General features: G+C 32.9%; 11 protein-coding genes, 1 long non-coding RNA gene and 1 other non-coding gene across 17 annotated transcripts; 4 read left to right on the top strand and 9 right to left on the bottom strand.

The window, feature by feature from the left end:
* Window positions 1-6,342: 6,342 nt before the first annotated feature.
* On the top strand, window positions 6,343-8,892 carry LOC112013846 (G-type lectin S-receptor-like serine/threonine-protein kinase At5g35370). Its single transcript, XM_024046225.2, has one exon. The coding sequence runs from the start codon at window positions 6,343-6,345 to the stop codon at window positions 8,890-8,892; it is 2,550 nt and encodes an 849-aa protein (XP_023901993.2).
* A 548-nt stretch (window positions 8,893-9,440) lies between these two features.
* On the bottom strand, window positions 9,441-12,096 carry LOC136068612 (uncharacterized). The gene is made up of 3 exons (XR_010629970.1): window positions 12,018-12,096; window positions 11,862-11,925; window positions 9,441-9,679 (listed from the first exon to the last, which is right to left on the bottom strand). It is a non-coding gene; the product is annotated as an uncharacterized LOC136068612 (long non-coding RNA).
* Window positions 12,097-23,386: 11,290 nt separating this feature from the next.
* On the bottom strand, window positions 23,387-23,905 carry LOC112018712 (auxin-responsive protein SAUR71). The gene has a single exon (XM_024051239.2). It carries the CDS (start codon window positions 23,903-23,905, stop codon window positions 23,387-23,389), a length of 519 nt encoding a protein of 172 aa, XP_023907007.2.
* An 18,450-nt stretch (window positions 23,906-42,355) lies between these two features.
* On the top strand, window positions 42,356-53,331 carry LOC112018803 (protein MICRORCHIDIA 7). The gene is given in 22 exon segments (XM_065776000.1): window positions 42,356-42,702; window positions 43,668-43,742; window positions 43,873-43,907; window positions 43,999-44,077; window positions 46,293-46,385; window positions 46,474-46,558; window positions 46,806-46,881; window positions 47,178-47,306; window positions 48,240-48,338; window positions 48,459-48,560; window positions 49,078-49,161; window positions 49,388-49,459; window positions 49,904-49,990; window positions 50,073-50,124; window positions 50,199-50,310; window positions 50,403-50,473; window positions 50,613-51,073; window positions 51,695-51,789; window positions 51,941-52,028; window positions 52,622-52,706; window positions 52,709-52,743; window positions 52,860-53,331. Coding segments are annotated over 22 exon segments (2,322 nt in total). The 5' UTR covers window positions 42,356-42,476; the 3' UTR covers window positions 52,941-53,331.
* A 7,486-nt stretch (window positions 53,332-60,817) lies between these two features.
* Window positions 60,818-63,904, top strand: LOC112018898 (TPD1 protein homolog 1). Of its 2 annotated transcripts, none has more exons than XM_024051429.2 (4): window positions 60,818-60,869; window positions 61,542-61,698; window positions 62,006-62,074; window positions 63,133-63,904. In XM_024051429.2, the coding sequence occupies exons 2-4, from the start codon at window positions 61,620-61,622 to the stop codon at window positions 63,468-63,470; spliced, it is 486 nt and encodes a 161-aa protein (XP_023907197.1). In that variant the 5' UTR covers window positions 60,818-60,869; window positions 61,542-61,619; the 3' UTR covers window positions 63,471-63,904. The 2 variants fall into 2 exon arrangements, with proteins under 2 accessions (XP_023907197.1, XP_023907204.1); XM_024051436.2 differs by lacking the exon at window positions 60,818-60,869 and adding an exon at window positions 60,895-61,359.
* A 10,530-nt stretch (window positions 63,905-74,434) lies between these two features.
* On the bottom strand, window positions 74,435-76,990 carry LOC112018701 (large ribosomal subunit protein eL27). 4 transcript variants are annotated; one of them, XM_065776020.1, is made up of 3 exons: window positions 75,572-76,990; window positions 75,346-75,448; window positions 74,435-74,624 (listed from the first exon to the last, which is right to left on the bottom strand). In XM_065776020.1, exon 1 carries the CDS (start codon window positions 76,901-76,903, stop codon window positions 76,502-76,504), a length of 402 nt encoding a protein of 133 aa, XP_065632092.1. In that variant the 5' UTR covers window positions 76,904-76,990; the 3' UTR covers window positions 74,435-74,624; window positions 75,346-75,448; window positions 75,572-76,501. The 4 variants fall into 4 exon arrangements, with proteins under 4 accessions (XP_065632092.1, XP_065632091.1, XP_065632090.1 ...); XM_065776019.1 differs by lacking the exon at window positions 75,346-75,448 and having other exon boundaries at window positions 75,572-75,747; window positions 76,047-76,990; XM_065776018.1 differs by having other exon boundaries at window positions 75,346-76,990.
* On the bottom strand, window positions 76,990-77,510 carry LOC112018876 (large ribosomal subunit protein eL27). Its single transcript, XM_065775999.1, has one exon. It carries the CDS (start codon window positions 77,383-77,385, stop codon window positions 76,990-76,992), a length of 396 nt encoding a protein of 131 aa, XP_065632071.1. The 5' UTR covers window positions 77,386-77,510.
* Window positions 77,511-79,580: 2,070 nt separating this feature from the next.
* Window positions 79,581-80,335, bottom strand: LOC112015796 (dehydrin Xero 2). The gene has a single exon (XM_024048230.2). It carries the CDS (start codon window positions 80,178-80,180, stop codon window positions 79,875-79,877), a length of 306 nt encoding a protein of 101 aa, XP_023903998.1. The 5' UTR covers window positions 80,181-80,335; the 3' UTR covers window positions 79,581-79,874.
* A 10,793-nt stretch (window positions 80,336-91,128) lies between these two features.
* On the bottom strand, window positions 91,129-94,166 carry LOC112018836 (membrane-anchored ubiquitin-fold protein 3). Its single transcript, XM_065775998.1, has 3 exons — window positions 93,973-94,166; window positions 91,863-92,033; window positions 91,129-91,310 (listed from the first exon to the last, which is right to left on the bottom strand). Exons 1-3 carry the CDS (start codon window positions 94,100-94,102, stop codon window positions 91,129-91,131), a joined length of 483 nt encoding a protein of 160 aa, XP_065632070.1. The 5' UTR covers window positions 94,103-94,166.
* A 7,542-nt stretch (window positions 94,167-101,708) lies between these two features.
* On the top strand, window positions 101,709-112,914 carry LOC112018785 (RNA pseudouridine synthase 7). The gene is given in 12 exon segments (XM_065776016.1): window positions 101,709-101,895; window positions 102,040-102,083; window positions 102,178-102,255; window positions 102,484-102,584; window positions 102,668-102,755; window positions 103,032-103,110; window positions 103,291-103,373; window positions 105,020-105,085; window positions 110,123-110,179; window positions 110,400-110,537; window positions 110,904-111,136; window positions 112,285-112,914. Coding segments are annotated over 12 exon segments (1,182 nt in total). The 5' UTR covers window positions 101,709-101,786; the 3' UTR covers window positions 112,391-112,914.
* On the bottom strand, window positions 111,495-111,566 carry TRNAN-GUU (transfer RNA asparagine (anticodon GUU)). Its single transcript has one exon. It is a non-coding gene; the product is annotated as a tRNA-Asn (tRNA).
* A 6,207-nt stretch (window positions 112,915-119,121) lies between the features above and the next one.
* On the bottom strand, window positions 119,122-121,535 carry LOC112018814 (bidirectional sugar transporter SWEET12). Its single transcript, XM_065775990.1, has 6 exons — window positions 121,320-121,535; window positions 120,984-121,020; window positions 120,567-120,777; window positions 120,297-120,458; window positions 120,062-120,181; window positions 119,122-119,856 (listed from the first exon to the last, which is right to left on the bottom strand). Exons 1-6 carry the CDS (start codon window positions 121,360-121,362, stop codon window positions 119,578-119,580), a joined length of 852 nt encoding a protein of 283 aa, XP_065632062.1. The 5' UTR covers window positions 121,363-121,535; the 3' UTR covers window positions 119,122-119,577.
* Window positions 121,536-128,371: 6,836 nt separating this feature from the next.
* LOC112018865 (bidirectional sugar transporter SWEET12) lies at window positions 128,372-131,158 on the bottom strand. The gene is made up of 6 exons (XM_024051398.2): window positions 131,113-131,158; window positions 130,793-130,829; window positions 130,489-130,699; window positions 129,853-130,014; window positions 129,490-129,609; window positions 128,372-128,693 (listed from the first exon to the last, which is right to left on the bottom strand). Exons 1-6 carry the CDS (start codon window positions 131,156-131,158, stop codon window positions 128,418-128,420), a joined length of 852 nt encoding a protein of 283 aa, XP_023907166.1. The 3' UTR covers window positions 128,372-128,417.
* Between the last annotated feature and the right edge of the window lie 9,086 nt (window positions 131,159-140,244).

Genomic DNA, 140,244 nt, shown 5'->3' with positions numbered 1-140,244 from the left:
ACATTTACTACAACAAACAACCAAAATCACACCAATGTACTTATTCAACCAAAAAAATACAATTTCTTCTAACCAACATTTACTACAACAAACAACCAAAATCATACCAATGTACTTATTTAACCAAAAAAATATCATTGCCATAAAATTAAAAATTTAACCAAAAAAATAAAAATTCATTACAATATCAAATAAAAATACCATTGCGATAAAATTATGATGTGAGTTTTTTACCTGAAGTGATACAAATTTTACTTGAGTCCGGACGCAACTGTGGAGCAGAGCTGTAGAGTGCAACCAGTTCAGCCGAAATGCAAGACGCTTTCAATGGGGAGGGATGGGCAGATAATATATGAGAATAACTCGACTCTAAGGCTTTCGAGTATAATTTATAACTCGATTAATACAATATCGAGTTATGTTCAAGACTTGTACCGTACACCTGACACCGAGACAGGATAGACAGATGTTGAACAAGCGCATAACTCGATAGCTGCATAGTCGGTTATATAACTCGGTTTTCGAATTATCGAGTTTTTCAGAAACAAATTGCCGCCACGGAAGTTCAAGTTCACACATAACTCGCTTATTTAATAATCGAGTTTTTCAATATAACTCGATTTCCGGTTTGTCGAGTTACAAAACAGGGGCATTTCCCTATATAGTTTGGGAAAAAGGGCAGAAAGCTGCTATTTTTGCCCAAACAGGGCATATCCCAATTTTGTCCTATAATTCTTATTCAAAAAATAGGAACATCACGGTCCAAGAACAAAAATGTATCCAAGACACTTCTAAGTATAACCCAATGTATCCTAAAACAAAGAAAACACCAGAGACCATAGATTTTGTGCATAGTGGCAATGAAGGAGCAGATGGACAATATCTATCTCACCACCATCACAGCCCTCCATTGGTTCCTATATGCCCCTGCCGCTATTTCCTCCACTGCCACCACAACAATAATCCATCATCTCTCTGTTACCAAGTATCTCTTCATCTCATCTCTCTATTTTAACTAAAGTAAATGCATTACTATTCCAATTCCAATTCTACTACCAGTGGTATACTAAACAATTACAACAACAAAAAACCACTGCAAAGTATCAAAGTTTGAAACTTTCAAGTAAGCCAGCATATAATACAAACTTAGATACATCTAAAAGAAACAATCTTTAAAATGAATAGCTAAAAAAGCAATCTTACCCTAACAATTTAATGACTGAAACTCAATCTAAACCCGACTCTCTAATCTCTGGGTTTTTCTAGTTTTCCGTGGGGTGGTCGGTAATGGAGGTGGAGATCGGTGGTCGGGGTGGAGATCGGTAATCCATGGGTCTTGGATTATGGGTTTGGTTGGAGATGGAGATGGCTGGGTTTGGTTGGAGAGGCTGGGTTTTTCTGGGTCTCAGTGGGGGTGGGTTGTGGTCGTGGAGATCGGTGTGACCGTGGAGAAGGAAATGGTGACGATAGCTAATCACGCTGTTGGTTGTGGGTCTTAAGTGGCTCTTCTGAAGAGATGAAAGCCATGAAATGGGTGAGCCCAGATTGAGCTCGTTGAAATTGAGTCACGAAAGCCATCATTGTTGGCCTTGCAATTCAGTGACTCAGTGTGACATTTCAAATCTGGCCATTAACGAAGTGGATGACCGAAGCAGAGATTTTGAGGTCTGGGTTTGTTGATGACTGAAATAAGGAGTTGCTTATGGTTTCTGGGTTATTCATCTCAGTGGGTTTGTTGCTTTGTTGCTTGATCTCTCTATATGTTTATTTCTGGGTTGTAAATTTGTGGGTTTGATGTAATTTTTTAGGGTTTGTTGTTTGATAATGATTTATGGGTTCGATATTCACTTCATTTTTTGGATTTCATGTAAATTTCTGAGTTTGATGTTCATCTCAATTTATGGGTTTAAGCTGATGAGCTTAACCAAAAACAAAAGCAAAAAGAATTAAAACGATTATGATTTTTTTTTTTTTTTTAAGAAATGATTTTAGTTTAAATTAGATTTTAGGTTTTTTTTTTAAAATTTATTTTACTTTTTTTTAATTAAGAAATGATTTTAGTTTAAATTAGATTTTAGGTTTTTTTTTTAAAATTTATTTTACTTTTTTTTAAAAAAAAAAAAATTTTCTTAGCTGGCTTTTTTTTTATTAATTTAAATGCTAACATGACATTTAAAAAATGTTAAATATATATTTTTACTATTATTTTATGAGGGATACTACGTCTACAACAATTTTATAACAAATCACTGGTGGTTAGTTATTATTGGTTCAAATTTGAAACTAACACTAAGATTACTTTTTTGCCTCAACAATAACAACCAATAACAACCTGCCACTTATGATTTGTTGTAAAAATGTTGTAGACATATCATTTCTCTTATTTTATTAACGACAGCAGCAAATGAGGAATTTCGTTTGCCAATTTAGCATTTTCCGTAATTGGGTTGACAGCAGGAATTATTTTAAAAACGATTTAAAAAAATCAAGGGCTAACCTAGGAGCAAAATCAATTTAAAGACCAAATTGAGAAATTACCCAAAATATAGAGAGCAAAAGTGCATTTACGCTCAAAAAATTTCAATGTTTGATTTTGGGAATAAATTTGAAAGAGGAAGAAGGAATGTAGGAGCTGAAAAGGGTAATAAGTGGCGGGATTTGAAAACATTTTAGGGGCAAGACTGTCTTTTCCTTTTTTGTTGATGGAGTAAAGTGAGTTGGATTTGTTGGACAAGTGTCAATCATTTATTGGTGAAGAAACACCAAACCAAATTCTAACTTAGTATTATTGAAACAGGGTATACTTTCTCCCCAATTGGATGGGATCTTAACAATTTTCTCTCCAAAACATTTATTGTAAAAACACAAAAGTTTTCCATTATAGACTTTTCCTGATTAAAGAACATGACTTGCTAACTAATCAAACTAGAGTTTTTAGTACCTATTGCAATTTCACAACATCAAGATTAAAGCCCAGTGTATACAATGTCAAATTCCATAGTCTCTTGTTACATCAAACGAGTGTTTAATTTTTCTTGCAAAGTATTGAATAGTAAAGCTTCTGGGCCATAGTCTCAATTATAACTCTCAATCATGTTGGACTTGGATGACACCCATCAATAACGTATTATTATGAGATGCAGAAAAAATTTGAAGTGTACACAATGTTTAGTGTGGATGAGAAGAAATTTCATCCTATTCCAATTGGTTAGGTTAGTAAGGAACCTATTCCAATTTAATGATCCATAAATTTTGTATACAAGTAATAATCAAGGAAACTTTCACCTAAAATAAGTCGGACTTTTGGCAAAAGAGAAAATTGATGTCTAGACAAATCAAGCTAAGGCCAACAAAAATGGACCATATTCTTAATTTCTTATCTCTATTTGTTCCATGTACAAGACTTATATTCAATGCTTGGCGTATAAAAGTTGAATATTTTATCTTAAGTCTATCATCAGAAAGCTTGAGAAAAAATTCATTTAAACCAACACAATATATAAATTATAAAGGAATCAAAGAAAAAATGTCAAAAATAATGAAAATTTAATCTATGCTTAAATTCTTATAAGGATGGACACAATAACAATATCTTTAAACAAAAAATAAAGACAAAAAAAAAAAAAAAAACTTATTTGTACGTATGATAAAGTTCTATTATAAAATTTTTAGAGACTCATATTGATTAGTGATTAGAAGTTATAAAGGAATAATCATCAATACATATAAGCAGAGATTTCATGCAGAAGTGCATAAAGTTTTGTCAAATGACATTTTAATTTTGCATATAGCATTTTTTTTAAAATATTTTTCATTAAATTTTTTTTACTATTACTCAAAAGTTTTTTTTATATCATAATCATCAAATTTTCACTATTCATGACCATTGCGGCTACTGTTCATTGAACAGTAGCCGCAACATGTGACTTTTCAACCCAAATTTCACTGTTCACGGACCCACAATTTTCACTTTTTAGCAACTTTTTCATTAAAAATGGGTCCCACGATACTATTCATACATTTAAAAATTATTTTGTTACAGTGTATTCAGTTTTCAGTTTTCAGCTATATCCAAACGAACCCAAAATGTAAAAGGGACGGGGAAACCCCTCAGTTGATCTTGCTGCCCCTATAAGTACTAACGGTAAAAGTAAAGCTTTAGGCTAAGTAAATTAAAGTTGTAGCTGTCATTGGTTCTCAAAAAAAAAAAAAAAAAAAATAAATGTGTGGCTCTCATTGTGTTATTGGCTATTGTGTGCAGTGTGCACACTGAACAAGTAGCAGCGGCAGAACGCGGCACAACACAGTTTTACAAACTGTGCAAACCAATCTCTCTCTTACAAACTAAGAAGAAGCTCTCATAAGAAAAATGGATCAATTTTATTTCATGTGTATTGTGGTTCTCCTCTATCACATCCAAACAAAGATTTTCAACCATCTCTTTTCTCTATTTGTGAAGATGTGTGTGTATCTGTGAAGATTTTCAACCGTCTCTTCTTTGCCTCTCTTTGTGAAGATGTGTGTTTTCAGGCAAGGTTAGGAATTTTGACTGCTTAAGAGGCTAGCTTTGATGCCATGTTCACCAAAGCCTTCAGTCATCACAGGTAGACGCGGATCTAAGGAAAAAAAGAAATAGATCTTTGCTGCAAAATGTTTGGTTTCAGATTTGTTTCACATTTTCACCCATTTTGCAGAACCATTGCAAAACCGTTTCAACCTTTTCGGTTTTCGGTTTTTCCGGTTGAACCTACGGTTACCGGTTATTTCCGACTTTTCCTTCATTTCCGATTTTTATGAATAACCGGATCGAATTAGTGTCCAATTTCCGGTTGAACCGGCCGGTTTGATCCGGTTTTTAAAACCACCTTTGAGAACTGATTTTGTTTTCCATCCATTTTAAAGTTTTTAAACAAATTTTTTTAGTTTCAAAAATAGAAAGTTGCTTTCGAAAGTAAAAAAATAAGGAAAAAAATAAAATACCAAACATACCCAAGCTTCTCACTGTGTTTCCTACACCTTGCCCACTTCTGCCTCTCTTGCTCACCCTCTATTTATAGCAAAAGAATTCAGCTGAAGTTGTAATTTCAGCGCATGAAACTTGTTTAGTCATTTGAATTCGGCTTGCATTTGAGGACACAAGTCTTGCGCGTGCAACTTAGCAAATCAAGCCAGACAACTTGGACGTAGTTGAAAGGAAATTCATAACAGAAACTAATGGTCCAAGACTTTCATTCAGTCAATGCATTTATCACACAAAAAAGTAAGTCTGTGCGTGATAATATGACATAACTATCCAATGGAGGAGCCGAAGACCAAAAACACCCACCTCTTCTAGCTCCACCACAATCATCATCATCATTCTGCTTGAAACCAACCCCAATTTTTTTTTTTCCTACCCTTTTTGCTCTGCATGCATGGGTTGCTTCTTATTCTCACTCTCCTTCTTTGCAGGGGCGGCTTGATGTATTTGGGGGCCTAAGGCGAAAATTGATTATCTTGGTTTAGATGCAAAATTACTACTAATTAACATAAACAATGTAGAATTTTTTCTTTTTTTAGAAATTTTATAAACAGAAAAAATTTGACAAAATTTTTCATACTTGTTGATATGGTAGATTGATAATAGTAAGTAAAAGAGTGGTATTAGTAGTGGACTTAGACGAGAACTAATAAAAGTTTGCTAACTAAACTCTTATTATTATTGTTCTTATTTTTTTTAGAAGTATAACATTCACAATATTTTTTTACAATAAATCCTATGTTTTAAGTTGTTTTTTTTTTTTTTTTTCCTCTTTGAAAATATCACTATTATTATTTTTTTGCCATCAATAACAGGTTGTAACAACCTGCTACTTAACATAATTGTAAAAGTGTTGTAAAAAATATTGTGGACATTGCATTTCTCTCTATTTTTTATTTGTTTTTCATCTAGTAAAAAAAATATTATTTTATTTATTGATTATAAATAACCTTATTGGTTAAAATTTGGGGGCCTTTTTTTTTTACTTGGGGCCTTAGGCGACGGCCTCTCTTGCTCCACTGTTCAGCCGGCACTGCTTCTTTGGCAGGGTTTGGATTCGGCGTCCACGTTTTGGATTTCAGCGTTTTCTCTCTTTTTTTTTTTTTTCCCTGCGCGTGGACAGTAAAATTACTGTGCAGGAGAAAAAATTACTGTTTATATACTGTTTATTACTGTTCACGTACTGTTTACATAATAAAAATATTAAAAATAAGTCTCACGGTACTATTTACACATTTAAAAATTATTTTGTTACAGTGTTTTCAGTTTTCAGTTTTCAGTTTTCAGTTTCAGCAACAATAAATTCAATCCAAATAGACTATATGCTGCGTTTCCTTCCAAGTTTTACTTTCTCAGCCTCCTTTTCCACCCACTCAATCAGCCCTAATTTCACAGCCTCACACTTCCAATTCAACGATACCAGAGGCGCTTTCTTACGCTCTCAAAATGGTACTTTCAAAGCCACAATTGATGCCAGTCCACCCTCCTCAAAATATTACTTCTCAATCGTCCACAGTGCCACCAAAACCATAATCTGGTCAGCCAACCGCGACAGACCCATGTCAAGCTTTGACAAGTTGTCACTAACTGTTAATGGTCTCACGGTCACAAACCAAACTGGTCAAACACTCTGGTCAACCCCGCAATTCAATTCTGATATTTCTGCTATGCAGCTTTCGGAGACAGGAAATCTCGTTTTAGTTGATGCAGGAAACAATACGTTGTGGGAGAGTTTTGATCATCCGACGGACACTATTGTCATGGGACAGAGAATTCCTATTGGAAAATCATTGCAAAGCGCTGTGACAGACGAGGACATGTCGGTGGGCGATTATCAACTTGAAGTTACTGACAGGGATGTGGTGCTGCAGTGGAATAAGATGAATTATTGGGAATCGTCCATGGATCCAGAGGCTGTCAGGAACTCTAACAAGGCTGTATCGTTGATGGTGATGAATGGTACAGGTTTGTATTTGCTAGCAAGTGATAATTCCACGGTTGTTGAAGTAGCTTTGAATGGTTTATCAAGTTTTAGGAGTGGTAAGTTGGGTCCCAATGGCAGATTTAGCATCGTCAGACCTCCGACTCAGAGCGATAACAAATGGGAGGTAGAATTTGCAAGACCATTTGAGGATTGTGATCTTCCTCTCAATTGTAAAGAAATTGGATTGTGCACAAGAAAGCCTCTGGGTGGAATTTGTTCTTGTTTACCAGAATTCAGTTATCAAACCTATGGTGATACTGATTGCATGCCAGCGAATAGTTCGCTTTCTCTGCCTTCAGCTTGTACTGCGGCTAGAAATGGCAGTCAATTGAATTCCTCTATTTCCTATATAAAATTCGGCCCTGGTATGGACTATTTTGCTAATAATTTCAGGGAACCAGTGAAAAATAATATAACGTTGTCGGTTTGCAAAGATTTATGCTCTCAAAGTTGTTCTTGTTTGGGCTTTTTCCATGAAATTTCTTCTGGTTCTTGTTATCTTCTCGAAAACCATTTAGGTTCTTTCATGTTGGCAGACAACAGTCTAGTCCGTTTGGGTTATATTAAAGTTTTGGTTCGTTCTTCTCATTCAATTGGGTCTAACATAAATAAGAAACAAAAATTTTCAGTCGCTGGTTTGGTACTATTAAATTTAACAGTGTTCTTAATACCAATAGTGTTCGTAATCATTGCAATCCTTTGGTTAAGGAAAAAGCGGCTTTCTAGAACCAAAACTGTAAAACTAGGCCAGAGTAACTCGTTATTAACTGCAGAGCTAGAGATGATCTCCATCCCAGGCTTACCAAGAAGGTTTGATTATGAAGAGTTAGCAGCTGCTACTGAGAACTTCAAGAACAAGATTGGTCATGGTGGCTTCGGTACTGTATACAGAGGAACTCTGACAGACCAAACTATTGTGGCAGTGAAGAAGATTACAAGTTCGGGAGTCCAAGGGAAGAAGGAGTTTTATTCTGAGATTTCAATAATTGGGAACATCCGCCATGTCAATTTGGTTAGATTGATAGGTTTTTGTGCACAAGGGAAGCAGCGCTTTCTTGTTCTTGAGTATATGAACAGAGGCTTATTGGACAGTACACTCTTTGGTGATGGTCCTGTTTTACAATGGGGAGAGAGAGTGGAAATAGCACTTGGAACAGCTAGGGGACTTGCTTACTTGCATAGCGAATGTGAGCAAAGGATCATCCACTGTGATGTGAAGCCGGAGAACATTCTCTTGCACGACAATTTACAAGTGAAAATCTCCGATTTTGGGATTTCGAAGCTCATAAGTCGTGAACAATCCACTTTTTTTACTACAATGAGAGGAACTCGAGGTTATCTTGCACCGGAGTGGATGACAAGTTCAGCTATTTCTAACAAGGTTGATGTATATAGTTATGGGATGGTTTTACTGGAGATTGTAAGGGGCAGAAGGAATTGCACATTACAAAGATATAGCCACATTACCGAAAATGATATCGAAGGAAATGGCGTATCCTCATACTCTTCTGGCTCGGAACAAAGACTAATATATTTCCCTCGAATTGCATTAGATATGCATGTGCGAAGAAGATATTTGGAGCTTGCAGATCCAAGGTTAGAGGGAGGAGTGTCAAGTGAAGAGATTGAGAAGCTAGTGCGGATTGCCTTGTGTTGTTTGCACCAAGATCCAGCACTGCGGCCGACTATGGCTAACGTTGTTGGCATGTTGGAAGGTGGATTGGCTTTGAGCGAGCCGAGGGTCAAGTCACTACATTTCTTGCGAGCCTACGGCCAGAGATTCACCGAAACAACAACAATGCAAGGGCCTACTTCTAATGGTGCTGCAATTGCTACATGTAACTCATTGTCTTACACCTCTTCACAACAGCTCTCAGGTCCCAGGTAATGCTCCAAAGATTGTCTATATTACTTGCCAGATAAAATTGGCTTAAGGGTGCTTAAGGGTATCTATGTATTTAGGTTTTTGGCTAGTTTTATTAGACTCTCTGTATTTTCATTTTATCTGCTAATGCTGCTTGCAATTTTCCTCTGTCAATTGTAAGTACGCCAGTTTTGGTTCTCCTTTGCTTTGATATTGGGAGCCCATGTGTCTGACTCAGACTTTTCATGGTCAGTTTTATCCAATTTTGATATGAAATTTTGGTATTATGCTCTGGTTGAAAGTTGTGATTTTAGAACCGAAACTTTGGCTGATATCAATGTGCTTGAGAACATGGATCATTATCTGCTTATTTGAAGTAATTAAAATAATATTTCCAGAATATCAATTGTAATTTTATCAAAAAGAATATCAATTGCTACTTGTAAAGTTGTAAGGCAACTTATTTATTTTAGGACTTTTATATGTTTATATTGTACTTGCAATGTAAACCAAAAAATTTCCTTTATTTTAAAATAAACTAGTCGCTAATCCGTGCGATGCATGGGAAAATCTTATGAAAGTATAGTTTATACATTAAAACTTTTTAATTTTACATGAGCTATAATAGTTTTAATAATATTTGAAAAATAAAATAAAAAGTGAAAACTCAAGCCAATTCAAGATGAACCACTGCAATAACAAAGGTAGTCCTCCCATTCATTCTTGCAAGCTAATAGCAACTGCAAGAGCTATCATAAGGGCATTCCATTGGATAGTCTTGACCCAAGTATGCTCCTCCTTTATTTTAATCCTATACATCAGCAATTTGAAGTGAGTTTTCAGCAAGTGGTATCAAGTAAAAATCATGTTTGCACAAAACTTAAATAGATATCAACAATTTTATCAAGTTTTTTGCTAACTTCATAATAATTATGGATCACCTTTCATCACTGTTGGCACATCATTGATGTTGAAGTTTATACATGTTCTGCACGTGGTATTCAGTTTTAGGGTTTTATAGATGTGGCAGCCAAATGATACATGGAAAGACTTTTATCACATAATAATGATGCAGCAATCAATATATAAATATATTGTGTGTAACAACATTTAAAAGGAACAAACTAAATTTGATAAAATGGTTTTCATATGAATAAAGCTTTATAAAGCTTGAGTATAGTTTCCTCTTATTTCCAAAAGTTTTCACATAATTCATCCAATAAAGTCCACAACTCTTCCCAGACCTTTTTTGGAAAAGTGAACTACTCTTCCCAGACCTTACCAAACCTAGAAGAAAAGAATGAAAGAAAACTTTAAATCAAATAATCATTCAGAGGAACAATTGCAAACACCATGAAAAATTTATGACTTGAGTTTTAATTCATTGAAATTGAACATTTACATGTTTCCTACCATAAGGTTTTGGATTCTGACTCCAATTCCAAATGCCATGTCGCTTAATGTAAAGTTGTAAACTGTCAGCTTCTCATCTTTTTTAGGAATCCATCACCTCTTCTCAAAGGTATTATCCTAGCACACTAAGCCTTCACCATCCCTATTAAACTCTATCTCAAACAACTATATAAAGATGCATGAATCCCAAACATACTAAATAAAAACCCAAAACTTATCCCTGCACTTTCTTAATAACCAAACCAAAATTATTATTAAAACAAAAAATATAAACATGCACATAATGATACAAAAAGAAAGAGAGTGCTTATAAGAAAACTCGATAATACCCAATTGTGATAATCAGAGTCCACTGGTAGCCCATGTAAAAAATACTTGTAGTTAATAACAATGCAATGTAATCTGCTACATAGATTAGGATCATTCACCCAAAAAAAAGAAAAATAAAAAAAATGCGAAATGGGAAGGGACATAGATAATAAATTTGAACATCTTGATAAATCCTATGAAAATTTCAAAGTAATTTGACTTTCAAATGAAAATTTTATATAGCACACATCAAGGAATTTAGGATTTTGAACAATATTGAGTCAAGATCTGTAACAATGCATAGAATAGTCCATCAGATTTGTGTAGATCCAAATCATCAAATTTAAATGGAATTAATTCTAAAACTATTAACATCAAATGGAGGAGAAAAGAGAACTTCATGAGAATGAAGATAAACTCACTCCTCTATGCATTGCAAGTAATTCTGAAAACGATGCACACATCTTTAATTCTCATTGCACCTTTGTTGTTAGACATAGAAAAATAGAAGGAAAATGTTTAAATTAAACACTTCAACAAATTAAAATAAATATAATAGATTAAAACCCATCTTTTCTATGGGAGGTAAGGTTAATTTAAAAACACAAACTGGTTAAGTTTCAGATTCTTCCTAAAAACATATTACCAATATTGATGTAGCAAGAATTAGTAGAGATTGTCACTGATATCAACGGCAACAATAGTTCCTTAAATCTTAACCATTTCAAATATAAAATTTTCTCACTTTGTGTAAACATGAAAAATTCGTACCAAAGTCAACAAAATGTTTAATTGGACATGTGAGAACTCTAAAAGAAAACTGAAAGAAGCACACTTAGCACAATTTTTTTTTTCAATTTCTCCTCCTGAATGAAATCTCAGGGTAGCTTTGATATGGTAAAATCTGACCACCCAATTACTATAAGACAAATCTATGTCCAACACCTCAAGTAGCCTATCACCACATATTGACTTCAATACATAAAGGCAAAGGCAAACAGTATGTAGAGGCTATAGGAAAGCATGGCTTAGGTCATGTAATCAAAAAATTTTATTATAAGAGGGATTTGACTCTAAGTTAAGTACTTGTTCTCTCATCCATACAAAAAAATATATATAATTTAGGTATCCCCAAATTCATCAAAAACACGAAGTTTAAACCACTATTTGCCTATTAGACTCAATAATCAATATATTAGCTTGGATCACAGTGAAGTCTCTCAAAATATGCTTCAAAAATAGATATGGAAGAAAAAATAACACAACTCTACCTTTTCAATTTGCTCTTGCTGGAATTTCTAGACAACTTCTGAACTTTATAGGTTCAGTCCTTCGCTGTGCATGGCAAAAAGTAGAAAATAAAAGTTAGTAGTAGGAATGAATCTTAGCTTTCATGGTTATACCAAAATTTAAAATACAAACCTTACCATAACTAACAAATAAAATATGTAGATAAACAGTGAAGCCAAGGTTGCAGAAGGAGGACACTGGAAAAGAAGCTGGGTTTTGCAACCAAACAAAGAATCAAACAAAACCCCTCAAAAATCTAGATGCTGCTCTTAAAAAAGATTCTTATCAAATTTATTAAAAAAAAATAGCATGATTCTTTGATAAAGTACAAATTCTACATACCCATAAAAATTAGTTAAGAAGTAATAAAAACAATGGTAAACTTGAGATGAAATAATAATTAAACTAAACATAAAACATGCACGAGGTAAACATTTAACTTATTTATTTATTTATCTCTCTCTCTCTCTCTCTCTCTGTCTGTCTCTGTCTGTCTGTCTGTCTGTCTCTCTCTCTCTCTCTCTCTCTCTCTCTATATATATATATATATATAACTGAAACTTTTAAAACTCCCACAATTTTCCACATCAGCATTTAAATTTTTTTTTTTAATTTGATTTATATGTTTTGATTTTTTTTCCAACCCATTTACTCATGACAGCATTATTAATTTAAAAATAAATATTAAATCTCATTATTTCCCCCACCAAATACGCATTACAAAATCGGTACTTCTTCAAAACCTAAACCCAAAACCGATACTTCTTCAAAATCTCTCTTCTCTTCTCACATGCTAACATCACCTTCCCCTAAACCTAAAACTCACCCTTTCCTTCCCCCAAAATCAAAAGCCAAAACTCAGATTCTCCCATTGCCGCCACAGCCACCACAGATTGCCGCCCCTGCATCTTTTGGTTTTGCTGTATTATGCAACTCATTGTCTACCTATTATTATTTTCAATTGAAAATCAAACTCCATACCCAATGGCCAGGTATGCTTGCTTTCCTCTTTCTCTTTTCTTTGAATTTAAGTTTTTCAATTGAAACCAAACAGAGGAAAGGCAGCCTACTTAATGATGAAAACAGAGGAAATATTTCTCTCTTTTTTATTTTATTTTAAATTTGGAAATATGATTTAGGTTTTGGTATTGTGGTCTAATTGGTTTTGATTTAGGAAGAACAGATGCTTGACATTGATTTGTAAAGCCTTTACTTTTTTTAGTTATGGTTATTTTAGGTAGGGTACTGATAGTTGTTTTTTATTTATTTTTTAAATCCTCATTTAAATTATCTAACAAATTTACCATCTTTGGCTCATATATTTGTTTCACGTTGACCCATAAAGTTTATTTTGATGTTGAGATTGGTGAAAAGCCCGCCGGTAATGCTCTATTCCATTACATTTCTTTTTCATAAAAGAAAGAGACCTACTTTGTCGGAAAAAAAAAAGGGTATTTTACTTTGATATTGTAGAAGTATTTTGCCAATTCCATGTTGGAATTGGCTGTGAGTAATGGGTATCAAAAATTGTGAAATTTAAGGATATAGTGTTGTTAGAGGAACTGTGATCATGGTTAATATGATACTCTTTAAATCTTTATGATCTATCATCTTTCAGGTCAAATTTTGATGGGTCTTTTTGGGAAGGTAGTTCCAAAAACCGTAGGTATGATTGTGTATTATCTGTTTTGAAAACACTGGATTAGATGATAGATACAATACATCATCCTTTCCAACTTAATACATTATATGATTATTGACTTTTGCACCCTTCATTTTGGATAACAACAACTAGAAATTGGTGGATTTTTAGAAAAATATCATTAGGATAGAGCATTATCTGATGATGACATGTGGTCAATGGTAACAAGAAGTTGGACTTGATAATCATAAACCACCTCCATATTAACCACCAAAGACAATTAATCATGATAATTCTCCATGTGGAAAAGTTGCTCACATCTAGATGGCACTAAAGAATTCACAGCAGTAGAGCTAAAAATTTAACTTTATTTATTTTACCTACATACATGCTGCAGCAGTAGATCTATTTTAGCTTTTAATACAATAAAATAATATAAATATCACAATAAAATAATATAACTACTACAATAAAATAATATATCCCACAACCCAAAAAACAACCACAGCACCAACCATAACCACCTCTACTATCAGCCNAACAAAAAAAAAAAAAAAAAAAAAAAAAAAAAAAAAAAAAAAAAAAAAAAAAAAAAAAAAAAAAAAAAAAAAAAAACCCAGAAATCTCACCCTCAAGATTCCCAAGCCAAGAGCACACAATACACACAATTAGAAATCTTAAAACCCAGATCGGCGGTGTGGGTTTGAGGCGATCAACGGCGTGGGTCTGAGGTGGATGGTGGCTGGTGGGTCGGTGAGAGACCGGAGTGATGAGCTTTGAGAGATCGGATGAGCTTTGAAAGACCGAAGTGATGAGCTTCAGAGTTGAGATGAGAGTGAATGAGAGAGAGAGAGAGGCATGGTTTGAGGGAGAGAGGCACGATATGAGGGAAAGAGAGCAAGTGATAATATTTTAATTGAATAAAATAATATATTTTTTTTAGCTCTCATGAATAGTGCACATTTATCTATAGATGTGTACTGTAGCAATGGAGCTAAAATTTTTAGATTTAACTCTGCTGCTGTAGCAAGATTTTTGTGTTTGTGGAGCTAAATTTTAGTAATATAGCAATATGCCTCCACTATTGTGAGTGCTCAAGAGTATCACCATCCACCCTTGCAACCACTAGATTAACTACGATTCCTTCATAATCATTGTAAGAAACAAATCAAACCTCTACCGCCGTTGGATTGGAACACATAGAGAAACCCTTAGCGGTAGTCAAGTACCAAGATGCATTTAGCATAACTCATTCCTCAAACTGGGAGCCTAAACGCTGCAACAACAAGGAAGTGGATAATAGGGAATGACAATTGCTTATCAAGATTGGCAACCACAAGAACAGAAAGTCTAAAAGAATTGGGTATGTCTTTGAGGCCATAAATAAAGAGGGCATCAAGATTTTTCATGGGATGCAATAGTAATGGAATTGGTTCTCCAGTCATAGCAATTTAGGAAGCACTGGTGGTGGCACTTATGGGTACTAAAGAGTTGAGTTTCCTACACATCATTGTGCTCACAAGAAGCATAAATGTGAAATAAGTCTGCAATAATGGGAGAAGACCACACTAGCAAAAACAAGCTATGCTTATTAACCTGCAATACGTAAGACAACAAGGGGTGAAGTTCAGCATGAAGGTTGTTCCTAGAGTGGTCTTGTCTAATGTAGTTGTTGTGGTCTCTTTAGCCACAAAAAATGTATATTCATCACAACTGGCACACCTAGAATTTTGTAATGCTTAACCTGATGTACTATGCTCTAGTTATGTTAATGACATTATCGAGAAAAAAAAAATGGAGAACATTTTGATGTAGAGGGAGAATATGCGCGCGCGCGTGCGTGTATTATAGTTGTAGATGGAGAATAATAATGATATATAGAGAGTGAGCGAATGATGATAATGACTGGCAAAGTTAGAGAAACTCAGAGAAATCAACTAAGAACATATCTCATAAACAATCATGTAAAAGCACCAAAAACAAAATAATGCTTAATTAACAATCAAAAGGAAAAAAGTAAAAAAGACAAACTGGCAAGATAGTATGTTTGGTAAATGTTTTTTTAGTTTTGTTTTCAAAAATTTGTTTTTAAGAATAAAAAAAAAAAAAACAATTTTCTTGTGTTTTCAAAATAAAAAACACATTTGGTTACTTGAAAAAAATAAAATAGTCTCCTTGTCTCTCCAATGTTTACAAGTTCGAAGTCCAAGTCTCCCCATGACCTATTATCATCTTCCATGAGAAATTGATCCATGTCAATTCCTCCCACAGGCTCTTTAAGATCTTCATAATCGTTTTAAAAGACTTCCCAATTATTCATTGCCGTCGTGGGAGTCCAAATCAGTTGTACTTCACCATCCCCATTTCCTTCTCCCATGTTGAAAATAATGTCACCCAGTAAAGTTGCCATAGCCTTGGGATCTAGATGTGAGGCCCAATCTTCTATCTTCTTCTCTTTGGCTTTAGGTGCCTCAATTTTACAATCTACAAAAATTTCCATCCCATGAAACTTTGTTGCAGTCCTTTGATCATACCAAGGTTTTGGAAACATGGAGTAAAGTTGGACCTCCCCTTCCTTGACAAACTTTCCATTAAGAGTAGGAGTGTAAGGCTTCAAAGTAGGAGGCTCATATGATAACCCTTTCATCTTTGCTTTAGAATGGGCTATTTTCTTCAATCCTTCTTCTAATAAGTCTTCATCAGTGGGTTTGTATCCTAACCTAAATGGTGGTATAGTAGTAGCATAGCTAGCAAAATTTGGTTGGCCCTGATTATTCCTTCCTAGGCCCAAGCCTGGGAAATAATCCATCTTCCTCATCATGGATACCACTTTGTCATTGCTATATGGATCAAAATCCATAGGAAAGTGTTCTTCTATAGCTTCTTCTGACCATGATATGGCTTGAACTTCTTCAATGTCAAATCTAGACAAAGCTAGGTCTTCTTCTACTTGGATTCCATGCACCAGACTCTGAGTATTAGACTTATCCCTATGTATGGTAATGATTGACTCTTTGTATGGGAATCTAATTTTCTGATATAATGAGGAAGGAACAGCTTTTGCAGTGTGGATCCATGGCTGGCCCAACAATAAGTTGAAATAAGCTGAGATATCCAAAACTTGAAAATGTACTTTTTGAATTATAGGGCCAATCGTTATCTCAAGTGTAACATTCCCCAGTACTTCACTTCAGGTATTGTCGTAGGCCCTTACATATTGATTGGATGGCCTAAAATCCTCCTTATTTAGGCCCAAGCAACTTGTGGTCCTTAGGAGGCAAACATTTAATGCACTACCATCATCCACCAATACCATTGGCACCTTTTTCCCATGGGTGTCAATTGTAATGTGAAGGGGGTCTTGTGTGAATACCCCTTATCTGAAATATCCTTATCAGAAAAAGAAATAGTGGGCTCAGTCCTTATTACTCCAATCATGGCATTAAGGGCTTCAAGAGTTATGGTAGTTGGAACTTGGATCTTGTTTAGGAGGTTCAGCAAAGCTTGACGATGATGATAAGAGGTAGTGAGCAAACCCTATAGAGAAATATTAGCTTGAGTCTTCTATAGCTACTTGAGAACAAGATCATCTTCTGGCTGTAACTGGGTGGGCCTAGATGGCCTGTTCAATGCTTCCATCGAATCATCTGCTTCCAAGTAAGATGGCTTAAAGTGTTTGCCACCTCGAGTAAGGTGAGCTATTTTAGTGGCTTTGTAAAGGTTGGGCTTTTTGTGGGGAGTATGTGTTTGTCTTTCTGGGAATGTGGGCTTTTGTGAAGTGAGTCCAAAGAATGAGGTGGGCTCTTTTTTGTGGGGATGTGGCCTTTTTAGGGAAAGAGATTGATTCTTTTGGTGAGGATTTTGGTGAGGCTTGATTTGATGATGTGGGCTTTTCTTGTTCATTCCAAATATCAATTCTAGGTTTAGGAAACGATAGTTCCTTGATCATAAGTTCTTCCCATATCCAGGTGTTGCAACTTGGGATGTCTTGGATCATGGCTGATAGCTCCTCTTGTGTCTTGCTTTCTTCTTCAAGTAAGCAATTAACCTTTGGGCCTTGCCCAACAGCATGATTAGGGAGTGGGTTTGTGGTGATATTGGGTCGAGCTGGTGGAGATATAATCTCTTGATCAATCAAATCTTGGATAGAGTTCTTGAGTGCATAGCATTGATCAGTAGCATGCCTTGGTGTTTGATGAAATGCACACCTCTTGCTATTATCGAACCACTTTGGCAAGGGATTTGGTATCGGCTTGGGATCAAGAGGTCTGAGGAGATCCTTCTCTCTAAGTTTCTCAAAAACTTCATTGAACGGCATATGTAATTCATGGTATTGCCTTCTAGGCCTTCCTTGTGGAGCTTGGGCCAATGGGGGTGAAGCTACTAACTGAAAAGGGGACTGTTTGCTTATGGCAGATATCTCTGGCACTTTTGAGCTTGATGGACCAAAAGACTTCTTGGGCCTTGTTACTTCTTCTCCTTTAAGGGTGCCAGTGTTGATAGCATCTTCAATCTGAGTCCTAGCAATAATCAAGGCCTTGAAACTAGGGAAATACTAGGCAAAAAGATACTTGTTGTAGGCTGGGAGAAGATTCTTCACAACCTTGTACAACTGCTCCTCCTCGTTGGGCCTAACAGTCATTTGGGTTGCCTTAGCCCTCCACCTTGTGATGAATGCAGAAAAAGACTCCTTAGAGTCTTGCTTGGTTGTCTCAAGGTCTCTTCAAGTAACATCCACTTAGAGTCTTGCTTGGTTGTCTCAAGGTCTCTTCGAGTAACATCCACTTCAGTATTGTACTTGTACTGTTTATAAAACTCACGACCAATATCTTCCCAATTACGAGTTTGAGAATCATCCAAATTTAGGAACCAACGCAAAGTAGCCCCCGTGAGTGTATTTTGAAACATCTGGGCCATTAGCTCTTCATTGGCCCCTATGGGTTGCAGTGCCTTCATATACATTTTCAGATGGGCTTTTGGGCAGCCTGTGCCATCAAACTTGTCCAATGTTGGCATCTTAAACTTTGGCGGGGCCCTTGCTTGAGGAAAGAGTGAAAGTGAATGTAGATCCATAGCTTCTTCAACCCTTCTAGATCTCAGGAGGAGTTTTTCCATTTGGTCCATTCGTTCAATCATCTTCTTCTCATTTTCAGTCAACCCCAAGCGATGACTTTCTTCAAAATTCAGCGATTCATTTAGGGCACTAGAAGGTTCATGAGAATTCTTGTTCCCTATCTGTTGGATCAATGTTTGGATGTCTTTTTGGAGTTGGGCTTGTCCAGCTACCACGATGTTGAATAAATCTTGAGTGGTGAGAGGTGGTTGTTCATGATCATTCATGTTTCGATCCTTATGGTTGTTGTTCTCATGGGCCATTTCTGAAGTGAATAAATTTGGTGAAGAAATGAGTATGTCCTCTTGAGTTAAGCTGGTAAGGGAACTTTGGAATGGACTTGTAGGAGGATTAAGCTTTGAGAAAGGCTTGGAGGAGTATATAGGGAATTATAATGGAAATGTGGATTTGAGAATTGTAGGGGCGGGCTTGTGTTTAGGCTTGTGGGTTCAAGAATTACTATAGGACTGGGACCTTGGTTTGAATTTGCTGAATCCAAACTTCTCTGTATTGAACTTCCTTGTGCTGAGATTTCTTGAGCTGGGCTTTCAACTGTTCTCTTGGACCATGATAATCTTTCAATCAACCTTCACCATCTTTAGACCAAGTCCTTCCCTATACCCAAAAGTTGGACAATTTTTTAGTTTCTTATTAAGTTTGGGCCTTATTGAGAATAAACAAACAATGGCCAAACACATGCATATGATGTTACGCATTTTATGGGATTGACCTAAAGATTAGTTCTATGGCTTCTTACACGAAGGTAAAAGGTAGGCTAATAGGTTCCCCAAAAGCTAGGATGTTGTACCTCCCAACTTGTGACGTATGAACGCCACGTTGGTCCAAACGGTAGAGTTTGTCCTTTATGAAACGCAAGAAATATCAAGCGAGTCTTAGGCGATGGGGTGGTAGGTTCACCACTGGGTACACGAATCCAAGAGGACCGCGATCCATGGCTACAATTACCGTGGTTTCCGGGCAATAAACACAATTCATATCCAATTCCAATTATGCAAGTGATGTTATGGCAAACAAATATGACATATTATTAAAAGCAATAAACAAACAAATGACATGGTTGGCCAGCATAACCTAAACTAAAGTCTAGCCTTCAACGTCCCCAGCGGAGTCACCACTGTAAAATGTACTCCCCCCTAGATTGAGGGTTTTACATGGAGTTGCCACTTATTTAATTTAAAAGGGAAAATAAGAAAACCTTCAATAAAAAAAAAAAAAATACTTTTGTTGTATTAATGTATATGACAAGTTACATCAATTTTATAACAAAAATTTACAATGCTTTTTTGTCCTAGATACAATTTAAGAAAAGTAAATTACATTGCTTTATTTCCTAGTTACATTCTAAAAAAATGTAAAATTACATGTGCAAAAGCATAGTCTAGAACCTTTGATCTTGGTTCGGAGGCTAATTTACGAGATGGGAAGGGATTAAGCACCCATCTCACCTTGTAAAACCGGTCTCCTAGGTTAAGGTGGCCAACATCATGTCATGTCAAACAAATACAAACAATATGTCATATAATCATGTTAACTTGTCAGAATTATAAACAAATATGTGTTAGGGGAATTAGACATAAAAAGAAACAAAAAGTGAAACTTGTTAGATAAAAATTTCAATGTAAAGAAAGCATTAAGGTCATGGCATGTTCATCCAAGAAATCAATGTAAACAAAGAACTCCTAGTCTAGACATGTTCATCTAAGCATGTGAAGAGAGAAAAACAAAGTTGTCATGTTATTTCTCATCAACATAATTGCAAAGATAAACAAATAAAAATAAAACATTTGAGCATATTTGATCATCCAAGAAATTATGAAAAGAAGTAAAGGAAAATCCCTAGACATGTTTACCTAGAGAAAATCAAAATACTTAGACATGTTCGTTCAAGCATTTTTAGAAAAGTAAAACAATTACCTAGACATGTTCATCTAAGTATTGAAGAGAAAGTTGTGTTTTAGCCTAGAATTGCTCGTCTAAGCATTCAAGAGAAAAAATTGTGTATTAGCCTAGAAGTGTTCATCTAAGCATGTAAAAGGAATAACAATGAGACATATAGGCATGTTCATCCAAGCATATCATAAAAGAAACAAATAATGACTTGTTAAACATTTATTCAAGCATGGTTAGAAAGTTAAGAACTTAATTAACTACTTATCAGCATAGAACATAAATTAAAAAAATGGGAAGTGATCACTTAAAGGACTAGGGAGAAAGCAAGGAAGTACTAAACTACAACCAAAGTAGGAACAATGGTTGCATAACAGATTTTTTTTTTCCTGCTTTCTCACTAGCTCTCTAGAGGGAATTCGGGGTCCAGAAAATAGAAGAGGTCTTCTCTATTTATAGGGGAAGGGATGGCTTAGCTTTATAGCTAAGTTATTAGCTTTCTTCTGAAGCTAAGAGCATCCGCAATGGGACATGGATATGCCAAATGTCCACAAAATTTAAGCATTGAGCAACAATTGGACCCAGCAGCCGAAATGCCAAAAGTGGGAAAGTGTAAATTTTTTTGGCATAGTGCTACAGTGCCATCTTACATGTAAGATGGCACTGTAGCACTATGCCAAAAATAATATTAATATTTTATTCCACTTTTTTCTCTCTCATCTCTCATCTCTCTCTCTCTGTCTTTCTATCTCTCACACTTTCCTCTCATTCTCCCGCTTCTCTCTGTCACACCTTCAGTCCGTCTCCGATGCAAGGTCCAAAAACCAAACGTCGTCAATTTCGGTCCATCGCCACTGTTGAGTTCGTGCAGATCGCTGGTGCTCTGAGCGACATAGCCGATCTTTCCGTGACACGATGAATGCAAGTTTGTAGGCGCTGGGAATGACCTGAAACGTAAGAGCTCCTCTTGCTCTCCCCGAAATTCAAAATCTCACCCGATTCAGGCTTCATCGTCGAAATTGAATTGTTCCCATTCTTCACAACAAGCTAAGCGGTCGGCTCTGGTGACCCAAATCAGGCTGGTATTGAAAAAAGCCTGACCGAGGAGACCACGGCCATTAATGAAACTCTGAGTCATGGACACCAAAAAGAACCATTCGATGTCAGTGACCTCCTCGTCAATAGCATCATCAGTAGCCGGGGTTGCCAACCCAGAAATCAAAGAATTGAGATCTCTGTGGTTTTATTGATCGGTGATAATGGGTTTGTTGGGTTGATGGGTTTGATCGGTGCTGTGGTTGCTGATGGGTTGATGGGTTGATGGTTGTTCGTGGTGGTGCTGTGGTGGTGGAAGCATTTGGTGATTTGGGATTTTGTTTTTATTTGGGTTTTGGATATATTATTTTATTATGTAAATATATTATTTTAATGAATAGAATAGGAATATAAAAGTTTGAAATGCTGAAGGTATTGTAAAATGATATGATATAATGATAAAGTGACTTTTTAGAATGGTAAAATAGAATAGAATTGAGATTTTGGGATGCTGCTGCTCTAAGCCATAATATAATTATGCCCCTCACTTCCTCTTTTATTTTAATTTTATCACCAAGACAATAATTCAAAACACAAAGCAAGATAAACAGATAAAGGAAGAAGTTGCGAACACTTGACACTAGCAAGAAGCTACAAGCACTTGATCACATTTAACTATATTGCTTTAAGAACAGATTAAGGAATTCTAAAAAGAACTACAAAAACACCCAATTGAGGATCGAGTGTTCTTCACATTATGAAATAAGCTACTGGAAATGGTTGGGCCTATAGCGAGGCTAGAATAGGACTCTAGACCATCCATAGAGCCTTTGGGCAAATTGGCCAGGCACATCTTATGGGATTTGCCCTGGCAAATCCGATAAGGTACACTAATTTGAAGCAAGTTTTAGCTCGATCTCTGTAAAAGACCCTAATCTCCTCAATGGGTGTTTGACTACTAGACATCTAGGTCTTCCTTGGTAATCGATACAAGGGATCTTGCTAGTTAACTTGTCTCGGGATAACATAATTACCTTTTTGAAGGTATCTTTTCTTTTCTTTAACTAACTAGTAAATCCCTTGCTTGCAATTCTTGAAGGCATTTTGGCATCCATCCCTTCAACCAAACAAAGGTAACATTTACTTGATAGGACAAACGCCTAGTTTTAGGGAGTAGTTCCCGCCAAATCCATGTCTTACTTGTCCTATACTACTCCAACACTCTACTAAGATAACTGGTTTTAGGCGTCTAGGTTAATTTGCAATCTTTTAGCTACTATTACATTACCATGTTACACACTCAAATCCATTGTGTACACAATGGATTTGACCTCCGCGGATTAACCCTTGTAATGCTAAAAGTTTTCTTTCTTAGCACATAACTGGGGCACGACATCCTTACTACATGATTCTCTCTTTCTTGAATCAACCACCTACAACTATAACATGATTTGTTACCGAAACAGCACACAATTTTCACTCCACCAAAAAAAAAAATAAAAAAAAAAAAAAAAAAAAAGTTTCTGGTTTAATCAAAATCCATTTTAAGGCAAATTGGATAGCTAGGCGGCTCGGCCAAGTGAGGTTGAGAACATGGGAGAATCAATTGGACACAGCAAAATGAGTACTGGAGAAAAGAAAGCATATTTAATAAATAAATATATATATATATATAACTAGTACTTGTACAAATTTCTTGATATGTATTCTTTTTGTTCGTTTCGTATAGAATTCCCTCTACCCGCACAGATAAGTTGGATAATATATATGATACAAATGCTAAAAAAGAAAGCTAAATCAACATGATCTTATAATAAATGGTCATAGTTGATTATCTTAATCATCGAATTTGATGGACTAAGAAGACTATAGGCATCATGACCCTTGTTAATGCTAACAATGTTGGATCGACGAGCTGGACTAGGCAGAATTAAGGAATAACCTTTAGCAAAGCCGCAACTAGGACTAAAATCCTCGCTGCTGTCCATCTCTGCCAATACTTTGTAGAACAAATCAACATCGCAAGGGAGCACAAGGGGGCCTTCACTATTGTACCCATACTCCAATTCAGCATCCTCTAGCAGCATCGCGAACAAAGGATGGTTAACAAGCTTGGTCTTGATCACAAATCGTTGTTTTTGAGGTCCAACATAGACTGTGAAACAACCTTCCGGAGCTACTTGTCGATTCTTTTTGCGCTTTGTCAATGAACTGAAAGTGGTAGATGAAGATGAACAACATTTTTTGTTGCCAGCTACTAGTGATAGACATCGTTTCCATGCCTTGAAAATCAAGGTGTTCCTGCACTTAACTTTTACAATTTCCATTTCTAGTTCTACAATTGAAGAATGACAAGAAAATATGGAATATGGAAGGAAAAGAGATTAATCTAGCTTGCTATATATGTGCCAAATGGCAAGCTAAACTTAATTCTTCATCTATATGTATAGCTCGAAATCCATATTGAATACTTACACGTATTTGATAATCTAAGTAAGAGAGATATATAGAGAGGTTTTGTAATGGAAACAGACTTTCAATTGAAGATGTGAATCCAAAACAAGAAGAAAAATAAAGATGGAACTATATGGGGATGCGTATAGAAGAGTAAAAGGTTTTAAAATGAGAGGCTGCATTAGTACATGTTATATATATAGAGAGGCCCATACTCCATTTGCAGACTAATAATTTGGTATTTTGTCAACGCAATTGAACGCAGCAAGATTTTGAAAGGCCACTAGCAATCTTCAACGCCCATATATGGTGGAAAAGAATATTATAATCTCAATACATGCATATGCTCCACAAAGAAATTGTAGGAATAAAAGACAACTTAGAGAAACCTACTTGCAGATAATTAATGGTTAAAGCAAGTAGAAGACTAGGAGGTTATAAAGTAAGCCTTTATTGGTAATGGCATGGATGCCACATTATAAGTGGGAGTAGGTTTAATGACTTCCTGGAATTTTAGTATTTCTGATATTTTAACTAAAACAGGTTTATCTTCTCAAAAAAAAAAACATTAAAACAGGTTTAAAGAAAGTGATTATTAAACCATAATAAAACTTGTCATGTGCAAAAATTTTAACAAAATATGGTTTTTTTAATGTCTCTAATGTTTTTTGTCTAATTAAGTATGTAGTTTAATGATTATGGTAGTTACTAATAGTCTTATTTTTATCTAAATATGAATTTTAACAATTATGGTAGTTATTAATAGGTAATTATGGTATTTATTAGTAATGTTTTGTTTTAATTGTAACAAGATTCTAATGGACATTTAAATATAGAATAAATTAAAATAAACTAATAATATTTGTGTGAGTAGAATAATAATATATGAAATTATGAGGCTTCAACAATTTATATGATAAAATATTATGAAGTTAACTATAAATGTCAAATGGGAAAGTTTAATAAAAAATATGCTTTTATTTTATTTTTGACTGAATATAAAATTTGATCATTATTGATAAGCATGTATTATATGATTGTATCTTGTGAGATATCCAATACCTTTTTTTAGATAAAAGATCTCCAAATATTACTAAATACATTATATTTTTTTTTAATATATAAAAATACTGCAATGGTTTTATTGAGTATAAACTATTGTAATAGTTTATTTATGGTGGATTTTTCAAAGTCATCACCAAACTGCAAAGAATAATTCCAATATCTAGTGAAGATAATTTCTTAAGAAATTGTATTTTTTTTTTTAATTATAATTAACACCCTTAATTTATAGGCAAGGAAGAGTTATGACTTTTTATTTGAATTGACATATTCTTCGAGTATCATGACCCTTTAGAATAATTCTTAACATTTTAGAAAATAAAAAGTAGCTTTTATGAGCTACAAGTTTTGTTCTAGTGCATTTCATCCTATTTTAATAAATAAAAAAATTATCATCTAATCTACACACGTCATATGCAACATATCTAGCTATGTGCCAAGTGTGCCACTCACCACATGCGTGTTGTGTGTTCTAAAACCACATATCCATAGATCTTTCAATTACTTTGTTGTTAGTATTTATGTTACTTTATATACACAAAAAAATTAAAAATAAATTTTTATCATCCAACAAAAGCCTTAAAATACCCACTCCTTTCTTCCATATCGCAATCTATATTATACTGTTTTTTTTTAACAAACAATGCTTACAGTATGTTAATTCTTTATTGAGAAAAAGTTTACACCAAAAGGATTTATTTATATATTTTTTTTTAAATATACTTTAAAATTATATATGAACAAATTGAATATCCCAAAAACTTAAAAATAAATTTTTATCATCCAACACAAGCTAGCCTTAAAATACCCACTCCTTTCTTCCATATCGCAATCTATGTTACACTGTTTTTTTTTAACAAACAATGCTTCCAGTATGTTAATTCTTTATTGAGAAAAAGTTTATACTAAAAGGATTTATTTATATATATTACTTTAAAATTATATATGAAAAAATTGAATATCCCTAGCTCTCCTGCTTTATGTTTTTTTTTTTATATAGATATAATTGTACTTCTATTTAATTTGGTATTATTATTATTATTATTGTAGGGTCAGTTTTTGCGGCCCAAGCCCAAGGAGGTATGGATTTGGAACCCTCTGAGCCCAAAACAATAAATTTTGTAGAGAGTGGGCGAAAGGGCTAGGCAAATAATGAAAATGACAGTATTAAACAGCAACACCAATGAGAGAAGTTGAATTAATGTGCTCTCGGACTAATATGAGTACTCTGTCCGAAGAGAAGTTGTTCATTGATAATCAAGGGTTACAATTGCTGGAGCTACAACCATCTAAGGTACCCTTTCTCTCTCCTGTTTTTCGATCCCCTTCCATCAGAGGTACCCTTCCCTTATATAGCATTACCTTCTTACATCTCCTCCGTCCACTTGTTCATCATCCAGGCATCCACTCGAGTACATGTCCCATCATCCCACCTTTAGCCTTATGTGAGTGGCGGTAGCTGAGAAAGCACCGTTCAGGTGTCCTGTCCACATAAATGCGGCCAGAAAGGTAGGTACAGGGCATTAAATGTGGTGGTTGAAGTACGCCTCCTTGATATTCCCCTGTTGCTGTTATCTTCATGTGTGTTCGAGGTTCCTCTCCCTCCTTACACTTGTCAAATAGATCACTTGAACCTCCCATACTCGCGTTTGATCAAACCTCTTCGGATCCGAGAACTCATGTCTGCTCGGACGTATGAGCATCTCCTCGGATGGTATACGTGTTCGTCTCCAGGCATCCCCCATTGGCGTGGGCTTCCGACTGAAGGCTTCATCTCCTCGGATGAAGAATGTTCCTCTTTTAGGGCCTTGGGCCGAATAAGCTGGGCTGGGTTTTTCTCCCCCACAATTATTATTATTATTATTATTATTATTATTTACTTCTACTTAGTTTGTCTAAAAAAAAAATTTGCTTCTCAAAAAAAAAAAAAATTGTCTAAAAAAACCGAACATTTTTTNTTTTTAGATAAAAGATCTCCAAATATTTAAAGCCATTCATCATCACGATACTATTTGTGCACCTATATAAATCATAGTTCTCAGAACTGGACCGGACCGGGAGGTCGGACCGTGAAAACCGTGAACCGTGATGAAAACCGGTTTTTTAAGCATAAAGAACCGGGCATATGTGGCAATTCCGTGAACCCCTAAAACCGGGGTTGGACCGTACGAACCGGTCAAGAACCGTGCGGTCCAACCCTTTAACAATTTTTTTTTTTTTAAAATAAAAACAACTTAACACAATTTTATTCTACTTAATTAAATTATCCATCTCTTACAAGGAATAAAAAAAATTATAATTAAAATCCTTCAAAGATATTCAACTTTACTTCAAAAATTAATCATAAATTTTAATGTTTTCATGGTTATTATTTTATTTTATTAACTTTCTTATTTAATTATTAAATATATGCTTGAAAATCATTAAATTTCCCTCACATATATAGATATATTAGTCAATTTTGCTAGTTTTATAAATTTAATACCTATATTTAGGCTTTAATTAATTATTAAATTAATTATGACGTCATCACGGTTCGACCCAGGTTCGACCTCGGTTCAACCTCAAAAACCTTGAACCTCTCCCTTTTACGGTTCAATGAACGGTCTGGGTTTAAAAACCTTGATATAAATCACATTTTGCATGACTTTTATAAGAATGGAAGGTTATTATAACAGAGCTATAAAACCTTCAAATCGTAAAGCCTTCTTCTTGAGCTTAAATAGAGAAAACCATCCATATGCCTAAAACAAAAACTAGAAATACCATCACATGTTCCTAGACATCTTGATTTTGAGTATTAAACTGTAAACGATAGAGTTTGAGTCTTGTGAGTGACGTTCTGATTCACATGGGTGAGGTGCATTCTTGGGAAAATCACTGTAAAAGGATTTTAGTGGTTTTGGGGACTACTACAATAGGAAAGCAATTAAGTAGGACATTTGCAATGGATACATAGAGATCGAATACTAATACATATATATTTTTTTTTAATATATAAAAATACTGCAATGGTTTTATTGAGTATAAACTATTGTAATAGTTTATTTATGGTGGATTTTTCAAAGTCATCACCAAACTGCAAAGAATAATTCCAATATCTAGTGAAGATAATTTCTTAAGAAATTGTATTTTTTTTTTTAATTATAATTAACACCCTTAATTTATAGGCAAGGAAGAGTTATGACTTTTTATTTGAATTGACATATTCTTCGAGTATCATGACCCTTTAGAATAATTCTTAACATTTTAGAAAATAAAAAGTAGCTTTTATGAGCTACAAGTTTTGTTCTAGTGCATTTCATCCTATTTTAATAAATAAAAAAATTATCATCTAATCTACACACGTCATATGCAACATATCTAGCTATGTGCCAAGTGTGCCACTCACCACATGCGTGTTGTGTGTTCTAAAACCACATATCCATAGATTCTTTCAATTACTTTGTTGTTAGTATTTATGTTACTTTATATACACAAAAAAATTAAAAATAAATTTTTATCATCCAACAAAAGCCTTAAAATACCCACTCCTTTCTTCCATATCGCAATCTATATTATACTGTTTTTTTTTAACAAACAATGCTTACAGTATGTTAATTCTTTATTGAGAAAAAGTTTACACCAAAAGGATTTATTTATATATTTTTTTTTAAATATACTTTAAAATTATATATGAACAAATTGAATATCCCAAAAACTTAAAAATAAATTTTTATTTTTTTGAGAATCAATTATTGGTAAACTTGAGTAAAAGTAAAGGATACATAATAAGTTATGCCTTTATCCAAAAAAAAGTTATACCATCCAGCCCCTGGCTATAACTGAAAGAACGTCTCTTCACAGCCTTCATCACTCAGAAGGGTACTGAATAACTGAAAGTCTAAAACTATATATAAGTGGTTTTAAGTTTTGGAAATTTTATATGATGGCTTAAATTCGATGTACTTGAACATTGAAGTCTTTCGCTCTGCTGTATCCGCGTGGGTTTAATTTAAGGATAAAATTTAGTTATAAAATTAGTTGTAGTATAAGACTATAAATTTAATTAATATTTTTTTATTAGAGATGAATTTTTACAAATTTGTCATTTGATTACATCTTCTTCTTATATTTTTCATGTATGCAAAATTTCTAGAAAATTAAAGATTAATAATTATGTCATCAATAAATCGTTTAAATTGCAAGTTTTTATAATTTAAAATTATGCATAAAATATAAACTTATAGATAATATAATAAATAATATATTATTGACACAAAATTTGACATGTATATTGAAAGTGTAAAGAACGTATAATTCAACGGTTAAATTTTCAAAATATGTAGTAATATTTATTTTATTGAGTAAAATTAGGCTACAACCAATTTTGTTGGCTTAAGTTACAACCAATTTTGTAGTTAAACTTTGTCCTTAATTAAGGCTACAATCAATTTTATAGCTAAACTTTGTCCTTAATTTAATTACCAACAAATGTCATGCTGTTATTTTTAATAGTCCTGCAAGTTTTGGCTGCAACAAGCTTTCAATTCTGATTTCACTTTGCAATAGATATGGTCTCAGACTTGGTTATCATATAGTTGACCAAAACCTGGATATAGAGCACCTTGTTATTTAAGTTCTCTGACCAAGTCCTAGATCAGAATTCTCAGCTACGTACACATATATGAACAAGTATACAAAGTAAAATAAATCACGGTCTTCAGCTGAAAAAAGGGTCCTGTAAATTAGTTGTGATCTATGTGAGGCCTGATACATATAACATACGATTAAAAAATAAAACCATGTTAACCACAACACCACACGCCAAGTGTTGGTGCGATTGATTAAACTTTTTTACTGTTAGTAACATAAGATAAAAACTATGTTAACCACAACATGTACCACACACCAAGTGTTGGTGTGTTTTGTTAAATAGACAATATTATTAGCAACGTGATATGATATACTATGTTGTGGATGCGGAAGAGGAAGTATAAAATAGGAACATCAAGAACACGAGGGTTACATGGTTCAACATTGTCGGCCTACATCCACGGAGGAATCCCTTAAGGGCTACATCTTTATTATATAAGAGTGTAGCACAAAACATGTGTTACAATGAATCCTAACATGAGTATATATAGACGACTAAACCCTAGACCAGTAGTATAAACAGGAATGAGCTTGGACCTATTATATTAGGTTAATATGACTAATATACATCTCTAACACCCTCCCTCAAACTCAAGGTGAAAGCTCGATGAAGGCTAAAGGTTGGATAAGTATGAGAAGATCACTTGAAGAATGTTTTGAAGAATGCCTTTGAAGAAACCACAATGAAGAATGTGCCAATTGGCCAATTTCGGAGTTTCAAATGAAGAAACGGAGTTAAAAATTGGAAACTACGCGAAAAATTGAGCAAGATAGGCCCTCTCGGAAAATTTTGACTTTGGTCAAAAGTCAACGCAAAAGTCAAAGTTAACTGTCCAAGGTCAAAGTCAACGGTCAGTGCTTCACGGGTCAGATCCGGGTGGTCCAGGTCGGGCCGGTCCTGTCAATGATCAGCTAAGTGACGTGGTGCTGACGAGACGACATTGCTAACATGGCTAGCGACGTGGCTGATGACGTGGTGATGACCTGGATTAGGGCTGACGTGGCAATGGCTTGCGTGGTGCTGACGTGGCAAGATGACGTCAGGATGACATCAGTAGCAGTTTTCAGCAAGTGTGGCGTGTGCAATAGTCTGCCAGCGTGTGCAGGAGATGTCAGAAACGCTGGCAGCGCGTGTGGGCACGTGTCTTTGTTTCGGCTGCCGGGCTTTTCGGGTTTTGTAGATCGGAGGGTTACGAGGCCGACAGAGCGACGTGTGTACCATAATCCAGTCTGAATCTGAGAACTTCGGCGGCACATGGGAGGAGCAACCGGACGCTTTGTCAGCGCGTGGAGGTGCGTGCAGTAGCCGTTAGATTCCAGGTTCCTGGGTTTTGGTCGCGATATGTCGTGGAGCGTTTCTGTCTTGTTGGTTTCATCAGGCGAAGGATTGATTTGCACAAATCTGAGATTGATGTCACGGGTTTGCTTGAGTTTGTGGATCTTGGACACAGCATTGAGCCACGGTGGCTGCGAGATGCCATGGAGTCTAAATCTAGCAGACAAACATGTGTGACTTCTAATGGTGATGTGCACATGAGAATCTTCTTAGCTTGCTAGAGATGTTTGCTTGATGCCAAGAACGAAGTTTGGCTCTGATACCATGTTAAATATAACATTATTATTAGCAACGTGATGTGATATACTATGTTGTATATACTAGAATGGATGCGAAAGAGGAAGCATAGAATAGGAACATCAAGAACACGAGGATTACGTGGTTCAGCCTTGTCGGCTTACATCCACAGAGGAATCCCTTAAGGGCTACATCTTTATTATATAAGAGTGTAGTACAAAACATGTGTTACAATGAATCCTAACATGAGTATATATAGGCGACTAAACCCTAGACCAGTAGTACAAGCAGGAATAGGCTTGGGCCTATTATATTAGGCTAATATGACTAATATACATCTCTAACACATTTGATTAAACTTCTTTATTGTTTTTTATTTTTTTGAGGAAGAACTTCTTTATTGTTAGTTTATTCGTTTAAATCGTGACATAAAAAGTGGCTTTAAATTTATTTTTTTTTTAAGTAAACAACTTACTTATTTAAAATAATCAAGGTAGTCCCTTCGGGGACATCCGATAAAAATGGAAAAATAATCAAGGTAAACCAATTGGTTTTTTTTAACTTATATACTATACAATACAATAATTAAATTCAGTTATTGTATTGGTTAATGTAGTACAAATAATATTTTTTTTTCTAATAATAATTAAATTTAATTTAGTGGTTAATTTATCGGTCAATGTAGTCGCATTATCAAATTTTTAATAGAGGAATTTAAAATAAAGCTAAGGAACCATATAAGTTTTTCCATTTTTTTCTTCCTCAAATTTATAAATGTATAGCTACCTATGTCTGAACACAGAGTTAACCTAACAAAAGCAAAACTAAAGACTCACGAAAACATAAACACAAATAAGTGTACATGCACATGAAGAAGTTATCAACCTCAATCTGGATCATTTCTAAAAACATTTTTATTTTATTTTATTATAGAGTTTTAATATACAACACATTCTTTATCACTAGACAATATATTAATCGGTTTTTTTTATGTAGGCGGGGTTTGAGAATTGAATAAAAAATCTCTTATGTAATTATCAGAGACTTTACCAATTAAATAATTGAACCCTATCAAAAACATTAATACTAACAGAAACAAACATGTCAAATACTTAAATTAATGTGGTGGCATTACCATATACGCAGGAGGATATGTAGGGTTATTTCTATTAAGAGGTTATCAAAATATATATATATATATATATTCTTCCAATATTCGTTCAGTCATATATTTATATTACTTCTTCTTGACCATAAAGGAGGAGGCTGGATATCACTAAACTAAACAATAATAAGTTTGAAGGGACAGGTTATTTAATTAAATCAATAAAGTTTCAAACTGCAACGTTGGAAATTGGATCATTTATCGCACATGTGAACAACTCTGGAGGCTAATTTTGTACCAAATACTCCAGATTGTACCAACTCTGAAGTATTTGGTATAATCTGGATTAGCTAGCAAATAAATAAATAAAATACGTACAACTATCATTTTCTTACTTAAACAATTGGCATTAATTGGAAGAATTCAACTGGTAGCTAGCCGTAGTTCAACTAATTTAAAACAGGAAATTCACTGTTCCTAGACAGAGGCTGAAGCAACTGATTGTGAAATTAAAAAAAAAAATGAAAATTTGAAGATTATGACCATTTGATTCTAGGTTAAGTGGTATATTTAGTCGCCTCATCCATCTTTGAACATATGTTTCAAAATTGTCTTTATATTTTATATGGCTTTAATTTAATCTCAATATAAAAATTCTAACGTGACAATTGGATTTCACGTCACGTCATATATCATGCGTTATTAAAATAATCTCAATTTGATGGAATTTTATTTGTCTTACAACTGTGGGTAAGACTTAACTTCAGTGCATTATAGCCGATACAATATGGCTCATGTGCAATGGAGCATTGAAACCGGTGTCTTACAACAATAATTAGGTGATTTGATGCCACCAAACTAAAATTTGAAACCACGACTATTTGATTCCATATTAAATTGTATATTTAGTCATGCCTCCAATCTTTTAACTTATGTTTTAAAATCATCTTCATATCTTAAATGGTTTTAATTTAATATTAGTATTAAAACTTCTAACGTGACAATTGAAGTTTGTGTCACATCATATATATACTATATATCATTAAAATAATATCAATTTTATGAAATTTTATTTATCTTACAACAATTGGCCGGTAAGACTTAGTTTCAGTGCTTGGAGCCGACACAATATGGCTCCTATGCCAGACTGTGTCTTACAACAATAATCAGGTGATTTGATGCCACCAGACTATCTCATAATGGAAACATAATCATTTCATTACTGTATTAGCTTTTGCTCTAGTTTAGTCTGCAAATTTAAATGGATTCGTTTCTTCAACTTAAGGCCAAGAGACTAATTATTGTGAATTAACGTAAGGTGTTTAATTTGTTATGGGTCTTTTGGCCGTAGGGGGACAACTCTATGATTATGTGGAAATGGAATGATTGTCAATGGACCTTTGTGATGCCCTCTGTCTAAGCAATATATATATCTCACTAATAATATGATTTAATTTCATTACAAGTGATAGGGTATAATCTATTTTATATATTAATTTATTAGTATGATCATTTATTTATCAAATCCATTCAAATTCATTCATAAATTATAGAAGTGAGAATCCTTTGCGTTTTGCATGAAATAACAAAACCAAAATGACTAGGTATTAATGTCGGCTATATTTTGATGGGGGAGAAGATCCTCTCTAACCAATTCAGGTCAGAGATGATCACTCTGGACAACCTTGAAGGATTATGACCCAACGACTTGAGGTTCATTGAACAAAGTGACAAGTCCGCACATGGAGCTCAAGCAGAATACACAATACACATAGTTCCCGGGGAGAGACCAACCAAGGACAAGGAGCTTCCACCTAATAATGAAAGCATCCAGGAACGAAATCAAAATTTTGTATTTGGAAGGGGAGAGGCAGATTATGGTATTGATATAATAATCGTGATTGATAAATATATTGAATACAAAATTATTAATTTTGATATATCATCATATTTTTAAACTTTAATGAACGTATAATTATTGTCTTATTAATTATAAACAATTACAAAAATATATAAAAAGGGAGATTTCACATCAAGATTATGCTCGATGACTTCGTAGAATAAAATTTGTCTATTGTTACCTTGCTAGTGAAATTCTTTGTTGTTTTCTCACACTTTTTTAGAGCGTATTCAGTGTGAACATATTTTTTTATTAATGAGACTAAGTTGTGAGCCGTTTATTTACATATGTCCAATTGGCATGTTAGACCGTATGATCACCCGTTTATCATCATATTTGAATGTGATCTAATGCATAATAATAACAATAACAACAACAAAAAGATAAGTTTCACTTTAAATTTTTACCCTCTTTATTTGTTGCTAGAGATAGAATTTCTAATATTTTCTATTCCTCCTACTTATATAGAATTTCTTTTAAATTTGAAAAATGCTATTTTGTTTGCCGACAACAAGCTAACATTTGTCCCCTTCTATTACTACTATTTAGTGAATGGACTCATACTTTTATCCAAAAAAAAAAAAAAAAAGTTTTTATTGGGTATTGGTTGCTAAAAACATTTATTGGCTTTGATTTACTTGGAGTAATTACTTGGGCAATGGCAAATATATTCATTTAATGTCAAAAACATATTTTTGGACTTCCTAATAACAATAGCCTATTGTATTTCTTCACCTCAATTTATATTCTTTTAATAAATTAATTACTTTCATCTAGGTATATATATATATATATATAGGGCTAGACTTAAGTATAGTACATAGGTATTGTTTTTTATGTTTCCTCTTTAAGATTCTGTCATGTGGATTTTTGCTCATGGGATGAAAGTGTATTTTTTAGTTAAGTAGCAACATGACTGAATCTTAAAATAAGAACCTAATAAACAACACTTAAGTACTGTACCTAAGTTTTGTCTATATATATATATATAACACCATTATTTTTCCACCTCCTTTAATCATTATGTTCTCTTAAAAAATAAAAATAAAAACCAATCTTAACATCTTGGTGCTTAAATTGCTCCATGTTTTTCTCAAAAAAAAAAAAAAAAAAAAAAATCTCTATGCAGTTCCTGGAACCAGACCAATCTTAACACATCTTGCTCGTTTGCTTGTTCACTATTCTAAAGAAGGCTAGCTTTTGACATGTGATTAATCAGTTGACTAAATCAAGCATTTTGTCCCCTCCATGGCTTTCACAAATAATTGAAATAAAGTCTACTACCAACAGTAATAACACAGTTTATGGGCTCCAGACTCTACAGTCAAAGAAGTATATCTTTCTAAAAATTGCAAAAAACTTGACCTTTGGGTATATATGTGACATATGGTCAGGAATAAATTCCATTTTATTAAGCTCGTAAACACCATCAAATAATTATGTTCAAAATTTTGACTTTATCTATAAGAAAGCAACAATGTCACGACTCACGAGTGGCTGTCATGTATTACATCAATCATAGTGATATATTAATTTAGAATCTAAACATGGGAGTCAAATTGATTTGAAATATACCATTCAATATAATTTTCAATTACAGTGTAATATGATTGCTCAAATGGGCTACTAGATCCACGGATTCATGGCAATCATAGTTTGAGACCATTAGCACCAATGGTGTCTCGTCAAATTGCGCCATTTATACGAGGCCTAAAGATTTGGGTATAAGATGAAACCTACCTCAAGTTGTTTTTGACCTGCTTGTATTAATTAATCGCTTTTAATTTAGTGGATAGGGTGAATCCAAGAAGGTAATTATACCCTAAAAATTAATAATTTTCCCATTATCCAATATGTGCATTATTTTTCTCATTATATATTAGTGTTCTTGTAAGGTCTATGTGTTGTAAGAGAGATGGTGTTTGTGTAGATGCACGAGATATATATTTATACAAAACAAACATTTATGTTTATGGTTACCCAAAAAAAAAACATTTATGTTTATTTTGTTTGACTTAGAACATTTGCATCAAATAATGCAAAATAGAAAAATATATCAATTTTATATATTTAAATTCCAAGATCACTTACATTAGTCAAGCTAAAAATGTGTAAATTTGTAAAGTTGTTACCGTAACTGTATAAATTTACATTACCACTATTCATTTTATATTTAATTCTTAATTTTTTTTTCTTTACTTATTCAAAGAATGAAAGAAAAAAGTAGATGATGGTTATTACATGTAAACAAAGAAAATTAATATTTTAATGAAATATTCTCACGTGCTTTCGAAGTACAGAAGAATGATGCATCATTCTCTCACATATTTTATTAACTTCACTATTAACTTAATAAGTGAATTCTATCATGAATATGAAAAGAAGAAACATTATTCTCTATACTCCGAGAATATTTAAAACTTATCCTGTGATGTAGGACATTTTGAAAAATAAATAGTAAAATATAAAGAGTAAAATTTTATACTAACACTTACTTTTAATATTTTATATAATTATTTTTCAAAGTAACCGATCGTCACAGGATACCCAGGCTCATAGTATTTTATTCTGATGGTGAAACTTATAATATGTTATGTGGTCTTAGATGTAATGTTTTTAAAATTAAAATACTGATGATTGATCCATCAGTTTCTTACTATAGCTTTCAAGATGGGGCCCCATCAAAAAAAAAAAAGAATTTCGAGATGGGGCATGACTTTATGACCATTTGTGACATTAACTTGCGCTGTCATGGTGTCAAATCATAGGATTTGATGTTGCATATTGCATATCCCCCACAATCGTACTCCATTGGGAGCACATTTTTCGTTGTGCTGTAGCAGGACATCTTCAGATGGAACAAAATATGAAAATACCAATAGCCCTTCCTTTTACTATTTGTGAGGTATTTGGTCTGTTTAAATAACACTTATTATTATTGAAAATTGATAAAAATTAATTGTTGTTAAAAATACTGTAACAAAATAATTTTTAAATGTGTGAATAGTATTGTGAGACCCGCTTTTAATATTAAATATTGCATGAATTGTATGTAAACAGTGCACGCACTGTTCATGCACAGTAAATTTTGTCCTTCCAAAGTCAACAAAGTGCAGCAAAAAAAAAAAAAAAAAAAAAAAAGGTAAAACACAGCTTTACTTTGAGTAGCAAAACTTGTTATCCAAACGCAGACATTATTAAATTTTATTGCTTTGGATGTATTCAATTAAATCTTAGTTGCTTTGTGAGGTATTATTAAATCTTATTTGTGAGGTATTATAAAATTATTCATATTTATTAAATCACATAACTCAATAAATTATTTTAAACTGTCACTTAAATTTAAATATATCATATGACTAAAAGTAGGCGTTGATAGTTTTTTAATTTTTAATCACCATGTAATAGGTTATAGGAATTTTTCTCCAAATCAGTTTTGAGATAACTCTATTCGTGTGATTTAATGCAAATGAAAAGTGAAATTTGTAAAAATTAAAGCTAGGGAAGAGGAACGCAATATTTTTCATAATTGTTAACATTTATTAATTATGATTTGAATAATATCTAGTGATCTCCCATCATATGAAAGATATATTGAAAATGAAGGCAAACTAAATAATAAGAAAGCAATGATCAACAAAATGAATATTATAGAAGAACCCAACATTGTTTTTTTTTGAGGGACAACCCAACATTGTTAAATGATTCACATTAAAAAAAAAAAAAAAAAAAAAAAAAAAAAAAAAAAAGGGCGTCACATAAACCAAACTATAAATTCATTTATTTATAAAAGCGTTAAATTGAATTGGATAAGAGTGGGAGAATTATACAAATAATTTATAAGTGGTTGTTATTTATTATAATTTAAGTTCGGCAATGAGTTATTATAAACTTGTCTATTTCATATTAGATTAAACATAATCCCAAAATATATCTAATAAGTATTAATTAGGGATATGTTAGAACCATGTTTAGTCTACTTGCATTTTCTTTTTCTTTTTCTTTTTTTAAATCATGACAGTAGATAATTGCATGGTATAAACATAAGGCTTTACAAGAAGTTTTATAGACTTTAAATCCTAATCTTTAAAATGATAATTGTATTATATATAAAATCGTATGACAATGTTGAGAATTTTTTTTTTTATTTTAAGCGTTATGAATAAAAAATAATAAATAAAACTCATTGTATTAATTTATTTTTAAATTATGATAACTATATATTTGGTAGTGCAATATTGCTTAGTGTAACTTTAAGTAATATTACACCCAATAATTTTTAATTAGATGTAATTAAATATTGACAAATCTATTATTAGATTATACTATCTTCGTATATTATTTATACTTGCAAAATTTCAAGAGGATAAAAAATCAATATTCATATCATCAATTAATTGTTTAAGTTCAAGTTTTTGTAACTTAAAATAATGCACAAAAGATGAGTTCATCGATCGAATGAAAATAACATCCAATATATGCTTTAAAAAAAATCCAATATATATATATATATATTAAAGCAGCGTTTGGATTCAGATGAAAGCAACGCGTTTTACGTTTGCGTTTGCGTTTCTTTTTTTTTTTACCAGAAGCACGTGAACACAGACCTACCAGTAGGTCCTGTGCTCTATGCAAAGGACCTACTACCACTTTCAACGTTCACACATTTCACTGAAATGGCCCTATTAGTGGGTCCTGTACACTGTTCATGGGACCCATAAACATCTTTTTTTACCAAAACTTTAATTAAAAATGGGTCCCACGATATTATTAACTCATTTAAAAATTATTTTACTACAATGTTTTTAGTTTTCAGTTTTCAGCAAAATAAGTTGTATCCAAACGAACCCTAAAAGCCAATGCTTAGAGAAAATCAAATTATAATATAAATTGAATTTCAATTGGAGTCTAATTTGTGCACCCTGTGTCTTATCTAATTTTTAATTTTTGTACTTAATGAATTATTGAGGGTAAAAATTGAAAAGTCTAAATCCTATTAGATTTTAATTACATTTCAGTTGGAGTCCAATTTTGCGCCGTGTGTTTATCTAATTTTTAAATTTTTGTGTTGAGTAAATTATTAGGTGCAAAAATCGAAAAGTCTAAGTCCAATAAAATTCATATATGTATATATAATGAAAAATTATTACATATTTTTAAAATCTATGGTTTAAAAAATGTATAAACTGCTATTATGTATAATTTCAACCTCCTTAAAAAAAATGTATAATTTGAACCGTAAAATTATGATTGTTTTTAATTGTACCCATGCATATGTATGGGCTTACACACTAGTTGACATGAAAATTAGCATACATGTTAAGAACATATAGAACATGTAATCCAATGGTGAAGTTTTCAAAATATGAATTCAACAACAAGTGGTTGATGGTGTAATATTGTTTAGAATTAAACCAAGTGTAACTTAAACCAATCTCATATTAATAACTATAAAAATGAGATAAAGTGATAAATACAAATCATTATCCCTTGGTTTAACAATACTCTGTCTGGCTTCTATAAAATTTACCACTGTTAATAAAAATTTAGTAGTAAAATGAAACTATCATTAAAAGCAGCACACATGACAGTTAGGTAGGATATTCTCTCATCATAACCACGACTTTTAGGACTAAACTTTTATTATATAATATATAATTTTTATCATGCGCAATTTATAACAAGTCAAGTTAGCAATTGTGAAAATACTTGTGAATAATATTATGTACATAAACTTATTTGAGTAGCATTATTATTGATGTAATATAACTTCCACATGTGTCTAATACCCATACTAATATAATTTTATACCAGGCACAACATACCAACACTTATGAAATTTGTGTGATAGAAAATTAAGAGTTTGTTAAAATGGCATAAATTAAGTACAGTTAAGTAGATGCAATATACTAGATTCTTCAAATAAATTGAAACACATGGTTGTTTGGATCAATAAAACATATTCAGTAATGTATTTTACAAAGACAATTAAATGTAATACAACTACATAAATTTAATTTAATTGAGGAACCTAATGTATTGTACCTACAAAATTATAAATAAAGTTTATCTCGATTGAAAAAAATAAAACTAAGGTACACTATTGGCTGTTAAAGTTTGAGGTTATTTTCATTTTACCCATTTGTTTTCGATTATGTTTTATGTTACTAATTTGATGACACCTAACATTATATAAATGTCATGTTTTCATAAATGACACTTACCCGATCAAATTACTAATAAAAATTGACTTATATTGATGAAGCATGATGGACGACACATAATAGGCTAGATTACTAACATAAACGAAGGACATGATATCATAGATCAATCAAAATGTTAATGATGAAATTGAAAACAACCCAAACTTTTATATATAAAAAAGGGGTAAACTGTAAATTATACCCCTAAATTTTGGGGGTAGTTGGATTTTACACCCTAAAGTTTCAAAATTTAGATTTTACCTTATAACTTTTGGAGATGTTTGGATTTTACACCATGATATTTCAGAATTTGGATTTTACATGATGTTTGGATTTTACATCCCGATGTTTTAGAATTTGAATTTTATCCACTATATTTTAGGGATGTTTAGATTTCACATCCTAGAATTTTATAATTTAAGATTGTAAAATTCAAACACTTCAAAATTTTAAAGAATAAAATTTAAATTTTAAAATATTTAGGTGTAAAATCTAAATACCTTCAAACTTTAAAGGTGCAATTTACAATTAAAAAAAAAAAATTATAAGACAATAAACTTTGGCAAAAATAGAAGAAGAAGAAGTTGTGATCCTGTAACCGCCATTGAAAATAAAAATGGAGAGAGAATGAGAACGTGAAACGGTAAAAGTAGCATGTGCGTGGGAAGGGAATTGAAGAAACTCATCGTCAACAGTCCCATCTGAGCACGCAACAACACAGCTCTCAGATAAGAACTACTTCACTGGGACCCACTGACACATTCCCCCACAAATACCATCGCACATTCCTACGCGCGCTTAACCGCGCGTTGTAACTTCCACATCAACCCACCCGATCTGATCCAACTCGATCCGACGGTCAAAAAATAAAAAAAACAAAAGGTCGGTTTGGTAAAGTACATAAAAAATACGTAAAATGTTGTTTAAAAACTAAAAATATAAATTTAAACTCGGGTAAATCTCAAATTGCAATCTAAAGTTTGTGAGTTTTTAGATCTTATACCAAAAATTATAAAACTTTAAGGCATAAAATCTAAACACTTTAAAACTTTAGAGAAAAAAATTCAAATAACCCTAAAATATAAGAGTTAAAATCTAAATTGGCTTAAAATCTAAACACTTGCAAACGTTAGGAAATAAAATATAAATTCTGAAACTTCAGACGTAAAATTCAGGAGGCATTTAATAGTATTATTTTAATAACATTATTTGTATCTTTTAAAAATATATATGATGAAAAAATTGTGTGAAAATACATTTAATATTATTTAAATACAAAAAGTAGTTGCGTAAAGTATCTTCCAAACACACCCTCCGTCACTGTCATTTGCAATATACCATTTATTTTATTCAAAATACAAGAACAATTTTTTTTTTTTTTTTTGGTCGTGAAACTATATTTGAATCTCGCATCAAATAGCAAAGTCTGTTTTGATTTATTTTTCTTCATTTTTTGATTTTGTGAATCTCTCTCTAAATTCTCTCTCTCTCTCTCTCTCTCTCTCTCTCAATGGATGGGATTGTGAAGAAAGAGAATATAGAAACAGCGACGAGGGCGTTACAGAGTAGTGGAGGAATTGGAAGCGCACCGTTTTTGGGAGGAGCGTTTGACTCGGTGATCGAACTCAGTAGTAGTAGTAGCAGCAGCAGTAGCAGCAGTAGTGAGTCGTCTGACTCGGACGACGGCGATGATAACGGTGGTAATGGTAGGAATGGGAGTGGCAACGGTGTCGTCTTGGGGAGGAGAGTGAGGGTTTCGAATGGAGGAGGAGGGGTGGCGATGACGACGAAGAAGAAGAAAAGGAGAGTTGATGAGTTAAGAGTTAGCAGCAGCAGTAGCAGCAGTAGTGAGTCGTCTGACTCGGACGACGGCGATGATAACGGTGGTAATGGTAGGAATGGGAGTGGCAACGGTGTCGTCTTGGGGAGGAGAGTGAGGGTTTCGAATGGAGGAGGAGGGGTGGCGATGACGACGAAGAAGAAGAAAAGGAGAGTTGATGAGTTAAGAGGCGTGATCGTACCTGCCGGTTTTCTCCAACAGCTTCCTCCTCCGGTGATGACGGCGGCGGTGACGACGACGGCGGCGGCGGAGGTTCCGGTTGCGCAGTCGATTGTGAAATGCTCGTCTAAGCAGTTTTGGAAAGCTGGTGACTATGAGGGAGCTCCGTGTTCCGAATGGGAATCTTCTACTCGTAATCTCTCTCTCTCTGGTCTTTTGTTTGGTTGACGAGAAAATTTGAAGGAAAAGAGAGGAAAGATATGATTTTTTATTTTGAATTGGATGTGAAATTGTGAATGTTGTTGTTTTTATAGTGATGAAGTAGGCTTAGTTTGGTAATTATTGTTGGCTTATTTGGCTGCATTGATTTCTTTTGTTTTTATTGGACTAATGCATGCAAAATGTTGAACTCTAAATGTTTTGTTATGGTAGGTTACAGCAAATTTGTAGTGTTTTCGAGCTATTTTCTCCAATTGGGAGTGAACATTAGTGGAATTCAAATAATGTGGGATTTTAAGATACGTTGAACTTGGATTCAAAAATAAAAAAGATTTTTTTTTTTTTTATAGGGGGTGTGAAGTTGTTTGTGGGTAGTCTTCTAAATCGGAAGACGGGGATTGTGGATTGGTGTTGCATGTGCATTAATAAATGTGTGTGCAATAGCTATGGAGTTGGGGAGTTTTGTTGTTGTGGTGTTTGGAGTGCTGTGAGTGATGCCGAGAATGGTGTATGATACGGTGAAGTGTTGGAGGAGGAGAAAACCGTTTTCTTTCTGAAATATGGTGTGGAATATAGTTCTTTCAGAAACAGACGAACTTTGGAGGGGCAATAACTCTCTGTAGAGATAATTTAAGTTTGGTTTTGTCTGCATTTTACTTTCTTACGTGTCACTAGATGATTGTAGAGCCCGTAATATTTATGACCTTATAGGTTTTTTGGTACTATAGTGTTTGATTTGTAGGGGCAGTTGAGTATAATTGTTTTACATTTTCTTTCTATGAATACATTTACTGGTTACCGATAAAAAAATGGTAGTTTTGAGTAAGTTCATTGTTTTTCATTACCATGATATGTAAAAGCAGAGCAAAGTTAGTGAAAGCAGTAGGTGTTATACTTGGCAAAGCAACGACAATATGATATTTCTTTTGAAATCTTCAGTTGGCATGGATCACGTCAGGGTTCATCCTAAATTTCTACATTCCAATGCAACCAGTCATAAGTGGGCTCTCGGAGGTAAAGCCTTCGAACCAGTTTTGCAAATGTGATTATGTTCCTCCTTAAAATGTGGGACATTGTGAGCTTTTTTTTTTTAGTTCACTAAGAGTTACTAGTTCTTTATTGCTCATTGAAATTCTATCTGCAGCTTTTGCAGAGCTTCTGGACAATTCTTTGGATGAGGTATTCTACACATTATATATATTTTTAATCATGCAATGGCAACACATGCATACATTTCGCACTTGTGGTAACTTCTTCATTTTGATGTCAGGTCTGCAATGGTGCTACATATGTTAACATAGATATGCTTGTAAGTAAGAAAGATGGGAGCAGAATGTTGCTAATCGAAGGTATTATTTTTTCTTTCTTTTCTTTGTGTTATTTTTTTCCCTTGCAGGACTTAGGACTCTCTCTCTCTCTCTCTCTCTCCCTCTCTCTCTTGTATGCATATGGGGAGATCTGCATCAGATTTTGTGTGCAATCAGTTTTCTTTGTTGGATTTTGACTGAGAGGTTCACCGTTTAATTGATAATCATAATTGGTGACAATTGGAGGTGAAATTGAGGAAGAAAAAGTACGATAGCTGGTATAATTAGGTTTTAGAGTGTGCCTTAATCTTGTGTGTTCTGTACCCAAAAGAGTAAAGAAGAAGACTTGTTTGTGTTTTGAATTAAGCATGGATGTTTGGTTTTTATGGAATACTGAGGGCATGGCTCTATAGAAAACTATTACACGAGAAAAACAATGAGCTGCAAATGGAAAGAAGTAGTCTGTTTATTAAGTGGTTAGACTTTTGTATCATGAGCACCACAATCTGTATTTTACAATTTCATTCTCCCCTTTCCCTCCTTCCATTGGGTCAAAACTCACTCATAAAAAAACTTCATGTTTGACATGACCGATTTGAGATTATGATTCTGATATGCCTTTGAATAGGTAATTCTTATTCTAGCTTACTTTCTGTGACCGCACTTGTCAATGCTGAAATCATTAGAAGTAGTCCCCCAGTCTACCATTTTTTTTTGGCTGAATAACCCCAGTCTAGCATTTGATGATGCTTTTTTACATGGTACTTTGCTTTTACTTGTAACAGTGTTGCTGCTTTGAATTCTTATTCAATATGTGTGTTACAAGTAAGGGTGTGCACAGTTCAGTCTGCTTTTAGGAGAGGTTTTTGGGCCACACCGTGAGGAATGGTATTCTTAAAATTCAAACTGTTGCCACACCACTGGGTCAAAATTTCAACTACATTAGTGGCCTTTTCTGTTGATGTGGTAGTCGGCTTCTGATGACTGGTAAGAAAAAGAGGGGAAAACACAAACCGTGAGAGTGAGAGTTCAAATGTTTCAAATCCCACAAAAATCTGTGAGTAAATCTGGAGCCAATCTAAAACTAAAGGTTCCATAACCCACAAGTCACAACACAGTTTCAAAACCCACAAATAAAAAATCCACAGCATTTAGAATCTCAGAAATCAGATTCAAGAAATGAAAAACTTTACCCTTTAGAGCAGATCTGGAACCCTTTTTCTTTTTCTCTGTTCTTGATAGGTCAAAGCCAATCTCTTTGATTTGAAGTTTGGAAGCTTTGCTTTCTTTGAGTTTAAATGCTGGATGGCGAACAGAGTTTGAGGAAGGCGGAGGTGGTGAGTGGCGGCTGGAGTAGAGGAAGAAGGTGAGGGAGGCGAGAAGGGCAAGTAGGTGAGAAGAAAAATTTGGGGGCTGAGTGTGAGAGTGAGAGTAAGACTGAAGATTTTTTTTTATATTTTATTTTAAGTATATATATACACATACACGCGCGACCATTGCGGTGTGGTATTTGTCAGAATTTTTGAGAGGGTACCGACAACCACACTGGCCGATCATTGATACCCCTAAAAAATTCCAGCCACCAGACTGTGCCGTCAGCAGAAGCCTCCAGCCTCCAGCGGTGTGGCCAGGTCAGCACCAGTTCGGTTTTTTATTTCGGTCGGTGGCTGTAAGTTACAAGGAATGTTTAGTTGTACCCTTCAAGTTGTTGTGATTTTCAATTGTTGAACGTACTGATTAATTACGTTCAGCCTTTATTATGCTCAGGGATACTGCTGCTTTTTCCCCCAAGTTAATGAGTAGGTCTATGTGGGATGATTCAGATATTTAGTTTAGGTTTGCTTTGTTATTTTCATAAATGTTAGATGATGTTTTAGTACATTAATTTTCCCTGCAATGCTATAATGACATCATTGAGATGTTTATTTTAGAGTCTCACTTTATTTCAATTCTTCGGTCGGTGGCTGTAAGTTACAAGGAATGTTTAGTTGTACCCTTCAAGTTGTTGTGATTTTCAATTGTTGAACGTACTGATTAATTACGTTCAGCCTTTATTATGCTCAGGGATACTGCTGCTTTTTCCCCCAAGTTAATGAGTAGGTCTATGTGGGATGATTCAGATATTTAGTTTAGGTTTGCTTTGTTATTTTCATAAATGTTAGATGATGTTTTAGTACATTAATTTTCCCTGCAATGCTATAATGACATCATTGAGATGTTTATTTTAGAGTCTCACTTTATTTCAATTCTTTTGCAGATAATGGTGGTGGGATGGATCCGGATAAAATGCGACAGTGCATGTCATTGGGGTATTCTGCAAAAAGCAAATTGGCAAATACTATTGGACAATGTAAATCACTAGTTCTGGAAGTGGAGACAAATTTGTGTATTTCTACTGTAAAGAAAGCATAGTAATTTCCTTTGTGTTTGTTTATCAGATGGAAATGGTTTTAAGACGAGTACCATGAGACTTGGAGCAGATGTAATTGTGTTCTCGCGATGTTGTGGAAAAGATGGAAAAAGGTTTGTGTTTTATTGCGTCTTATTGTTCTTTTTTTTTTTGCTTTTCCTGTTGTGGATAGAAAGTTATGCTTCTTTTACCTATTTAGAAAACAAAGCCAAATTAGTTTATTGGTAGATGACACAATTATGGTTGCCTTTGTCATTTTATTCTTCTCATGTATCCAATTCATTATCTTTTGTTTTTATTTTTGCTTTATTTGTTATCCTTTCTTTAACTTTGTTACTAATTGAGTCATTTATTTTTCAGCCCTACACAGAGCATTGGATTACTGTCCTATACATTTTTGAGGAGCACCAAGAAGGAAGATATTGTAGTTCCCATGGTAATTAATTCCCCCCCCCCCCTCCCCCTTCCTTCCGGTGGCCCTTGGCCACACTAACACAGATGTCCAGAGCTCTTTGAGCATCTGATGGCCCCAGGATGCTGGCTAGGATCTCATGAGTACTTGGGAACCACTAGCCAATCTCTTGGGGTATATACAAATCTAGTCATATAACTGTGGTTCGCATTATATCTACAAAATGTATATATCATTATGTAATATGTTAGTATGGTCACTGTAGCAATTATGATACCTTTGCACTTTGATCTTAATTGTTTTGCGGGTGAAATTTCAAGCTCGACTATGAAGGCAAGGAACAAGAATGGAACAAGATTATAAGGTCTTCTCCTGGTGATTGGAGTAAAAATTTAGAAACAATAGTTCAATGGTCCCCATTCTCCAGTGAAGTAGATCTTCTTCGTCAGGTGACTCTTTATACCTATGTAGGAGTGGAAATGCTTTGCATTATTATTGGTATTTTCTTCTCCCTATATCATTTTCCCTTGTTATATATAGAATCTCTTTTTAGACAAAAGCTAGGGAATTCAATGTAATGTTTGTAGGAAGCATAGAAACGTGAGTGACCATTGAAAGCTGATTCTTGGTCCCCAATTAAAAAATAGGTTGCAGATCATTGTTGATCCTGAAGCAATTTCCAGAGTTTCTAGTCATCTAAGAAGCCTCCATGAGCAAGGCAAAACATGTGTCACTGCTGACAATTCCTCAACCACTTGTTGGGACATGAAACATGCCTTTTAACTTATTTATCTTAATAAAGCAGATTAGTACATGCATCAACTTGGTTAACTTATGTTGCCAATGATCTGTAGGTCAAATGGCATTCCCTAGTGTTTATAATGGAGACATTTAGGGTTTGAATCCCTGATCCCCTCTTAAAATGTATATAAGAAGGGGGTGGGGGGGTGAAGCTTGGTTACCTAATGTTATTTTAAGTTTTAGTTGTGGGCCAGCATCAACTTGGTAATTTTCTTGTACTAAGAGTGGGTAATTCCGTATTTATTTTCATCACATGGTTTCGATTCTTTTGAAAAAAAAAAGAAAAGAAAAAGAGGGGGGGGGGTGGGGGGTTGGTAGGTTCTGGTATTTTATTGTTTTTGATAGAATGCTAGTTTGCTATCATCAAAGTTATCATGGTTTAGGCCATGAGCAGCAGTTATGTGTTTCTATTGTCATAACATGATTTAGATTCAGTCAATGCAGAATGTCATTTTGTGTTTCTGTTTTATTTTAATATGCTCTGCCAAGTTTCTTTTATTGAAATTTTAAATTACAATTACTCTGCAAGCTATTATTTATTCATTTATTGATCTGTGATTGATTGTAATATTTCTTAATAGTTTAACCTGATGAGAGCTCATGGCACGCGGATAATTATCTACAATCTTTGGGAGGACGACCAAGGACAGTTGGAACTTGATTTTGATGCCGATCCTCATGTATGTGTCCGATGTCCTTCATCTATTCATGGATTTTTCCCCTTTATTTGTTGATTGCGTTGTTTGAGCATAATTCTCATTCTAAGATTCTTATTATTTTTGTGTTATGTGATTTGGCAGGACATTCAAATCAGAGGTGTTAACCGAGATGAGAAAAATATACAAATGGCAAAAGAGTATCCCAATTCTAAGCATTTCCTAACTTACCGACATTCATTAAGAGTAATGTTTGACTTTCTAATGAAATCATCATTTTTTTTTTCTAATTGATGTTTGAATTTTATGATTTTTTAGCCTCTAGGAAGATATAATGTAGCTATTCACTTTTGTTTTACTGTTCTCTTATTGCATTTGTAAGATATCTGGTCTACTTTCCTCTTAGGCCTGTGTCATTTTTATCTTTACAAAATTGTCACATGCGGTGCTGTACGAATCAAAAGAAAGATGATATTGTTTAAAGAGATTGGAAGATGCTGAGGGAATGGAGAGGTGAAAGGGAATATTATGGATAAGTCCTATTTCTCACGGAAAAGGGAATTCTTTGTTTATGTATTTTCCCCCCATTTTGCTGTAATTATCAGAATGCCTTATTAATGGATCATTCATGGGGGAAAGGGAAAAAGATTTTTTTGATAATTATTGGAGTTTGTCTCCCCGAGTACACAGCACCCTGAAAAGTTATTCAACGGAATTGTTAAAAAACGCAATACCTCCTAATCAGATACATGCTGACATGCAGGAGAAAGCAATAAAAAAGCAGATCAATAGAGGAAGTTTACAGAAATTTGAACATCTCGAAATTAAGATAAGGTCAATTGGTGCATGAATGTCATACTTATCCTTAGATTACAATTTGAAACAAAATGGAAGAATGAAAAATGCAAAAAAAAAAAAAAAAAAGTGGAAGATATCATGTAGCTTGATTGAGTTTTTCCTTTCCTCAATCATTTATTTTCTTGTTGAATTTCTGTTTTTAATTATAATACCTTTTTCACTTTCCGAGTTAGTTCACAGATTACAGCATCGATTCCTATCTAAGGTTCTCCTAGCTTCGAATAATTCTCCGTGGGAAAGATGTGGAGCACCACAATATAGTGAATGACATGATGATGTCTCAGGAGGTTACATTACGCAAGTACCAATTACTTCAATCAGATATNTGGAATTTTTTTTTTTTTTTACAATCCCCCCCCCCCCCCCCCCCCTTTTTTTTCCTTCTCTTTCTTTAAGTTCTTTAAGATTTGACATCCTCACACAAACTGGATCCTTGCATTTGGTATAATGTCTTCCAAACCAAGTCTATTTTAACAAACAGAACCTTGTTGCTGTTCTTAAGTTGTTGTTTTTTTTAATTTTATATTTTTAAAAATATGTACTATTGGTTCTTTTATGTATGAGAAAACCAGTTGAGATGTGTTAACGACTGAAATATTAGAAAATTGAGGAAGGGGTGTGGAACACAAATAGGAACTTTTTGAAATGATTGATATATTAGCCTTGTGGCAATTTCTTGAAACAGTATTGTTGACCTTCTCCTTGCATTACTGCTGATTTGATAATTTCAGGTTTCATCAAGTTTTCTACTTCTTTTTGGTTTTTCTTTTGGCTTCTGTATTCTTGGAGTTTCTGCATCTTACATGAGTCTGTTTGAGGCATGATAGTTGTTTCATTGTCTGAAATTCAAAATGAGGTTCTTCTTGAAATCGTTGTTAAATAAGGTTTGTTTTTTGCCAGCCATTCTGGAGGCTTTGGAATGCTGCAGGAAGTGATGGTCGCGGAGTTATAGGTATTGTTTTTGCTTTGAAGTTTTAGATTGTTGACTCAAGCTCACTTCAAATGCACTTCATTTGTGCTTTGCAGGTGTATTGGAAGCTAATTTTGTTGAACCGGCTCATGATAAGCAGGGATTTGAGCGTACAACTGTTCTTGCAAGACTTGAGTCCCGGTTAATTCAAATGCAAAAGAATTACTGGTTTGTTTTTCTTGCCTCTCACTTGACCATTACTAGTTTTACTTGCAAAGCTGATATCTTCTTGTCATTACTAATGGCTATATTTCTTTTAGGGGCACTAACTGTCATAGAATTGGTTATGCTGCACGGCGTAATAAAAAATTTCTAGCTTCGGCAGACAGTGGTAATTTTATGAATTTCCAGCTTATTAGTTTTTTTTCATTAATTTAAGAACCAAATATGGTGCTTACTTTACTTATCTGGTGGTGAAATATTTCTAGAATGACACCTTTTCCATTTCTTACAACTGTCTGGCTTTGCAGAAACTTCTCTTGATTCCCTTCCCCCCCCATCTCAGTCAAAAAAGAAGAATACTGCCTCAAGCAGCAAGACCCCGTTTTCAAATTTAGAGAAATACTCATCACGGTTAAATCAGAGGTACGGACGAAAAGAATCAGAGAATTTCCAGGAATATGGGGATGGTCATTTGTCAAGTAAAGGGAAAAATAGAGTGAACACTCCTACAAAATCTGGAAAAAGACACAATTTTTCTGAACCATCATCACCTTCTGCAGAAATTGAAAGTGACAATGATGTGCATATAGATCTACCTGAGAAACAATCAAATGGTAGTGGTCATAAGGCATTCCCTGGTATAAAATCTTTTGGGAAAAGTGCCTTGCATACTAATAGAGCATCTTCAATCATGGATGATGCTGAATCTCAGCAAGATTGTGCATCAGGTGGAATAACTGTTCGTCCCTCCATGCAATCCCATTCAAAGGTAATTTTCCAGTCATTCTTTTTGAACTTATTTTGTGTTGAATTAGATGATAATAGAAAGTATGCTAATGCAGAACATTGCTTAATTGTTGCATATCTGGAGATTCTTCCAATGCAGAAGATACCTTTGTTTATCATTGCTAACTTCCATTATGTTCATATTTTTTATAAGATTTTATTAATATTTGATATCCAAGTGAAGTGAGGTGTCCTTGAAGAGATGTTTAATGCACCAACCACTTTAAAGGGAGGGTAGGGAGTTGTTACCCTTGCTTCATGTTGAAAAACGTTTTCCCCTGCACTTATAATATAAAATCTATTGAAGCTTTGTTGCATCTTAATATAATTTGTGGGCCATTATTGTTCTATTTGATGGATCTTTGGGTTTGAGTCATCCAATTGGTCGTCTTCTATATAGGTCAGTTAATAGAATCTGCAACTCTCAAAGATATGTCTTACTGTATTAGGTAAACCAATTTTACAGACAGTCTCTTTATGGTTAAAGTTCAGCATTGGTCTTATAGTTGATTAAGTCTGATGTGCTCAATTGCTCATTGTTATGAATCAATGATTCTAAGGTTTGTCCAGATGAGCATTACTAATGCCTGTGTTGAACTGGCAGGTAGGTGATGTTAATTGTAGTGCACCTTCACTTTCAGAACCTGATTTACGCACTGTGGAACAATTGAAAGAAGAGAATCAAGAGTTGAGGAAAAGGTACTCATTCTGTCACTTATCAAACATGAGTTATTAATGTTCAATGCAGTAACTACGGCATCATTATGCTCAAACTTAGCTTCCCCACCCCCCACCCCCCTCTCTTCTTCTTCTTCTTCTTCTTCTTTTTTTTTTTTTTCATGTGGTGTAGATTTGAGAAAAGGGAGGGAGAAGTTTTAGGTGAATTGCTGCACGATTTGCTGTCTGAAAGAGACAAGTGTAAATCTCTTGAAGCTCAGGTATGCGCCTTCTATCTTCGTAACTATGCTGGAAGACAGAATAATTTTCAAGTAGAAATGGCTCTGTTTTTTTCGGATGATGATTGAATGTCCTTGTACAAAATTTTTCAACTTGGATCAGTGCCTACCATTTATGCATCCAAAGGGAATTTTATTTGTTTTAAAATTTAGTTGGGGCAATTCCTGTAGGAGGTTTTTTTTTTTTTGAATCCTGTAGCAGGTATCATTTGACCTGGCATTCTCTTGTTTGGGGCTTGATCAAGTTTAGTAGCCTTCTGAATGACCATTTAATTGCACTTCATAATTACACTTGGGTTGGACTTCATTATGACAAATTTGGCAAGTGCCTTATAGTTCAACTGGTTGGCACCTCATGGTGTTTCTAGGGTTTCAATCCCCCCCTCCCCTAATTATTGAATTATCAAAAAGAAATGAACCCCACCCCCCCCAAAAAAAAAAAAGGAAGACTAAAAGGGACTGTGTACCAGAGTACCACTGTGGGATCTTTAGTATACAGCATCAGTTAATTTCTCAAAGCTTGCAATGTAATCATTTTCTTTTAATTAAAAAAAGTCCTTATGCTCTTTGATCAGCTCCTAGCGTCACAGCAAAAGATTGATGACTTGACCAAGGAACAAGAAAGTTTGATTGACATATTTGCAGAGGAGAGGGATCGAAGGAGAATGAGGAGCTAAAATTGAAGAAGAGGCTACAGGTTCAATTCCCAACCAAAAACAAAAAGTTTGGAATTGCATATTTGATTTTTGTTTGCGATAGTCCTTTTATTGCTTGTGAGGATTTCTCATGTGTAGAGCAACGTTGTTTGTGTAGGATGCAAATTCTACCATCGAAATGTTGCGTGACAAGATAAGGCAGCTAGAAAAAATGCATTCTTCTGTCAGCAAACATTGAAGAAGTCGCGTATAATGTATGAATAGATACTATGCCCCCTCTGCATCTTTGGCTTGGCAGGCACAAGGGTTTTATGATGACTCGGCTAAACATAACTTAAGCTTCCTAACTTAGATATAGTCATTCATTTTGTAAAGTTTGTTGACACTAGCCTTTGGTAGCTTGATCACCCCAATTGTTTTCTCGTAGGCTAATTGGTTAGTGTACAAAGGCAAAGAAAACAGAGACATGAGCCCTTGGGTTGTTATTTTGAGTTGCAAGTGCTGAAGTTGGTGCCAAATTTTGAATCCAAAACGCATGATAGTGCACTGATGTATTTAATATGTGAATGTAATTATTGGTAGTTCCACACAAAGAAAATGAAATGAGTAGTTTATGAAAGTTTCCATTACTGTATCAAGTATCTAACCAAAGTTTCCATTACTGTATCAAGTATCTAACCATCGCCATCATTTTCTTTTGAGTATAAATACTGATGAATGGTATTCCAATTTATAAATTGGCAAGGAAAGGTAAATTTTTATTTTTATTTTTATTTTTATTTTGGAGAGAGGTAAATTGATTGTGTGAGAGTGAGAGTGTGAGATTACTCAACAAGTTTACATTGAATCATCAAAGGCTCAGAGTAGGGAAATTAACTATTATAAAAGAGTTTTTGCAAGTCAAAGAAATCTGTTCTTGTAGTGCTCGACTGTGCGCCCATTTCCATCACGTAATAAAAGCTTTTGCTTTCAGTCAAACTGTGCAATCCAGGTCTAGTTGCTAGCAAGTGTTTGAACTTTGAGCTAGTGAAATATGAACGGAACATTTTATTTTTATTTTTTCATGACTTTTAAAAATGGATTTTACTAACGTGGCCCTAAGAGCACAAAATAGTATACCATTTTAAAAAAAAGTTTTATCGGGAATTAAAAAATTTATCATACCTTTTAAAAATATGGTTTGGTGTGATTAGGGTATGATAAAAGTGGTGTCGATAATGAAACAAAATATGCTGGTTGTGAATAATATTATATTTTCAATAGTACTCATTAATGCCAACATTTTGTCTATTGGAACAAGAATGTAGGAATAAGATTGTTTGAGTATATTTGAGGGTGGAGGGGGGAAGTTTCGGTGGGACCAAGGGCAATCACCCTAGACTTCTCCTTTTACACCTAAGTCCAAATAGAGTTGTAAATTAGTAGAGTTGAGTCAAGTATTTGTCATTTAATTATATTTTCAAACGAGAGTTGAGCTCAAACCTATCATCAAGCTCAAATTAAGATGACATGTTTAAAGTTGATTTATTATTTGTTGAATAAGTTCGAGCTTTATTCATGATTTTTTTTGTTTAGTATTTTTATTTTACCTATCAAAAGAAATTAATTTATTTTTACCCTATATAAATAGTAAAATGCCATAAGTAAAATTTGTTATTGCTTCTAAAACTGAGCACAGACCCGGCCAACCCGACCTGACCCGACCTGAAGGGTCTTGTGCGGGTTGAATGGATGCTTGGGTCAGGTTCGGGTCGGTTTCGGGTTCAACCTGACCCGACCAATCTAAAAAAAAAAAAAAAAAACCTAACTAATGTATCAGACAAGCACGAAACTATGGTTCAAAATCTTGTACTATTTTTAGTAAAAATATGATACAGACCCAAGAGAGAAAATCGCCTCAAGAGAGAGAGAGAGACATGTGTGTTTTTTTTTTTTTTTTTTGGGGTTATGCTAGAGAAAATAGGACTGTATTTATGATGATAGAAACAAATAAGAAAATGATAAAGAAAATAATACAGATTCCACTATTCCATACTCGTTAGTTAGACTTAACACCTAATTGGATAATGGAATTTAATATTCTTAATTTATTGTTTAAAGGGCGTTTTCAATAGTCTTTAATGAGTTTCCATTTATTAACTCTAATATTTAATATTTTTAATAGATCTTTCCGTAATTTTCAATGTCAAGTATTGATTTTATATATTGTTTTTATTTAAATAGTAATGCTCTTTTCTTGCAATATTTCCAAATATAATTTTTAACATAATTACAAAGCTCTTAACGACTTTCAATATATATTAGTATATGCGTGAGATAAAAATAAATTGAATTTGACTAAGCTTATGTTTTAGATTAACTAAATTTGTAAAGCTAGAGAAAATAAGACATTAATTTGTAAAGCAAGTCGTTACAACTTATTAATATTTCGTGTTTGCCACACGATGACCACATTTTAATTAACTGCAGAGGGAATGTACTAATGTTGCATCAAACTAACCTATTTGCTTCTATTCTTAGATAAGACTAGAATACATACAAAGTTAGTCAGTTCCCTTCATTTCACCAAATGACATTTTTTTTGCCTAATCAAGAAATTGTAAAAGTTATATTTAAATACAAACTAACCTATTTGACATTTTCCCGAAACTTTCAAATGTTGTTTTTATATATTGCTTTTATTTAAATAGTAATGGTCTTTTTTTGCAATACTTCCAAATATAATTTTTAGCATAATTTAGTTTATTGTAGCATAATATTCTAATGACAATACTTTCCGTCCAAATGAAGGTTAAAATGATAATAAAATAATTGGAATTAGCAAAAAAGGAATAACTCTAACAATAATATTTTCCATAGTGAAAGTCAAATAGTTGTTTAAAAAATATTTTATTTCAGTCCTAATTATATCAAGGATCTTGTTTCTTATTGGAAAGTATATTTCCAAACTAAGCCTAGTGCTGATGTAAATAAAAATGGTAAATTTTATTTTCTCATTCAATGAGGAGAGGGTCAAGATATACACAAGGAAAAAAATTGTAAAAGTTTGTTGCCTAATCAAGAAATCACGACAATTAGGCCTATACGAAAATAAATAAATTATTGAATTTAATTTTTCACATTAATGTAAATCACTAAATTAGTAAAATAATTTCAATAAAATATTGCCTAAACAACTACTAAATTTGCAAGTTGAATTTCTCTCTGTTAAAAAGGAATGTGTTTTGAATTGATTTTGAGAGTCCTATCAATGTAACGAAAGAAAAATAAGAGTCAGAAACACATGACAGATTTGGGATTTTGATTTCCATGGCACTGTTGATATTTTCATGTTGAAAATGCTTCTTGATAACTAAATAAGTAAAATAGTTTCAATAAAATATTGCCTAAACAGACATGCATTAACTTGATAAAAAAAAAAAAAAATTAACATTTATTATCATAAAAAGTGGACATCCTTCAAACATGGAAGTTTAAAAATAAAAATAAAACTATGACAACTTTTAAATGGCAAGTTTGAGTAATAGGATAAGTAATTTTTTTCCCATTAATAACTCATTAAAGTGGTGGCTATTTCAATGTTTCTTTAGGTCTTTCACAATTTCACCTTCACGCAATTTGGAAGGAAAAAAAAAAAAAACCCGACAATACCCGACAACACCCGACCCAACCTGAGACCCGTAATTTTTGGGTTGGGTTAGGTTTTTCCTTGATAAACTCGATTGTTATCAGGTCGGATTTTGGGTGGCAGTAAAACCAACCCGACCTGATACCAGTCCTAATTACTTCACAATTAGTAATTAAATTATAGTTTAACTACGGTAATAGTTATTTCTCAAACAAAAAAAAAAAAAACTATGGTAATAGTTATGCTTTGTATATAAATTATTTTGTTAACTAATCCATGCATAGAAAAAATGTTGTTAAATCTACAATAACTTCATATTCCCACACAAGTTGAAAACAAATGTATTGTAAAATGGTACAATCAAGCACAATAGAATTTTTATCGGCTAAAAATATAAAACAAAAGGATTTATTAATTCAAATATTCAATAGAAAACATTGGGTTATATTTTTGAGATTTTAATCTATTACAATTTTATGTTATTGTTAAATATATTTTAATATATTCTTCTTTTTTTCTATCACTTATTCTTTATAAAAAAAACAGCCATTTTTTTCTATCTTAATAAATGTTTTAAATCAATCCCGAAAAGTTGTTACAACTTACAAGTCAACCGCAACACTCTATTACAGGGTACGATTATTATTTTTTTTCTAAAAAAGGTAAATAATAATCTTATCAATGAGTAAAATTAAATTGAAATACACCATCTAAATCTGGTGTTAGTTTATGATTATCTAACCAGATATCAATATTTTACAATATTGATATCAATATTTGCTAGTTAAAATTGCTTTTCGAGTGAGGTTTGTCTTGTTACCCTTCCTCTTATTTAACCAAGCTGGTTGCCTTTCCCCTTGTATAGATTTATTTGTTTTAGTAATAGTGTTTTTATTTTTCATATTTATCCATTGAAGATTTAGTTGGTTGCTAAGAAATCAAAATATAAAGCATTATCCAGTGGCAAGTTTGAAAAAGACTAATTTTCTCCACTTTCTAATCAAAATCTTGGTTCCTCGTCGTGCTTTTCGAAAGTGACATGATGTCTTGTACCACTTTAAAACCCAATGTCGGTTGGGGCAATTGAGAGATGCAGGTTTGGGGGTTATCCAATTGTGTTTAATTTTGGAGTTTATGCCCTTAGAGGTGGTCGTCGTCGTTCATGGAAGAGGGGACAAGTAAAGATGGGAAGGGAAAAAAATTATAAAAAAGAGAGATTCTTTTTTAATTATTTTTTATGAGAGAAACTATAGAAAAAATAATAATAATTGCATTGAATAAAGAGAATAAAAAAAAAAGGAAAAAAAAAAAGAGCCTATCGTAACATTAAAGTTGTGAATCATGCTATGGTCGTAATTTTTTTACCACCTAATTCGCAAGTTTTTTAACACCACCGCACGCCTTTGGTGCAATGATCATTTCACAAGTATAAGTGTTTATAGGGTATTGGGGGGTAAAGAGCAGAGTTTAAGTCTCCAGAAGGAATCTTTATACACATAGATACTTAGATTAGGTTAGAGTATAATTTCTATCTTGTATGACAAAATTTGTAAAAAAATGAGTATTCTTTTTTTGAGATAAAATAAAAGAGTTTCAAGTTAGGTTAGAATAGAATTTCTATTTTGTGGCTGTTTGGATTCAACTAAAAGTGTCGTTTGCGTTTTTGTTTTGCATTTTTCCCTTTTTTTTTTTTTTTTTTTGGTTCAGCCCGCATTTATTGACTTTTTCATTGTGAACAGCGCATCCGTACACTGTTCACGGACCCACATATTTTATTTTTCAATAATTTTTTCATTAAAAATAGGTCTCACAGTACTATTCACACATTTAAAAATTATTTTGCTACAGTGTTTTCAATTTTCAGTTTTCACCTGTATCCAAACGGACACTTTATATAAAAAAATTTGTAAAAAAAGACTAAATATTCTTTTCTTTTCTTTTTTTCTTTTTTTGAGATAAAAAAAAAAAGAGTTTCAAGCTCAAATCTTTTACTTGACCATAAATAAATTTATTAATTGAACCAACTAACTAACAACTAACAATAATAATAATTACAGTTGAATCAAGCGTTGAAAAACTCCTCACCTCTGAACTTGCCCCATTAAACCGACATATTCATATTTGGTTCCTTGATATTGACCACCAATGCCAAACAATTTCAAGTTGACCCATCTTTGAGAGCCATAATTTTTTTCCCTTGGGACCACATTTTGTTGCGTGGGTAATCGTATCGATGTTACATTCATTCAATACCCTGAAAGGGAATGAATCCCATCTGTACACAAATACTTCGAAAGAGAAAAGGTTGTGGGCCTGTATTATAAAAATCATTCTCTAGTGACATTCAACGAATATCAACTATAATGCACTCAAACAAAAAATTCTTGATTCTCCAATCACTACCCATGTATCAAAAATGTGTTTATTATATGTATTAGGCCAGAAAATAGTATCTCCTGTATTAAATATATAAATCGTTACCCTATTTATAAAAACTCACACATTATAAGAGAGAATATGTATATAATAATTTATCTTCTTTTGCAGCCAAGTGCAAAATAAAAAAATAAAAATGGCTCAATTTGACTAATATTACTTTTTATTTTTATTTTTATGTATGTTCTAATAAGTATTATTGTTTATTTTTTTAAAAAAAGATGTTTATCCTATATTAGTTGTGTGTCTCTAGTATCCGCCGTTTATAACCTCAATTTACAACTACAAATGTTAAACCATTTTATAGTTGTACTTTAGTTATGTAAATATATATAACCCAGTTTAAAACACAAGTGTTACTATTTTTGTTTGTATTCTAATAAGTATTCAATCAAGTATTCAAGTTACACATGTAAATTTGCAAAATTTCTACCATAATCATGTAAAAATTTATATTGACATTATTTATTTTGCATTTAAATTTTAAAAATTATTTTACACATCCTAATGATGAATGAAGAGAGTAGATGGTAGTTGTTAAGTTGTTGTGTGTGAAGAAAGAGAAACAAGTAATATTTTAATGAAATATGGTTTAGAATCAATAATATAATGTGAGTATTTTTTAAAAAAGTAGTTATGTAAAATTAAAAATAAATAAAAGTTGTTTTTTATGTTAATATAAATAGGATTTTTTGAACCAAACTTATGAGTTATTGACTTATTGGGTATATTTCCAATTCTGTTATTTCTATGTACCTTGTGGGCCTACAGATTACAATGACGATCAAATCCGTACACGTACTATTTTGCTTTCTCGTTACATCATAGTGTAGACGTGTACTCTTATGTCACATGCCAATTAAAACAAAGAAATGAATTGCATTATTCTTTTTTTATTACTTTCAGTTTAACACACAAGTAGTAAAGAAAACTTAAAGTTACTGTTTATGCACCTTGTCCTAGACGTGGGATATATCAAATTTTGAGTTTATACGCAAATATCTATTCTGACCCAGAAAAGAATTTTGTGGTCAATGCAAGGATTTAGCATAGAAGAAGGCAATAGATATTGGAAATAAGTGTAAAATTGAAAAGAGTGTAAAATTGAAAAGACCTATGTGTGAGGAGAAGAAATTAATGAAACATTAAACAACATGTTGTAATTTAACAGTGAATGTGCCATTTAAGAAGGAAAAATGGCAAGTTGTTATTGACCGATATTGATTGATAAAAATTGGGGCATTTTTTTGTAGACAGGTATAATGGCCAAAATTGTGGTATATCTTCATTTTGGCCATTATACTTGTCTACAAAACATGCTTAAATCTATCTTATTTTTATATATTCAGTAGCAACCCTAAAATAAGTTAGAAAACTATCTTTTAATTTCCGATTTGAAATAGAGCTATTTTTTTTTTACTTAACTTTACATGAGATATGATTCTCAAAAAAAAAAAAAAAAAACTTTACATGAGATATAGTTATTCTTCAAAAATATTTAGTATAAAACAACTTTAACCTCTCATGCCAAGTTATATAAAAGAAGTTAGGAGATAATTTTCCTTTAACCTATTTTTTTATATTACCAAACACAGAAAAATACCAAAAAAAAAAAAAACTATCTTCACATCAGATTTTTCGTTGAAACAAATTAAACCATGTCAAATCCACTATAAAATATCAAAATCCCTAAAATCACGATCAAACACTACTTAAGAATAATAAGAAATCAGTTTTAGTTTCTAACATGTATGTCTTAACCCATATCTATTTACGTTCAATTTAAACTCACTATCCTTAAAATCATTTTTAAAAGGATTATTAAGAACAGTGATTCATTTTAGTATAATTTGTTTACATTTGGTATCCATTACTAGTTAACACCTCCTAGAATTTTCAATGCATTCAAGGTTCAAANTATCATTCCACTTTAAACCCTAAACCCACGTGCAACCTTAACCCTAGTTAACCCTTAACCTTATCGTTAACCCAACCTGTTAAACACGCCCTAATCCTCCTCACTATATATACCCCACAAACCACAAAATCACAAACTCACTTTTTCATTGCTTCTCCTGACTCCAAATTCTCAAACCTAAAAAGGTTCTCTCTCTCTCGCTCTCTCTCTCTCTCTCTCTCTCACTCACACACATAATAATATGGATTTTCAGGCTGCTTTAGCACTGTGTACTGTATGTTTTGTCATATGTGGCTTAAGCACCACTACCATATCCCACTCTGCCATGTTTGTCTCTCTCTCTCTCTCTCTTTTTCTGCTTTTGCATGCACACACACAAAGAAACCGCCTCGCTCTCTGCGCTCTCTCTAGCTGTTCGCTTTGTCTACTCTCTCTCTCTCTCAGTACTGTCAATTTATAGGGTTTCACTCTTAGTTTCTCTCTTTAAATTTGTTTTTTCAAAACACTTTCTAGAGTGCTCTGCTTTATAAAGCTCTTTTTTGTTGATGGAGATTTCGCTACGTGGTGGGTTTCAATTTCAAATCGCCGTCGTTTTGAGCTACTTCTAGTGTAAAAAAGTCTCTGTCTGCGTACTCTAGACCTTTAAAAGCCTAGTCTCCTAGTCGTCTACCACCCGTGAGTTTTGGCCATTTGTTTTTTCACTTTTCTTGACTCTTTTAAGTTGTCAAATCTGAACCCTTCTTTTGCTCAGATCGACGGCTCTGCTCTTCTTCTTTGTACCTAATTTCATTGATGTGATACATAAGCATATTTCATCATAGCTTTGTTGACCATTCACTCGTTGATGTTGTTTTCAGGTTTTAGTATCTCTGTGAGAGAGAGAGAGAGAGAGAGCAATTTGGCCGACTGAGTTTTTGTCCGAGTCATAAGGAAGGATGAGGAGAGAGATGAAACTCGCTGTGGCTCTAGCTTCGTTGTTGTTGTTGTTCTTAGCTGCTTTTGTTGTTGTTTCTGGTTTGCTTCTATATTCCTCTTTCTCACTATTATTCTATTTAATTGAAAATAATAATCATAATAATAATGTTTGTTACATTCTTTGTTTTTGTATTTATGTTATTTTTTTAATGTTTCAATAATTTTCTATGGCGTCTCAAAAATAGTAATAATTGCTGTGGGTTTGGTTTATGGTTCCTCTTTCACAAACACAAGGGACCTCTGTGTTCTCTTCTTATATATAATTCAATTTCCTTCTTATTTTGGCAAGCAAAAAAAAAAAAAAAAAACCAAATAGAATTTAATCTCTAAATTTTTTTTTATTAAGGTGTGGAGAGCTCAATAATCTTCCAAGGAAAAACCAATATCATCAAGCTTCCACATCGAAAGCTTCTCGGTGAGATTCGAATTCCTTAATTCCTTAATTATTTAGTTTTTTTTTTTTTTTTTTTTTTTTGTTAATGTAGTGGGGTCTAAGGATTTTTTATTTTTGATTTTTTTTTAAATATAATTGTTGGGATATTTGTTTTGTTTGTTTTGGTGTCAGATGTGCACGACTGAATTATTTTATGGTTATGGCCTTATGGGTTAGGCTATAAACGTGTGCACGAATTGTTAAATTAGAATTGGACTGGACCCCTTATGCCTAGGAATATTATTACGACTATTTAGCACACTGTTTAGAATATCTTCTTGACAAGATCCCAAATATCCTTGACCTTTTTATATACCCCTTTGTTCTTATTCTTTTGGGTCTCTGTGTGTGTGTGCGTGTCACTTTTTTTAATTTTTTAGTAATTTTCTGATTGGGATTGGTTTGATTGATAGTTTATACTCATAATAGCCCTTCTAGAATCTAGGTGCTGTGCGCATTGTGCCTAGAGGACTTGGCGCAAATTAGCAAATAGCAACCCATCTCTCCTTTGTGTGTGCTAGCTGTAAACTTGACATGTTTCTTTGAATTGTATAATGGAATTTGAGTTCATTAATTTTAGTACAAATACTGCTATCATTATCATGTTATAAAATTTTCATAATTTTTTTTTGGGTACAATTATTGAGTTGAAAAAGTGTAATTATATCAATCAATATTTGTTAACAATTTTTTCAATGACTTGGTTGAAAAGTTGGGATATGTGGATAAGCAAAGTGGCAAAGGTGGCCCCACCACATTGGCCTTTTAGGGTTCCTTTGTCTGTTTCTCATTTAATTTACACACTATAATTCCCGTGAATTCACCTCCAAAAAAGTGTATTTTGTCTGTAGATGATGTAACCCAATTGAAAAAAAAGTGGGTGGGTGTGTAAGTGTGTTCACATTTTTAATGCTTTATAGTTTATACTTTTGTTGTGTGTTATTAATAGTGTGTCTGTCATTAATATTATAAGCTGTGTCCTTTCATTATCTAGAATTTATTGCAAAGATCCCTTTTTTGTTTGTTTTTGCTTTACCCAGCAATGGTGGAACCAAACCGAATATTTGGCGAAAAGTGTACCAAAACGGACATTGTGGTGAACCAAGGCCCCACAGCTCCACTGCCTAGCGGTATTCCCACCTACACGGTTGAGATATTGAATGTCTGCGCTACCAGTTGCAAGATTGCTGCCATTCACTTGAAGTGTGGATGGTTCAGCTCAGCCAAGCTCATCAACCCCAAAGTTTTTAGGAGGCTTGGATTTGATGATTGCCTTGTCAATGATGGCAAGTCTTTGGGTGTTGGTGAATCTCTCTCTTTTCAGTATGCCAATACTTTTTCTTACCCAATGTCTGTCTCTTCAGTAGCATGTGTTTAGTATAAAACTAAAACACATTATAGTTTTTGCTAGCCCAACCCAAACTATACTAGTTTTCATTCATATAAAAGCATACAAAGCAAGACCAGGTATAGTTTTTTTAAAAAAAAAAAAAAAAACTCAATACCCTTGTCTTGTTTTGTTTTGGCTTTATATGTTTGTTGGGGTTTATTTCCATTTCTGGGGCTTTTGTATACTGTAAAGGGGTCTGATTTGGATTGAGGGATAGGAATTTGATGGATAATGACTGATGTTTTTGTTTTGGAGTGGATACACATTGTGATATAGACCACATGGTAGTAGTATTACACATATATGGAATTTTACAATGCGAGATTTGAAACTGTGATTAGAGGGAATATTTTGTTTGTCTTGTTTCATGATGAGGATGTGGTAAACAGCATATTACATATATATAGTCGAATTATGCTTGATTCTGACAGTTTCTTTTTTGCTGTCCATTGATTTTGGACGTGTAATCACTCTACGTGCCTGATGACAATTTGCTTGTGGTGGTTGCCTTATGTATGTACTGTCTGTCTCTCTATTGTCCCCACTGTTTTTGTTTATTTGTTTTGGTAATCCCTACAACAATGATATAAATTCAACGCCTGGCCCGTCAGATAAAGCTATGTCCATAATTTGCTATTAATTAATCTTATTAAAAAGTGAGGCTAAAAAAAAATATATATATACATATATTCGCAATTGGATTAGGTAAGACAAGATTGGAGGACCAATAATAGACTTTAAAATAGATATTGAGGACAATCAATGGGTAGTTTGGCAAGTTTCTACTTGTCATGTATAGAAAGTTCAAACTGTATGGTGTGTATCCACTATCCAATCATACATCCATCCTAATTGTACTTTTGGGCGTACAAAACTGTAAAAAGAAAGGAAATTTGGCTCACACACTAAATCACAAATAGACCTGGTACAATCTCAGGGATATTCAACAGCTCAAACTTAGCCATCCTTTTCTAACTCTAACTTTTGCATTTATTTTCATCTCCAAAAAAAAAAAAAAAAACTTTTGGATGTTTCTTTTTGGAAAAATATGTTTAGTTAAAGTTGGGGTTGCAATGAAGTGCGGCATGGTTAGATCATGGGTGTGAGAATGTTAAAATTTTAAATGATAAATTATAGGTGAGATGTGGATGAAAAAATATTAAATTATATATATATATATATAAATACTTTAAATAATAAAATATATAAACCTTTGGGGTGGAGTGGGTCAAGAAGGATGGGACTAGACTAGCAAAACCTATTCTTGCCTAAAATGGAGTCGGACAACGTGAATCATGAAGAATGTGGAATTTTTTACATCCCTGAAATAAAGCTCTTCGTGACAACTTTTAGAAGTTTGTCTTCGAACCCATATGTTTAGCTAGCTTTCTTCCATCTATAAAAAATGGACTGTAGCCAGTTCGATGCAGCCCAATCCAAACCTGTACTGGTCCTTTCCAATTTCTAACTGTGAAATCCATCATCCGGCCCAACCAAAATCACATGCTTTTTAAAAAAAGAAAAAGAAAAAAGAAAAATGCCAATGCTTTTGTTTTGACTAAAGAGTAATGACTAATGACACTGTTGTCAAATTCAAAGTAGTACAAACATTATGCTTATATTTAATAAAATAAAATTAAAAAAAATAGCCGAAATTTTTTACTTCCACAAGTTTGTGGCTCCAGTACTGTGTTTGAGTGAAGAAATTGGTAATTTTACATAAGTTCTTAAGTTAGCCATTCCTTAGTTTAGATATGAACTAAGAAATCGACAAATTAGACACTAAAGCTCTAAAACGTAACAAATTAAACAGAAGGTTTAAACCTCATTACCTTCTATAACTTCAGGGTTTAATTTGTGACCTTTTTGAAATATTAAGGTATAATTTGCTACTTTTCAAAACTTCAACTATGTCGGTGTCACAACATATTTCTACCTACAAACTTAACACGTTGTTGTTAAAACTATATGCATATGTCTAAAACAACTCGTTTGATTATGTTGTAAGGGTTGTATTATGCACATCAACACATATACATTCCAAACCTAGGCTTCTTAAATCATCTAATTAATACAGGACAGTTACTTAATGTGGGGAAGCATTGGATGTCCATAAAGATCAGATAGCTAGCTTCATTGGTGTTTTATATAACCCAATCAAGATTTTTTGGGGGCAAAATGTCATTGTCAATGAGATGCAGGCTGAGATCTATTAGGTTGGCTAAATCAAAGATTCAATCAAATGATAAGATGAATAGTTTTGGGATGCCACTCAACACTTCTAATCGTGGATGTCACTCAACGGTACTAAGTCACAGACTTGATTGTTGGGAGGAATTGCTCAACTTCAAAGCAATGACACTTGCAAATACTTCCTCCGTCCTACTTTTTTTGTCATGTTTGAAAAGTCAAACTTTTTAAAGGAACATTATTTATTGTCTTGTTTATTTTTTAAAAATGTATAAGTTTCCAAAATTACCCTTAAAAAAATTTATCAAAAAATTGAATTAATAAATTAATATGGGTATAATAGGAATATTAGTAAATTAATTACTTTTATTTTTAGAAACAAGACAATATTTTGGAACATCCCAAAATATAATAGAGGACAAAAAAAAGTGGAATGGAAGGAGTAATTTTTTTGAATAAAAACCCTCTGTCTTCTTCTAATTTCTCATTAATATTTATAGGTGAATATATTGCATGTGAAATAAATGCTTACAATTAAATGCTTGACAACTTCCAACACAAATGACAATTCCTTAAATTGACTTCACATCATCCTATGATCAAATTTATTACACTGGAAGTCTGGAACAACTACTAGCAAGGCTCATAATTAACTTTGACTGAATAATAAAGCTAAATAAAAGACAACTAGATTTATAAATAAATGACACATGTCACCTATGTGGTTGCCACATAAGTTGTCACTATGCTCTGATAATAGCAAAATTAAAGATTTGAAGAGAAAAATCATATCATAAAATCCTAAAATGAAACTTCTTGTGGGAAAGCATTCAAAAAGAGGCTTAAGTAGGCTTTAGTTGACTAGGAGAATCTCAATATCACTGATCTAAACACAAACCTACTTGGTATGCCATCTATTGAAAGTAAAAACAAATTTATGATTTGTTCATCCATAACATTGTCAGCACACTAAATTCAAGGATTAGCAAACTAAATTTAAGGCTTATTTTTATTATTTACAATTTTTTATTTCTGTTAATGGGTTCTCAAGGATTAGCAAACTAAATTCAAGGCTTCAATTGTAACAATTATTACAAATATTATTATTTAATAAGCATTCCATTGACACCATGAAAAGCAATACCTCATACCTACAATCTTAGCCTTCGACCAATCCCAATTGAAGGCATTAACAAGACTAGTGGCATTTTTTGGGTTTCTTGCTTATAATTATGGTGTTAGAAGCATTTGCAAGTGATCTCAACCCAACATCTTTTCTAGCTCACTCAAGAAGAATATAATCAGGATTCAATTACAAATTATCTTCTATATTTTAGGGCTTCCATGGGGCCCATGGCCCTTAAATAATATCCTTGACCTTGAGTCTTGACATTGACAGACCACAGTTTGCAAGTTGCAAGTCCCATAAAAGATATAGTTCAAAAATATATACTTGATCTCCTTAATATCATGCTACATTTCTCAAAAATTTTGCATTAATGAGTCACATACTCCAATAAACAATCTGCCATTCGGTGTGATTGAATCTTGTGATACAGTTTCTTCCTGGATTCAAAAAATGTTCATGAAGGAAAATACCAAAGACACATAAATTCACATTTTGTGCGTTCGTACAATGACTAAGATTCTTACTCTATGATTATTAAATGCATAGTATTTTGTTTTAATAAATTCAAGCAGCATTGCTATTCTGATCTCTTCTCAAATGGCTCAGAAATTGTTGTACGAAGGGCGGTATCAAAGGATGCTCGATCTATGATCAGTCCAAAAAGATAGAGAGGGAGAGGAGTCCGTACTTCATTTCAAAGAAACTCCATTAAAAATAAATCGCTTTTTTTTTTTTTTGGAGTAATGTTATAATGTGGATCTACTGTTGATATCATTTTTTTATTAAAAAAAAATTAATAACTATTCACCACATCAATTGTTTGTAAAAAAAATAATAAAATAGTTTGTGATTTTAGCATTTTTCATTTTTGTTGGAAATAGCCAAATTAGCCACGGCCACCTCAACTATATTTAGTGAGAACTCGATTTTACAAACATTGAGTTCTATTCCAAAATAGGGCTTTTCAAAAATAAAAATACTATGTCAACAATATTTTTATAACAAATTCTAAGTAGCAAGCTATTACTAGTTGTAATTGATTAGTAAAAAAATAATTTTAATAGTGAGACCATATTAGAACAGAATAGATATTTGGAAAAAGAGTTGGTTTTCGATTATTTTATTCTATCACGATCAAACCAATGATCAAATCAGTGATGTAGTAAATAATTTTATTATTGTCTTCCTTCAATTCCACTGTAGAATATCAAATTCCCTAAAATCATGGTCAAAGAGTTACCCAATGAACCATCATTCATTCTCACTTAAAACTTAAAACTTAAAACAAAGAAAACCCTAACCCAACGTGCGCACCTCTTTAACCCTAGTTACCCTTAGCCTTAACCCAACCCCAAACTTTGTCCTTAATGCCCTTGCTATAAATACTTCTATATATATATATTGAAAAAAGAAGAAGAAGAAGAAGAAGAAGAATTTAGGTATTAGTATTTTTTTTTTTTTGAGAGAGTTTCAAACTATAGCACCCGCTCCTGATTATAGTTCTTTTGTCATCAAACCAAAATACCAATTGATTTTTGACATAGTATCTTAGATCTCTTATTCAACTATTAGAGACTTTACTAGTTAAACTAACTGAAACCGAAAGGGAGAGGGAGAGGAATCGCTTGTCACCCACTATTAGTGTCCTTAATGCCCAAACTTTGTACTTTCTTTCTTCTCAATGCAGATGGCATCATAGACTTAGTGTCTATTTAACATGATTAATTTTGCCAACTTATTTTACTATTCAGCTTATTTTTGCTACTATTCATTAGTCTCATTGTATTTTTTGATACTATTACTATTTCAGCTAACTTTTACCTTTATCTACGGTACTTTCAGCAAAAAGTTTTCAGTTTCAACAAAATAAGCAAATCTCAAATAGACCCTTAATTTTTTTTACAACCCAGCTACAGTGCCATCTTACATTTGAGATGGCACTGTAGCAAAATCCCAAATTTTTTTTAGCATTTGAGATATGGCCTCTCCATTGCTGATGAATTTTGGGGCTTAAATGCCAAATGTTCTTAACATTTGGCATTTAGAAACCCAAATGGGGATGCTCTAATTGGAATATTTCTATAAGGACCATCTAAAGCCTCTTCCATCCTTAATTCTATGAGAGGAGGGTGAATGGCCTTTTCTTGATTTTGAGTGCTTGAGATCAATGGTTAGACTGTTCGATACTGAATGTGGATCGTTAAAAGCACTTAACATGGTACGAATTAAGAAACACTCGAAATCCTTGGTCAACATTTGCATGATTGGCGTTTCAAAGGTCTTAGTAGAGGAAGCTTTTGTGGCCACTTGTAGTGGCCATGACCCATGACCCTGGCCTATTGCATCATTCCATTCAAGTTTATAGTCTTTAAGAGTATCTTCTTGACAAGATACGAAAATATTGGTATATGTTTAGTAACAATAGTTTTTGCTAGCCCATTTGAATTATTTTATTTTATTTATTTGTGGTTATGATATGCTTGTAGGGTTTATTATATTTTCCTTTTTTTTTTCCTTTTTTTTTCTTTTTTTGGGTATAGCGTAAAGGGTCTGTTTTGGATTGAGAGTAGAGAGAGAATTTGGAGGATAATGAATGATTTTGTTTTGGGGTGTGGTGTGGTGATATAAGAAGACCATATGGTGGTATTAATAAATCTAACTTTGCATATTTATTAATAATTATTTTTGTTAATAATCTTTATAATAACCCAAAATTTCATCAGATTGACACCCGAATGCCTAGCTTTTAAATATCATTAAAAATCTCATTTGTTGACTACTGGCATTTCTTTCTTTTTCTTTTTCTTTTTTCATATCTTGAAAAATATGTTAACTTCTATCTTTTTTTTTAATGATTATTGCATTAACTTGATTTTAACCAAATCAAGTTGGGAATATAGATATTCCTGTTCCTTCCTCTTGTTGGAGTGAAAGTTGATGGAGTGAGAATGTGACAAGTTAAGAGTGAGCTGGAATTGAAATATTTTGTCATTTCTAATTAGGTAATTTCGAAGTTGACAAGATAAAGATAAAAGATAAGAAAATATCATCATGAGAATGTGAATCACGAAGGTATTTTTTGCCATTCCCATCAATCAAGTTCCTTGTGACAACTTTATAAAAAAAAAAAAAAAAAGTTCGTTGTGACAAGTGTTAGAAGTTTGTTTCCGAGCCCATCATGTTTAATTGGAAAAGGGCTGAATTGGGTTTTCCTTCTTCCATCTACCACAAATGGATTGTTACCCATTCAACGCAGCGCAATCCAAACCTGTAATGGTCCTTCCCCAAGTCCAACTGTCAACTCCAACATCTAGACCTTACAAATCTATTCAGGCCCAAAAAAAATCTCTTGCTTTAGACTAATGAGTAATGACACTACTACCAAATCCCAAGTAGGAGATAGTAGAGACATTGTGATTTCAAAAAATAATCATTTCAAGGATACTTGGGTGGTGGACTCAGTAGACTTAAAAGACATGTCGCATATTAAAAGCTCTCAAATTTTATTTATTATACTATCAGTTCATGAGATTTTCGAAGTATCTTATGGGCAAAGAGTATAATAAACAAATTTATGGCCTGTTTGGATAAAGGAGGGAGAGTGGAAGGGAATAGAGTAAAGTTGGCTAAAAATAAGCTAATTTTGTGTTAAATCTACTTTACTCTTCCTCCCTCTCCCTCAATTCAAACAAACCATTAAGGTTAGAATCTCATTTCTTTGAAATCAGTTCATGTTTGTAACTGATTAAAGTAAAACACATTGACTCCTGTTATTGTGAACCCCATAAGAAATATTTTGTTAAATAAAACATTTAATGTATCATTATTAGATTTATAATTCATTCAAGGAGCAAAACAATCATAAAAGAATCTATCATTAACAGACAAGCATTTCTTATTGAAATTCCATTGCAGATTTTGTCTTCCCATAGAGAGATATATACAATTTTGCAGTACTGTGAGTATGACAAATCATTTAGGCTAACTTAGAAAATTCAAGAAAGAAAAAGAAAGCACTTAATCCATAGTCGTAAAAATCAATAGGGTACTTGATGTTGTCAATCCTCCAACCTTTCTGGAGGCTTTGGAATGGAGTTATACGTATTGGTTTTTTATTCAAGCTCACTTCAAATGCAGTTCATTTGTGAAGCTAATTTTGTTGAATTGTCTCATCATAAGCAAGAATTTGAGCGTATGACTGCTTTTGCGAGAAAAACATTACTAGTTTGTTTTCCTTGCCTCTCAATTGAATATTACTAGTTTTACTTGAAAGCTGATATCCTCTAGTCATTACTGATGCTTATTTTTCTTTTAGGGCCATTAACTGTCTTATAATTGGTAATGCATAATAAGAAATATCTAACTTCCGCAGACAGTGGTAATTTTCCGAATTTCTAGTATATTAGTTTTATTTTTCATTAATCTAAGAACCAAATATCATGAGAACGCATGTGCAAAAAGGTATGCCTCATAACTAAGTATCAAAATAAAATATCTACATTAGCACAACTCTATATATTTTAGGAGTATTAGCATTGATTTATTGATCAGTACAATATATATACCCCAATCACCCCACTCGTATATGAAGAAGGTATTGACTACCTTAGTCCTAATGAAATAATAATTAATCAAAATATAAATAATATATTATAGGCTTAAAAAAATTAGTAAAATTGGCAAAAAAATTTTTTTTTTTTTTTTTTTTTTTTTTTTTTTTTTTTAATTGGGTAATTAAATATGGAGGAAGGGGGGAGATAATGGAAATGGTGGCACCAGCAGGACCAATGTTCCAAGTTGCGACCTTGAGTGGAAACGCATTGACAATGACCTGCCAAGTTGAGTGGAAACACATTGACAATGACCTCAGGCACACACTCTTTAAAGGATTGGAGGAGCCAAGAAGTTAACAAAGATTTAGATAAGATCACAGGTACTCTTGTTCAAGTTATATTTGATGTTGGGAAAAAGGCAATGCATGCGATTTGTGGCGGGTATATATATATATATATATTTTTTTTTTTTTGATAAGTAAGAATGTTATATATACGAATGGCTACTCTATGCATAAATAACATAGAGCAAACCCAAAAATACAAGAATGAGAAAACAGCGAAAAAACGAAAAAAGAAAAAGAAAACCAATCAACAGATTCATTACAAAGAGAAAGAGAGCTAAGAAAAGAAGGGAGAGAAACACTAGTCGTGAGTCCCCATGCCTGAGACTAATCAAAAAGAGTTCCACTAAAAGAAGCAAGCATTTGATCATCAAAACTATCCAAATCTTCAAAAGTCCGCCAATTCCGTTCGTTTCTAATACACCAAAAGATGCACAATAGAACTAAATTCCTAATCTGAGACGAGTACTTCCCCAACCAATTTCATCAACCAAAAAGCAAATCTAGGATCGATCTAGGTACTACCCAAGAGGGATGCTGGAGCAAGGAATATATTTTGCTCCTTCAAATTTTGAGGCTGCATTTGCAAGCTTGGCACATAGCACATACTCCTGTAGAGTGAAGATATCCAAAAAAACAATAGCAGCGGCTGAGCATGTTTTAGTGCAGATTTAGGGTAGCAATTCCTGCGTCCATAGCCTTTGATTTTCCGTTGCCCCTCAAGCATAATTGTTGTTTTGTAGGTGAATTGAGAGTGTATCACTATTAAGTTTATAATTAATTTAAGGAGCAAAACAATCATAAAAGAATCCCTCATTAACAGACGGGCGTTTCTCATTGAAATTTCATTGTAGATTGTCTTTACATAGAGAGAGATGTATACATCAATATTGTTAGTCTGAAGCTAAACTTAAAAATAGGCAAGAAAGGAAAAGGAAGTACTTAATCCATAGTTGTATAAATCAATAAGGCATTTGATGTTGTCAATCTTCCTACCTTCTGATAGAACTCTGACAGTCATCAAAACCACAGATTTTTTTATAAACACATCATCACCAATATGCACTTGTACAGAAAAATGCTGGAACAGACACAGTATGCTTTTGTAGCTAAAGCTTGGAAACTGGGGCAAGCTATTCCCCAACTCTACACAATTGCTTTTACATTATAGAACACGAGCAGACAATTTTCCTAGGTGAATCATCAATCTTCTTTTCTGTTCAGACAAAGCACCACGCAATATCAAACTAAGCAGCTTTCATCAATCATAAGCTTAAAAGAAATTGTTAGGGCTGGTGAATCATGGATGCCATAAAAATTGACTCAATCAATATCCACATGTAAGCAAACACACTTGTCAACACTAACAAAAATCAGCATAAGATACCAATTACCAACAACTTTCAATATTCAATTAGATTAATAATAAAAAATTATGAGGCTAAAATCCAACAATCTTCTTTTCTGTTCAGACAAAGCACCACGCAATATCAACCTAAGCAGCTTTCAGCAATCACAAACTTAAAATAAATTGTTAGGGATGATGAATCATGGATGCCATAAAAATTGATTCGGTCAATATACCCTTGTAAGCAAACACACTTGTCAATACTAACAAAAATCAACAAAAGATACCAATTACCAACAACTTTCAATATTCAATTAGATTAATAATAAAAAATTATGAAGCTTAAAAATAGGAAAGGCATCCAATTAGTTTTTTTTTTTGGATAGGTAAATATCCAATTAGATTAATAATGCATATTTAACACCAGGGGGAAAAATGCATATGTAGTCACAACTCTCCTATTACATGTCCCAAGCACATAAATGAAACTTGCATGCTGCACCCCTCAACAAACCTTATAAAGTTATAGATTGGCAGCGTGGAATGTTTAATGTGGGAAATCTAATTCAATTTGTAAGGGATTGGACCATAATTTCTTAGGTAAAAGAAAACCCTCAAACAACATAAATAAAAAACTTATTTTGGGAAGAGAAAAATCTCCGGGGAAGAATGAGAAGAAAGAAGGAATATCGTCCAAGGAAATCAAAGCTTGACCTTGAGAAGTACATTGTAAAAAAGATTTCATATGCCCCATTTCAGTTATCCAATCAAGTTCCACACAGAACTGGGTGACTCCTAAACTTGACATAATTGCTGCAATAAAAGACAGCAACATGCTAAGAATGACAATAATTAATATAACCTCCATTCTTGGAACATTACTACAACATTTGCCATGAAGGACTTTGTGAGGCATTAAGCTTGGAGGTCCTATTGTTTGCATTTGGGTCCTTATCTTTTTCACATAAAATACCTCTCTCAGTGAGTCTTGTGGTTGATAGTCTGACCATGATTAAGGTTATAGCTCTATCTTAAATATCTTCCTTATTGCAGTATTGACTGCTCTAAAGGGGGCTTTTGTTCTCCTGAATAGCATAAAGCATAACTGGATACCCAAACTCTGAGCAATCGATAAAAATAAAACCTACTCCAAAAGAATAGGGTACCATATCGTGTAAATGTGAACTGAGCTATCAGCAAGTGGAAGTTTCTGTTCATGTGAGCTCAACTCAGTACTATAAACTTTTTTTTTATTAAAAAAAAAAAAAAAAAAACATAATCAAGTTCAAACACAAGCATTAAACTAAATTTCAAAGCCAATTGAATATAAAAAGCATTATCATTGCGGAACAAAACATTCATCATATATTAATCCACAATGGAATCACCTGTTTTGGTCTTTGCCAGGGATGGCTGTACGACTACATGCATTATGATAACACCACTGCCATTATCACCAAAGGGCATTTTACCTTGGCCAACAGTCTTGTTGTTTTCCAAAATTTTTCCGGAATTAATCAGTTTCACTTCACTTGCTGCCTTTGGTATGATTGTTTTACGTAACAATCGAAAAGATCACTGTAAAAAGAGTCAAAACAAAACACAGAAAATTAAACCTCTAAATTAACAAATTTATTATAAAAAAATCAAAAATCAAAATCAAAGACTTTACTAAAGAAAACATTGGCAAGCAAGATTGATCAACATTTTAACTGCTTTCAAATTCACAAAACTGAAACAACAACAGCAACAAACTGTTTAACCCTCAGTATCACAAAATTTATCAATCCAAACCCAACCGTTCAAAATACCCAAATGCTGTAAGAAAATGCTAAAGCTACTTATGATTTTACTACCAAAAGATAACCTTACAGACCAAGCTGACAACAAACATGATTGATGTTACATTAACAACATAATAAATAAATTTCTAAATTACTTTTTCCTACTAGGAAAGTGCTAAAACTACTATAAATTTTTACACAAAATACTTTCTTTTTTTTTAATTATAGGTAAACCGGTATTTTATTAAGTAGAACTACCACATGCATGAATAAAAACAAAGAAGTCTAAAGAATTACAAGGGTTAAGCACAGAAAGATAATGATTATAAAAACTCAAGAATGAAGTCACAATTGGTAAAGCCCCAGGCTTGAGACTAATCAAACAACAATCTAGGACACGGCTCAACCAATTGGATTCTTGAAATTTCCTTATCCTTAAAAATATGGCAATTATTTTACAGCCACAAAGTCTACATAACGGAACCAAATTCCAAAAAATCTGAAGAAAATTTTACCTATCCAATTCCGTCATCAAAACAAAAGGTGAGGGAACATTTTTGGTAATACCCAATAAAACCCAAAGAAATGAAAGACAAACTCCACAAAGCATATGTAACACTGCAATGTAACAAAAGATACAAACACCTTGAGGAAAACGAAGATACAAACCCCATCAAATGTAAATATAGAATAATCATCATAAGCTTGAGGAAAAGTTAACAAAGTCATCTAATCAGGTACCTTAAGTGCAGTAAAAAGTTTTTCAGGTTCAATAAGTGCAGTTTTTTCCCCAGTCGCTCTGTTTCAACATTTCTAACACCTTCTTCCTCACTTTCAAAGTGGTTAAATAGTAATTTAAGAATCTTCTCATCACCAGAATCCTGGTATTCTGCTTTATCTGATTGTCTTAACATGACCTGCAAGATGGGAATGGGATAACGAAATTTAAAACACTGTATAGGATAATATCCAGCTCTAAGATAGAATGGTAATGTGAAAGCACACATCTCCTTCAAAGCGAAGCAGAAGATATTGTTTCTTCTGCTGATTATCAATCTGACTGTTCCATGGTTTACAATCAGCTTCCCTAAGAGAAAAATAAAATAACCTAACAGAACATGGGCTGTCAATTAAACATAATAAATTTGTTAAAACAAGTTGAAACAAGGATTTGTCACAATATAAAGGCAAGAAAATGTCAATTATAGAAACCAACCTCTCGAGGTTTCATGATTAGTCTTGATTTGCAATTGTTGAGGGCTGAGGCCAATTATGAATCAATGTGGTACATGTAATTTTATCTAAAGATACTCCTCCATTGGACATTTGATTGCACACTTCATCTATCTATCTTCCTTTCTTTGCAAAACCCATTTGTCAAGGCATTATATGTGACAGCTTATCATCATGTAAAAGCTTAGTTGCTTCTTTTGTTTTGCCCAATTTACAATACCCATCATGGCAGTGTAGGCAAATGTAATTGTAAAAGAAGAATATTGAGTACAGATAACAATGTATCATAAAATTAAGCATACACAACAACATTCTAACCAAAATCAACCAAATAAGACATAACACATCAAAATCCAACAATTCAACGAAAACCCAGATGCCATAATTATCCAAACATCAATAAAAACAGATAGAGACTCCATTGATTCAATCAAAGACTCAGAACCTAAGCTTGGTGAAGAACCACCTGTTCTTCCCAGTCTTGAAACGCTCCTCGAGCCTCTTCTTGGTCTCTTTGGCCGCAGTGACCTTCTTGTCCTTGGACTGAAGCGAGTCCACGGCGACCACGTCTTTCAAATCCACGTCCAAGGTGTAGCGCGTGGGCATGAGGTGCTGGAAGTTGACGAGCTTGACGAAGGCCTTGACGCGGGACTTCTTGGCCGTCTTCTTGGCCGAGTCCTTGCGGATCACCTTGCTCGGGTACTTCTTTATCCCCGCGACCAAACAGTGCGGCCTGTCGCGGGTGCCTTCGTCGAAGGATCGAACGATCACGGCCTTGCGACCTGCGTACCGTCCCTGCAGGAGTATCACTGCTTTGTTTGGCTTCAAAAACTTCACCATATTTCTCTCTCTCTCTCTCTGGATTTTGAATGTACGCTCTTTTGGAGGCGGATGAGGAAGAGAAACTGAGAGTGAAATTGAGGGATTTAATTTATGTGGGTTTTTTTTTTCCCAGTCTTGAAACGCTCCTCGAGCCTCTTCTTGGTCTCTTTGGCCGCAGTGACCTTCTTGTCCTTGGACTGAAGCGAGTCCACGGCGACCACGTCTTTCAAATCCACGTCCAAGGTGTAGCGCGTGGGCATGAGGTGCTGGAAGTTGACGAGCTTGACGAAGGCCTTGACGCGGGACTTCTTGGCCGTCTTCTTGGCCGAGTCCTTGCGGATCACCTTGCTCGGGTACTTCTTTATCCCCGCAACCAAACAGTGCCCGTACGGCCTGTCGCGGGTGCCTTCGTCGAAGGATCGAACGATCACGGCCTTACGACCTGCGTACCGTCCCTGCAGGAGTATCACTGCTTTGTTTGGCTTCAAAAACTTCACCATTTCTCTCTCTCTCTCTCTCTCTCTCTCTCTCTGTGGGGGTGTTATGTGGAGAAAAGTAAAAGAAAAGGAAAATAAGAAAGTGAGGGAGAAGTGAACGAGTGGGTGTGAAAAAAGTGAAAGAAAAAAAAGGTTTTTGGGTTTGTACAAAGCAGCGTGGAAGAAAATATGGAGAGTAGAGCATAGATTATTTCACAATATTTTTTTTTAATAATTGTGATGTTATAGAGTATGTGGTAAAGAAAAAAAATTGTAAATACATGTATAATCTTAGAACAATTTATTTAAAAGATAAGTGTTAATAAAATTTTATTTTACAAAGATTAATTTTAAATTAATATTGTAAAAATATTATGACATTTTATCATATCTTTAAACTTTTTTAAATTAGTACTATTTTTCTTTAGAAAAAAATAATACTCTTATGTAATAAAGTTTACATAGTAAGTTGTTATTAATTTTAATGTTATGAATACTGTTTCGAACCCCGTTTCAATTTGTCCAGTAAAATAAAATATTTCGATACCGGCCTATTTCAACATATCATTTTTCAAAGTATTTCGAGTGGCCTAAAATAAACAAATATATATATATATATACTTATACAACATAAAATTAGCAATTCAAAGTAGCAAATAACTAAATATCAAATAATACAAATTATTTAATTTTAAGTCTTAACATAAAAAAAAAATGTATTACATATTTTTATTTTTATTTAGATAAATAATAATACAAGTTAACGAAATAAATATTAAAAAAATGTTTAATTAACTGTTCAGAATCATCATATTAGTTTTTTTTTCTTATTCTTCTCTCTTTTTTCAGATTTACCTTTTTTTTTTCCCCCTGAATAACCCACTAGTGCTACAATCATCAATGAGATTGTGTGAAACTTAAGCTACCTACCACGTGTGCCATACATATCCCAGTAATATAGTTAAAAAAAATAGATAAAAGCACTTGTAACAATGGTTGAAAAGAATTGTTTCTCAAAAAAATTAAAAAATAAAAAATAAAACAATGGTTGAATAAAAAAATAAAAAAATTGTTTAAATATCTTCTCCCATTTATTACCCTCCATACCCCACAGCCCATTCTGCATATTTCAAGTTCTCTCTCAAAACTTTGAAGAACAATGGAGAACTGACCGAAACAGCACTCCTTTTGCTCGTTGCTTCTGTCTTGATGCTGAATGCAGATAAGCATGTATTAAACTGGTTTTCCCCTTTTGTTTTCTCTCTATCTCACACAAAGCACTCTCTCACATCACACCTTTACCAAAAAACCTCTCTCTTTCTCTCTCTATATTCAGACCCATAACTTCAATTCATGCCGGCCGAATCTTGTATTGAAACTATGTCGGGTCAGATCGACTTCTGTCTATTTTTTCTTTTCTTATTCTGATTCGATTTTGGTGTTACAATTTGACTATTTTTATGAGAACTAGATTGTATTTTGATTATTCATCTTCGTTTAGAGAAATTTTTAGAGACTGAAAAAAAAAAAAAAAAAAAAGGACATGGAAAGAGCGTGATACAGAAAGAAAGAAAGAATTGATATAATATTTCAGTGACTGGAATTTTTATTAGAAGAAATTCAACTACTAATATACAATAACCCATCAGGGCTGGACAGGTACCATATATATGAACCAAAAAAACTTTTGAGGTTTAGAGAAACTGTTGAACCAATGTTTTGTGGTTTCACTCTCTAAACTGAGTCTTTTGTGTTTAGCTCTCCTGTTGGAGATGCTCTTAGTGATTGTCAACAAAATCATATACTCCTGCGTTTGCCTTGTTTGTTTCTCACCTCATATTTTGTGACTTTTGACTAGTCTCTTTACTCTTTTATCTCTCATTATTTTGCATGGAAATGGGAAATCCCCCTAGCAAAAGCAGTTTCAAAGTTTTGGACCAATATGAAATGCTATTATCTCACTTACTCATAGTATTAGCTCACCTACCAACAAATATTGGATGATATCCCTTCTGGGATTTTTGGGACATATGTGTATCACACGAGATTAGATTGTCCCAAAGTCCCAACTCCCAACAATTGTGTTATTATATAATTTTTTCTCAAAGTTACAATCCTAATTAGAGCAGAAGTTCAGGCTATTTCAAACAATTTCAAGCCTCAATATGAAGGTCAATTAAAATTTTTAAAAAATGCATATCATATATCAGCCAAAAAAATAACAAAAGCACACCACTATATTAAAAGTAAGAACTCCACAAAACACAATATTTGCCCCAAACAAATGGAAGCATACAACACAATATTACCCGATTGTATGCATCACTTATTAAACCCAAAAAAATTAAACCCAAAAAAAAAAAAAAACATATCATATCACTTGTTTGTAACAAAAAGGGTACCATATGGACTCGCTTAGCCTACAAACAAGCGTAATTTACACCTAGAAGTGAGAAACATATATATATATATATATATATATATATGATGCGAGTATGCGACATCAACACCACCTAGTGGTGTCCAGGAAGCTTCTCCTTGATCTTCTCCATCACTCCCTTCTTCTGCTGATGTTGTTGGCCCTTGTAGTGACCCGGGGCTGTAGTTGAAGTTGTGTGACCTTGCCCAACACCTGGGATGTTCTCTTTTATTTTCTCTGTCAACCCCTGATGATGTTGGCCCTCGTAGTAACCTGGGGCTGTAGTTGAAGTTGTGTGACCTTGCTGGTACGGATCATTATGCTTGCGCCCAAGACCTGGTATCTTCTCTTTTATTTTCTCTGTCAACCCCTTCTTCCCCTGGTTTTGGTAATGCGACATTTTCAAAGTGAAAGAGCAAAAGCAGGAGCTTTTAATAAGCAAAAGTCGAAGCTATAACTAATTTGGCTAATTACTGAGTATAACAAAAACAAGTGTAAAAACAAGTAGATTGTGAATATTCGAAGATGTATGAAAACTATGGTGTAGGATTAGGATTTATATAGGCGAGCATGTGTGGTATGTGGTAGAGTAGTTGGACTTGGACGCGCTTTTAGGTTGTTAAACGTGGCAAGAGTTTAATAAAGCATCTGCAACATTTATTGTGATAAAATAAAAGGTGTTTCGTTCACAGTATTTTCATAATAAATAGTAAGTAATTAGTTATTATATGTTTAAATTTGAACTTAATATTAAGATTATTTTTTTTATCATAACAATAATAACTAATAATAACTTGTTACTTAAAATTTATTATATAAATATTGTGAATATATTATTTTTCGCGTCGGTAATGAGAAGATGGGACGACACGTCGCCAGGTTCATGAAAACAAGGACCAAGTTTGAATATATGGAAGCATGAAAAAATAGCCGTGGATCCCAGGTGATGTATATCTTGGTCGACGTGACTTTTCGATTCTGCTGCCTCTCTCTAGTTTGGTGTTAATGCTTTACTGCAGGTGTTGGATATGTATCAAAGATATTTTGATCATCTCATAGTCGTAGGTCCCGCGTGTAGATAACTTGCATTAAGAAAATCAAAACAAGGTAAAAATGTGAAACCGACCTCTAAGTTTCACGTTGTAAAACCTCAACTTTTTAAAAAATATAATATCAAAAAGTTGAATTAAAATCACGCATGGGCTCATAACACATTTATTTATGTGTTTAGGTGACAGATGTGCACAACTGAATTATTTTATGGTTATGGGTTAGGCTATAAATGGGTGCACGAATTGTTAAATTAGAATTGGACTCCTCATGCCTAGGAATATTATTAGGACTATTTAGCAAACTGTTTAGAATATCTTCTTGAGAAGATCCTAAATATCCTGTTCAAAAGGAATGAAGATGCCTTATTAACCGTGGGCCAAGCCCAAAAGCCCAGTGAAGAAAAGCAGGAAGTCACCAGCCCTTTCAAGAGTATGTCACAAGCTGATGAACGTAAGGTAAGTGATTTATCCCAAGTGGGCTTAGGAAAAGAAAAGAAAGCCCAAGGTAGAGGAAAGTTGAAACAGGTAGCTAGGGAAAAGGGTAAGGCCCAAAATCTGAATATGCTAGCCCAACCCCCTTTAGCGGGCACGAAAAGAGGAGAAAGACATGAGGAATTTGAAAATGAGAATGAAAGGCCCCATAAACGGGCATGTGAAGTGCACAACTCTGGTGATAACCAGATGAATGTTATATTGGCAGTGGCTGTGACGCAGCACCACCAGGAGCAATGAGGGCCTTGAGTTGGAATTGTCAGGGGCTTGGGAACCCCCAGATAGTTGATGCGCTGCGTGAAATGAAGCAGCGTTGGGATCCCGATGTAGTCTTCTTAATGGAGACTAAATTACACAAAAAAGGCATGGAACGTGCAAAAGAGAGGGTTGGGTTTGTTTTTGGTTTAATTGTACCTAAGTCTGAGAATTGTGGTGGAATGGTGATGTTGTGGAAAAAGGAGTTCAAACTAGAGATCATGGGATATACTGGAAATGTTATTGATGCTATCATAACTGATGAGCCATTTGGGTTCAAGTGGAGAATTATTGGCTTCTATGGGCAGTTTGAAACGCATAGAAGGAAGGAGTCGTGGGACCAATTAAAAGCACTGAATAGAAAGTTTCATCTACCATGGTTATGCCTTGGGGATTTTAATGAGATACTATCAGTGGATGAAAACTTGGGACGTGTGCGGAGAACCCAAAAACAAATGGAAGGGTTCAGATTAGCAGTCAACACTTATGGCTTCAAAGACTTAGGTTACACTAGCCCACGTTTCACTTGGTGTAATATGCAGGAGAGGGAGGACAAAGTTTATCTAAGGTTAGACAAAGCTTTGGCAACACAAAACTGGATCGATAACTACAGAGAAGTTAGAGTTCACCATATAGTGGATTCAACCTCGGATCATTTTGCTTTGTTAATTTCGGATTCCTTTGCTCCCCAACCACCGAGGAAGCATTGATTCCATTTTGAGGCAATGTGGACAAAAAAGAAAGAATGCAGGGATATAATTGAGGCTGCTTAGAGAGACAGTACAAGCCAAAATACCCCTAGTGGTGCAAGACTAAGTCAGTGTGCAGCAGAGCTTAACCAATGGAATATGTCAACCTTTGGAAGAGTTCCGAAGCAAATCCGAGACAAAAGAAAAGCTCTCAGTGATATGGTAGTAGGAGATAGAGAAGGAAGAATAGGAGGAGAAATTAATAAGTTAAGAAAAGAGATAAATGACTTCTTGGATAATGAGGAAATAATGTGGCAATAGAGGGCTAAAGTTCAATGGCTTGGGCTAGGAGATAAAAATACAAAGTACTTCCATTTCAAAGCATCAGAGAGGAAAAAGAAGAATACAATCCTCTGTTTAATGGACGAAGAAGGCAATTGGTGCAACTCCAAGGATGGCATTGCAGACATTACTGTGCCATACTTCGAGACGCTCTACACCACTTCTTACCCCAGCAGAATAGCAGAAGTTACTGCCACAATACCTAAAAGGGTCACAAGTGAGATGAACCAGAGCCTCATCAAAGAATTCACAAAAGAGGAGGTTGAGGTGGCCCTCAAGCAAATGCACCCCACAAAAGCCCCTGGACCAGATAGTATGTCAGCTATTTTCTTTCAAAAATATTGGAATGTTGTGGGTAATGATGTTACGTGCATGGTGTTGAATGTTCTAAATTCTAACATGTCCATGGCTGAGATTAATAGGACTAATATTACGTTGATCCCAAAAATAAAAAACCCCACCAAAATGACAGACTTTAGACCTATAAGTTTAAGTAATGTCATCTATAAGCTTATATCTAAGGTCCTAGCTAACCGACTCAAAACCATTCTCCCTCAAATCATCACTGAAAATCAGAGTGCCTTCCTCTCTGAGCAGCTTATCACTGACAATGTGTTAATATCCTTTGAGCTTATGCACTACTTGGATCATAAAAGAGAGGGGAACAAGTGCTTTATGGCTGTCAAGCTCGACATGAGCAAAGCATATGATAGAGTTGAGTGGGGTTTCATTGAGAAAGTAATGGAAAAACTGGGATTTCATGAAAGATGGGTCAGCCTTATTATGCACTGCATTACAACTGTTACTTACTCTGTCCTGATTAATGGTGTAGCCCACGGGTGCATTATCCCATCTAGGGGACTCTAGCAAGGAGATCCCCTATCATCTTACTTGTTCCTTCTTTGTACAAATGGTTTCTCATCTCTTATAAATGATGCAGCTAGAAACAATATGCTTAGTGGTGTCACCATAAATAGAGGCTACCCCATGTTCACCTATCTATTCTTCGCCGACGATAGCCTTCTCTTCTGCAAGGCAAGCACACAAGAATGTCAGAAGCTTATAGCCATCCTCAATCTCTATGAAGCAGCCTCTGGACAAAAAATCAATGTAGATAAGTCTTCAATGTTCTTTAGCCATAACACTCCACCTGAGCTTAAACATGAGTTATTGGAAGTATTGGGCCTGATGCAAGACTCAAGACATAACAAGTACCTTGGGCTGCCTTCTATCATTGGTAAATCCAAAACAGTGGTGTTTGCATATGTAAAGGAGATAGTTGCTAAGAAATTGTCTAGTTGGAAAGAAAAATTGCTTTCCATGGAGGAAAGAGAAGTGCTCATAAAGGCAGTAGCTCAAGCCATACCCACCTACACCATGAGTTGTTTCCTACTTTCTAAAAGTCTTTGTGATTATATTGAAGGTATGATGAGAAGGTTTTGGTGGGGCCAAAGAGATCAAGAATCAAAAATAGCATAGGTTAGTTGGAAGAAGCTTTACAAGTCTAAATTAGAAGGAGGTATAGGTTTTAGGAACCTTCAAGCTTTTAACCATGCTATACTAGCAAAGCAAGGTTGGAGATTGTTCTCTAATCCTCAGTCTCTAATTGCACGGATTTACAAAGCAAGATACTACCCCTATGGTGATGTGCTCAATTCAAAACTTGGCTGCAATCCTTCATATGCTTGGCGTAGCATCTTTCAAGCATTGGAAGTAATAAAAAAAGGCACCCGATGAAGAGTGGGAAATGGGCGACTAATTGACATTTGGGGAGACAAATGGCTTCCCAACCCCTCAACCTACAAGGTAGTAACTCCCCCTAGGCACATTAATGATTTTCTTATGGTCTCAGCATTTATTGACTCTGATACTAAAAGATGGAAAGCTGATGTAATCAGATCTGTCTTCCTTCCTTTCGAGGCAGACTCAATCCTAAATATTCCTTTGAGTTATAACTTACCAGAAGATAAGCTCATATGGATTGGCAATAGGAAAGGGGAGTTCATTGTTAAGAGCGTCTATTATATAGCCCTTAGTTTGGTGGAAGCAGAGGATATTGGAGAATGCTCATCTGAAGCTCGAGAATCCTCCTTTGGAGGAAAATGTGGCATCTAAAGATTCCAACAAAAATCAAAATCTTCGCGTGGCAAGCTTGCATGAACGGACTCCCAACCAGACTGAATCTTAACAAAAGAGGGGTAAACATTAATTCCATGTGCCCGATCTGTGAGAAAGAAATAGAAACCATCACCCATGTATTTCTTCAATGTGATCTAGCTAAACAAGTATGGGACAAGTGGGGTGGGTGTCCTATAAACCTGACAACAAGTCATTTTGATTTCACCTGATATAACAATGCAATTTCTGAATAATGGAGCTATGAATGATCTTGAAATGTTCTTTGTAACATATTGGGCGATTTGGTATAATTGAAATCAAAATTTTTTTGAGGATGCATGCCATTTCCCTAACCATGTATGGTTTTCTGCTAATACAATCAGATTAGACTACAGAGAAGCTGCTACACTATGTAGTCATTCCCAAAGTGATGAAGCAAGCAGATGGGAAGTTCCTCCCACGAGTGTGTACAAAGTTAATGTTTATGGAGCTACATCGGGAGGAGCAAGATACTCTGGGGTAGGAGTAGTGATAAGGAACAACATGGGAGAGCCTATAGCAGCACTTTGTAAGCCACTACCAAGGCAATTCTCAAGTCTGGAAACAGAAATCCTTGCTCTTGAACAAGGAATTCTTCTTGCTAAGGAAATGGAGCTCACTGATGTAATCCTTGAATCAGATGCTCTCACTGTGGTCCAAGACATTCAGGCAAAGGAATTCAATGGCAGCTTAGGCCATCTATATCAAGGCATTTGCTCCCTTCTTAAGTCTTTTAGCAGCTGGAAAATTTGTCACTTGAAAAGGGATTACAACACAGTAGCTCACACCCTTGCTCAGTATGCGAAATGTAATGAATTGGATCAAGTCTGAAAAGATGTAGCCCTCCGATGGTTCGGCATCTTATCCAACTTGACCGCTCCTAGAGCATTGTAACTTATTTGAGTTTCTGTTGTACTCCTTTCCAGCTTAATGAAGTTTTATTTCTCATCAAAAAAAAAAAAAAAAAAAGTCCCATAAAAGATATAGTTCAGAAATATATACTTGATCTCCTTAATATCATGCATGCTAGATTTCTCAAAATTTTTGCCTTCATGAATCACCTACTTCAATAAACAATCTGCCATTCAGTGTGATTTAATCTTGTGATACAGTTTCTTCCTATATTTAAAAGAGTTCATGAAGAAAATTTTCATGAAAGAAAAGACCAAAGACACATAAATTCACATTTTGTGTTCATACAATGATTAAGATTCTTACTCTATGAGTATTAAATGCATAGTATTTTGTTTTAACAAATTCAAGCAGCATTGCTATTCTGATCTCTTCTCAAATGGCTCAGAAATTGTTGTACGAAGGGCAGTATCAAAGGATGCTCAATCTATGATTAGTCCAAAGAGAGAGAGAGCAAGAGGAGTCCGTACCTCATTTCAACAAAACTTCATTTAAAAAAAGAAAGTATAGTACTTGCTTTTTTCTTTTTTAGTAATGTTATATAAAAACATTTTTAATTTTCTAAAAATTATTAATGTGGCAAATTTTTCTCTTTTGGATCCACTATCGATATCATTTTTTTTTTTTTTTACTTTTAAAAATTACTCTCGACATCAACTGTTTGTAAAAGAGTTTGTACCTTTAGCATATTTTATTTTTGTTAGAAATAGCCAAATTAGACACAATCACCTCAACTGTATTTAGTGAGAACCTAATTTTACAAACATCGAGTTCTATTCCAAAACTGGGCTTTTCATAAATAAAAATATTACGTCCACAATATTTTTACAACAAATTATAAGTAGCAAATTATTGATGGTTGTAATTGGTTAGTAAAAAAGTTATTTTAATGATGGATCCAGATTAGAATCGAATTGATATTTGGAAAAAGAGGTGGTTTTAGATTCTTTTATTTGATCACGATCAGACCAATGGTTGAGCGGTGATGTAGTAAATAATTTTATTCTTGTCTTCATTTCATTCCACTCTAGAATATCAAATTCCCTAAAATCATGGTCAAAGAGTTACCCAATGAACCATCATTCATTCTCACTTAAAACTTAAAAAACAAAGAAAAACCTAACTCCACGTGCGCACCTCTTCAACCCTAGTTAACCTTAACCTTAACCCAACCCCAAACTTTGTCCTTAATATCCTTGCTATAAATACTTTATATATATATATATATATATTGAAAAAAGAAGAAGAAGATTTTAGATATTAGCATTTGTTTTTTTAAGAGAGTTTCAAATTATGGCATCCGCTCCTGATGATAGCTCTTTTATCATTAGACCAAGACATCAATCGATCTTTAGAGTAGGAGGGGATTGAACCCTACACCTCTTATTCAATCATTAAAGACTTTAGCAGTTGAATTAATTGGAACCTGTTATTAATGTCCTTAATTCTCAAACTTTGTACATTCTCTCTGCTCAACGTACATGGCATCATAGACTTAATTGGAATATTTCTATATGGACCATCGAAAGCCTCTTCCATCCTTAAACCTTAATTCTATGAGAGGAGGGTGAATGGCCTTTTCTTGATTTTGAGTGCTTGAGATCAATGGTTAGATTGTTCGATACTAAATATGGATCATTAAAAGCACTTAACATGGTATGAATTATGAAACACACGAAATCCTTGGCCAACATTTGCATGAGTGGCGTTTCAAAGGTCTTAATAGAGGAAGCTTTTATGGCCACTTGTAGTGCCCATGAAATTCTTGTTGGTTTTATTATATTTTCCGAGCTTTTTTTTTCTCTGGTATAGTGTAAGGACAAAATTTAGTTACAAAATTAGTTGTAGCCTTAGACTACAAACTTATTTAATATCTTTTTATTGATGACATAATATCTTAATATCTTTAGCTACAAAATTAGTTGTAACCTTAGGCTACAAATCCACCATTGAATTACAACTTCTTCTTATATCCTCTATGTTTGCAAAATTTCAAAAAAAAAAAAAAAAAAAAAATAAAGATCAATAGTTATGTCATCAATAAAATTTTTAAATTACAAGTTTTTGTAATTTAAAAGTATGCACAAAATATAATATCTGATTGACACAAAATTTAAGATGTGTATTAAGAGCATAAAGAACATGCAATTTAACGATTAGATTTTCAAAATATGTTATAATTTTATTTTATTGAGTGATTTTGTAGCCTTAAGATACAATCAATTTTGTAGTTAAATTTTATCCATAGTGTAAAGGGTCTGATTTGGATTGAGGGTAGATAGAGAATTTGGTGAATAATGAATGATTTTGTTTCGGGGTGTGGTGTGTTGATATAAGAAGACCATAAGATGGCATTAATAAATCTAACGTTGTATATTTATTAATACCTATTTTTGTTAATAATCTTTATAATAACCCAAAATGTCATCAGATTCACACCCAAATTGCCTACCTTTTAAATATCATTAAAAATCTCATTTGATGACTGTTGGCATTTTTCTTTCTTGTTTTATTTCATTTCTTGAAAAATATGTTAACTTCTATTTCTTTTAATGATTATTGCATTAACTTGATTTTAACCAAATCAAATTGAGATTATAGCTATTTTCGCTCAGTCCCCTCTGTGGGGTGAAAGTGGGACAAGGCAAGGGTGAGCTGAGTTTGAGATATTTTGTCATTCCTAATTAGGTAATTTCCAAGTTGACTAGATAAAGATAAAAGATGATGGAAAATATCTCCATGAGAATGTGAATCACAAAGGTTTTTTTTGCCATTCCCATTAATCAAGTTCGTTGCGACAAGTTTTAGATGATTGTTTCCGAACCCATCATGTTTAATTTGAAAAGGGCTCTTTCTCCACAAATATATATATATATATATATATCTATATATATATATGAAAAGGGCTGAATTGGGTTTGCTTTCTTCCATCTACCACAAATGGATTGTTCCCAATTCAACGCAGCCCAATGGCCCCAATCCAAACCTGAAATGGTCCTTCCCCAAGTCCAACTGTCAACTACAACATCTAGACCTTACAAATCTCATCAGGCCCAAACAAAATCTCTTGCTTTGGATTAATGGGTAATGACACTACTACCAAATTCCAAGTAGTAGAGAGCAGAGACATTGTGATTTCAAAAAATAGTTACTTCAATGATACTTGGTTGGTGGACTCAATAGACTTTAAGGACCTATCGCATATTAAAAACTCCTAAATTTTATTTATCACACTATCAGTTCATGAGATTTTCGAAGTATTTTATGAGCAAAGAGTAGAATAAACAAACTTAAGATTAGAATCTCATTTCTTTGAAATCAGTTCATGTTTGTAACTGATTAAAGTAAAACACATTGATTCCTATTATTACAAACCCCATAAGAAATTTTTTGTTAACTTAAACATTTAATGTATCATTATTAGATTTATAATCCATTCATGAAGCAAAACAATCATAAAAGAATCCATCATTAACAGACAAACATTTCTTATTGAAATTCCATTGCAGATTTTGTCTTTCCATAGAGAGATGTGTAGAATTTTGCAGTGCTGTGAGTATGACAAATCATTTAGGCTAACTAGTATGACAAATCATTTTGACTAACTTAGAAAATTCAAGAAAGAAAAAAAAAGCACTTAAGCCATAGTCGTAGAAATCAATAGGGTACTTGATGTTGTCAATCCTCCAACCTTTCTGGAGGATTGTTAAAAAAGGGTTTGAAGTTTGTCAGCCTTTTTGGAGGCTTTGGAATGCTGCAGGAAGTGATGGTTATGGAGTTATTCGTATTGGTTTTACATTCAAGCTCACTTCAAATGCACTTCATTTGTGAAGCTAATTTTGTTGAACCGTCTCATCATAAGCAAGAATTTGAGCGTGTAACTGCGCGCTCTTGCAAGAATAGCATTACTAGTTTGTTTTCCTTGCCTCTCAATTGAATATTACTAGTTTTACTTGAAAGCTGATATCCTCTAGTCATTACTAATGCTTATTTTTCTTTTAGGGCCATTAACTGTCATAGAATTGGTAATGCATAATAAGAAATATCTTTAAAATTTAAAAAAAAAAAAAAAAAAAAAACTAAAGATCAATAGTTATGTCATCAATAAAATTTTTAAATTACAAGTTTTTGTAATTTAAAAGTATGCACAAAATATAATATCTAATTGACACAAAATTTAAGATGTGTATTAAGAGCGTAAAGAACATGCAATTTAACGATTAGATTTTCAAAATATGTTATAATTTTATTTTATTGAGTGATTTTGTAGCCTTAAGATATAATCAATTTTGTAGTTAAATTTTTTCCATACTGTAAAGGGTCTGATTTGGATTGAGGGTAGATAGAAAATTTGGTGAATAATGAATGATTTTGTTTCGGGGTGTGGTGTGTTGATATAAGAAGACCATATGATGGCATTAATAAATCTAACTTTGTATATTTATTAATACCTATTTTTGTTAATAATCTTTATGATAACCCAAAATGTCATCAGATTCACACCCAAATTGCCTACCTTTTAAATATCATTAAAAATCTCATTTGATGACTGCTGGCATTTTTCTTTCTTGTTTTATTTCATTTCTTGAAAAATATGTTAACTTCTATTTCTTTTAATGATTATTGCATTAACTTGATTTTAACCAAATCAAATTGAGATTATAGCTATTTTCGCTCAGTCCCCTCTGTGGGGTGAAAGTGGGACAAGGCAAGGGTGGGCTGAGTTTGAGATATTTTGTGATTCGTAATTAGATAATTTCCAAGTTGACTAGATAAAGATAAAAGACGATGGAAAATATCTACATGAGAATGTGAATCACAAAGGTTTTTTTTTGCGATTCCCATTAATCAAGTTCGTTGCGACAAGTTTTAGATGATTGTTTCCGAACCCATCATGTTTAATTTGAAAAGGGCTCTTTCTCCACAAATATATATATATATATATATATGCAAAGGGCTGAATTGGGATTGCCTTCTTCCATCTACCACAAATGGATTGTTCCCAATTCAACGCAGCCCAATGGCCCCAATCCAAACCTGAAATGGTCCTTCCCCAAGTCCAACTGTCAACTACAACATCTAGACCTTACAAATCTCATCAGGCCCAAACAAAATCTCTTGCTTTTGATTAATGGGTAATGACACTACTACCAAATTTCATGTAGTAGAGAGCAGAGACATTGTGATTTCAAAAAATAGTTACTTCAATGATACTTGGTTGGTGGACTCAATAGACTTTAAAGACTTATCGCATATTAAAAACTCCTAAATTTTATTTATCACACTATCAGTTCATGAGATTTTCGAAGTATTTTATGAACAAAGAGTAGAATAAACAAACTTAAGATTAGAATCTCATTTCCTTGAAATCAGTTCATGTTTGTAACTGATTAAAGTAAAACACATTGATTCCTATTATTACAAACCCCATAAGAAATTTTTTGTTAACTTAAACATTTNTGGGAAGAGAAAAATCTCCAAGGAAGAATGAGAAGAAAGAAGGAACATCATCCAAGGAAATCAAAGCTTGACCTTGAGAAGTACATTGTAAAAAAGATTTCACGTGCCCCATATTAGTTGTCCAATCAAGTTCCACACAGAACTGGGTGACTCCTAAACTTGACATAATTGCTGCAATAAAAGACAGCAACATGCTAAGAATGACAGTAATTAATATAACCTCCATCTTGGAACATTACTACAACATTTCTCATGAAGGACTTTGTGAGGCATTGAGCTTAGAGGTCCTATTGTTTGCATTTGGATCCTTATCTTTTTCACATAAAAGACCTCTCCTGGTGAGTCTTGTGGCTGATAGTCTGACCATGAAAGGTTATAGCTCTATCTTAAATATCTTCCTTATTGCAGTATTGACTGCTCTAAAAGGGGCTTTTGTTCTGCCAAATAGCATTAAGCATAACTGGATACCCAAACTATGAACAATCAGTAAAAGTAAAACCTACTCCAAAAGAATAGGGTATCATATCATGTAAATGTGAACTGAGCTATCAGCAAGTGGAAGTTTCTACTCAAGTGAGCTCAACTTGGTACTAAAAACCTTTTCTTTTTTTTTTCTTTTTTTTTACACAAGCATTAAACTAAATTTCAAAGCCAATTAAATATAAAAAGCATTATCATTGTGGAACAAAACATTCATCATATATTAATCCACAATGGAATCACCTGTTTTGGTCTTTGCCAGGGATGGCTGTACGACTACATGCATTATGATAACACCACTGCCATTATCACCAAAAGGCATTTTACATTGGCCAACAGTCTTGTTGTTTTCCAAAATTTTACCGGAATTAATCAGTTTCACTTCACTTGCTGCCTTTGGTATGATTGTTTTACCTAACAATTGAAAAGATCATTGTAAAAAGAGTCAAAACAAAACACAGAAAATTAAACCTCTAAATTAAAAAATTTATTATAAAAAATAAAAAATAAAAAATTTACTAAAGAAAACATTGGCAAGCAAGATTGATCAACATTTTAACTGCTTTCAAATTCACAGAACTGAAACAACAACATTTTAACCTTACAGACTGACCTGATGATAAACATGATTGATGCTACATTAACAACATAATAAATAAATTTCTAAATTACTTTTTCCTTCTAGGAAAGTGCTAAAACTATTACAAATTTTTACACAAAAGACTTACTTCTTTTTTTTTTTTTAATAGGTAAACCAGTATTTTATTGAGCAGAACTACTGCGAGCATGAATGAACACAAAGAAGTCTAAAGAATTACAAGTTTATGTACAGAAAGATAATGATTATAAAAACTCAAAGATGGAGTCACAATCGGTAAAGCCCCACGCTTGAGCCCAATCAAACAACAATCTAGCAAACAGCTCAACCAATTGGATTCTTGAAATTTCCTTATCCTTAAAATTACGACAATTATTTTACTGCCACAAAGTCTACACCAAACATAATGGAACCAAATTCCCAAAAATCTGAAATTTTTTTTACCTACCCAATTCCGCCACCAAAACAAAAAGTGAGGGAACGTTTTTGGTAATACCCAATAAAACCCAACGAAATGAAAGACAAAACTCCACAAAGCATATGTAACACTGCAATGTAACAAAAGGTGCTCCACTATCACCCGACTACAACGACACATACAACACCACCTACTAAAGTGTATCATTCTTCTCTTAATAAGTTTATCACAAGTGAAGAATAAGATTATTTTACGACAAAAATACTTACAAAATAACTTTGTGATGAATATAATTATGTCACTTTTTTTCGTTATTAGTAACACATCAGCTTGTAAGATCATGCGTAGTAAATTTTAGAATACCTATGTAGTAAACAACCTTAAACCATCCTATCTTAATTTGAATCATTATGAAAATACACGAAAATCAGAATCCATATTAGCTTTTAATAGTCATATAATTTTGCGCTAAGTGTCCATCAAAACAAAAGGTCAGGGACTGTTTTTGGTAATACCCAATAAAACCCAAAGGAATGAAAGACAAAACTCCACAAAGCATATGCAACACTGCAATGTAACAAAAAGTGCTCCACTGTCTCCCCACTACAATGACACATACAACACCACCTACTAGAGTGTATCATTCATCCCTATAATCTTATGAGGATCTTCCTCCATGTTCCTGTCCATACAAAGAACTCTTAATAAAGTTATTTGCCACACAAAACTTACAAACCAACGTTGTGACGAATAAAATAGTCACCTTTTTGTTATTAGTAACACATCAGCTTGTAAGATCATGTCTAGTATATCTTATAATACCTATGCAGTAAACAACCTTAAACCATCCTATCTTAATTTGAATCAGTAAGAAAATAAGCGAAAATCAGAACCCAAATTAGCTTTTAATAGTAGTCTAATTTTGCGCCAAGTGTCCATTTTAATAATTTTATTAAAATTTTGGGTCAAGTGATCCATTCATAATACTCTGTTACACGTTTCCTCAAATTTTATAATGCCTATGCAGTAAACAACCTTAAACCATCCTATCTTAATTTGAATCAGTAACCTAATTTTGCGCCAAGTGTCCATTTCTATAATTTTTATTAAAATTTCGGGCGACAAGTGATCCATTCACAATACTATGTTAAATGTTTCCGCAAGTAAACACAAGTTACAACTTACAACCTTAAATTATTACTAACAAAGATCCACAAAACCCAGATTGAAAAAAACAAGAAACAAATTACAATAAAAGATTAAAATTAAGAAAAACCCAATTGAGAAAATTGAATTTAGGGAACTGGGTCATAGTGAAAAAGGCAAAAAGACCAAACCTTTGGGCCAATCGGAGACGATCCTCTGCTTAAGCATATCGACCGTGGAGGCCGATGAGTACCGAAATGGGCCCAAATCAGACCCATCGTACAGCCTGAACTTTATGTCAACTAAATCCTCCTCCGGCATCTGCGACACCGTTTTGACTTTTCCTCCTCCAATCGCTTCCTTCCACGTGTCCCACCGACCGCAGCTTTATAAAACAAAAAGATCTAGAATTATTTGGTGAAATTAAGGAAACAAAAAACAATAACAACATAAGATGAATGGTTTTTTTTTTTTTTAAAACCTTTTTTTGATGATGATGGTGATGATCTTTGTTTTGGCTTTTTGGGTTTTTTTTTTTTTTTTTTTGGGAAAAAAAATTGGGACTTTTGTTCTGTTTGTTTTTTGGTGTTGTGTTGTGTGTGGGTGGTTTTGAAAGATCGAAGGTTTGTTGGGTGAGCTGAAGAAGACAAAACAAAAGTGGTTTCTTTTTCTTTTCCGAATTCTTCAATCCAAAAAATTGAAAAAAGAAAAGGAAAAAAAAAAAAACACCAACTATACAGTACACAACGCGTTTTTGATTGCCATACTTTTTTTTTTTTTTTTTGAGAAGCATTGATTGCCATACAGTGGAGGTAGAAATATCGACATCGAAACGACAGCGTTTAGTATCATTACGAAAATGACAACACCTTTCTTTAAGATATTAAAAAATTCTACTTAAGTTTTATCTCTTTAAAAATAAAGTTATAACCTTCTTTCCATATAATTTGATTCTTAGAAGACGAGGGATAACTTAACAATTAGAACATTCTCATCAAGAATTTCAAAAAGAAAAAGAATAGTATAAATTTATCGATCTACTTTACAATTCCCCCCATGTTAAAGTTTTTACTTTTTTTTATTATTTTATTTATAATAATATAAACATCTTATTAAAATAATAATAAGTTGCTACAATGAGCTCTCATTTATGAGAGTTCACTGTAACAGGATATCAAATTATTTTAGATATGACATCTTTGATGGAGCATAATTTTGTGATTTAAGATATTAAAAATAACTTTTGAGTGGGTTTGACACTCTTGTTGTGAATGCTCTTAATATATAGATATATATATATATATATATTTATATAAATATATACAAGATTAATATATTTTTTGAATCTAATCTAATAGTGTATAAATGTCAAAGCAAAACTTATGTATAATATTTAAATGTTATTTCTTAGCTTCTCATTTTAAAATTCAGCCATGTGGTTGTACTTAATTAAAAATATACTTCCATTATATAAGAAAAAAGCCATATAGTTGAATTTTAAGAGGATAATCTAAGAACAACACCTAAATTTTGTCCATAATGTCGTATTATTTTTAGGGGTGGGGCTACACACATGGGGTGGGGGGCACCATGGCCCCCCAAAATTTTAAAAAATTGCTTATTAAGTTTTGATTAAACAAGTCATTGGCTTGTTAAAAAGAATCTTGTGACTAAAACTATACATGAAATATATTTTTTAATCTAATCTAATAGTGTATATAATGTCAAAGCCAAACTTAGGTACTATTTCTTAGATTTTCCTTTTTAAAATTTAGCTACGTGACAGTACTTAACTAAAAATACAATTTCATCCTATGAGAAAAAAGTCATATAGCTAAATTTTAAGAGGGAAATCCAAGAAATAACATCTAAGTTTGTCCATAATGTCATATTATTTTTAGGGGTGGAGCTACACACATGGTGGGGGCCATTCCCCCCTCTCCCCCCCACCCCCGCGCACCAAATTTTTAAAAATTCCTTATTATGCAGCGCTTAAATAAGTCATCGACTCATTAAAAAGAATTTTGTAATTAAAATTACACATGAAATGTCTTTTTAGTTACCATATAATAGGTTAGAGTAAAATATTTCTAAACATATTTGGAGCCAAATTTGTTCCTCCAAGTTTTGAATCATTGATATTTTTGAAAATTTCATTAATTCAAAAATTTTTTTTTTTTTTTACTTACTTTGGTTATTTGGTATACAATATAAACCAACATAATTTTGATAGAAAATGCAAAGTTTTTTTTTTTTTTGGGTGTGTGTATATATATAACTAATCAAATAAAAAAGTGTGTAATATATTAGTGTCATGACTCGGCTCTCCAAACAAAAATTTCTAGCTCCATCTTGATAATTTTTGTATGTTTCTCTAGGTAACGTGTAACAAGGAGACTAGCTCCAATTTTAAAATGAACTTCTTATGTAGAGGCTTGAAGATGGAGGAGTCTAGACATGAAAACAGGTTAAAGCACCATAATGATATCATTTATGTATGTGCATGCATTTGCATTGTGCATGACCACTAAAATCATGATACTAGTTCTTGGAGAAGTTAATTTTTAGTTCTTAAAGAGCTGGAAACGTCAAACGTGTTATTTTTGTTATAAATTTTGCTTATGTAGAAAAATTCGAAAAATCACGTCATACTTTGTTATTACAAAAAAATTTTTTTTAAAAAAATCCTAACTTAAATATCATTCATAATCTGTAATTTAATAAGTTGGGTACATAGCAAATTTGTGGACAAAATGTTATGAATACAAAGCATATATTGAGCTATGATAGGGTCACAACATAAATCCTAATTTGAGAACAAAGCATAATTTTCCTGTGGGTTCTAGTTAGCTCAACTGGTAAAGTCTCTAATGGTTGTATAAGAGATCTGGGGTTCAATCCCCGCCTACACCAAAAACTGATTGGTGTCTTGGTCTGATGATAAAGAGCTATCATCAGGAGCGGACGCCATAGGTTGAAACTCTCTCAAAAAAAAAAAAGCATAATTTTCCTACCATCTCATATATGGTCCTACCATAATTTGCATCTTAAAGATAATTACTTTATTTTTTTATTTTATAGTATCTTTTGACAAAAAACAATTTAATTTTGCTATGAAATTATTGTGGTCATAGCTTTATTGCATATGTTTTCATTAAGTCTAAAGTTACAACATATATCACAACTATCTAGTTGGTAAGTTGTTAATCGTAGACAATAGAAAATAGTAATAGTGGTGGGTTTACATGAGAATTAGGGATTGAGTTAGGATTTTGAGTTAGAGGGGTTGAAGTACGAAATGTTTTTCATGAAAATCTAAATTAGTATTTATTATCAAAAGAGAACCTTTTTTTTTTAATATATTGAAAATCAAGTATAATTCATTCTTTATTAAATGTTGCTTCAATTTCTCCTTTAATGTATAAAATCAAAGTGTTTGTAAAAAATCATCTTTCAATTTGTTGTGAAAGTCTAGTTTTGACAACATTCAAATAGACAACAAAAAGAGATGTCACAGAGAGTTTGACATTTGCTTAGATTAATTATTTATGTCTAAAAATACTCTTTGTCTCTTTAATAAAACTAGTATGTAATCCATGCAAACACATTTATGTATTTAAAATTAAACACAATTTTTACTATAAAAATATAAATAATCAGTACAATTATTAAAAAAATAGCATGTAACCCATGCATATGTATAGATATATTTAAAATTAAACACAATTTTTATCATAAAAATATAAATAATTAGTCAATTTTTTTTAAAAAATAAATGTAATTAGTCATATATTAAAATTCTTACCTAAATTTAATACTATTTATGATTTTTTTTTTCTAATTTTTGATAAGATAGTCTGCCATTTATCCTAAAAAAAAAAAAAAAAATAGAACGTGTGTTGATCTTTGTTGTGTGGTAACTTTTATTGAGTATACGGAATTGTTTTTATTATTATTATTATTATTATTTAATTTTAGATTCTTAATATGTTGTACCCATTAATTTACTTGGCACAAATATTAAAAAATTTAAGTGGACACAAGAAACAAACTTAAGTGGATAATTATAATATGATCCTCACATAAATTTAGACACATGGCATCAAATTGAATTATAATTTCAAACCAAACTAGTGGTACTTTTTCTCATTGGTTCATGCCTTATAAGGTGCAAAGAGGAAGGATTTCCTTCCAATGTGGGACAAAAGAGCAAAAATTGCCTAGAAGTACACATGAGTTTCCTTGAAGTAAAAAATGCCCCCCCCCCCCACACACATATATATATAGATTTAATATTACTTATGATTTTTTTTCTAATTTTTAATAAGATAGAACGTTTGGTGATCTTTGTTGTGCATTGATTTTTTTTTTTTTTGAGTATATGTGATTGGTTATTTATTTATTTATTATTATTTAATTTTATAGTTTATTAATATTAGATTCTTAATATTTTGCACTTATTAACTCACTTAATATTTAGACACATGGCATAAAATTGGATTCTAATTTCAAATTCTAATTGAATTTTCTCTAAATTTTGCTTATTAATATATATATATATATATAGATTTAATACTACTTATGAATTTTTTTTTCTTTTTAAAAAGATAGAACGTGTGGTGATCTTTGCTGTGCGTTGACTTTTTTTTTTTTAGTATATGTGATTGGTTTTTTATTTAATTATTATTATTTAATTTTATAGTTTATTAATACTAGATTCTTAATATTTTGCACTTATTAACTCACTTAGTACAAAAATTTAAAAAACTTAAGTAGACACATGACACAAACTTAAGTGGATAATTATAGTGTGGTTTCCATATAAATTTAGACACATGACACACAATTAGATTCTAATTTCAAATTTTAATTAAATTTTCTCTAAGTTTTGCATATATATATACTAGTATGTAGCACTGAGTTTATTCATGTTTAAAAGGCTCATTTAAGTCTAAATTCATATTATTAACTAGAAAATTTTATTAACAAAACTTAGCAGTACATATATTTTACACAGAAAGATGAACCTTGGTGACAATGTTTATTCAAAAAATCCATTCACGCTTTTGAATCTTCAATCTCTATTGGTGATTGAAATTTTTGCAGCTTAAAAAATTTAAAATTAAAAAAAAAAACTCCCTCAGAGTTGTACTCATTTTGTAATTTTACGATAGGTCATTTTGTAACATGATGGACATTTGTGTGAAGAAAAAACCTCTGAAGTTCCATGACTGATAAAAGAAATTGTCTCAAATTTCTTTTTATAGAGAGATGGGTTTATGCGTGTTTTTATACATCTTTCATAGTTGTATTATCACGAAGCAAGTCCAATGGATTTAAATTGGTACTATCGATTCCCAAAACATGAGTGTTTAATGTGTTATTAATTTCATCTCATTGGCTTCTGCACATGACAGCAAAATTAAAAATAATTAGATTGTACACATGTATAGTAAAATGAGACTCCAATTTCAGATTCTAATTGAACAATTGGAATGATAATATATGATAGTAACAACAATAGGAAAATTCAAATAAAATTTCAGATAATAATTTGAATAAAAAATTCTAGTAGAAAGACAGGATGGAGTGATCCACTCCAAGAAGGCAACCAAACTTGCGTAAATATAGAATAATAAATCTCTTTCCGAAAATTTACATTGTTCATAACATTTACCTTCACTGAAAATTTTAAAAACATAGTGATTCACATCTGCCATCCAGACATCTACAGCCGAGTCCTCTCCAATTCGCGTGAGATTCCATTGATCACTAAGTTCTTTTGCAGCTTGCAAAAAGTATCATCTATCGGTCCACAATAGTGCTTTCTTCATTGTTATAGGTGCCAAACGAACAAAAAGTCAAATATAAGGATAGTGAATTTTAGGCATAATGTGCATCTAATCACATATTAGTAATTTATAACAAATGTAAAGATGCAAACTTTGTAAGTGAATAGTAAACAAAACTCAGTGTTAGAACTAAGAAGAAAACACTTTAATCCGAAACTCAATGCAAATGTAAAGATGCAAACTTTGTAAGCAATTTATAACAAAGATGCAAACCATGACTTTGCTATCTTTTTGGAAATTATGCAATGTACCCAAACAAAGTTCTTATCATCGACATTAATCTCTTTGGTTTTCATGTTTGACTACAAAATCAAGAAAAAACTTAATTAGCACAGTAACTTACTTAACCCGATACATAAAAGTGATTTTAATGAGAATGAGCCCACATATATATAGCCACATGATGAGTTCTTATCACCGATATTAATCTCTTTGGTTTTCACGTTTGACTGCAAAATCAAGAAAAAACTTAATTAACACAGTAACTCACTTGACTCGATACATAGAAGTGGTTTTAATGAGAATGAGCCCACATACATTTAGCCACATGATGAGTTCTTATCACCGATATTAATCTCTTTGGTTTTCACGTTTGACTGCAAAATCAAGAAAAAACTTAATTAACACAGTAACTCACTTGACCCGATACATAGAAATGATTTTGATGAGAATGAGCCTACATACATTTAGCCACATGATGCAAAATTCAACTTCAATTTTAGATTCTAAACACATGGCACAAAATTAGAGTCCTAATTTGAAATTTAATTTCACACTCTCTCTGTTTCACCTATTATTAAATATATAGATATATAGATTATGAAGATCCTAAAGCAAACACCACAAACAAAACTATGTTTTTTTTTTTTTTTTTTTTGAGAAACACAAACGACACTACATTAAGTTATTAACTTCCTCTAAAAAAATGTTATTAACTATTCTGATTCCTAACACAAAACCCATTCACTTGGCCATTCGGCACCACCAACAAGCACTAAAAACCACTTTATTTTTGGATTGGTTTTGTAGTTAGGCTTTTTCTTGTTTAAGGGGGCAAAGATATTGTTTGGGGGGCTAAATTTAATATTTCAGGGCCTAGCTTCTAACACTCAACCCACATATACCTAGAATTTGATAAAAAGAGTAAAATGTAAAAATATTTGGGGGGCCATGGGCCATGGCCCAGGTCAATGCATAGCTCCGTCACTGTCTCCCAAATGATAATCAACAGGAATTCCAACAGCATTTACTCATAACATTCCAAGTATGGCCCATTTTGAAACTTTTTCGTTATGGACCACTTTTAGAACTAGAAGCTTGAAAAAAATATCATCTCATGAATTTTTTTCATCAAGTTCCAAAGGTTTGTCTTTTCCAAAAGTGATCGAATAAAAAAAAAGTTTCAAAATTGATTACATAACAAATATGTTTGAAAAATTAGCCTAACACTTTCGCAACGAATCAAATATGGTAAGCTGTTATTAGTTTGGTTATAATTTAAATATATTACTAAAACTATTTTTTTACCCACTAATAATAACTTGTAATTTTTGTTTTACATAATTTATTGGGCAAATTACAACTTACTTACTTAGAGTTTGACTGAAATTTAAGTTGCTTATTTGTGATTTAAAATTTGATACTTTATCCACCTGAAGTTTGATCAAAATTTAAGTTGTCTACTTGTGATTTGAAATCTCATAATGCAAGTATTCCACTAGATTCTTTTTGATCATATTTTATCTTGTATTTTTATATATTTTGAGAAGAGTAACATAAAAATAAAGTAAAATCACATATTTAGTTATGTTTTTAACCGAGATGGGTTAAAGAAATTTAATTAAACTAATCTCATGTGAATAAAATATCAAAATTTAAATCACAAAGTAAGTACCTTAAATTTTGGCCAAATTACAAATGAGTGAGGTGTTTGGTAGAATAGTTTGAGTAATATTATTTGTAATTTTTTGAAATATGTACAAATAAAAAAATATATAAAAATGTATGTAATGACGTATAAAATATAAAAATATGAGAATGAGATGGATACCCATCAGCCGTAAGTTTTAATTATTAGTTGAGTAATGTGATTTGTTTAAATTGTGTCGAACATATATAAATAGCTTGGAAAAACCCAACGAGAGAAACAGAAAATGAACAAGAGGAAGCGGGAAGAAGAGGCGGGCACTAGCAATAGCATGGAGATCGTTTGGCAAACCCCAGCCAATCCACCGGAGCCACAAGATTACATCTTACGCAACGGTAACAACCAAATTCAACAAAACCCCACCATTCCAACCAAAATATATCAAACACAAATGATAAAAATTGAATCTTAAACTAAACTAAACTAAACTAAACAAAAATCTTCAAACACTTCAATTCAATTTTATAAATAATTTGCAGGGAGGCGCCACGTCAGACCGTACTACTTCGAGTTCATCTCTCACGTTAGTACTTAATCGAACTATTTTAATGTTTTATTATGTTTCATAAACCTCGAGTTTAAGCCACTAATTACTTTTGTTGTTTGTTAATGTTTAGGTTAAGAATCGTTGGGCAGGCAAAACCATTGTCGATTTGTTCGCCGAGGAATTCAAAGGCCGACCATATGATTACTATGTATGATTTTTTAAAGGAAAACAAATTTTAAGTTTAGTAAAATGCATATAAGGTGTTTGATGAAATGTCACAATGATATGTTTGAGGTTGTTATGAATCATATGATTACTATGTATGTTTTTACAATTTAATTGTTTCAAAAAAAAAAAAAAAGTTTAGTAAAATGCATGTAAGGTAGTAGTTGATGAAATGTTGCAGTGATATGTTTGAGGTTTTTATGGTTTGTAGGTTAGTGCTGTTAAATGTGGAAGGATACAAGTTGATGGAGAGATAGTGCCCGTTTCGTATATAGTTAAGCAGTCGCAAAAGATTAGCCATTTTTTACACAGGTTTGTTGTTATTCCTCATCATGTGTTGAAAAATTGTGTTTTGAGTACGTCGAGGTTGTAATTGATGTGGCAAAGATTTTTAGGCATGAACCGCCGGTGATGGCTTATGATGTTTCTGTTCTTCAGAACGAACTGGATGTGCTGACGGTTTGCAAGCCAGCGTCTGTTCCGGTAAGTCAGCTGTGATTCTTGATGGGTGTTTGTTATTGATTTGATAGTTGGAACAATTTGACCTTTGTGTTAAGTTATATGGATCTTTTGGTATTTACTATTAATCTAGAATAAGGTGATCACTAGGAGTATAAAGCTTTATTATCATTTGAGTCAAGTACTTTAGTTTGACGAAGGGTCTGGGACATGCTACATGAGGGTAGTTTTTCAATTCCCACACGAACTCATATATTTAACTTTATGGTGTTTAATATTTGAGATTTTTCTGCTATGTAGGTGCATCCCTGTGGTCAATATCGTAAAAACACCGTTGTTGGCATCCTTCAAGCAGAGTATGGATTGGCACCTCTATTTCGTATCCTAAAGATAATGATATTGGAAATGAATGTTGGATTTCAAAATGAAAAATTTGTTCTAAAGTCTAATCAGGTTTCTGATTTTGAAGTGAATTTAAGTTAGCTTCTTGTTCTATTGGAATTGTTTGGCTGCTCTTTTATTGTCCAATTTCGCGTTTCCCTTGATGCAATTGTGTTAGCTATTCATCGGCTAGATCGTCTTGTCTCAGGACTCCTTATTTTGGCCAGAAATGCCTCAAAGGCTGACCTCTTTAGGCAACAAGTAAGACTCATACTGCCATTTTGGTTTTATGAAACTTCTAGTGAGCAAGAACCTGAACATCTTTACCTGTAAATATGAGCTAGAACCATATTCTCTGATCTTGATTAATATCAATATTCATTATTGTTTAGGAAAGCTCTATCTTTTGAGCTTTTTTGTTTATTTTTTTTGGTTTTAATACAAGTTTCTTTGTTAATTATCAAAAGAAAAGAAGTTTCCAACAAGTACTCATACACTACCAATGTGAATCTTCTTGTTGCGTGCTCTCTTTGGCATACTGATCATGGTAATCTTACATGATCATATATTGTTAATATGAACCTTTGGCCATGGCCATGTTATATGGCTAAGTCTAGGCCTGGTTGTTAGAATGCATAGGTTATTGCTATATAGTTGATTTACATTTACGGTCAATTTCAGATATTAAATTTTAATAATAACTAGAAGAAAGAGGATGATTTCTTGGACACAATAAAGGTGAGGACTGCCAGATAAATTAAATAACATTATCACTTGTTACACACTCTTCAAACAGAGTATAGCAGAATGTCATTTCAAAATACTAAATCTTTTCTTTCTGAGATCAAAGTTCTTTATCCTGTCCTTAGTATTTTTCTATGAAAATTAGAATGTTCAGTAGGTTCATCATATAAAATTTACTCATTCAGGATTAGAGCTGTAAATGAACTAGTTGTTTATGAACAACTCGGACTTGACTTGAGAAAAAACATGTTTATGTTCATTTATTTAACAAACAAGCCAAATTCAAGCCCAACTTTAGGCTTGATTATTAAACAAGCCAAGGTCAAGCATAATATTGTGTCTGTGAACAAGCTCGTGAGCATGAGACTCAATTTAAGCATATAAAATATTATACACTTATATGTATATATGTATAAAATACTTATAAAGAAATGTGTACATATATTAAAATATACTTATATAGACTTGAGATTGATTTATGTAAGTTTATAAATAAGTTCATAGATGAAATCAAATTTTTTTTATTTGTTGATAATATAAATAGTCCATTTTGTAGTAAAAATTATATATAATTTTAAAAATACAAGGTTGGTGAATGTAATTTTTACAAGTTCATAGACAAAATCATTTGATTTAATTAACTCAAATAGTATATTATCAACCATAATTTAGTGATTAATATTAGCATAGAGTTGTGAAGATGTAAAACATTTTCGTGTTTTTTACTATATATGGGAAAGAATAAGTTAATCAAGAATCTCGTGAACAAGCTCAAGTTTGGTTCGACAAGAAAATGAACCAAGCTCAGACATGTTATATAGTTTTCTGACAACCTCAAGCTTGGTCTGTGTTAGAAATAAAATTAAATGAACAATCTTGAAGTTTTAATACTCGGCTTGTACAGCACTATTTAGGACTTCCTAGCAAATGGAACTAGTAACATGTCTACAACTTACCAACTGCTTGAACAAGCTATTGCATAATTTTATTTTATGACAATGTCTTCTTTCTAAGACAGAAGATCTCTATCTGGTCACTGTTATTGATGATGAAAATGGAAGAGTTGCATAGGAGTAGAATCTAATTTCTTTTCTGTAACAGTTTATATTCCCAAATGTGGATTTATATTATTAATGTATTAAAGTAAAATGTAATTATGGCAGATTGAAGCTGGGTTGGTGCACAAACAATATATTGCAAAAGTCATCGGGGTATTTCCAGAGGATGAGGTATGGTTTTTTTTTTTGGTTGAAAAAATGAGGTATGCTTTGTTTAAGCTGACAGAGGTAATACACATGCAAATGTGATGATTTATTGGTGGGAAACCCTACATTGTGTGTGCATGAGATATTATACTCTAATACAGAAGAAAATTTACATGGATACAAAAGAGAAGGTTACCAAGGAAAATAATTTGGATTTTCTCACCAAATACCTATAGATTGGGAAAATTCTAGATACACTTTAGAATAGGTATGTTGCATATGATTCTAGAAAGAGAACATTTAAGATAGAGAGAAATAGGATGAATGTGAATGCTGGAATATTAAGGAAACCGTTTATTTTTTGGTATGCCCTGTGATGAATTGAACTGCTTAAAATTAAAGATTGATCTGGGCATTTTCTTCTAAATTTTTTAGTATCTTTTTTGAAATTTTGTTTTCTGCGGAAAGTTTCCTTTTCAAATCATCCTTTTAATGTGTATTTATTTAGGCCTGGGGATGTGGAGAGTGTTTTCTGTAGACCACCTACTTGAATGCAGGAATAGATTATTTGGTCTTTTACAAAATTTGAACAGTGTACAAGTAGATTACTGTACTGCAGTCCACTTTCTCATTCCAGGGGATGATGCAATTCTCTCTCTTCTTTGCTTTTGTGTGCCTTTGTTGCTCACAATCATCTGCAATTATGGTGCTGGATCCCTTCTTTTCATGTTGCACGTTGCAGAGTTTCTGGTTCTCTTCTTACTTATCAAAAAAAAAAAAAAAAATGTTCTATGATTTTCAAAAATATTTGAGTAGGTGTGGCAATGATATTGAATTTTTGGAGGCATTTAAAGCATGTTACAGTAATATGTCCGTTTGGTAAAATTCAACCGTATTCTGAGTGTGTTCCACTTAATCTTGGTCAACTTGATATTTAATTTATATGGCTGACATCGTTAAAAACTTGAAGCATAGGTTAGACATTAACTTATCCGAAGCACTAGGAAAAATTGAACACAATTAGTTGCTGCTTAATTACAGAGATAGATATAGTAAGCACCAGGAAAAGATGAAAGGAATGCTAGATGTTTTGAGGGATGAGAACAGTCCTTGTTAGAGATTAAGTCTTTTTTCTTACATACTCTCCTTGTATGGAGTGTAGCTCTGTCACGTTTTTCTTGTTTTTCCTTTCTTGTTTTCCTTGATTGTTGTAATTTTGGTTAATAATTTTTGCCCCACAGTACATCCCCAATGTACTTGGGTTGGCTTCTTTATTAATAAAATTATTCGTTACCTATAAAAAAAAAACATTACAGAGATAGATCTAGTAAGCCCATCACCAAGTACAAAAAAAGGAGGGGCCCTCTCATCTAGGGCTTCTTTGAAACCCTAGCACCGGTAGAAGGTATCCAATCTTGTTTTATGCAAGGTATTGTCCCCTTGGTGAAGGGGTGTGGGATATGGTAGAGAGAAGATCACTCTGGGATGGAGGATATCCTGGTTGAGAAGTGGAAAGCACTGTAGATGTTGGCAATGGAAAACGAGGAAGTGGTAGTTGACGAAGGGAGTTTGCAAGCCATGAAAAAAAAATAAGAGTAAGTTCAGCATGGTTATGTGGCTGTTCATGTAGAAAAGTTTCAATAGAGAAGCTTTGAAAGTGACATTGAGAACCATTTGGAAACTGAAGGGCGCTTTATTCAGTAAAGATATAGGAGATAACCTTACCATTTTTATCTTTAACAAGAAGGCAAATTGGAGAAGGTTTGTCTTGAAAGCCCATGGACGGTTGACAGACACCTAGTGCTATTAAAGGAGTATGATGGGCTCTCCCAACCCTCAACAATAAAGTTTGACATCATCCCTCTTTGGGTCAAGATCTTTAATTTGCCAAAAACAGCGATGAGTAGGAGCGTAGGTCAACAGATTGAGAGGACATTGGGTGAAGTCATTGACATCAATATCCTCTAGATGGAGTGGGGTGACGAAGTTTTTTATGCATAAGAGTGAGCATGGATTCACCTTTATTAAGGCAAGAAATTAGACTTGGGGCAGGTGCACCTATTTGGGTTTATTTCTAGATTGAGCTATTGCCATTGTTTTGTTACTGTTGTAGCTGGTTAGGCCACCAAGAAAGAGATTGTGTAGAGAGGCAGCTAACGGAGCAAGTGAGCAACCCTTACTAACGAAGAATATTAGTTTGGCTTAGGGCATCGAATGGACTCGTGAAAAAGAAAAGAGAGGCAGCAAAAGGCTTAATACCATTTAAAGCGGCATTGCCAGACAGGGCATCAGAGATGGAATCGGACCCATGCTTAGTTTACAAGCTTCATATGATAGTGAAGCGTGAAAACCCCAACGTGTTGTTCCTCATGGAAACAAGACTCGACTCTAAAGGCATATATAAGGTACAATGTAGATTGGGCTATCAGAACGCTTTAGTGATGGATCATATTGAAAAGGGAGGTAGTTTAGCAATGGTATGGAAGAACGAATGCGAGTTGGACATGAAATTTTTCTCTAGTCTGCATGTCAATGTGTGGATCAAATTAGACGGTACCATCCTGGTGCCTTGTCTAATGGCTTGTATCACCTCTGTAACTTATGCTGTACTACTAAATGGGGGAACTAAAAGGGTATATTTGCCTGTCAATGGGGCTGAGGTAGAAAGACTCACTGTCTCCATGCCTTTTTTGTTATGTGCAGAATGTCTCATGGCTATGCTTGGACAGGTTGAGGCTGATAGAACGATCACAAGGGTTGCAATTGGTAGAGGTCCTAAATTAACCCATATTCTTTTTGCAAATGACCTTGTTCTTTTTTGTTGGGTCTCAATGGAGGGATGCCAATCCATTATGCTAGTGCTCAAGGTCTATGAAGCGGCATTGGATCAGAAACTCAACTCAGACAAATCCACATTGTTCTTCAGCCATAGTTCCCCTAAAAAACACTGCGAGTCTCCATCATCAAACACATTAAGGTCTTCGTCAGTAAATATACGAGAAATACTTGGGCTTGCCATCATTGGTGGGAAGGAAGAAAATCAGGCATTTAGTTAAATAAAAGAGAGGTTGTGGAAGAAGTTTGGGTGGAAGGATAAATTTTTGTCCTGGGCTAGATGTGAGATCGTAATCAAAGTATTGGCTCAAGCTATCCCTACATACGCAATGAGCTGTTTTAAGCAATCAGACAGTCTGTGTTCTGGTCTAACAACCATGAAGAGAAGCTTTTGGCCAGGCCAACAGGGTCTAAGAGAGCAAATTTCACTGGATAAGCTCTACTAGCCAAACATGTATGGTTCTTAATCATAGACACTCACCCATGACCATATCGAGTGATGAAGGCCAGATACTTCTCTTCTTGTTTTTTTGTTTTTGTTTTATGGAGGCAAAAATAAGCCTAGACACATCATATTCATGGCAGAGTTTATGGAAGCCACACAGGTCCTTAAAGTTGGGTTAAGATGGCAAGTGGGTACTGGTGAAAGGGTGAAAATTTGGCATGACAAGTGGATACCTGCGACTGCTATGCATAAAGTAGCTTCACCACACCATATATTACAGCCATATGCAACAGTTTGCGACCTGATAGACAGAGAGTTGCACACATGGATGCGGAAACTAATTGATGAAATTTTTGTGCTCCACATGGTCATGATAAAATCTATTCCTCTAAGTAGGGGGCTGTCTATGAGATATGCAAATATGGATAGCCACTGCAAGCAGGAGATACACAGTGAGAGAGCCTACATCATGTGCATGGAGGAAAAATGAAAGACCCAAATAGTAGAGAGTTCAGGCCCGAGGTGAATGAAACCCTTTTGAACTCAAATTTGGTCCATCAAAGTCCCAGGAAGGTAAAGCTCTTCCCTTGGAGAGTGGAGCACAACATCTTGCCTACAAAATGTCAACTAATGATGAAACACATACTATCAAACCCAATCTGTGAGAATTGCAGTGAGGGTACTGCAATTGTCACATGTGTTGAATTTTTTCCCTTATGCTAAGAAGGTATGGCTACCGGCTGGGTTCAATGTTGGATGGCTTCTTGTGCTGGGCATGAGTTTGTGGACATTGTAGAATGAATCATGGAGCACCTGGTTGAGATGGAAATGGAAAACTTTGCTATGGTGCCATGGCTGTTAAGGAACAAAAGAAACAATATGCGGATGGGACAGAAACAAATGGATGCAGGTGGTGCTGGTGCAGAAAAGTCATGCTTACATGGAGTTTTCGGAAGTACAGGTATAAGGCTATGGCTCAATCAGATGAACTGTATCTTATATAGTGAATGCCACAAAATGGGATCTCCCTGCCTTTGAACCAGTTCAAAGGCAACATGGTTGCTGTGCAAATGAAAGAGAAACAATGCACAGGAATTGGAGCACTGATACAGGATTCAAATGAGGTACATAAGGGTGCTGCGAGAAAGGTTACAGATGGGGCACTTGAATGATGAAGCAGTAGCGCTAGCAGTACAATGGGCACTAGTGTTCATGCCAGAAATCAGGTGAGGGAAGCAACTTTTGAACGAGACTCAACACCTGTATTCTTGGCCCTGCAATTGTGTGAAAGCTCCTTCACAAGCTATGGACACTTAATTCAAGAGTCCAAGAAGATGGCCAAGTATTTTTTTTCTGTATAATCACAGTGCTTCCAAACTATGCAACCAAGCAGCCCATGTGCTAGATTTAGAGGCTCGAAAAGTAGATTCAGTAGGGATATGGTTGGAGGCCATTCCTCTCCGTGTCACAAATCATTTACTCATAGATGTACAATCTTTCTCTTATTGAGACAATAATCTACGGCTTGACATTAAAAAGAAGAAGCAAAATACAGAGATAGATACATTCATTTCTTAGCTGCTTTAGTTCTGAGTAACAGGGTTTAGTTGAGCCTATCAATTTGTATTTTGTGGCCTTCAATTATACGTTCATGATTCTCTGAGCTTTCATTTTCAAAATCAAATGATATTAGTGATGGATGCTAGAAGTGTTGTTCTTTCATTCCCTTAAATTGGGTCTCTTTTTTCCTGTATGACACTTTTTATGAATTTTCTTTGCAGATAATGGTTGATGCTAACATAGATTATAATGCTCGAGAAGGAAGGAGCACGGCAGAGGTGAGTCATTTTATTCAGCCCTTTGTATTAGCAGAACTATAGTTGCTGTTACCGTGAGACTAGAAGGAAAAAAAAAAAGAGGGGGGGGGGGGGGGAGATTGAATGCACTGTTATTATTGACTGTAACTCCTTGCCATGGACTCTTATTGGTTTACTGATTTGTTTATCAAATCATTTGATTTAAATAAGAGAATTAATAAAGTGCTTATACTGAATCCAGAAATATTTTTCCCTTGCAGGTACAAAACGCTAATGGTGCTGTGAAGGGAAGGTTGCTTCTACTAAATTTACTCGGATTGGTACAGATGGCACTCATAGCATTGTTATGTGTGAACCAATCACAGGCCGAACTCATCAAGTAAGAAATTTTGACAGGCTAAAAGGGGAATATTATGTAATCTGTAGCAACATTTTAAGAGAGATTTCTGCAGCTTCCATGAACAAAAAATCTTTTTTCTGGTTTTTGTTTTGGCTTCTTGATTTCTCTGTCAGGTTCAATATTATGTATGTTATTATATTCTTTCCTTTTGTATTTTGCATTCTCAGTAGACTTTGTGAACATCTTGTGTGTGTATATATTTATACATGTATATATTTAAAGCTCTCTTGTGTTTCATTTTCTCAGTCCGAAGTTTCCATTACAAGCTAATGTTTTAGTGGCCTGGTTATATTTCTGTGCTGAATGAATTAAATTCTAAACTCTCCCTATCTTTCTGTGGTGTAGATCCGAGTTCATTTGCAGTATACAGGTCATCCAATTGCCAATGACTTGCTTTACCTCTCAGAACATGTAATTGATTGGTCTGCCAGAGGAATGAATGCTGATAGAGCTGCTGCTAATTCAGGCCATTCTCCAGAGTTCACTTTTCATGATAAATGTCCTGGTGAAGAGAACTCTAGAGATGATTTTAGCATTGATCCTATGTGTACAAATTGCCCAAATCTGGCCCCAAAAGGGTAAGAGGCTTGTTATTATGATAAGAAATTTGTTAAAATGTAGACTAATAAGCAAATGTCATGAATATATTCCATTTTTAAAGGTTTCTGCCGAGTGAGAGTATGTGTTTGCTTGTGGTTGAGCCTTTTGTCAGATTATCCATTATGGTATATGGGAATACTTGTTTCTGATTTTCAGCATGTCATCTCATTTCTGTGTAACATGTAATGTTCAAATTAAGAGATAAACACAATCGATTGTTTGAAGAATTGATTTACTATTGCACGGTTGAACTGGGGAGAAAAGGGGCCGGGGTTTCCGGAGGGGGTCAAAACGAACCCTTTCATTCTGAATTAAAGAATTTGGAATGAATCAAATCTCCTCAAGTAGGATTTGAACCTACAACTGGTCAGTTAACAGCTGACCGCTCTGCCACTAAGCTATTGAGGAACAATGAGAGATTAGATCTCATAGAGTTCAATTCCTGTTCCTAACCCATGACCAATATGACCTCAAGTTTTCTTCATAACTCCAAGAACTTCCTCGTGGTGGCTCCGTTTTGTGCCTCATTTATCATGAACTTTAGATCAGACCAATGTTTTGTGATTTAACCAAGACAACTTGGTAAGAAATTTTGGAATTTTCTTGCTAATGAGCTCTATAGCATCTCCTTCCCCTGAAAGTACAAGGTAGAGGGGTGAAGTCATAGATTCAAGACCACGAGGTGTATGTAAACTAAACAACCATTAAAAAATATGTTAGAATCTGCTTAACATATATTTACCAAGGACTTGAAGCATGTTTACAATTGAGGCCAAGTGACCTCTCTTTCTGTACTGAAAGAGGATCTATTAGGTTGAGACTGCACTTGCCCTTGCAGAGCCATTAATGTAATGCATTCATTTTGTTTCTAATACTTTTACAGAAAGACTTGAAAAAGTATCAATTTAACATTTGTGTATAAGAAACAGGAAAAAAATTACTTGCAAGATTAACCATCTATGGTTGTTTGAGTGGTTTTTTATTTGGGAGCTGAATCCCTTACTTATGAATATTCCATTTTTCTTACCTGAATAAGCCTTGTTTTTTCTTTTACTAACCCCCACTCCCAAAGAAAAAAAAAAGGATATGCTTTATTTACTAATAAACCTTACTTTTTACATTGCAGATATGATGGGCTTGAAGAGGGTTTGTGGCTACATTGTTTTAGGTACTCAGGACCTGGATGGACTTATGAATGCCCATATCCAGATTGGGCATCACTTCCTGAATAACTAATCATTCTATTTTTCTTTTTTTAGTTTGAATTATTTTCCTGTTCCTAAAATATTGTGAAAATTGTAAAAATGGTTAATTATTTTCTTTGTACGAAAAGTGCTTGATCACTTGGACCAGTCAGTTTATAGGCTATAGGTGCGTCCTGCTAAGTTGTGGATTTGCAGGTTCAAAACGTGAAGACCATACATATGTGCTTTTGTGAGTCATAGATTCCAACACTAACACTAACACTAACACTAACACTGCTGATTCTCTCTGCACATTCCTTATGCTTTGCTAGATACCCCAGAAATGGGTACGGACAAAGTGGAAATGAATTTACCTGGGGCTTTATTCTTTTGTTATTTCTTTTTCAGTGTAAAGATCATCAGATTGTGCTATAGTGAATAGTCAGTCTGTTACGGTGATTGCTGACTGGCTTCAACTGTATTTGGTCAGCATGTATTCCAGATTCATATGTACTTCTAATTGCTCACTGAGAGAGCTTCACATGTTTTTTATTTATTTTATTTTTAATTTATGGGAGAGGGCTTCACATGTTACTTTCTCTTTTGATTAATATACCTTTATAATGGCTTTGAATCTTATTAGGGCTGCACCACTTTGGTGCTTGAATCTTTGTACTTTCTCATGTAAAGCACCGATTCTCATTTCTTGGAAAATTTCATTTTTTAAGCATCATAAAGTAGTTGTGCCCCGTGAATCTGGTAAAGACTTTTGTTGTTGAATAAAAAATTTATATTTGAATATTGGTTATATTAAAAGAAAATTTGTCAACGCGTTGATTTGATAGTAAACAGTTATCTTTGCAGAGCAAATTTTATAAGCTCAATTTCAGTTTTTTATTTTTATTTTTAATTTTAGAATAAGTTAAGGATTAATTAACTTTTGGTTAAATTAAGGATTAAATTTGTAGTGCCCACAAATCCGCAACAACAAACGCACTTAAGGGTTTTCCGTTGATGATAAAAAAATTTCCCACCAATGGTTCATGACTGGTAGCAATTTAACAATAATTTGAATAATTTGATATACGTACTCTTTGACTTTTGTCTCCCACTAAATTTGTCGGTTACTTTTATAAATGTCCCGGGTTCATGGAGAACTTTTGAAGTCTTTCGATCAACCATTGGTCTCAACTCTCAATCATTGTTGTTATTTATTTATGAATAACCCTTAATCATTGCTAATGTTGATATTATTTTTCTTACAACAAATCAAGAAAAGGGGATTCTGACTCAAGTTCTTCTCCGTTGGAGTTCCTACAATATTGCTACAATATTGTTGAGTAACAAGATTCTTGACATTAATGATATCAATATTATGTTAACAAATGACCCTAGAATGTTAATTGCATCAATCTATGCTCTTTTTTTTGTTAATTTGATAGTTACAATAGAGGGATTTAAACCCTGAATTTTATGAACATAAAGTGTCAGCTAGTTGAACTATAAGACTTTTGGCGTCCATTTATTTATTTATTTATTATTGACTAGCTAGTAGAATACTTGTGCAATGCACACGCTAATTATCTTTTAAACTCTTCTTTAAATTTATTACACATAGTGGAACCTCAATCGCTCATTACAATATTAAGCCTTTTATTTTCACTATTATAATAAAAAGATAGTTATGATCCTTTGTTCATTAAAAACTCCATTTTGAAAAGTAATGCTGTTGACAGTTAATATAAGAATTGTAAAAAAGCACCTCGGCCGATCGAGCTATAGATCATTCAATAAGTGCTACCGCGCGCGCGCGCACCCATTTGAATGTTTTACGAATCAACATTTATTAAATTTCCGACCCAAATCTTCATACCTTAACAATTAATTTACGTGCACTTAACTTTTTTTCAATAAAACATATTAATTTTCAGTCAAAGATTTTCCAAGGATTTGACTTTTGGACTAGTGTTTAAAGCCTCCAACTTTCAATGAGGAAAAGTTTTCTTTGAATAAAGTGGTTGAAAATTTAACATAGCTTTGAATTGTTGTACGTTAACGCTAAGTCGCTAACACTATATCAATGTACATGAATTAATGATTTTTTTTTTTTGTTTTTGTTTTTTTGGAGAAAGTATGAATTAATGATTAGATGATACTGGATTAGTGAAGCTGAGTCGTTAATTACCATGCACCCACTGATTATTAAAGAATAAAAATCATTACGAAAAAAGTAAGCCTATTTAAAACACACAAAAAGAGAGAGAGGCAAACTTAATCATTTTTCACAAAAGGCATCAAGATTAATTGGTTGGTCTAAGCTGAAAATCAAAGAAATTCAGATTTAAGAGTTGAGCGTCAATAACCAAAAGAGATCTTATAGAATTCAAGAATTGTGAGAGGATAAGGACATGTATTATAGAATTACATATATAATATCAGAGAAATGAGGAATATGTCATATTTATACGATACTAATTGGTCTAAAAGAGCAACCTAGCTTGCAATCTATGCATGTTCACAATTCACTTACCGTCCAAATTGGCTTCAAAAATTTAGAATCTATTAACTAGAGTGAAATAGAGAGAAAAACGAAAAGCACTATACATCTAAAAGTAGAGAAATTCTATACAACAATGATTGTAAACAAAGATATCAGAGACAAAAGAGCATACAATAGAAATCGAAATTAATATCACTTGATTTGAATATATTCTTGTCGGTCAAACCTACCCGCCAATATTGCTGTAGTCAATTGTGTGACTTCAGCGTGTAGTCAATTGTGTGACTTTAGCATACACATGCTTATGACTGAAATTTTTTTGCTAAAAGAATTGTAGAAAAATATAAAAGTTAGTTAAAATAATATAGTGAAACCTATAAATAGTACCAAAAAATGTAGTGGAGTCCATGAATAGTAGTAAAAATAAGCTAAATAGTAAAATAAGTTGACTTTTTAAATTGGAGCCAAACGCACACTTACTTTATATATATATATATATATATATTTTATCAATGGCATTTTTAGTTGTGTTGACACTTTGAATTATATATTGTAAATTTTATATGTTTTATGTTCTAACTTATATCTTCAATCATAAATATAAGGATAAACTACGTTTTTTGTCTCTCAATCTATTCCATACACCATATTTCAATTTGATCACTAACTTTTTAATTGTGTTATTTTGGTCTTCTACCTTTTAATATCTTGTTAATTTAGTTTATATCGTTATCTTTTAGATGAAAATTGATAATGTGTCTAATGGCCAAAATAAAAAATTAGCTTCTGTTGATGTAAAAATAAACTAAAATTTTATTAGCCATGTTAACAATTTTCATTTAAAATATAATGACAAAAACTAAATTGACACTATATTGAAAGATTAATGACCAAATTGATACAATTAAAAGGTTGAGGACTAAATTGAAATATGGTGTAAAGGATAGGAACCAAATATATAGTTTACCCTAAATATAATAAGCATAATACAACTAATTTGTAAGACTGATAATTTATCAAATTAATCATTATGTGTTTTAATATGGTATCAGAGTCACTCAGCTCTCATGACTTTTTTCTTCATCTTCTTGTTCCACGCTGTTCGCCCAACTTATTCTTCTCCACAAATGGCTCCTATTCCTTCTCTATCAAATGCTCACTCTTTTTTACCCATCAAGCTTACCAACAAAAGTTACATCTATTGGAAAAACTCAACTTATTCTATATATAGAGTTTAAGGTCTTCTTGGCTTTGCTGATGACTCTAACCCATGTTTCCCTTCTACAATCTCTTGTAGATAAACTAACTATAACTGGCAGGCCTCTTTTTACTTAGGACCTTAACATTTGTGTTTTCAAAGGCCTCAATCCTTACTTCTGTGTTTTGGTCACCACCTTATTAGCTACATGTTTTAGACCTATTTCTTTCCTATAACTACACAATCTAATCCTTGGTCTTGGCACAACACTATTGATTCTTTGTTATTCAGAATGTTAAAAGCTAATATAAATTTTCTTATAAAAAATTTACTAACTATGTAGTAATTAATGAATGTGATTGGTGTCATATCAATAACATAATAAATAAATTATTTAATTTTTGTTTTTATGCTAAATACACCAGTTTGTAAAACTTATACCCATTCCGTAGCACTTGTTCAAATTGCACTTTTACAAGGTACAACTTTTTTAACTTCACATTTTTAAAATAATTTTTTATAGGTATGTCAAACAATCCCATTTTCAAAAACTTAAAAAAAAATGTATTCTTTATTCAATGATGCTAGGGTTAGTATAAATTTTATTACATAAACCTTATAACTTATGTATTTTCAGTTGTTTAAGTGCGCACCAATCATTTACAACATTATTAGTTCATAAGGTTTTTTTTTTTTTTTGGGTACGAAATATGTTGTAGGTTTAGCGTTTTCTATTTTCATTGCTGTGTTAATTAGTTTGTAAGTTATTTTATAATAAAATTCATATTAGTTTTAACATAATATTTAATATTCCGGATCCAAGAAATCTGTCACCACTGGACTTTTTAAGAACTCAGATTTCTTTAAGAAACATTAAGCACCTACACCAGTTCCACACTGCTAGGTAGCAGAAAAAACATAATGATGTTCATGTGCAAGTTCAGGGAAACAGTGAAAAGCACCATGAAGTTCATGACATAGACAGTGTTCAGTGGAAGCACCTGAAACAGTGCAGTCAATAGTGTTGAGAGACTAATTACTCAGGCTTTAGCAGACATTAACTCGTGCTTTGCAATTTGCAATTTGCATTACTCTCTGATCACCCAAATGCATATACATGTGCACCTCCATTCTAGCAATACACAAGTGAATAGGAACCTAGAGGAAACATAGGCATGGGCTACTCTTGGCATCGTTATTTTTGGACTACTTGACTTTACACCGACCTAGTTATTTTACTGGTCTACTTGTTCCTACCAATTGGAGCACAGCTTGGCGTTAAGTGTGAACACAAACGAAATATTAAGTAATAGCAAAGATGTTGATGAATCTCCCTTGCATTGGTGGAGCTCATTTAACCTGGTATATTATACATTTCTCTAATATATAAAATATAAAAATAGATTACATGATAAAAAGCAAGTAATGGGGTGGTAAACTCAGATCTTTTTCATTTAAAATTGATCTACTTCATAATAATGTAACACTTTTGTATATATAGGTCAAAATGAAACAATAATTTTAACCATATAAATGGATTCTTTCCATTTTAAGTGATATCGAAAGGAAGAGGGTTGTTCTTAATTACCTCCTGCAATGGGTGGAAAATAAGAATAATATCTTCTTCCACCTGACCATATAATTCAAAACTTCTATAATCATTTGTTTAGTTAATAGCTCAATATGCACCCTTACATAGCACACTCATACAACTTTTTTTTTTGTTTGGTTAGTAATGCTTACTAAAAGTTTCACTTTTTTTTTTTTTTTTTCTATAATTGTTAAAGTAATAAATTGTAATTATAATATTTCTTTTGGGTCCAACACTAACATACATATTTTTAATTAGCACATATTACTTCAACAATTATAAAGAATGATTGTGAAAATTTTAATGTTATAAGACTAATTATTTTTCTTATTTCTTTTCATTTCTTTCCCTCACTATATATGCCTGCCCAGCTGGTACCTATGAACATTGATTTGGTGGGCCATTTAGATCTGAAATTCTCCATTATTTTGGATTTGTTGGATCTGCTGTGTAATATTTTTCGTTTGCATTTCCACCAAGGATAACAAAGTATCAATTCAAAACATTCAATAATGATATCCTGAGATTTTTTTTTTCTTTCTAAATAGAGTAACTTAGAAATTGAAAAGAATCACAAGTGGGTTAGCCAAAAACATAAAAACATCAAGCAACTTTTTTTTGTTGCTTTGGCGGTCCTACGTACGTTTCTTTTGACCTGATATGAATTTAAATATTAGGGATAGAAATTTAGTAATTAATTTTAGTGCGTGCAAGCTTTACGTACTATTTCAAGTAGTGTGCGTGAACCTAAACTATTGCATGCAACTTTGGCATTTATTGTACACTTGCATCTCGGGTTTTAAGGTCAACTAACTATAAAAGAGGCAGCCTATATGTCCAACAGTCCAGGTACTGTGGGAGCAATTTGGTCATGAAAGTGAAGGGAACTACAAAGTGGGTCAAGTTATAGTTAGCTTTTATATATATATATATATACACACCCATGCATGTGCATGAGAATTTGGATTTTATTGAGTTCGGTAAAGTTTATTGTCGTCACGTCAAATACAAAATTTGGATTGAAGGGCAAATTTAAGTATAATTCTTTACATATTATACATAAGTAAGAAGGATAAACTTAAGTATAATTCTTTACTCATTATATTTTAAGTTTTTCAAACAATGTAGCTGTGTTGATTATTAAATTATATGGTTAAATTTAAATGTTTATAATTGAGAAAATATTGTTTTTGATGTGTTTCATTGATCAAACCTAAGATATTTAGGAAATTGTACATGGAAAGTTTTGACCTCATGGGAAATAACAATTATTATTTAACTGTGAAAATAAAGCCAAAGGCTGAAATAAAGTTGGCATGCAACTCATTGCTAAATTTACTTGGAATGCTCCCCTCTTTTTCTGAGAAGGCTCAGAAAATAAATTAATGTAGGATGACATATATGCGATAACGGAGCTTTGGAATTCATGTATGTGGAAACTATATATATAATTGCATGGCCTTTCACGGCCTCATAGACATGACAAGTAGTACTGCTTAGAATAAAGCAATTAAGGTCAATAAATTAGCTAGCTTTTTTGCATTGCATTAGCGTGATAAAAAGGACAAATAAAATTACAAAGACAGACCCTTGCTTTCCTTGAAGACTTACGAGTTACGAGTACTTTCCTCTTGATCTTCAAGATCGAGAATGAGGGACATCCTAAGGAGGTGGTATTAAGTGTTTCAAATACATGCATCTTTACACTCATATGAGAGTGAGCTCTACAAGTATGAGATTTATCTTCATGTAAGTGGGAGGATGTATGCATCCGAAACACTTTATACTTTCTCCATCCTAAGACATTAATTAAATGACTAAAACCCTACACACTGCAACATGCAAACTAAACTTTAGAAACACATACATTAGACCAATACCACGGATAGCTAGCAAGCTAATAAGTACAATAATATTAAAACCACACGTACGTCCCCTTGAAAAGGCTAAGGGTTAACAGCTGACTGATCATCCTTGCGTTTATTGGGTTCTTCTGCTTTTTCCTTCTCACTTATATCTCCATTTGCATGGTCATTTCCATTAACATTTTTAGCTACAGGATTCAGTTCTGGACACCCAATTGTGCCTCGCTTAACTACATCAATGATGTGCTCAGATAATTGTTGCAGCTTCGGCTCCTCCAGAATCATCTTTTTGGCATTCTTGTAAAATACGTAGAGGCTCATCTGAACTATGCCGAAGATAAATCCCACAGTATTTGGAAGCTTTTGATTATGCAAAAAAAAAAATAAAAAAATAAAAAAAATAATAATGATGTTAATAACAATATAAAAAATAACGAAGGATAATACTAAAGTTACTATCAATTTCACTACAAGATATTTATAAACTGACTTAAAAGTTACACACAAGTTGTAAAATCTATACAGTAAAATTTGACTAGTATTTGGAGGTTTGTAATGCACTTACAGCAATGTAATAGTCCTTGAGAAGAAAGCCATAAAAGAACCACGTCACTGCACCTAAGGTCAAGAAGAAAGATAAAGGAAATGGCATGTACTCCACGCTCTTGGTTCTTATAACTTGTCTCTGCAGAATAAATGATAGTTGTAAATACATGAGTCATTTTTCACAAAAATAAGATAGGTCCAAGAAAAAACTTTATAAAGCAAAGGAAACATATATTCTTTGAAGTAAAGCTCACCATGATACAAAGTGGGGCAGCAAATACACATAGGTTGAATACCAAACAAATCCATCCAATAATTTGTAAACGCTGGGAGCCTTTTGCCAGGAAGAGAGTAAGTAGAAGCATGAGGCCAAACCCCAAAACGTTTAACAGAAGGAGAAGCTTCACAGTCAGGATCTGAAAGATTTAGACCATTATTCAATTAGAATACAAATATATTTTGATAATTAAAGAAGAAACTTAATAACTTAGAAGGATAAAGTTCTGAAATCTATATTTTTATACCCTGGCATTATTGGTTGCATAAAATACGAAGACGCTGAGGTAGATTGTTTCGATTATGCAGCCAACTGCGTTTATGGTGATGAGAAGCTTTGCATCCATCTTAAGCAATGCATAATAGATCCACAGCATTGAACTGAAGAGTGCTACCACATATGGAAGTGATTGAAATCCTGCAGTAGATTTCTTCTTGTATATTTGATAAAATGTGGGCCTGCAACGAAAACCAAAACATTGAATCATATATTTAGACCCTTTCTCATTGATAGTCACCTTTGTGTTGGAAAAAAAAAAAAAAAAAAAAAAAAAAACAGTGAGCTAAAGCAGCACTTACAGTGGAGTTTCTCATTGATAGTCACCTTTGTGTTAAAAAAAAAAAAAAAAAAAAAAAAAAAAACAGTGAGCTAAAGCAGCACTTACAGTGGAGCCAGGAAGACCATAAATGAAATGACGTTGCCTGCAACAATAAGAAAACATGAATAACAAAGTATGTTATTAGTTCTTTGAAGAATTTGCGTAGTCACATATCACCTTCCTAGCTACAACTTCATTTATCAAATAGTTAGGAGAGAATTTTTGAAATATGAATGTCACGAGCAATGCATGTCCATTAAATTACTTAACGGACTAAAAAAAATGTGCATGCACTAAGATGCATTGAAGTATATGATGTTAGAATATCCAAGATAATGTTTTCAAGCAGTTAAATTTAAATTTTCTAACACATACATACAATTACAGTCTGTGACTACGTACCTAGAAGCCCAAAGGCAAAAGTCAAAGTTTGGTGAGGGGCCATTTTTCAAACACAAACTAAAAATCCTCCTTAACTACAATTGCCTAAAGACCTTTGAGACTCTCTCTATCTCTCAATAGCTGAAGTATTCAAGAGAATGCTTAGCTGCTATCTACTAACTCTCAATTGACAATGGTTCGAGTTTACAAGGTGTGGGCGAGAGTGAATTTATAGTGAGTAGGGAATGGTCAAGTTGCAACTTGAGTGGCGTGTGAAGCATCATGTAACTTTCGGCTTTTTGTCTCCTTGTTAAGTCTGAATTGTAGCCCATTGAGCCCCACTTAGTTTCCTTTTATCTAACAAAACTATACAGTTGCTAAATTAAGTCATAATCTCTCCAATTCTTAGAATGCAAACATATGCCATTGGTCCCACTTAAGTCCTCTATGATGTGTCGTGGTTTTGGAGGTTTCCAGTGAAGTTCTAACTAGGAGCTTATTAAGCTCTTGAAGCTTCCATGAAATGTATCATGGTGCAGCTCTGCTTCATCTAAGAATATTTATATGGTGACAAGGTAAAAAAAAACTCCATTTAACAACCCAAATGACAGTAACAATTTTGCAATGACCAAAAGGTTTCATATATTATCTAATGTTTCAATAAAATTCTCATATTAATTCTATGACAATGACTAGAAGAGAGATTAGATTATAGTATTATACTCTAAACGGGTAAGCACTACGAACTTATTAATTACATACATTTTTAGCTTGTAGTTATTAAAAGTTTTTTTGGAGTTGGTTATATCTGTGTGAAGTGATGTTTGGCTTATGGCTACTACAAATTTATTATCTGTCTTAGAGTATTCATATCAGTCCGTGTATAAGTGTGTATAATAGAAAAAATGCTCAAATTTACACATTTTTGTTCAAAAACAGCTCACATCAATCCGTTTAAAATCTTGCAAAATCTTCTAAAATTATCCACGAGCTACAGTACCCGTGTAAATTTACACGGGCATTGTAGCATGTGTATATAATTTTTTAATAATTATTTTCTCTCTCCCCAGTACTGTAGCATGACTTTGCCTGACATTATAGCACTGGGTTAAAGAAATGAATATTTTATTTGAATAAATGTGTATAATAGACAAACTGATGTAAGTGTTTTGTAAAAATAGATGTGTAAAATAAAAAAAGTAAGTTTTAGACTTGTAAAATGGAAAAAATTTTCCACGGACTGATGTGGATGCTCTTACACATTGATTTGAGGGAATTTCTTAAAGATGAAAAAACCCAATACATTTGATCTACTTTTTATAGACAATTGCACCATTTTCAATTAAAATTTCACATTTTAATTAACTTTTGTCCTTTTTACTAACTCTTTCTTAACTAATGTCTAATGGTCCCATTAACAAAAAATTAATACTAAAGACATAAATTTCACAATAGTTAAGCTGACAAGTTTTTACTGGTTTTTATTTAAATTTACTGTTGACATTATTTTTTTACTTACCACTAATAATTTGTTATATCAATCAACCGGGTATAAAATTTTTGGTGTCCATATATTTTCTCTTAACAAAAGCCCTAGTATTTTCTTTTCGATAGGTTTAGAGGCACAACAAATTTTTAATTGTTAAAGTAGCAAGTTATTATTAGTAGATAAAAAAATAATATCAATGATAAGACTATATGAAAATTAGTATAAAAAACTTGTTAAGTTTAATTGTTGTAGAAAATGTAATGAAAGTATTGTATCTGCAGCATTACCCTTTTCCTTAGCTGCAATCATAATGTTTCTTATTTCATAAAAAGACAAATACTCTTCCGTTTCACACAATATGTTCTGTTTTACAAACAAAACATGAGTTAAACCTACAGTTTTAGTTAAAAAAACACGCAGTATTATGCAAAAGAAACATCCCCTTCATAAAAAGCATTTCATTCTGTCATTCTTTAAAAACAAAATAAGATAAGAAGATATATACAAGGTGGGGCCTATATTAAAATGACATACTCTCTTGTACAGTACGAGACAAGTTTTGAGACTTAATTCCTCTCCCCATGGAGAGTCCCTTAATAAGCTTTTTGATGTGTAATCGCACTTGATGGGGATTGAGCTAGTATTTTTACTGATTTGTCATAAAAAAACAATCAAGTTGTGAATTAGAGGCTCATCATGATGAAAGATGTACAGTGTCTTTGCTGTCCAGCCAAGACAGTACGAGACAAGTTTTAAGACTTAATTCCTCTCCCCATGGAGAGTCCCTTAATAAACTTTTTGATGTGTAATCGCACTTGATGGGGATTGAGCTAGTCATTTTTACTGATTTGGTATAAAAAAACAATCAAGTTATGTATTAGAGGCTCATCATGATGAAAGATGTACACTGTCTTTGCTGTCCAGCCAAGAAATACCTTTTATTTGTTGACCAACCGCGTGCTTCATATACTAGCTTCTGTTACTTCTGTCTATGTATTAGTTTTCTGCGTACCCCTAGTTTTGGAATCTCATAGTACCACTTCCTACTCACATGCTCACAATTATTTCATGTCTACCCAAATTGCGTGTACGAGTGAAGGGGGTGTTTCCTATAGAGAGCCTAACATCCTTTTTAAATCATTTAGCAAAAGTAAGCCGTATAATACCATTTTAATCTGTCCATTATTTCTCTTGATATTTTTAGGGCTAGCTAGAAACAAGCTTTACAAGCATGCTTACAATTATTTCATCTCTTCCCATGTTGTGTAGAAGCGAAGGGGATGTTTTCCTAGAGAGAGACTAACATCTTTTTAAATCATTTAGCAAAAGAGTGCCTAATAAATACCATTTTAATCCATTGATTCTCTTTGATATTTTCAGGGCTAGCTAAAAACAAGATTGATATGCAAGGAGTTCACTGAAGATTGAAGACAGCTATAAATGTTTTACAGTATTTTTCTTTTGGTGCATGTGTTTTTCAGTGGGGGTTTATTGGTGACATTCGCAAGCCTAGTTGACATCAATATATAGTATTTTCCATTGGAATTGGTAACAGTTCTTTAAAAACTTTGACATCACTGATTCACTTGCTCCTAATTCCAGAGATGGAAATAATCTTGAAAACTTCAATAGGGCCCATCAACAGCAAAAGAGCCCCATAAAAGGCACTTTCTTTGGGGGGTTCGAGCCTTGGGGGCGAATTTCGAAATGCATGAACTTAACACAGCTATAAATTATTTTCAGGTTTTTTTGTGTGTTGGTGGGTTTTAACGGTGACATTCATTTATAAACTAGATGACAATATTATAGTTTTCCCATTGGAAATGATGATAATTCTTTAAACTTTGTCATTCAGCCAAAAAAGAAAAGAAAAAAGAAAAGAAAGAGAAGTTATAAACTAGGACATATATGTGTGTGGAAAGGTTGATTTGTACCCTAAGAGAGATGGGCAGGTTAAGAATATTGGATTAAATTAAGGTTCCTTAAGAGTTAAGATGATGAATAAGCATTTTGGTTTCAATTTTTTTAATACAATGGTTAAATGAGGTCATGCCAATAAAAAAGGAAAAAGGAAACTCTATAAAGGTTCCCTTACACTGAAATTATTGCATTTGAAACAGGAAATCTTTTTTTTTTAATGGTAGAGTTGCATTTTAGGATCAATATGTTCCTATACCATTCAAAAAACAAAACTTGATCAGAATAATTAATAGATAAAGGTTACTGTAAAAGGGAGAATAATTCTCTAGCTAGAGTACTGTGTTAGTGCACTAAGGAATAATTTATGATTATTCTATTCTTTCATATTACTTTGTTTCCTTAAAACAAATAAGGAATAATTAACATTGCGTCAAGTTTTGTCCCTTGGGTTGAAGTCAGATGGAGGGGCTTCCACTAATAAGTGCTTTATGGTGTAATTTTTGGTTAATATTACACTAACCAATTCTTTTTTGGTAACCCTTGTAGTAGTTCTTCAATTCCACTATTTGATTATATACGTTACTTTTTACCTGTTAAATATCAAGAAATCATAGTAAAATACAATTACTAAATTTAATATCATTTTATTGGATATATATTTCCTTTAATCTTCTGTGTTTTTTTTTTTAGAGAGATAATTACAATATACTGCTAATCCTCTGTGTTAGATATTAGTGAATTGGTCTTATCCACAATTTAATTCATAAATTTTTAATTGTTACGTTTTACCTACCAAAAACTTATGTTATTAGAAAATGATTATTTTTATCATTTAGCTATTATTTCAACACTATTCCTCATGTGTTGAGCTAAATTCCTCTTAATAAGTGAAACTATGCTTTGTTATTATGATAATTACGATTTATCTCAAAAGTTTAAATTGTTAGGAATGATGAATTTAATCATTTAACTATTATTTTAGGTTTTAGCAAATTAGCATGATTACCCAAAGTGATATGCATGAATGTGATGTAAAACTCGATCGTGGGGATGTTCAAAAAGGCGACGATGCCAATAGGTTTTATCAACACATCCCAATAGATGAGTAATACTAGCTCGTAGTCAGGTATGCGCATTCGTCCGTATCTCAAGCACATTACACGTCTTGACCTTTTCATCTCCAAGAACTCGCCATTGATTGGTGCTTATCAGTGGTTATGCCATCTTTTTGTAAGAATCTCATTTCCTAGTCCCCTAAAAGTAATGTATTGTCACTCATCATATTCCTGAACTGAGTCTGAGTACAAGGCCTTATCTGATACTACGACTGAGCTTTCATGGCTCCAGTATTTATTGTCTGTGCTTGGTCTGGTCCTTCCTCATGCTCCAATTCTTCAATGTGATAATGTACTTAGGACCCAATTACCTCATAGCAAACCCTGTATTTCATGCCAACACTTGAAGATAGATTGACTTCCATTTTGTTCATGACAAAGTTGCCCATAATGCCTTACAACTTTATTTCATGTCGACTAGCTGGCTGACATCAATACATCATGACCAAAAGGATTCTTTTCACTAAGATTTTTCTCCCTACATGATAAGTTGAGTCTCTCTTCTTAAGACTCTTCAACTTGAGGGGGCATTTTACACAAACCTTAACCCTTGTATTTAGCTCCTAAGTGTTTTTTTAATCCATCCACAATCTAATTTTGTACTCTCAAATATATAAATACAATATGCGAGTGACAATATATTCAAATTTATTGTGTATTTCAATTAACAGAATGTAATTAAATAATGCGTTAGTCCTTGATGGAAAATACCATAGGATAATGTTTAATTTGTTACAAGGCTAAAATGTATGGGTTAATTGTTCAAATTTAAATTTCAAGAATGAAATTGTTACTTACATTAATGGCTAACCTATGTAAAAACCCTCAATTATTTTTTACAAACAATTAAAACTTTTTAGTATTTTTAATAGAGAAATCTATAGTTCAAATCCTTTAACCTTCAACTATCATATTGTCAAAAAAATAGAAAAAATTGTTATTGTTGCCTAATCATCTTGACTCATTACCATTCTTAAGATTGAATCTTGGCCCTAAAACTACGAAGTTCTAAGGACTATTCTTTCTACTGCATGCACTCAAGTAGTTCTCCAACTATTTTGTTTTTGGTCTATAGATAAACAACACAATCCATGGAGGCCATGATATGGGTCATTATATGCGAATATCATGGAATTTAATAGTACATTCGAAATTTTCTATTATTATTTTGACGTAAGATTGGTTTCTTTCCAGTTTCCACTACTGTAGTCATGTACTGAGATTATTGTCTGCTAGTATAGAAACTTTGTGCAAGACTGATGGAATTTAAAATTTATATCCATAACACGATATATATTTGAATTTATTAGGTTTATTACGATCTATATACATGGAAAATAACAATGAAAGAAACACATAGTTGGAGATGATAAACTATGGTCGAATTGAAAACATGTACACGTGCATAATTGGGATGAATATGCCTTTTCTTCTATAAAAAAAAGGATGAATATGCTTTTCAGGCTTTTATATTTATATTTATATTTTTTATGAGAGCTTTTCAGGCTTTTATTATTAGTATTTTCCCTTGATGGAGTCATTATGTTGGGTCTATATGGCTCTAACTAGCTACTTAATTTGTAAATTTAATTGATTCTTAAAAAAAAAAAAAATTGTAAACTTAATTGTGTTTTTTAAACGTAAATTTATTGGTTCTCAAAAAAAAGAAAAAAAAAACTAGTAGTTTTTTTTTTTGAATAACTAATAAAGTTTTTTGTTATTAAATAAGCGAGTTGAAATCAAATATTGTCTACATTAAAAAAAAAAAGCTATTAATATCTTGATTTGATGATAAAGAATAATAATTATGGAGATTATAAGTTCTTATTGTACTTATGATTTTTTTTTATTTTTTAAAATATAATGAAGTGATGTCCTAACATTTGGCTAGATTATTCTACTATATGCTCATAAGACATCTCAAAAATCTTATAGATTGATTGTATCTATATGGTGGATTAAATATAAAATTTTCAGATCTTCATAATGTCTTTAGACTAATGAACCCACCTTTTGAGAATCTAAGTGGGAGTACCATACTTATAAAGGTTAAGCACAAGTATTGTTGTATAATCATTAATAAATCATTAATCCACCCTACTATAATATATATTACCTTTGTCCCAATTTGTTGATCTATTTAGAAAATTCAACTTTTTAAAGAATATCATTTAATATGTTATTTTTTAGTCAAAAATATTCAAGTTACCAAAACTACTCATATTAATTTAAACTCTAGCGGAATAATAGTATTGACTTTTTAAATGAAGTAAAATGTAAATTAGAAATTTTATTTATTGGTTTTTCAAAGATAATTATATTTTGGGATATTTCAAAATAAAATAAAAGAACAACAAAATTTAGGATGAAGGAAGCAGTATTATAAGGAAGTAATATTATAAGCCGTCCCCTTTTTTTTAACATTACATGGTCCACTGGGATTACACAAACATAGAGAAACACCTGAAGATTAAATAACACTGACCATTATGAACACCATCTTCTCTGTTACACATTTTTTTTACAATACTTGAGAGAGAGAGGTTCAAGCAAACCAAACACAGCATGGAGATGGGTTTGGTACAAGTCGAGTAATTAAACTTCACACTTAACAGATAATAACTGGCCTTGGTTGGATGCTTCCGTGGTTTTCACATCTTGATCTTTTTGTTCATGCTCATTTTGAGTGTCACTCCCTTTTTCATCTGAATTGGGCTGAGAGCACACTTTTGTCTCAGACATGCTCAGGTTTACAATATCAGCTTTGCTTTCTGATAGCTTTTCATCGTCTATAACTGTCTTGTAATTCTTGTAGATCATATAAAGTACCATCTGAAGCACCCCAAAGATGAAACCCAATATGTTTGGAAGCTGTAAAGAAAAGAGAGACAGAATATTATTAAGGACTTGCCTTGGTGTATTGGATTTTACTTAAAATATTATAGTTTATTTTCAAGATCTCTCTTATGTGCTTTTTTTTAGTTGTAGTTTTGAACAACATATTTACTAGTATTTTTTTAACCAAAACAGACGAATAAAAATAATTTTATTGTCCCCCCCGCACTTTAAGAAAAATATCTTTTGGAATAGTCATTGCTATAAGATTCTTATGTTTCCAAATTAATTTCACTATTTTAGAAAAAACATTCACAGTATGAGAATTTGATCGCGACTCAAATAAGAAGTTGATGAGACATCACTTTCTATTACCTTTTTGATGTGGTAAATTTTTTTGATAAAACAAAGGTATTGTCACAGTTAACGTTTTGAATCTTTTGATTGCTTTTATTAACATAGAAAGCAAAGCAATTTGTATGTATGTTATATATACAAATATGAAAATACAGAAATATATATAAACACATATACACCACACACACAAATATAAAACACTATTTTAGCAGCCAACAAGTATTAGTGGATTTGCTCCAAAGTTAGGAGCAAAAGAGGTATAGAGTTTTCTTTTTGCTTAAACTATAATAACTTTTGTTAACGGCGGAAAATTTCATTAATATTTATAGTATTTAGCAGGAATTCAGGAATCCCAGAAAGATGTTTCTCCTGTTTATTAATTCAGAGATCGAGGACCTTCTCTCTCTCTCTCTTTCTCTCTCTCTCTCTCTCTCTCTCTCTCTCTCTGGCTGTGAGGCTGAGATCGAGAACTTACCGCAACATACAAATCCTTCTGTAGTACACCATATAAAAGCCACATGATTGCGCTGAGTGTGAGAGAAAGTGATAAATAAAATGGCATGAACTCTACGCTCTTCGTGCCTATGACCACCCGCTGCAAAAGTAGTTAAATCTTGCATGGATAGTTAGTTAAACATAAGTGAAAAATATAAGCAATAAATTAAACGATATAACATTTTTTTTTTTTGTAACTGGTGTAATTAGTGTATAATACAAGTACTATCAGAGATAAATCACGTAAAAATTATGTTACACCAATTATAACGGGTCATAAAGTTGTATCCTTTTTATTGTTCAAATATAAATAAAAGAAGAAAGAGTAGGATTAGGTCCGTACCATGATGCTTAGAGGTGCTGCAAAGACGGACACTGAAAAAGCTACACAAACCCAACCAAGAACTCGGACACGAGTTTCTCCTTGAGCTAAGAAGTGTGAGAGAAGAAGTATCGAGCAAAATCCCCCAAAATTCATCAGAATAAGAAGCCTCAACGTGAAAATCTATAATCCCAAAGTCCAAAGTCCAAAATTTTTTGTTAGCGCATTATTTGAGAAATAGGGCCCTTCAGCATGAAAGGGAAATATATGGTTCTAATTGTAACAAATGTACGTACCAAAAAAACAACAATAAATACAGAGAGAGAGAGAGAGAGAGAGAGAGAGAGAGAGAGAGAGAGAGAGAGAGAGAGAGAGAGAGAGAGAGAGAGAGAGAGAGAGAGAGAGAGAGAGAGAGAGAGAGAGAGAGAGAGAGAGAGAGAGAGAGCATAAAAATCTATAATCCCAAAATCCAAAATTTTTTGTTAGTGCATTATTTAAGAAATAGGTCACTTCAGCATGAAAGGGAAATATATGGTTCTAATTGTAACAAATGTACGTACCAAAAAACAATAACAATAAATACAGAGAGAGAGAGAGAGAGAGAGAGCAGAGAGAGAGAGAGAGAGAGAGAGAGAGAGAGAGAGTTTTATTAAGTACCCTGGCTTGCTTTGGTGCAAAAGCGATGTAAATGGCAATGTAAATGGTTTCCACAACACAACCGACTGTGTTTGCAGTAATAAGAAGGATTTCATTAGATTTAAGTGATGCATAGTATAACCAAAGCATGGCGCTGAATAGTGCAACCACATATGGAACTGACTGAAACCCTTCTGTTGATTTCTTCTTACAAACCCTAATAAAGGTTGGTCTGCAATGGATTTGGAAGATTTTATTGTAATTAGTACTTCATTTCATTGAGGCTAGAAACTTAAAAAAAAAAAAGAAAGAGCAAGAAACTTACACTGGGGCTAGAAAAACCATGAAGGATATAATGTTACCTGTAAAATTGACATTAAAGAGAGTAATTTAGCTCTTCTAGCTTTTTCCATCAAGAAAATGTAGGCTTTTAAAATATACATGCACTTGTAAGGAATAAATTTAATTATTTAACCATTATTCAAATATAGAATTATGTTATATATTAGAAGTTAGAACTCTCTAACTTTACGTATATGTTTTCATACTTGAAATATTTTTGCTTTTGTTACGTGAGACAACTTGAAAAGAAAAAAGCAGAGGAATAAGAGAGAATATTGATAGAATTTAAGCATAGCTATATACCAAGAATGCCAAACGTAAAGTCCAAGGGACTGTGAGTGGAAACCATCTCTATCTCTTTTGGTTAAAACTTTCTCTTTCTTTGTGTAAAACACAAAATTGAAAACTGAAGGAGCAAGGTTTGAAGGTGAAGCCCTAGCCCTAGCTTCTTTGACTCAAACTTTGATATATATCTATAGACAGTTGTTGCTCATATTTATAGAGGTAGTAGTCCATGTCATTGCGTGAAGAGTAGTGATCAATGAATCATCACTTAGGTGGCCATAGTACCAAAAAGCCACGCACCCAACAATCAACATTATGTGCCAACTCAACATAATAAATTAGTTTGTGCATACCTAAAAGTGTTTTCTACCCTTATGAATGCCCTCCTTTAACGTCAGCATCCCAATGTACTTACATATTCATAATATTTTATCTTTTTTTTTTTTCACAATTATTGGAATGGTAAATTATAACTACATCACGTTTATATAGACCAAATAACTGATAATTAAGTGAATGTTTGGATAGAGCTGAAATGATTTTTTAGCTGCATTTGTATCCAACTCAGTGGGTCTTGTGCACTATTCACGAGTCTCACAAGTACTTTTTTCAACAAAATTTTCATTAAAAGTGGATCTTACAGCATTATTCACATATTTAAAAATTATTTTGTTATAGTGTTTTTAGTTTTCAGTTTTTAGTAATAAGCGGTATCCAAACAAACCATAAGTGTGTTTTGGGTTATGATGAAAAATGAAAATTATTTCATTTTTTAGCTTATTTTTGCTACTATATATGAGTTTTATTGCACTTTTTGGCATTATTATGACACTATTTATGGGTCCCATTATACTATTTCAACTAACTTTTACTTTTATCTACAGTACTTTCAGCAATAATTTTTTAGTTTCAGCAAAATAAGCAGCTTTTGAACATACCCTAAGTATAATGTCATTTTTTATTAGTTCTATTCCACAGTGAGAAAGATTGTGAAAACTTTTTGTCCCTATACTAACTGTTCTCCTCACAAACCATTTAGCAATAATGTCATCGTGTACAACAAACAACACCAAATATCGCCACTTAATGACCTATAATTGCACAAATGTTTGATACATTGGCAATTTTCAGCTTATGACATGTGTACGTGACCTATAGTGTTTTTAGTTTTTAGTTTTCAGTAATAAGTGATATCTAAACAGACCCTAAGTGTGTGTTTAGGTTAGAATGAAAAATGAAAATTATTTCACTTTTCAGTTTATTTTTGGTACTACATATGGGTTTCATTGCACTTTTTTGCACTATTTATGAGTTACATTATACTATTTCAACTAATTTTTACCTTCATCTATGGTATTTTCAGCAATAATTTTTTAATTTCAACAAAATAAGCAGTTTCTAAACATACCCTAAGTATAATATCATTTTTTATTAGTTCTATTCCATAGTGAGAAAGATTGTGAAAACTTTTTGTCCCTATACTAACTATTCTCCTCACAAACCATTTAGCAATAATTTCATCATGTACAACAAACAAAACCAAACATCGCCACTTAATGACCTATAATTGCACAAATGTTTGATACATTGGCAATGTTCAGCTTATGACATGTGTACGTGACATGAGGTAGTCAAGATGCACTATTGCAAGATAACCTAATTTTTTTTTCCAGTTAAGCTTGTTTCTTTGGTTGATATATTATCAATGTTATTGCGGTCTATCTGATATAGCTTTTGACTCACGCGTGAACAGGGGATTCAAAGTCATGTTCTTGTTGTTCCAAGTGGATCCATTCGATGCAGTGACAATTATGTGTATCTACCAGTTTCGTTAAGAATATTGGCAAACCCCACTCAATTGTTTTTTTTAATTCTTTTTTTGATTGAATGAAGAAAATTTTAATAGAAAAAGTGAGAAATATTATATTGAGTTCGCGAATGCATTTCGTTATTAATTAGTAGGTAAAGATGAGGGTTTGAACTTTGATTTGTAGGTGGAAGGGATAAAATTTTAATAAATTTGGGCACCTGGGAGGATAAGATCTGCTAAATAAATACCACTTATGAATATGATTCGAAATATTTAAGATTAGCTAAGCCGATCCCAAATCATTTGTATGATTATAATGCATTAAATTTAACAATATATAATGTGAGATATTTTCATCACAATATCTTAGAAGATTGACAATGATCTCTGCACGTGTCTTATATCCATAAGTTTGGAGATTCACGATGGTATTAGCACTTAAAGGCATTTTGATTAACTTTTAGTGAGTCCAATTAATTGACCAAGTTTAACTAATTTGTCACTTAAACCATATTTATGTTGTGATTTAAATGCATTATGACCAAACTGAAATAGGTAAGAAAGCCTATTTTCAGAAAAACAGTAGAAAATCATGTGATAGTTAAACAAAAAACATTTGTGGCATGGAAAAAAAAATGCCATTATTATTAGGACATGCAGCTAGGATTGGTCGATGTAAAAATGATATTCTACTGGTCATAACTTATATTATGCACAACTTTTGTAAAAGTATTTTGTGTCTCTAACTAAGACCTAAGAAAGAAAGAATAATGCACCAAAATGCAGGTGCTACACCAAACATTGGTGATTGTATATATATATATATATATATATATATTTTTNGACAAAGAAGATAAAAAAAATAAAACTATAGTGGCTAGGAATAGAAAAGGAAGGTCCCTTCCTTTCCAAATTTCTCCTCGATGAGGATAAAACGGTCGATGGATATTCATGATATTAGGTTGGATTTATGTTCATTTGTTCTGTTCGCAGAATAGCATACCTAAAAAAAGAAAAGATCGGATTGGAATCAATGAATTTAACGAAACTTTTCATTATGATTAATTATTAATGAGTCTAATAGACCAAACTTTAACTTTGCTACTTAACTTATGTTTAGGTTGTGGTAAGTGGTGACTACAATAACGAAACTATTCATATAGTATAATAATTTTAGGTTGTGGCAACTACAAAAAGGAAACTTTTCATATATAATTGTGCAACTAGTTCAGATTTGTGGGGGCTAGAGGCTCAACGTTTTGTACCTTAGCTTTCTAACTTCTTTGCCAATTTGAACTTGAAAACTCCATATCAACAACTAAATGTACGTGGCCTAGTTTGCAATCAATGCAACTTAATTATGCTAATTCGATTGCATATGGTAGGTGTGAATGATTAATGAGAACAGCCGTATATGGTGGTGTATGACCTGATGATTTAAAGTTATGGTCCCTAATTAATAATCTTTTCTATAACAGTAGATCAGTCCAATCGGACAGATGTATATAACAAATAATTGCTTTTCCTTTGTGATTTTGAGATAGATACGCAACTATCTCTATCTATATATATATATATATTTTTTTTTTAATCAATAAATTCATTGAGAACAAGCTGGAACCTAACAACAAAGTACAAACAACAAACAACGTACAAACAAACAAAGCTCCCAGAAACATTAATAGTTGTTTCTTGTGGTAAGTGAATACAAAAAAATTCAGAAATATAGAATCATAAAACAATTCATAAACATATCGACAACATTTCGTTCTCATACTAAAATTAGAAGCTTCCAGCATGTATGAATTATGAACATTGTCATTCCACAAAGATGGCAGGCATGATTGACGAATTATTGCGAAACTTGTGCCTGCTGGTTCCATGTTACTTCAACGGAAATTAGCAAGGCCAGGTAGAGATTCTAGAGAAATTGGATCAGTCACCATCGAAATAGAGGGTTTTTGACACTTGGAAGACTTCTGTACACAACATTTTCCAGAAATTGACCCCAGCTTATAGCTAGACACCACTCTCAGTTGTGATAAGCGATGACGCTTGTGTCAACCTCATTGCAGAACCAATGCATGGAGCATACACAAGTACATGATGTCTTTCAAATTCACTCTGTAAATTTTTTTTAGAAGAAAGTTATAATTTATTGCTAATCTCACAATTTGAGTTTTGTGCATAAAAATGTGTCAATTGAGTTACAAGGCAAAGATTATCTTGAACATTTGGAATTAATTTTCTTTTTTTGAAACAATTTATAGTGTAATAAGATGTGACATGAAACTAATCATGATCACTAGCTAATTTTCTGTTTTACTTATTAAAGTTGGGTAAGATGGATTATCCCAAACGTTTTGGAATTATTATTTTTTTCTTTTCCAAACCATTAATGATTTAAGACGTCACATGAAGCTAATCATTGATCATTAGCTTTTCTATTTTTGTTGTCTTTCATGTTCACTCTGTAGTCTGTATTACGAAAGCTGGACAAGAGATTATCCCAAACATTTGGAATTAATTTTCTCCTCAAAACAATTATTGATTATGATGTGACATGAAGCTAATCGTGATCATTATCTATTCTATTTTTTATTTTCATTTTTTTATATGTATTCTATTTTTGTTTTTATTTTTATTTTTATAAATAGATATTAAGAAGTATAAGATTTAAAAAATCTATTAGAAATACTAACATTTGTTAGTTGAATTACAAAAATTTTAGTTTATTTATGTTATTTTTATGGTAATTTATATCTTCGTTAATTTTGTCATATTAGATTAATTTGACTAGTTTAGAGATGTGTTAGGACTTGGGTAAGTTGGGTTTTGAATTTTTTTTTTAAAGATAATTTATTTTATTTTTGCATATTGATTTTCTATAATTTTGTATAGATTAAAATTTTTTAATTTTTTTTTAAATAAAATACATTAACTACTTGAAGTTTGAACTAATGCTAATCAGGTTTAAAATATTTTAAAATTAATCAACTTGGTTCATAAATGGCCAAATTTCCTAAAAACCAAAGGGGAGAGAGAGAGAGAGAGAGAGAGGTTATGGGTTTTGCCAGTGTTACTATTTTCACCGATGACCGAGCTTAATTATGGGTTTCGCGAGTGACTAGGGTTTGGTGAAAGAGAAAGGGATGAGAGAGAAGAGAATAAGTAACAACATTTAGCCATTTAGGGACCAAGTTAGTTTTGAAATATCTTGAACTTGGTTAGCATTAGCCTAAACCTCAGGGGTATTAATATATTTTAAGAATTTGATAATTTGATTTAGTTTATCTATATAGGCCTTTTGTTTTGTATTAATTAACAATTTATATGTTGAATTAATTTAGATTTGCCAAACAACAATGGTGAATGGACTCTAGTCTAATGCTGTATGAGAAATGCTTAAGCTGGTTAACGAAAGTTATGAGCGGATCTGAGATTTTAAGTTAGCGGGGGTTGGAGTATAAAGAAAAAAAAAAAAAAAACTCCAAATAAGCATTCATATGGTATTAAAAAATTATAAATATACAAAATCATTATTTCTAAATATATTAAGATGCAATCATCTACCAACAAAGACAAATATATATATATATATATATATATTTTTAAATACTAGGCTGGTTAGGAAATTTTTTTTTTTTTTTTTTTGTTGTAAAAAATTAGTTTTACCTTCTCCTATAACACATGATTTTTTGATTCTTTGATGATAAAATAATTTTTTTGCTTAAATACAATCACCATTATGACTGTTTTTATTATTTTTGTTAATTTTTTAAGTTGGATAGTTACCATTTGAGTTAGACTAGCTAAGTTGATTGTAAAAAAAGAAAAAGAAATTTAAAATTTTGAAATGGAGTCAACTACAAAAATAAATATATAATAACTATATATATATATATAATATAATATAAAATTGGACCCAGGGGCGCGGGCCCTTGAGCCCCACTTTGGTCCATCCTGCAATAACTAAGGAACTCACATCATCTTGGAGGACGTACGGTTAATACCAATTTACAATAGTTTCATTATAAGAATCAACATCCTCATTTTGAATAAACTAAATAAAAAATCAAACTAAAGGTAGTCCACTATATATGGAAGGAGGCCTGCAATTTCGTGGTCTGAATTAAGTTCTTGTTTAGAGGTTGACTCCGAGCTAGAAAGCTTTTTTCCATTGTTTAGGTCTTATCGAAATTTTGGCAAGGGTGTTATCTTTATCTTCTTAATTTGCTTTCATTTTTTATCTATATAATATAGTCGCAATAATAAGAGAAATGAAATTTGATCTTTGATTCTTTTTATAAAAGAGCAATAATGACATTAAATTAATTGGTAGTCTTTGACGTGTTATATATATTTTAAATTCTTAGTTCAATGGGAAAACTTGGCATTTTTTGTCTTACAATCTTTACTCTCTTTTTAATGATATGCTTTTGAGTTTAAAAACAATATATTGTATCTACATTTTGTGGTTCTTGCAATTTTTTTTGAACAAATTGAAGCAAAGTGCAATATGTTAACACACTTTCACACTTATATTGAATATTGAAGAAACTGAAGAAAAGTGCAATTTTTTTTGAAGAAATTGAAGCAAAGTGCAATATTGAATATTCTGTTGTACATACAACTAATAGTAAGAACTTTTTTGATGTTTCAATAAAGATATTTAGGATTTAAATTCACTATANTTAGGAAATTTTTTTTTTTTTTTTTTTGTTCAAGTTAGAGCATTCATAGTAGTGGTGCTAAAAATCTTAGCTTTTAACACATAAAAAAACTATTTATTCATTTTACCACCTCACTTTATAATACACCCAATATTAAATGTTCTATTTTTTTATCACTTCATTTAGAATAAAGTATACAAATAAATGACATAAAATATATATATATATATATATATATATATATATTTGATGAACTAAATTTTTTATCTGTTTTGGTAATTGAAAATGGAGGGGATTTAAATTCCCTCATTCAAGCCCTAAATTTCAACTTACAGATGAGAGAGACGTGCCAAAAGACTATATGGTCATTAACAATATTATTGAACTATATCTATTTCATTACTCATTAGTCCCATGTTATGATTACAAAATTAATTTTTAGGGAAAAATAAGATATAGGGACCCAAAACTCAAATCTATGGATTTGGTTCTAACATTATGTCATATTAATTATTCACTTTCGCAATTATTATTTTATGTGAGACTCTTTTTTATATATAGAATTCCAATGTGTAACTTAACACTTAATTAACTATGTCATTTATATGTAAAAAAAAAAGAAAAAAAAAGAAAAAGGAGAGCAACATATTTCTGTGTGTGTGAACCATACTGCTTAGACATTATAGTATTAGGACTTAGGAGTGGTTGTTGTGAAATTTTAAATTATTATTTAATAGGAAAAAAAAAAAAGAAAAAAAAAAGGCTACAGAAAGAAAGAGAGAGCAACTTATTAATTTATATTGAATTGTTTGGACCTCGTTAATCAAGAGGCTTCCATGCATTTTTGTTGGTTATTTTGGTCAAGCATATTCTGATTTCTAAATACATCATTATCATCACTTTTGGGTGGGAGTCAGGGCCAATTTGTTTGTTATTCCCTTAAACTTTCTTGCTATCGTTCTACACCTTTCATATTATACTATATCATTAATGAACTGGTCGTTAGAGTATTACAGGCTCTTGTTCGTACATCTTTCACTTTCTTAAATACATGACAATTATTTTCAACATAAATTCGGTGGTCATCACAACCATTACAACTCCCTCAAGTCCTATTATATATTGAGAAAAATATTAATATTTGGCTTCAATAACCAATAAAAAGAGCATGTATTTCATTATGTGCAATATATGTCTTATTTGGCTGATTGGGTTAAGTTAGTTATGTGCATTATACATGATAAGAACAAATGTCATCTCCTTATTAGTAGTTCGAGTCCAAAGTTCCAAATATATTTGATGCCAAACTTTGTACCTATGTCAATAAATTTAAGAATACAAACTTCTTTTACAATTTTTGACATTATTTTGGTATGGATCATGGTTAGTGTATAAAAGATTTGGTATCAGAGGTGGACCCAGGTAAAAGTGACGTTGTTCTAATCATAATAAGTCATGTTAATAGTTATGAAAAAAAAAAATCTTTAACATTAATATATTTATCTTCTTTTGAAGTGCTTCTACAAGAACATTGGCTATTAGTAGTTTGAGTCTAAAGTTCCAAATATGTTGATGCCAAACTTTGTCCATATATCAATAATTTTAAGAACACAATCTTCTTTTACAATTTTTGACATTACTTTGGTATGGATCATGGTTAGCGTATAAAAGATTTGGTGTCAGAGGTGGACCCAGGTAAAAGTGACGTTGCTCTAATCATAACAAGTCATGTTAATAGTAATGAAAAAAAAATATATCTTTAACATTAATATATTTATCTTCTTTTGAAGTGCTTCTACAAGAACATCTACTATTAGTAGTTCGAGTCTAAAGTTCCAAACATGTTTGTGATGTAGAACAGACAGCACATGCCTTCCTTGAACAGCAGGGGCGCAGGAAGTCACAACGCAAGATCAAAGGGGGGTGCCAGTAGGGGCATCGGGGTAACAGTGTCGGAATTGCATGAAATTTGGCAGGTTGAAGGGAAACGACGTTCTGATCCAGATTCATGAACGTCGCCAAAATTTAGGCGAATTCCTTCATTAAGGCCCCGATAACAGTGTTTTTGCTATTTATAGTAATATTTGTTTTCCTTAATAACTTTTAGTTTAAAAGTCAGAATAAGGTCCCGTCTGTTTTGGGACGACCCTTAAGGTCAGTAGTTTATGATTCTGCAGTTAACTCAATTTTGCCATTTTTGGTAAAATTCGGTAATTTTGTCCCCTAATCGCTTAATTAGCGCGAATTAGGGTTTTAAACGTTTTTCTTAGTATTTATATGTTTTGTAGCCGTCAGAGGCAAAATAGACCATTATCAATAAACACAGACTTTTGTCAAATTTTCTTCTGGTGGATTCCAGTTTTATCTCCTTGTGGATTCAGGGAAACCCCTCGTGGATTCGAGGTTTACTACCAGAAACTAACAGTTTAGTTTCTGTTCCATCAAGAGAGCATCGTGTGTGTTTCTCTTCAGGCTTTCGCGACATCAGTTTGACGCCAAACTTTGTCCATATATCAATAATTTTAAGAACACAATCTTCTTTTACAATTTTTGACATTATTTTGGTATAAATCATGGTTAGTGTATAAAAGATTTGGTATCAGAGGTGAACCTAGGTAAAAGTGACTTTACTTTAATCATAATAAATTATGTTAATAGTTATGAAAA

Source organism: Quercus suber, unplaced genomic scaffold (assembly GCF_002906115.3).
Source record: "Quercus suber isolate HL8 unplaced genomic scaffold, Cork oak 2.0 scaffold_125, whole genome shotgun sequence".
In the NCBI taxonomy this organism is placed as follows: Eukaryota; Viridiplantae; Streptophyta; class Magnoliopsida; order Fagales; family Fagaceae; genus Quercus; species Quercus suber.
Note: the sequence above shows the minus strand (reverse complement) of the source record. Positions and strands in the feature narration are given on the sequence as shown.

Bases quoted from the DNA above. Each gene is read 5' to 3' on its own strand.
- LOC112013846 (XM_024046225.2), top strand. From the start codon at position 6,343: ATGCTGCGTTTCCTTCCAAGTTTTACTTTCTCAGCCTCCTTTTCCACC.
- LOC112018712 (XM_024051239.2), bottom strand. From the start codon at position 23,905: ATGGAAATTGTAAAAGTTAAGTGCAGGAACACCTTGATTTTCAAGGCA.
- LOC112018898 (XM_024051429.2), top strand. From the start codon at position 61,620: ATGAGGAGAGAGATGAAACTCGCTGTGGCTCTAGCTTCGTTGTTGTTG. The intron at 61,699-62,005 runs GTTTGCTTCTAT...TTTTTTATTAAG, and splicing joins TGCTTTTGTTGTTGTTTCTG to GTGTGGAGAGCTCAATAATC. The intron at 62,075-63,132 runs GTGAGATTCGAA...TGCTTTACCCAG, and splicing joins TCCACATCGAAAGCTTCTCG to CAATGGTGGAACCAAACCGA.
- LOC112018701 (XM_065776018.1), bottom strand. From the start codon at position 76,903: ATGGTGAAGTTTTTGAAGCCAAACAAAGCAGTGATACTCCTGCAGGGA.
- LOC112018876 (XM_065775999.1), bottom strand. From the start codon at position 77,385: ATGGTGAAGTTTTTGAAGCCAAACAAAGCAGTGATACTCCTGCAGGGA.
- LOC112015796 (XM_024048230.2), bottom strand. From the start codon at position 80,180: ATGTCGCATTACCAAAACCAGGGGAAGAAGGGGTTGACAGAGAAAATA.
- LOC112018814 (XM_065775990.1), bottom strand. From the start codon at position 121,362: ATGGCCCCTCACCAAACTTTGACTTTTGCCTTTGGGCTTCTAG. The intron at 121,021-121,319 runs GTACGTAGTCAC...TTATTGTTGCAG, and splicing joins TTTTGCCTTTGGGCTTCTAG to GCAACGTCATTTCATTTATG. The intron at 120,182-120,296 runs GTGAGCTTTACT...TTTATTCTGCAG, and splicing joins CTGCCCCACTTTGTATCATG to AGACAAGTTATAAGAACCAA.
- LOC112018865 (XM_024051398.2), bottom strand. From the start codon at position 131,158: ATGGTTTCCACTCACAGTCCCTTGGACTTTACGTTTGGCATTCTTG. The intron at 130,700-130,792 runs GTAAGTTTCTTG...AATCCATTGCAG, and splicing joins ATGGTTTTTCTAGCCCCAGT to ACCAACCTTTATTAGGGTTT. The intron at 130,015-130,488 runs GTACTTAATAAA...TTGGGATTATAG, and splicing joins TTGCACCAAAGCAAGCCAGG to ATTTTCACGTTGAGGCTTCT.